Source organism: Parus major, chromosome 3 (assembly GCF_001522545.3).
Source record: "Parus major isolate Abel chromosome 3, Parus_major1.1, whole genome shotgun sequence".
NCBI lineage: Eukaryota > Metazoa > Chordata > Aves > Passeriformes > Paridae > Parus > Parus major.
The window spans coordinates 38,840,986-38,985,164 of NC_031770.1; the positions used below are offsets into that span (position 1 = coordinate 38,840,986).

The window sequence follows — 144,179 nt, forward strand, 5'->3', positions numbered from 1 at the left end:
TTTTCCAGATTCTTCCATTTCTTTGGTTTTGTGTCAGCAACACTGCATGTACATCAGCTTTTGATTTTTATGTCTTTGTGGCTTAGGGCCATCAGGGTTGCTATATACACACAAACATACAACATAGCTGCTTCACAACAAAGATCTTTGTGTATTAATGCTGCAAAGGATTTGCCATCAGAAAGTGTTACTGAAGATGAGAACACTTCTAGAAACAGATTGATACAAAGAAGCATGATGTAAAACACAAAGAAAAGGAAGTATGGGAACATGAGGAGAAAGGGAATACCAGATTCTTTTGTGGATATTTATTAAACAAAAAGACTGCTTAGATGTATTTGTCCAAATTGTTTTCTGATGTAACTTCATAGGCTTCAGAGGAGGAGTGAGAATGAAAGTGTCTGCTCTTGAAATGTATCATCTGTTCACCAGACTCATGTAGGTGGGCAGGTTACCTTTAAAATGATAAATTAAAAATTTTATAAAAAATGAAACTGCTGGATGCAGCTCACTGAAGATCAGTTTGTCTACATCAATCTTCTCAAAAATGAGTCACTAGAAATGGGACTAGAAACTAATTCCAAAAAGTCAGGCATGCTTCTAAAAAAAACCTATAAAGTTTATTTAAATAAGTCAGACTTATGCCTGCAGTACATGGCTGACCTTGCAAATGAGTTAACTTTCCTGTGATGCTACTTATCATAACAAAAAGAAGTGACCAGAACCAGGGAGGGGGAACCAAGAAGTAGTGAACCCAGATGCACCACCCCAGATGCCACCTCCTCTCATTTGCCTTCATGAGAAAAGGTACTCTACTCATTGGATTCTGCTCATTTTTAATTTTACACAGGTTCTCTCCTGATTTCCTATCCCTGAGAAATCTGACTGAGGCTCACAAAGGACTATCCAGATTAACAAATAGGCACTATAAGGACTGTCACTATAAATCTGTATTTGCTCAAGAAGTCTGTCTTATAGAAGGAAGACCACAGCAAACGTAACAACTTGCCTACATAGCCTGAGATTTGGATCGCTTTTTATTTCGTTTCCACATTGCATGTGACAATGAAAGGTTGTGACATTCTAAGTGGTTCCAGACTCCATCAGGCTGTCCACAATGAATTAAAACACAATAAAATCCAGATGCTTTCTCAAGTAAACACTTCCTTTCTCAGCAAAGCAAACCAAATGCAAAGGATAGTGCTGAAGGTTTTCTTCTAGCATGTTTATTTTAAAGGTACCTTATACTTCACTGGCACTTAAGTGTTCTCTACTTCCGACACAGTAAAGTCCCTGGTACTCTTTTTCTGTGTTTCTGGTGATGGAAGCCAAAGCCTTGAGAAAATACCTTAATTACATAAATTATTTCAATTTGCTTCTAGGTATTTAATGAAGGCTACATCTAAAATAACACTGACAAGCTAAACTGGCTCCTGGAATATGGTTTGCAATGAACTGAAGTAAGATAAAAATATTAGTTCTTAAAATATATATATAATAATTCAACTTTCAAAACAGAGAATTTATGTCCTAAACAAGGAACAGGTAATTTCTTACAAGTAAAAGCAAAACATACATATTTTTATTAGGAGACTGAAAGAAGCAAAAATTAATAAACCCACAAAAATTACAAAATAAATTCATCGTGTTAAACCACTGTTGTCATCTTCTAAAACATTGATAACACAGGTAAGGACTTTCAAATGAAGTATTAATATTACCCTTAAGTAGGACTGTGTTTTTGAGAAGCACATCAAATATGAGATTCTGACTGCAGTTTCATTAAAAATCAAACCCAAGCAGTCACCTCCAGGTCCTAGCCTGTACATGAACACAGCCCATACATGTTGCCTTTAGTCCTTCCTTTTCTGTATGTGAGGGTACTTCTGTTTTCACTGCCCTTTCAGTTCTCCTGGGCTATAATGAAGAAAAAAAAGATGATGACTATTTGCACAGCCAGTCTCTCCCCATTAAAGCCCAGCAGGACAGCAGAAAGACACATCCAGCCTTTAGTAGCAACAACAGGGAATCTGTTTGTCAGGAGACAGGGGCTTCATTCCTCTTTGCCATACATGTGGCTTTCTAAACATCTATCCCTGGCCCTCTCTGAGCTTCAGCAGTGGCAATGTGGAAGGCAAGACCACTAGAGAAAACTTATTCTGAAATACAGCTCTTGTAAGGACTGTACAAGGCATTGCTTGATCCAGAAGCTCTGAGAGATTAAACCATTCAATAGCTACTCATCCTCCAATATAAGAATGTATTTTCAAGCTTAAAAGGTTGCCGGGAAGTTTGTTGGGTTTCCTTGGGTTTGTTGTTTTTTTTTTGTTGTTATTGTTTTGTTGTTTTGGGCGTTTTTTTCTTTTTGATTCAGGATTTTTAGTTGATATATAACAATTTGCCTAAGGGGAAAACCCTTTCCCTCGTTCCCCTATCAAATCCTATCCCTAATCTTGTCATCTTGAAAGCAACAAGAGATTTCAATATAAATTGATAAAAAGTATCCAACTGTGTTTAATATAGAGCATGTACTCCTACATCACTCACAGGGAAATCCTGGAAACCAAGCAAAGCTTTCTTTTTTATGGGACTTTTTTCCCCTTTGAAGAAAACAAAGAAAAAAAAAAAAAAAAGAAAAAGAAAAAAGAGGGAGAAACAGGAAAACATGAAAATCAGCAATAACAAACAAGTGGAACGAGGTAATCCTTGGCAACAAGTGAAATTGTGACTGTAGACATTGCTCCATGCTTTAAGATGTTAGAAGAACTGAAAGTATTTTTGCATGCTAAAACCTGACACCACAGCCCCATGCTTTTTCCTGATGTCGGTGCCATTGCTATCACTAAAAGCTGATCACTTCCTCACACCCATCTTACTTTCTCTAGCTTTGGGTAGCGTTGAGACAGGTTCTCTCCTCCCTTCCATCTCTTGAGTTCACACTGGTGGAAGGGTGCTGGATGTTTACCTCTCATGGAGGTAACAGTCCCTCTGTGTCCCTCTGTCCCCTTTAGAGCAAGGAGATTTTCAGATTATTTTAACTGTTAGACCATCTTAGTTCTGAGAAAAGGGGTTAGTAATCTTGCAAACTGTTGAAAACACAGCCTCAACTCATCACAAGTTTTGATAAAGTGATTTGGAAAGCCCTGAAAAAAATCCTGGAAAGGAAAAAAGGGGTGAAGCATTCTTTAAAGACGGCTTAGATAGAAAGAATATAAATTTCTTCCAACCAGGCCACTTCACAGAGATTTACTTGATAAAAGCAACATGTTGATTTATTCAACTCCTTTCCCCTGCTGCCCAACATGTGAAATGCAGGCAGATGATGCAATCCCTCCGAGAGAGAAGGAAAGGAGGGGGGAAAATAGAAGAAAAAAGGGGGAAAAAAAATAAATAAAAAAGCCAGCAAACAGTCAAAAGACTATTTCACAGTGTAGGATATTGCTGGCATGTCCGAAGTTACATAAGCTGTTCCTGAAGGGACTGCAGGAGCTTGTGAGTTCACTGCACTGCAGGCAGGACTGGAACCAGGGTGCTCCAGACCCTCCATCCCCGGAGCTCAGAGCCCACCCTGACAAGGCTTCCAGCCGCCTTCAGCCCAGGCAGGAAAAGCATCCGGAAACAGACTGACAATCTTAAAAACCAAGCAAAGCTGTCATCACCATTTGTGTTTATTAAAACTGGAATCAAAGCCAACACTGGTGATTTCTCCTAACTAAAGATAGTTAGCCGAAAGTCTTTTGTTCCAATGTCTGAATGCATCAAACGTGCTTGCCCTTTCAAAACAGAACACAACAAAACAAGCAGAGGCAGGAATCACAGGCTCTTCTCAAACTGTGTGTGCTCTTCACAATTTCTGCATAATATGCTCCCAGGATTAAATCACTGAAATTTACTTGAACTAAAGACCATTCTTTCTATTTATAAATTAAATATTAATTATACAATGTTAATTTGCACACAAAATAACATGAAATTAAGTTGAAAAAATTAAAACATTAAATGACTTTATAACAGGATGAGTTCTTTTTTTAGTATAAGAAATTATTTTAATATAACATATGTATCTACTATCTACACATATCTACATATATGTGGCATGAATTTCCCTGCAAAGTCTGGAAAGGCTTGCTTTATTTCAGTGTGGCTTTGAACTCAACAATATCTAGGGTATTGCTAAATTCCCCCATTTCTCCCATTCTCATTGTATTGCAACATGAGTCTCATGATATTTAGCCTGTTAGAAAAATTCTCTGTGTTCTGCTTTGAAAGAAACAGCTTAGGACACTGAGTTTTCATTTAGATGGTTTTAAATAAAATTACATTAGGTTTTTATCACCAGAGATTTACTTAAAATTTCTAGTAGTTGGATCCTTTAAAAACCAGAGGATAAACAGAGGGGAAAAAATCAACCTCCATTAAAAAAAAAACCAAAAAAACATGAAGTTCTCTACAGTACAAGAATAATTATGATCCAGATCATTCAGTTATTTCCAATTTCAAGACAAGTGCATTTATTTTAAAACTATTGTGTCTTCCTAGGTTTCATCTTGCCTGTCACAGCCAATTAGTCAAGGAAAATGATACACAAGGGCAGTGCATCATGAAAAATCAAGCAGTGGCTATAGCAGTATATACACAGAAACACAATAATATAGTATCAATTATTCCTTCTCACAGCTTCATACACTCATACAGTCTTCCCACTTGGCGGATATCTAAGCTGTACTGAGCTAGATGGCTAGATGTATAAACAGCAGCCTGCAGCAGGAAGTGAAAAAGAACTTGGTCAGATGAAAAAGCAAAGGAAAATAAGGTAGAGGGAGCATAGTGCTCAGTGACATTCTTGCCTTAGAGCTTCATGCCAAAAGATCATGACCAAACACATAGGTATGCCCTAGGTCATCTGATAATACAGCTTAATGCCAGCCGTGGACAAACACTTTTTTCTGACAGAAGAGACAGCCCAGAACCCTCAAAGGTCAAATCAGCAGAGGAGGGCACTGGTACAGATGCTGAAATTTTACTGCCCGTTTCAATCCTTTCCAAGCTTCCCCATCATAACTGCTTCTTAAAAATATTTATCATGCATGGCAAAAAGCTTGCACTGATAAAACATAAGCTGAAGTCATCAGATCTAACTTTGCTGAACATGTAAACTCAGGGCTTCATATGTGCTCTCTGAACAGACCTAATGACCAGCATCCAGGCAGTCTGACTGGTAGGGAGCCCAAGTATCTCGAGGAACACCATTTGTGTTGTACCCTCCTCAAGAAGAATCAAATCAACAACCAGAATAAGTAATGGTTCCTCAAGAGAAAGTATGGTAGTGGCTGGACAAGGGGAATGTGACTGCTCTACCTGTACTTGATTTGGGGTCTCTATTGCATCAGCAGTGCTGTTTAGACATTTCTAACCCTTTTTGAAAACAGTACAACCAGAACAACTATCCAGAACTGAACAGTTGGACCTGAAAGCCTACGCCTAGACTTCTGAAATGCTTTTCAGATTTGGAAAGACCAGCCCTGCTGAACTACTTCCAGACATGGCATAAACACTGTAAATTGCTCACTACCACCCCGTGACAGAAACATTCATCATATCATCACTTGCAGCAATTCCAAAAGTCTTTGGCACTGAGATGGCAGACACAACCTTAACTGACCCTGGCCCGACCTCTGGTACCTCTGACAGCACGAGGAATGAAATAGCTTTTGGTTGGTGCACTGTCTGACTTGCAAACTTGAAGGAGGAGCTCTGTTCCTCTGCAAAGTCAGAGGGCAGAGGGCACTGTGCACCCAGCCCCAGTCCTCCAGCAGTCAGGAAGCTGATGATAGTGGCAAGGACCTCTGAAGAGGAGATGTTGGCTATACACTTGCTTACCCTCTTCATGGAGAATAACTAATCCCCTCTCTCCCTGTTACCTACCTGTTTGAATTAACTCGGTCACAAAACAATGAGCAAACCTTTCTGGGATGGACTCTGTCTTAGCACTCAGAATGAGCACTGTTACAAGCCTGAGTGTTTCAGGTTCTCCCAAAACCCAAAACTTAATACTGCCCAAATCAAAAGCCTTGTGTTGTTCCCCACCTTAGGTTAAGACCTCTCCTGCTTCTCAGTCATATTAAGACAAATTTTGATTTAAGCCTCCTCAAATATCAACTACAACCCAGACACCAGAGGGTAGCTTAAGACAGAATACACTGCAGTTCTTAGGCAGTTCTGAGAACTTTACATCAATTAGTCTACAGCTAATAGATGTCTACAGCTGTCCTCAGAAACAAATAAATCTGACACTGATTGCATTGCTGCCATCAGGGTATCACTGACGGACAAACAGAAATTTGGGCCCAAATGTACAGCCTCTCCCCCTCCCCTTTCACCTTTCTAAAGCAGGATATGTAGGATAGTTCCCACTTATTACAGGATACCATCTAAGGCTGTTAGTGAATGTTTTTAATAATAGGAATATGGAAAAAAAAAAGGAATTAAAATAAAAGTGGTCTAAACAAAAGAGTTACTTGATATTGCATGTCAAACCAAAGGAGAGAGACTGAAAGAAGTTAAATTCAGAGTCACTTCTGCCGTTCTTTTTAGGCCTACCACTCTCAAAGGTATGCAACACAAAGCACTGCAGAATATTTAGACTAAAAAAAAAAAAATAGCCTTACATGCAAAACACAGAGCCATGCATTTCTCCATGTTTTTTAGACTGAGATTTAATCTTAGGTCTTATTACTTAAATAAACAAAGGAGCAAATATTTAACATTCTTATTTTGCAGCAACTGCCCCAGAAATATAGATGGACTGGTGGTGAATAGAGAAATATAGGTGAATTGTGTGGCTGTTGAGTCCCAGTCTCCGAGTGCCTTGGAGATTGGGACACCTTTGAATAGGCACTGCTGGACGTGGACAAAATCCCTACACTGCCATGACACTTGCAGGTAGTGTAGTTCAAACCAACATGTCTCCACAGCTGAGAAAAATAGCTTATTGACAAGGATTTACGTAACAGGTGTAAACAGCCGAGGAAACACTCTGGCAAGCCTACAGACTCAGCCCAAAACCCATCACCAAGACAATAAAAACAAAGAAAATAAATAGGGGGGAAAAAATCCAGCAATTTTACAAACACACTGACTGCAATGTTAAACAAACATCCCAAATTACTTTGTGAATTGCCAAGTCCTGTACTACTAGGTTTCCTCCTGCACAGTGTCAGTGCTGCGACCTCAGGTCTGGTTAGGATCACTGCTGTGAAAAATAAAACTGTGTGATAGGCCACACAGTTTCTTTGAACAATAAATCATCTTTGGGCTGGTTTGAACAGCATTAAAAGGGCATACAGAATTCAACAGGGAAATTTCTGCCTCTCTCAAAAGTCAATGACGAAAATTTCACTTGTGTCAGCACTATCAGGTTTTAACCATGACCTTGTGCTATGCTTGCTAAAATGTTAAAAAATATGGATGTTGGATAAAGAAAGCAATACAGGCATCAAAAAGACAAAAAAACAAACATCCTCAGTTTAGGAAAACTGTCCTCTGGAAATGGCTATATTTATATATTGAAATGATGTTGTCCTCTGTTCCCAGCACTGACTTTGTACCACTCATTGCAGTTTTATACATATCAGTGACCACAGTGGTAATAGAGAGGCAAAACCATCTCCACAGGTACTTTATTTTTAAACCTTATCCAAACTGAGTGGAGAGGAAAAGTTCTATCCAGAGGTATAATATGATATTGTCAAGCGTTGACACTGAGTTTAATGACCAGCAAAACTTTTCCACTTCCACTGAATTCTTTTTCTTTCCTTTTGTTTTACAGCCTGCTGAAACAGTGATAGTCCACATCTGGTTAGTGTCTGGTTGAAGACAGACACCAAATAGAAAAGCCCATGTTTGGGATGAAAGAGACAGGCACTCACTGCACAGGGAAGAAGAACCATTTAATGCTTTTCTCCACAGCAGCGGTGGGGTCTGTGTGGGGGTAGGAGTGGAGAGGGGAAGTGTGCTGCAATTTTGGGGACACAAAACAGTTCAAAACCCCAAACAGTTCAAATTTAGTTTTCTTAATCCTTTTTTTTCTCTTAACAGAGACTGCATCTAATAAAAACAACGAAATACACAGTAAAGATCCAGTTGTTTCAAATGTTTCCAGCAGCAAATGCATCATTTGTACACAGGGAAAGCATGAAATGAATTCTGCAGAGATAGCTTCATCATACATAACAGCCCAGAAAATCCCTCAGTGCCCAGAACTGGAGAAGGTAGGAAAACCTGCAGTAATATGTAGACAGGCCACAGGCAAACAGTGGAAATAACCATCATATAGGCATGCTATTATAGAGGGACATCCAGAAATGGTGAATACAGCAGTAGAAAAAATAAACAAAGGTCAACAGAGGCTACAAATGAGGATGGAAACTATGTTTCCCATTAAAAACAGTGAGAAAAGCAGTGTTAAGTGGTATTTCTGAAATGCCCATATCTCCTAGATTATCAACACAAGCATCACTATGATAGGTTTACTTGTTGCAACAACAGATGAGTAATTACTTAATGCTGTAATGGATTGTATTCAATCTTTTTGAAATATGATGAGTCTAACAGCAACCTGGCATGTACAAAAAGCATAAAAAATCCAACATAATTAGTCTTATTGCTGGAATAAGGCATCAGAAACAAAGGCAACCTCCTCCTTAAACATGGGCACAAATTACCCCCTGAGCACAAGCACATGCTATACATCTGAAGGGGGAAAAAAAGCTATTTTAGTGACTGTTCCTGTAAGAAGAGGATGTACAACTGAAAAAACTGAGAGAAAAAAACCAAACAAACAAACAAGCCGAAGCAAGCCCCAGAGAGGCAGACGAGCAGAGGGAGCACAGCATGACTAAGCACTGGGCTCACCTACCCCACCCCCTCAAGCAGCATTTTGTTTTCCATGTAAATAACACCTATTTTGTGGGTTCTGTCCCATTCCTCCCCAACCTGAGCCCCCCCCTTTTTAGTGCAGCAATACAAGATTCTGCATATTCTTTGTTGACATACACATGCAGGGCAGTGGCACAGATATTCAACTCACACCATCATTTGCTTATCCTCATTAGTACAGCCTGCTGTGCCTTGAAATTTTGCTCAACTGTTTGAGTCCAAGAAAAAAAATTAAATTATTTGGTAACTGCAGAAAAGATGCTCAGCAATTTGAGAATGACAATCAATTGAAAATGTTTCATAGCCATTATGCTAATGATTTGTTGGTGTCAGGGGCAACCTTCGATGTTGGAAATGTAGGTCCTGCATTAAAAAAACAAATGCAGCTACATAATTCCTAATGTGCTTAGAAATGGAGCTCATGATTTTAACACTTCTACTGAAACCATCTCCCCCTAGGATGTGATTACAGGCACTTGAGGAACAAATACGTGGTCTTAAGACATAACATCTCTTAAACCTGTCTACTGCTTTACAATGAAACATGTTGCACTGCATTCATAATTTTCTATTGTACCTGCTTGCTGTGATCCTGTTAGCGTCACCTTCCTCACAAAAAACAGACAATAAAATGAATTGCAAGAACAAAAAAATCCTGTTACAAAAGAAGTGCATTTGTAAGAAAATTCAGTATTCTGCCCGTGAAGACAAGAACTGGGTCAGAGTTTCTACCAAAGATATACTTGTCAAAGCTATGTTACAAATATACAGCTATAAAATGAATTAAGCAATCAAAAGAGACAAGATCTAAACTTTGTTATCCTTGTTTCACTCTACAGTAGAGAGAATAATGAAGGAAGAGATAGATGCTATTGAATAAGGGACACGTCATCTTCTCCCGCATTATTCTTCATCATGACATACCACGAGCAGAGATTAAATAGAAACCCAGATAGGTTCAAATGATACAGCTATCAAACTCAGGTGTTTCTAATAAGCCATTCACATAGATGCTTGGACTATTAAAAAGAGGTAGTGCAAAGACTGTAAAATGGATGAGAGAAGAGAGACGAAAAAAGAGATCTGAATCTCTCAACAGGAAACCATGGGGAAATTGGGACAAAAACGAAGAGGCAACACTGTATTTAATTTTTTCTTCCCCCGGTCAGCAGTGCACATAAGAACTGATTTATCTCTCCTTTATACCAATGTAAATTATAAGGTACTCCACAGAAGACCAAAAAGTTACACCAGTATCAATGAAAGATGATTTTAAGTAAGACTAATTTTAAGATTACGTCAGACCATTCAAATTTTGTTCTTGATGAAACGGAAGGTGCTTTTCTACACAGGGGTGGAGAAAATGTGGCTTTATTAACACTCCTTTCCAGTCATGATCCAAGAGGCCTCCACACAATGAAGCAGGATGAAAGCTGGACTATCACCCTATTGGTGCCTTCCCTGACAGTAAACACACCCTCCAAATATAACCCTTACTAGACATCTGAGAACCCACCAAGATGCAGACGATGCCCAACGCTTCCCAAAGACACAAATCCATAGGAAAGCAGTTTTCATTACTGCAAAGGCTGCTGCCTGTGGATCCATGTGTCCTTTTAAAGGGGATGGTGTAGGAGCCCATCTTGGGCCACTGTTCTTCCTGTCCCAATCACTCTTCATCACTGCTCCCAATCACAGGCAGAAAAATAAGGGGATGCCTCTGAGATCCTGGGCACCAGCAGAAAATTAACAACTGCCTGGTGTTTAATAGCAACCCTGATTGTAATTACAACATATGGTTCTTTCTCTGTGAGATGGGATTTCTTTAGGATAGAGATTATATAGTATTGTGTTCCTTAAAGAACAGCCACAATCTTATAAACAATAGGATAATACAATCAAGCAGTAAAGCTAATAGTGCCTCCTAGTCACAGATCTGAAGTTTAATGACTCAAACCTGGCAGCACCCTGGGAGACTTGAAAAGAAGAGGTTTTCCTAGCTGTTAGAAGAGGACAAATGAGCATACACAAGCAGATTAAATCATGATCTCTTCAAAGGCAAGAGAAGAACCTGTAGCTTAGTGGGTAAATTCACAAATTTTAGACCCATGGCTACATGCTGCCCTTCTCAGTAAAATCATTTTATCAAGGAGACAGTATAACAGGACATTTCTATCTGTGCCACCCAGAAAGTTATAGAAGCCTAACACAGAGAGCTGAGTTAGTTAGAGATATTCCACTATGACTCTCAGACAAAAATGATACTTTTTAATTTATTATAGTCCTTCTAAGACATACAGGTCTGTCAAATAGTCATCATTACACTGGAATAAAAGCATTTATGCAAGGAATGATGTTTCTAACCATCCTGCTATAATTATGCAAGTGTGATCAGCAAAATTTCCCTGTATGAACAAGCTCCTGCTTTCTCTGGTAACAAATTTAAGGAATTGCATAAATACAAATTAAATTAATTACCAGGCAAATTAATATTTTAGCAGAGGGGCCCACGTGTTAAATATTTGCCATTGTTGTATTGCTCTTCCTTGCTAAGTATATATTATATGTACTATATATTATATATACGGTGCCCAAAAGCCACTGACACAACAAACTTTTTTTACCTTCACTTGCTGGGATCCAAAGCAGGTTAAACTCATGGGGAACCTTGCTTGTCCTTGGCATTCAATAACACTGCTGTCATAAGCTGAGCCACTCCACAGTGAAATGACAGGAACTCATTTCCAATCCTATTACACACAGGTCCACAATATGCCTTGCTTCACCTGCAGCTCCATTTAAACTCTTCTATTTGTAGGTACCACACTTAAATTTGAGGTGCAGCAAGTCCATCACACGTGGGGCCATCTGACAGGGAGTCTTTGTGCTTTCTGCATGTAGGAGGAAGACATGGTAGGACATGCTACTAATAGTCTCACAGAATTATAGAATCATTTAGGCCTCAGTGCATGTCACCACAATGAGCCAAATTCAACAAAAAGAAAAGACTTTCCTGAAGTTTATTTACAGCTGATGCATAGTCTCCCATGGCAGTTCAAAACGTGTGCATTTTACAGAGTGAAAAAAGATATGGTGAGGAGGGTTTCTGGCCTATACCATGCCAATGAAGTAGCTTGGGGTTTGCAGGGCTGGATTAGATGTTTCCTGCTCCTTGCCCAAAGCCACAGCAGTCTCACTGACAGTGTGCAATGGCCAGGAGACAACTACAGGGACAGGGATCCCTAGAAACATTCAAGGTGGATGGGGCTGTGAGCAGCCTGACTTAGCCTCACTGCATGGTGGGGTGGGACTAGATGACCTTTAAAGGTCCCTTCCAACTCTAACTATTCTATGGAGGCCAGGGAGGATCTGCAGCTCCCTCTCGTCATGGGGGGCACACCACAGCATGCCACACCACACCATTGTCACTGATACTCACCCCAAATGGCCTCACAACAGCTTCAGGAAGGGCAGCTGTGCTCTTGGGAAAGCCAGACCACAGTGCACAAAACCAACAGCAGTGTGGGATGCCCATTTTGATTCTACTTGTTCATATCCTGGTACTTTCTTACCAAATTTCTCTGTCCAGACTACAGGACAGGCAGAGCCAGACATTATCGGGGGGAGAGGCGGATGTAAAATTTATAGCATTTTTAGCTCTTTTTGGCTCTTAGGTATTCTTTATGCTAAATGGCAATATCTGCTGTGAAAAACTGCACATGGGCCCAACAATCACATCACATTCACCTCAGGCATGGATTTGCAGGCCCAAGTCTCCTGCTGCTGGGTTGAAACCATCTAAATCCTCCAATACCAAGGGACTCAGTGACAATTTACAGTGAAAAGCAAAATCAGATCTTAGAGAGAGGAATCAATGTGAAGCATTGCAAGTACAAGAAATGCATCTCAGCAGATGTGCGAAGTAAATTCTTGTGCTTCATTACTAAGTGAGAAGAGGTTTGGTGGACTCCTACAGGCAGGACTTGGTTTGCAGGCAGCTGGGCAGGGCACCACAGCTCTGTACCACACCTTAGGCCACCAAAATGGTTTACATTCTGTCTCAGTGTTTTGCAGTCAGCAGGGAGGGAGGGTGTGCAAGGAAAGAGGAGTTACAAACTCTCAGCTTTTGTGGACCAGGAAGATGCAATGTGTGGATCAATATGGGGCATGATTGGTTTCCTTTCCCTGAAGCAGCTCTCTGCTTTCAAGCACCAGTGAAACACTAATAAGCAAAATATGGCATCTATAAGTACCTGGTAGGGTACCTTCTGTGGATACAGCCCTGAGGGAAGGGGGCTAAGGGTCATTCTTAACCCAGAAAATCAGCTGGCATCACAGTCAGGTAGCTGCTGAAGCCAGAGGGCCAGGAGCCACCAGCTACACCCTCAGCACCAGAGGAACTGATCTCAGGAAGCTGGATACCAACACTTGGCACAGCTGCTTGTGCCAGGGAGCTCAAGAGCTGACTTTGGTATGAGTGTGCACAGACCCCAGCACAGCCCACACATGAAGGATCAGGAATTTGAGCTGCAGGTGTTACCTGGCTGCTTGGCCTTCAGCAACTAGACCTGCTGAGCACCTCAGAACACATGGGATGGTAAGGCAAGGACTGGGATCTCAGGAATCCTTGGATTCTGACACAAGAACCTTACCATTGCCTTCACCGCCCAAGCTCAGAGCCAACAGAGTGGGAGAAACAACTACAGGGAAGACAGAGCAAAGCCCACATCCAAATAGCTGCCAACAGGAACTTTGCAACAAAAAGACTCAATACATTAAAATTACTAAGAAAACACACCTGTAACCTCTAATCTTTATGAAATAAGAGATGAGTACTCGTATAAACTTTTGACTACTAGTTGCAGAGTCATAGCAGAAACTCACTAATGTAGTTAGTTAGAAAATTCCTTTTCTTAGCCTGAATTTGGATGTTTCTCTCTTGTGCACATGGACTTGGTTGGGAAAGTTAAATAAAATCCATTTCCTTATATAGCAGAAACAATTTAGGCTACAAGGATCCCATGCCAAAAGGATTTTCAGCCTAAAAATTACATTATAATGACAATTCAGGCAGTAATTCTTTGTTTAAGCCTAGCAGATTGAGCAATTCTTAAAACACAATTCTTTTAATAAAATCAATAATGAAAAATAAATCCACGTATATATAGAAAAGAATTATGGAAAAATCTCTCTTTAGGAGGGAGAAAAAGAGTTGAACAGACTTTACTGAGAACTTACAGTATCTTGTAGTTTGTGTTGCATGTTTCTACTATTTTTCTTTAAGATAATCCTAGAGAATAGTGAAGACTCTTTTCCCTACTGCTGTGCATGGTTCAGAAAAGCCTATATACAGAGACACTTTGGTATATGAAAGCCCACTTAGAAAAAGAAACAAACAAGATCTAGGATTCAAAACCAAACCCAGTAAATTTTCTAGAGATGCAGCTGAGTGAGGGAGGGTATACTTTCTAAAATACCAGGAAACAAGAGTTACAGTAATGTTCTTCTACGGGATGTACCTACTTAAGTTCAAGTGTCAGTAAACTGAGGGAGCAAACATCCCAATTAATCTGTAGCCCACAGTCTCCACCCGTTACCCACTGACTAGTCAGTCAGAGCTCTTTTTGTCCCTAACATCAATATAACTGGGGAAGAGCACAGGCTGATGAGCAAAGGCTGACCTGGCAGAGCTGGGGGCACAGCGATCTGAAGAGGTGCTCTTTCCTTCTAGAACACCTTTGTCCAAAAAACAAAAGCTCCTTCTGGAAACAACTTCTGCAGACTGCTTTAAATAAGAGGAATCATAAAGACACTGAAAGACTAAACCAGTTGCTCACATTTTTACACTGACTGAGTAGCAATCTGAAGCTTCATAGTCTCTCTTCTAGTCAGCCTCCTTGCTGGCTTACTCAGTATGCTGGGACTCTCACAGATGTTGACTTGTATATGCACATCAATAATAGCACAATAGTACACAAAAATGTTGAAAAAATTATAATCAAACTAACTATAAGCACAGGACTAGCATCTCCACACAGACAAATCCATCCTGCATTTAATTCTGGGCACAGGAAAGTAATTTTTAAGCAGTTCTGCTAAAGATGTTTAATCCATGCATACAGCTCCTGAGATAATCCTGACCCAATGCATACACAAACCTCTACAGCCCCATGCAATCACCACCAGTGCCTGTGGTTCTAAAAGTCCTGTCAATGTCTTGGATGGCCAGAGATAAAAGCTGTTAAAATGGGACCTTTTTATTTGACAGAGTAGCAATGTGGAAGAGAACACTGGGAATATTTACACACACTGGTGAGACAGATTGAGCCAGCTCACCTGATGGAGCCATGATGGAATTTATTTATTTGTTTATTCCACTGTGTGGAATTTATCTCTAGATGTGCACATTCATATGGGGAGCCCAGGTCCATGATGACCACAGGGTGTAGACAAAGGTATTGTCTTCTGACACACCATCATAGCGGTCCCAAAAGGTGTAGAAGGATCCCTTCTTTACAGGCTAGCTTAGCAACCTTTTTCTGGCAGGGATCAATTACACAGCACCACGCTCTGCAATGAAGTTTCTCCAGTTGCCCCTGTTTAGGAGAGGGTGTTCCCACATCAGGTATTTTTTGTGCCCAGGGGCATGCATGGAGAAGGCAGCAAAAAGAAGATGTTGTCCGCACTTTACATCAGAAGAGACAAAAAGACGGTGTTGTGGTATTCAAGAAATTAATCCTAAAATCTCTTCCTAATGGTTTTAAGAGGCTGCAAATCCATAGCAGGAGAGGAGCCCTAGAGGACAAAGCAGGTGAGAGCACTGGAGCTGAAAGCACTGTTACATGCTAGCACCTGCCCACACGAGGGTGGAGAAAAATGCCTGGCAGGCACTGCTAAAACGCTCCATGTCCACCTGGCAATTACACAGGCAATCACTTTTTTATCACTGAGTATAAAAGTAGTGTAGTAGACCCAGGAAATAATCCACAGAGCATAAAGTTAAATCACCAATACTAGGCAGCAACACAAGATGATGCACAGAGCTCAGACTAAATGAAAACAGAGTGCAGCTCCACAATCTCCTGTAATGCTTGAGGAAGGCACATGAGAATTTTAAAGGTAATTTAGGGGGGATTAAAATTATTTTTAGTAATTTTCATTAAAAAAACCCTAGAGCTAAAAACTAGGTGAGTTCAAACCCAACTTGATAGTCTTATCACAGTGTATGTTAAACATACGATAAAAAAATCTAGCTAGTCCATTACCCCTAATAGCATCTGTGAGTTTCTAAAACTGACATTTCTGTCGACATCTGAATTGGTCACTGGAGGTGGTAAATAAGATGATTTGCCACAGATGCGAGGAACCGAATCCCAGAGCTCTGCAGAGAACAAATGAGAGCTCTGTTCGAGCCACAGCAGAGCCTTCTTTCCTCCCTGTTTGAGGCCAAACGCACCCACAAACAGCTGCAATAAAGCCATCGCATCAGTTACGGCCCTACCACTGCTGGGGAACTGCACAAAGTTGCATTTACTTGTTAAAAATGATTGATTTTAGCTGCCCTCCATATCCACGCTCCACACAATTCCCCTGCACGCTACACCATCTGCTTAATTCTCCCAGGTTGGCTGTGGCATACCGTGACACACAAAAATCAATCAAAATCACTCGATACGTCAGCAACCAAGGAAGAGCGGCTGCATGTCTGATCTCACCACTTGTTTTGCAGAGTACTCTTGCTGCCTGCCCAGCTAGTGTGGAGACAGTACGTTTCTCCCCTTTCCAACAATGTGATCTTATCTCAGGCAGCTGGCCTGCACTCTGCACTTTCATTTTTATTGTGTGGGTTCTCAAACTCTGATGCAAATAGTCTGCTGAACATCCTCCCTCCACGGCATGTAGAGGCTTTTTTTTCCCTCTTCAGCCTCCTTCCACGCGGCGCGCTCCAGCGTCAGGCTGGCTCCGGCCAGCTCCCATTGTTCACATTGTTATTTTCATGTCAAGGGCGTGAGAGGAATTTTTTTTTTTTTTTTTTTTTCTGCCAGAACAACCATTTAAAGCCTAGGCCTTGAAAATACACTTGCCATTTGCAGGAAAACAGTTACTGGATTCCCTGCAAGGCCAAAGGTGAGGGACAGAGCCAGGCAGCTAAAAAAAGTGAATGCTGATAGAAATGAAAAGCTGAACCAAAGAAGGAGGCCATTTGCAGAAGAAAACTACAACACCGAAAGTTTAATTTGTTCTGCAGTGGCCTACATAGAAGGCAAACTGCCACAGCAGATTAGACGAGGGGTCCACTGGGGCTGCCGTGCCAGCACCGCCGCAGCTATCTCTAAAAGCGCGAGAGAAATGATGCGTGTGACCTGGAGTGACAAACGGGAAGAGGTAAGTGGCCGGCTAATTGTGCACGGCTGTGCCTGAGCTCTACAGGAGGCTCCTTCCCATCACCTGCTTGTGAGAAATACCACCACTGATTCCTTCAGGTACTATGATACAAATGCTGCATTGTGCTGCAAAATTGACAGTCTTTCAATGGTAAGTCCACAGTGTTTATTTCATGTGTCTCCACCTCTTCCAACTGCAGGCTGCAGCAGCTGACAGCGTGTTGGGAAAGGAAGTATATCCTTTGATTAGCTCTACATTTACTAAACTAACTTTACATTAAGGAGTGTAAAGGGGCTTCATTCAAGAAGAAAACCAGGAAGGAAATGAAACTGTTTCAATGTTCCTTTCACAGGTTTTGGGGTTTTAAGAATATTTTTAGATATGATCTCCTTCACAGTTCAGAAAGCCTCAGGCCTGTCTCCTGTAACCTTGCTTTAAAATCTCTTACACACTGATCCTGCCTCCTCCTGTGACCGCTTTTATCACATCTTTTCCGACTGCTGCCACTGAAGAGATGGCAACCTTTCACATGATATTCCTGCCTGTCCTCAATTCTATGCCATGTAGGTTTACACCTTCTAGTTGAATTTTAATCCCCTCTTTAATATAACTGAGTATCCTAGCAACTCCGATGGCTATCATGGTGTCCCTAAATACCCCCACCAGGTTACTTATAAGAAACTAAGTGTTTGGAAGAAGGAAACCCATGAGAATTCATGGAAACCCCTCAACATTGGTAGGGTTCTCAGCTAATATGGAATCTCCTACTTCTCTCTGAACCTCCAGTGTTCATGCTCAGAACCGATTTACTTTCTGCTCCCTCTTAGAAATCTTTCAAACCCTTACAATGCTCTTGGTTCAAGTAGCAGCTTCTCCTAATTATAAGTTCCCTCTTAACTTTTGTCCACTCTGAGTTGCTGTCAGTCATCATTTATTTATTCTGTGGCAGCAGAGCATGCCCCATGTTTGGAATAGCAGATACCTGCACTTCCAAATCTTACCTCATCTGTTCAGGATAGGCTCCTTTCCTAGTAGCTTTGTATTTGCTTTCAAAGCTTTTATCAAAGAGGTCCACTAAAAAAAGGTCTTAAAAGATAGAGGCACTTGGCCAGGAACTGATTCTTCAGGACCCTACATTGGCCTTTCATCTCTCTAATTATGCTCTAAGTGACTCAGCAAGCAGTCAATAACAGGCACTACAACAACAACAACTTCCCCTCATTACAAACAGCTAGTTATAACTGGCTAAAATGCAACAGTTATTCATAAAGCTGTCTGGTCCTTTAAAGAAATCATCAAGTCTATTTGTTACTCACTTGGGATATCATACTCCACCTGAAGAAGCATGCTGAGACCCCTCTGGTCTTCACCAGGATTGAGGTGAAGCCCATAATTCATTATTTTTGTGACTCCACAATATTTAATCAAAAAGCCTTAGAAGTTTACTGGTATCTTTTAGTACTGGTAATTTTTTGAACTTCAGGTTCTCAGGCAGCTTTAAAGTTTTCCCCTTAGACACTCCAGTTTCTGTTAAAGAGACACAAATAAAAATTTGTAAAAAAATAATTTACAAAAGTCAGGTCTCCTTCCCTGTTCCAAGCTGATACTGATACGGTACTTAGAGTTTTAGCTCAACTTGAGTGACTCCAGGTTTTAATTATGTTCTTCTGCATATTTCTAGCCAGATTCCATCATGTCACTATGGATGGTCATGGGAGGCCAAACTACTGACCTTTCCCACCTGTGTTGCCAACACATTCATCTAAATTACTCATCCCTTTCTAAAACAGAAGCTTTTTTCCTGCTCTTTCCTCACTACATCCAGCAAACCTTCCTCTTCCACTTGTGTTGCATACATTTCCACACAAGTATTCTAGATGGCAGCCTAGAGAGTTATGGCAATGGTAGAAGGGCTGGCAGCAGAAGTCAACACTAGATCTGACAGGGTACGGGGAGTAGATGGGTCCCAACTGTGCTCACGATGGCCACCTTAGGCAAACAATCAGCCTTTATTTCACCCTTCAAGGGCTCAGCCCTTCCAGGGAGGAGGGAAAGGAATGTGAGGTACCTCCTGACTAGCACAGGGTTGGGAAGCTAAGTTTGGCATGACTGTTGGGTAATCCAGATGTAAGGCAGACAACAACTACTCCTTCCTCAGAGGAGCTACCCACCATCAGTGTGCAGTCACAACTATTGCTACAGTCATGTTTCTCAGGGGAGCTTCTCTGGCTGCCCTGTCCTCTCACCCCACAAAGAACATATGGAAATTATGCCATTTGCCCCCAGAAGCATAAAGGAGTCAAGACATGCACAAGTGCATGCTGGAGTCCATCATGGAGCTACCAATGCTCTCTCCTAAAACCTTCCCTCATGCTGGGGAGAGGATGACCAAGAGACTGACTATTGGAGAGGAGCAGTAGATCTTGGCAAAGTGCTTTGCTACTGGCTGGCCTGTTATTAAAAATAAGACCAGCAACATTATATAGGAAATTGAATTCCCCCAAACTTTGAAGAGTTTATCTGATGTGGGAAAAGATCAGGTCATCTCCCTCAAGTAAGTATGTGCAACACATACTTGAATGAAATGTACTGAGACAGCAAAGGAGGCACCTCACTTTAAACAAAGACTATAACCACATAGTTTGTCCTTGTAGTCATAGCCTTCTAAGCACTAATACTTTTGTCCTGGGCTTTGATTAGTAAATCATTGCTTTTTTTTACTGCGAGGCTTGTCCAGCTCTGTGGAACAAGATAAATTATGTTAGAAAAACAATCAGGGAAGAAGACAGATACAGTGCTGAACAATGTGAAAACCAGAAGTATGCTGCAGGAGTTTGCAGGGCAGGACTATGAAAGGGCAGGTGGAGCAGGATGCTTACCCTCTGGTGTAAGAATACAAATCTCATTTAACCTGTGCCTCCTCTCCACATTCTTCCAGAGCAGTTACTGGGGTGCAGGCACAGAGCTCACAGGGAACATTTCCACACCCCTTCCTTCACACAATTTGCCACGGAACTGGTAGAGGCAAGCCAGGACATCAATTCACTTCCAAACCTTAAAGAGGAATAGATGCATTTTGGTAGGCATTAAACAAGCTGTCCTTCATGCACTTTGTCTAGGTGATACAGTTCTCCGATGGAAGGATGTTAGGGACACTAGCTCTCCCAAACACCCTGAACATGTCCAGAAGAGGTGTAGGACTCTCACACACTACTCTGTTTTAATAAACTTTGCTCTTTCTTTTAGCCTTACGCTCTGTTGTGCTCATAAAATTCAGTTATGGCCATGAAGTGTTAGCAATTACTTAACAGTAATTAGCCATGCTAGCAACAGGTCCCCAGAGAGTACTCTCATTTTTCTTCCTTTTGGACATTTTGGACATTCACTGAGTAAGAGTTATTTCTCAATAAAACTGGAGCTAATATTTTCTGCACTTTAACTCATCCCTGAATTTTGAGCATGCAATTGATAAAATTGGAGGGAAAAAACACCAAAGTAAAGCAAAGTGAAAGATGGCTGAAAGTGATAAAAATAAACAGAAAAGTGCACTGGATTATGTTTTCAAAACTGTTACTAAATGCTCTTTGGATTTGTCAGCCATCTAAAATAATTTGGGGTAAAAAATTTGCATTATTTTTATTACACTGAGGAACTGTGCTCTTGACTACTCTCTTATGTATTTTTTGGGGTTATTTTTTGGTGAGGGTTACATGAAGAATTAGACAAATTTATTTAACTAACCAGAGAACACAATCATTTACTCACCAGCAATATAAAGAATACATGCAGTTAATCTGATACATTCACAGCAGACCTATTCCTGTCTAACTACTTCTTGGAAGACCTAATTGGCAAGATTTCCCTAATGAGCTAGAAAGAGAAGACTGAGGATAGAGTAGGGAGCACCACCCCATACTGTGGAGGCAACCATTCTATATCCTTGGTGGACTGGGTTTCTGACTCTCAAAAGACATAAGAAAAGTGAAGAATGAGAGTGGACCTGACCTGACAGATGATCAATTTCCCACGGGAAGCCAACAGATTCCCTGCAGAGGATTTTTGATTTCTCCCTGTCTCCTCACATAACACAGTGAGGCATATCATGTCTCTTGCTAATGCCTCTTGCTAATTTTCTTCTGCTTTGATACAGAAGACTTGCATTCTCAACTTCTGCATTTAACTTGATGCAGAGGAAAAAGCATGTTTTGTGCCAAATAATTACTTGATTTGAAAGGGTTAAATTTAATAGATGCCAATGTAATTCTTTAAAATCCCATCCAATATTTAATTGCTGGTAACAAAGACTATTTGCAGCACACGGTGTTGCCGGGAATACTCTTCTGCTTCAGTGTTGCTGGCAAGGAAAAGGCTTGTCGACATGCTTATTTTTCTGTGGCACACTTTGCACACCCTGATTTGGCTGATGCCACCAGGGTGGTAATACTGATGAGAGGGGTACACAAAATGCCTAAAGGTAGCACAGAAGGCTCCCTAATCTAATTATAAAAATAACAAGACCAAGGTCAGAATAACCACCTCTAGACACTCCAGCCCCGTGGCACCGTGGGCTCAGGAAGGCAACTAAGCACACTGCTTAGTCCCACCTTTCAGTAACCAGATGCTAGTTAAGAGGGACCTATGGAGATGAAGGGAGAAGGGTGAAGAAATGAGGGGTGGTATAATAAGGTATGCAGATCAGGTGGTTGGGACTGTCTGGAGGCACCTACTGAGCAGCCCTGCTCTTGATTCCTGCAGCTTGGGCAGGGCAATACCGCACACCAGACCTGTTGCTCAGACCATACCACACTCATCAAACTTGCTATACTCTCATTAGGAGCAAAGGGAGGCAGCTGAAAAGAATGAATTCTTCTCTGACTAGCAGGACAACATCCAGGATGGGCAGAGCAAGTCTGCCACAGCAACAGTGCCCATGCAAGGCACCTTTTTGGCAAGCCCCAGTCTTCCGTGCCCCTATTATGTACATGGGCAGCTGGCCACTGAACACTTTATCACATTCTCATATTCCCATATTCTTTTGGCTGAAATGAAACATCTTACCCAAACAGCAACAGGAAATATTGGGCAACATTGTCTCCCCACAGAATAAAGCAGCAGGCGAAAAAACAAAAAGAAAAATATAAAATCAATAGTTCGGCAGCTTTCATTCCTTGCAAAAATTTCTTCTCACTGATCAAAGTTTCCTGAGAAACACAGGAGCCACCACCTTTCACTTGTCCCCACCATTGTCCTTCAGTCCTGGTGCCCATACCCCAGCCCATACACACAGACACTTCTTTTCAGAGCAATGCAATGCCTTGCTCCCAGGAGGCCACCCTATACTTGGAGCCTTTGGAAATGAGCATTAGTCACCTTTCTTTCCCCTGGACAATGCTGTGTTTTCTTACATGCTTTTTCTTGCCCTTCCTTGCTGATAATCCTCATGGCTTTCACATTCCTCTCCCACAGCTCACCAGAGAGCACCCCTGCCCCATGTGAAGGCCTCCTGTATCCAATTACTGACCATGGGAATCTCCTGATTCTTTGTATTCACTTTTGAGACCATTACAGGTGCAGTGCAGGTTGTGGCCTCCCAAGGCATCAGATTAAACACATCCTGTGACTTTCAGCTAACCTTCCACTGAGCAGCACTGTAATACTCACTTACAGACACTATAAGTGCAGAAGCACTTTTTAATAGCAATAAAAATAATGTTCTTTTCACTCTGCTGAAAACATGGAAGATTTCCAGAAGCAAGTCAGGCAGTCAGCCTCCCCTCAACACCCACTCCTGCAGGCGTGCGTAGGGAAGATGTTCACTTTCTGACATGGAAGCCTGTCATTCCTCCAACCCCTCTCTCTTCTCTGATGCCCACATAGACACTCTTACACTTTCTTCCTGGATACCTTCCCTCCTTCAGAGATTGGCTGAACCATCAAAGCAGATCACAGGCCTCTGTATTCAAGGTGCAGCTCAAAAAGTAAAAAGAACATCTTTCTGTAAGACCACAGTAACATTCTAGGGTCTGGCTCAGTGAAAAAATATATTTGTCACCCTCTCCACACCATCATAAATTAACTTAAAGTGATAAAATTATTCATTCAGACTTTACTACCTCCTCTGATGAAGATTGCGTTGGCCAATTATTTCAAGGAATGCCACATTACAAATGGGAACTCATTCACTGAATTGTTTTATAGGCCAGTGTTCATCAATTTTGCATAGGCTGCTTTGTTTCTAGAGCTGATTTCTAATCCTAACTCACATCACAGACACACATCTCTGCTTGGATTAATTAAGATCTCAGAGAGAGCCTTCTGCTCCATTACCCTCCGTTACTGATTTATAAAAGAGGCCATGAAGCAATGTTCTTAATGATAATGAAGAGGATATTTTATCTCTTAATTCTGTTCCTGTGCTTAAAATGAAGAGAGATGTAGATATTTCAGGGAATAAGGAGAAAATCTTTACTAGCTGCATGGCATCCTTCATTGGCAGGTGCAATCCTTAATTTTTCTCTCCATAACAAGCATTTTGGTTAGTGATCCTTCATGCTATCCGTGACTGATAAGACATAGACAACCACCACCCAACACTAAGGGAACAGATCATCAGGAGCAGGAACTCATTTTTAACACTAATGATGTGAAACAGCTCGAGAGGACCAAAAGCAGTAAAGGTCATAGGAAACTAAGGCCAGTACTAACAGGTGAAGACAGGATGACTATGCAATTCCTGAGAGTAAGGACAAGATGAGTGGGGAAAGCACTGAGAAAAGACACCAGGCTAAGTGAGTTGTCCTGCAGGCACTAACTGAGATGCTTAGCCTCCTCAGATGAGAGAAACCACCTAAGTTTATTTTATACAACCAAAGTAAAAAATTCCACGTCAGCTGTGAGCCACAGACAAAAAAAAATTCAACAAGTTGGGTAGTGAGGATTTGCCCCTACCAAGCCCCCCACTGTTTGAAGGGCCAGAAATCCAGCTCCTGGCAGGAGGAAGCACCAAAGGGAAGGTGGAAAAGCTGAGTTACAGCATCAGGAGTGGATTACTGAAGTGGTCAAAACAGCCGCAGTTCTGGCTCTCAGGACTTCGACTTTATTTGAGCGGTAATCCAAAACAATCTTATTCCCACTATGAATTTCCCATAAACAGGAAGCAGCAGTGACATTGCTAAAAATGACAGCTTCACAGCACAGTAGAGGGGAATCCCAGGATATTCCTCTCACAGGCAGTCACTGCTCTGCAAATGCAGGAGAGTTGCAGACTTTGGGAGGACAGCCTGTATTTCCATGGGATGAGACCTTGGTAAAGAGATACACTTTTTCTCCAGCATGTCCTTCATTGCCTGCTTCTCTGCACCTCCCAGCATCCACCCACAGATACTTTCACTTAGAAAATTAGACTATCAAAAAAGGTTATCTTCATTTTAAACGGTTTACCTAATCTCACCCAACCTCAATTTTGACTATGTTGTTTTTGTAAAGCTGAACACAATTGGCAAAACAAAAGTGTTTGTCTTTTACCTATCTACAACATCATCACACAGAAAATACACTGTCAAAAGCAGGTCTGCTTCTATACAAAAACAGCAAGCTAGGTGGGTAGCCCACAGAACCTACTGGAGGATTTACCTGGATTTATCTCTAAATACCTGGTAGCATCCAGGCACTTCTCTCTCTGCATTTTATACTAATTGGGCAAAAATATAAACCAGAATTTATTTCCCTTATACCACACAAAAAATTTAACAGAATAGATAAGCCCTGACTCCTTCAGAACCTATAAGTGATGTTAAAAGAGGTGATGGGCCATGTAGCTAGTCGTGTGCACCATCAGGCATATCAAAACTATATCCCATTTGCCAGTTTGTACAAGTCTGCTAAAAAAAGATGTTTATCTCAGAGTGAAAACTGATATTTAGTGGTTTTGAGAGTTTTTTTAATGAGATATTGTATACCATGACTCAGTTAAATGCCCTTGTTTTCAGTCTCAGGAATATGAGTTTTTATTAAATACTTTTGCTGTACAGAGAAAATTATTCTGCTCTGCTACATTTTTTTGCATATTTTTTTATTTTCTTACACCAGCTTAATTTTGGTAAATCATGCTAAGGAAGGCACAAACTGAAGCATACAGCATTTGCATTAGTAGCTATAGAACAAGAAAGATACAATTCGTGTTGTCTAGCATTTCTCCACCAAACTGAAGGCAAATTTTACTCTTGCTGAAGCCTTAATCCTATCTGAATTCTTCAAAAGACAGAGTTGCTCTGTCTTGTACCACACTGAAGACATACATTACATACAAGTAATTTGATAAACAAATTATTTTGCAGTTAAGATGAGTTTGACAGATAAAAATGGAATCACACTAATTTTTTCTGATTGGGTCAAAACAGCATTCCATCTTGGCCACTAGAAGAAAATAAAAGGAGAACCTGCTTGCATTTTGCAGAGCACTGCCTGAAGGCCAGATTTCTTTCCCACCAGTGCCAGGCTGCAGAGCTCTGATTCTGTAGGTGTTCAGAGCCAGACAGGACCTTTCCCTCACACTGCTCCCTCAGACACAGCTAATGAGAGCACCACTCTGCTACAGGGCTGACAAAAGATGATGACCTTTATTCCATAGGACTGTTTCACTGACACTGATGGCTGTGACTTCTGCAGCTGAGTAAAGACAACAAAGATATGTACTTGTAGAATACTGCTGCCATTCATTTCCCCCCCCGCCACACTCCTATTTCTTATCTACCCTGTGTCCCTGCATCTTAGCCAGAACCTCACATTTCCCAGCAGCCAGGTCTTTCCATCTGTTGCTAAGAGCAGTAACTTGTAAGAAAGCTGTTGAGTAATCAGGGTCTTCACAGCAAGGAATACTTGCAGGAAGTACCTGCAATATAAACATGCACACACATGCTAACAGGTAGACAGTGAATCATCTCACACCCCGTGAATCCTACACAGCCCATATGAAGCATCACACAACAAACACTGAACTACCTAATCTGTGCATGGAAGTCTTTTTCCAGTTTAAGGGGAGTGCCTGGGCAATATGAGGTGAGAGCTGATTCTGCATCAGTGCCTCAATCAAGCCTTTCCAGGACAGGAAAGGCAAGGCCAGAACAACACATTGCAGAAACCACTTCAAGGGATCAGACACACCAGCTCAGGGACAGATCTAGGAGCCAAACAACAAATCAGACCCCACCCTGGCTACAGATTTCCAGAGATCTAAGGACTGCCCAGCTTCCTGGGCACAATAAGCCCAGGGAGAAAACTGCGCCTACCTTTTCCAGGTTCACTATAATGACGGCAATTTCTCACATACACTCGGCAATGATAGCTCAAAAGCCATGCAGCAGAGCAAGCAGAGTTGAAAACACCCTTCCTGGCTTTATAACTACACTGTAAACAATCACCTTTGCTTCCATTATATTCCTACCCAGACACTCCGATTTTTTTTTGCTTTATTATTTTAAGAGGAGAAACATACACGTTCCATTTTCCATTAAGCTTTCTACGTATGTGTTTTCCTGATGATCTTCTGATGATCACCATTCAGATCTTCCTTCACAAAGACAAGGTGACAAAAAAAAAAAAGAGCCATTTATTCTCCCCAGATTTACCACATTTATAAAGCTGACAGTTTTTTCTTCAGGACTGACTGGGAGCAATGGGGGTAGGAAAGTTATTTGTTTGTTTTAAAATGATAACAGGCAGACTTGGAGAACAAATGGAATAAAATCTCAGAGGGCTCAAGCAGTCTTAAAAAAATTCTCCACAAGCAGTTAAATAGCATTAAAGGTTGATTCATGCAATAAATAATGTATCAAAAGCATATAATTTTTACTGATACAACTAGAGCTCAGTCTACATGTATGTCCTCACGCATAATCAAGACCTGCAATACAACTTAAATCTGAGTCAAACTGCAAAAAGGCTTTTTCATCCCCTAACATGAAGCATACAGTAAGAGCATGCTCTCTTTACAAATTTCAGCATAAATTTGGAGTACATTGATTTAGATACCAACATGAATTATGGCATGAATTGAAGAAGATATCTCTATTTGAATCTTTAAAACTTGTGCTTTAAGTGGCTGCATCCCAGCAAAGAGAAAATAGCAGAGTCTAAATTCTAAGGCCAAAAGCTTGAAAGTATTTAATAATTTTAGATGCCCCCTCTGAGACACTTTGGGTCTGCCAAAACTGCAACAAAATAAAAGCTAATAATTTTATAAATGTCAAACTCACTCCAAATTCAGATGTAAAAGCTTAGGTCCCTAGCCCCATATTTTGTTACATTCAAGTTTAAATACTGACAGTTTCAGCACATAGTCCATACTCCTTCATGAGATCCTGATTCCTATAGTCAATATATTTTAGCACTTTCCTGTATGGAGAGTGGTGTCCTAGGTTTTATTTCAATTGTATTTGCTCTCCATTTCTGAAAATCCTATTATTTCTATTTAGAAATAGAAGATAGAAATAGAATAATAATAGAAATAGTAGCATGATATTTAAGCGTGTACAAGTCCTTCTGTCCAGAGGTTTCAATATTTTGTCAGAGTAATGAAATATCACAATCCTTTCACAGATGAGAAAACTTAAAGTGAAAAAGACATTTGGTACCAATGGAGATGGTCTTAAAAAAAGAGTGCTGCTTTAGATGTCAAAATTGCAAACCACAGTATTACAGCCTTCTACAAAGATAACACATTAAAGAGCCTGCAATAGCCAAACATTGCATCTGAAGTTAGGCAAGAAATTAGCCAGATACTTAGCAGAAGCAAGGCTTTCTTGGAAAACTAAAGGAAGCTACAATTTCATAGGAAGAGATCTGAATGCTGTCAACTAAAAACAAAAAACTTAAGCATTAAACAATTATCCTTCTGACAAATAGTCTTAACAGGGTATTTCCATAACAGAAAATATGTGGCTCAAAGAAGTTATGCACCATTTAAGTGGCTCATTTGGGAAATGTAATCCTTTGATGGTACTGGTATGTAACACCAGTCCCCTTAGTGGCTGAATTTTAGTAAGTCCTATGCACAACCAAGGATTCTGACTTAAGAATCTCAGGACAAAAAGTTACACTGGGGACTCCCTAGAAGTGAACATTCTTCACCTCCAAGCAAGAATCCCTGAGATAGTCATGATTCAGAGAACAAATTTCCATTGCTGCATACAAAATAGCAGTCAAAGCAATATCTGTTTCAGAACTTAAAGTTATGCTGAAACAGACAAATACCAGTTCACTTACGTAGCTTGCTGACTTGCTTTCTGCATTTCCACATTTCCAGTTGAATGTGAAGGTGTACTTTTCCCAATTTCTCTGCTGCTTCATCTTCTGCATAAAGGCAATGCTGGACAGCACATCACAGCAGCTGCATCCTTCTTCTTTTCAAACTCCAGGCCAAGGTTCTGTTTACACATGTTGATAAAAATTCTTTTGATAGGTACAATTTGCAATATTAAATGAACAGAAGCTTGCCATCCTGATGAAAATTTGCAAACCATAAAACTAACTTGGTCAGAGAATCGAGGCTTACCAAAAAAGGCTTCCATAAGAAGCCAATAACAGCTCCATGAGAAGTTGTGTGTTTTCATTGGGATCTTTAGAAAGCAAAACCATGAATTTGAAAGTGGCATATTATGAACAGTTTTCTGTTTATTTTTGTTTTCTTGCTGTTTTGTATGATAAAGAATGATTTGTCAGGGAAAAACTGCACTTTTGGTGCAAAAGAGGTACCCAAGAGCCTGTAGACTACATAGGATGGGGAAATACTTGTCTAACTTGTAACTCTGTGGAGTGAGAGAATAATGGGTGGTTCTTGTTTCTGTCAACCTTACTTCCTGCACTATCACCATGGCAGTGCAGGGAGCCCTCATTCTTCATGGCTCCAAACACCTCAGAACAGGAGCAAGTTTTTGCAGTAGGAGGCCATCTCCCCACACAAAACACAGTCAGTTGTTAACTGGACTGTTTAAATCCAGACTAACACTAGGGACCTCAGCAGACATACTGAATGTTAACAAATATTAATATAAGGTCTCTTGTTCTACACAGGTGAGCAATTTATTAGAGAGACTGGAACAAACAAGACTTAATGCCTTAATTGCATTTTTTACACACAGGTCTCCACCCTTCACACTAAATCTAGCCCTGACAGCTAACTAAATACTTCTGCTCCAGAACCCAGGTAGGTAGTAGGTTGGCTGGTGGCTCACTGGCTGGAAACTCCTCTGCCATGTTGAAAGGTCTTTATAAATAATGTCAATATTTCATGTAATTGTTTTTTCAACCTGGTCAGGTTTCTGTGCACTCTAATTGTTCTATATCAATGTGGTAAACACTTCCTGCAGACAATTTGTTAGGAAGTTAGGATTTTATATAACCCAGGAAATGAAGTCACCAGACCTGTGGGCTGCCTGGAGTGATTCAGCCCCCTGGTTCCTGCAATAAGCAGGCACTTGAGACACAAAAATCCAGAGGCAATGACAAACTAGTGGAAAGAAACAGGGTGCATACTAGTTTCTCCGTATTCAATTCCTACTTAAAAATTCAGAAAGTTACAAAGAACTTCTACAAACTTTCAGCCATTTATTTTTATCCCTGGTGTCAAAATTATAAATAAATTCTGATCTCTCTTCTCCTCTTGTCTTCATTGCACTGGGGAACAGAACGGGACACGATGTGTAGGAGGGGATTGAAGTTTCTTTCTGTATCTTTTCACCAAGGGAGCAGTACTTTTTCTTCTTTACTTCGTATTTCTATTGGTTACAAAATACATGTGTCATTTTCTATTAATGTCCCTGGTTTTGCGTCATCAATCACTTATCAATGCTCTGGAAAAATGCTATATAGCTACAGCTAATGCAGCATTCCCTGAAATGGCCTAAGGGTTCTGAAAAGTTCATAGCTTTTAGTTCAGAATTAACTTGGACTTGGAGGTTTCTGCTGGTTTTGATTGTTTCAGCCTGTGAGGAAGCTCAGGAAAACGTAAGATCTAGACAGTGGAACAGGCTGTTCAGAGTAGTTGTGGACTCCCCATCCCTGAAAGGGATCAAAGACAGGTTGGATGGTGCTTGAGCAACCTGGTCTAGTGGAAGGTGTCACTACCAATGGAAGGGGAGTTGGAACAGGATTGATCTTTACAGTCCCTTTCAACCCAAACCATTCTATGGTGTAATTTTCTTCCTTGAAAGTTATTTTACCAGTCTTTGTGAAATGCAGCTTGTCTCCTTCACTGTGAGTGGATCTCCTGAGCCATGCTCTTTAGCATCTTCAGCACATATGGAAGTTCTTGTCTAGCCATCACCACCAGCTACGGCTGTGGTGTGTGACCTCAACTCTGCCTTCCACTAAAGTCCTCTAAATATGCAAGAGGAACCAAAATATTAGCTAAGCAGTATAACATTTCCTTCCAATGGTCATAACAAATGCCATTGCAAACAAGGAGGAGAAAGAGAGACAAAAGAGAAAATGCAAAAAGACTAAAGGAATTTCACACTGCAGACAAAGGAATAATCCTTGGCTGCATAATATCCTGGAAAACATTCCACATTTAATAAAGGTTTAAATCAGGAAATTTGTCCAATCCATATATGTTCCAGTGGTAAGATCAAACCAAAAAGTCATCTTTTTCTGAACTGACTGGCCTTGGGGACAGTTGCCGGAACCCGAGGACTTCTGCATGTCTAAGCTTCATACAGAGGAGTGATTACTCTGCAAATCACTGTCAGCTCCTCTTCCTATATGGTCCTTACTGTGGATATGGGTGGGTGGGCACACTTAGGTATCTTTTCCACTACTCTTCCAACACTTAGGCAGAGAGCTGAATTGGTGCAGCTCCTACCAGCAGCCATCCTGTTACTGCTGTTATGCCCTTCTCCCACAAGTACACCACAACTGCAACTCTGTTGCTGGCACACAGGGCTTAACAGTGCTGTATAGTGTTGCATTACCCTCACACTGTGCTGCACACACACACCAGCAGGGATTAGCACAAGCCAGTATCTACCTGTGAACTCTGACTCCAAATTCAGCAAAATGTAGCCGTATCCAGCACATACCTTTTTTGGCAGGGACCACAGAAAAGTCTGAGTTGCAGAGGAGAAGGGGGAGAAATCTGAATGATCATACATACCAGCCAAAGTGGTAGCAAGCAGATGAGAAGAGAGAAGGAAAAGTCTGAGCCTCCCTTTGTGCACTTGAATACTGACAGGTGAGAGGAGGCTTTGCACTATCCCCATTTCAACACTGCATAGGAAGGGAATGAGTAGAAGACAAGTTCTTCTGAGTTTCTTGAAAAATACCAGTAAAAGCAAAGAACAGAAAAAACCAGATAGACAGAAAACAGGAGATAGAAATGGGGAGATAGAAAACAGGTAGTGAAAGTTACAGCACCAACAGTGTCAGGGGAATAAGGAAAATGAGGATTTTGGCTCCTCCATTACAGAACATAATCATGTACCATTAGATACCATTTCGGTGTGCTTACCCTACTTTGATTAAATGCATGTAGTCACTTTCCTTATACCATCTTTGATAATTCAAAGCCATTATATGTACTGCAGAATTTATTTTATTTTGTTTACTTTTGCTCTCACTGAGATTTTTTTCCAGAGGTCACTTGATCCTGGAGACAATGATAAAATTCAACTTCAAAAGATGAGTGGAAATAAAATTTGAATTTAAAAATAAAATAAAATCCTTCTGGAAACCATCCTGCGTAGCCGTGAAAACAGCTTCTGAGCTTGCTGATATGGTTTTCCAAAGACTTTCCCAGGAGAGTAACTGTAAACATAGATATGTGTACATTCTTTCTGATACACGTCTTGTGATGGGCATCTCTCACAGCCAGTGCAGTGAGAAAGTGTTATCCTGACCATCCAATCCCTGGCCATGGTCACAAGCCTATAAATCCTGGGAGGAAAAATAAACTCTGCTCTTTCTTTTCACCACACCTCGACCTGTGTCCATGTGATCTATTCAGCACCAGCGGCAACAATCCTGTGCCCAGCCTGTCCCCCTTAACTTAATAGGAATACCCCTGTAAACTAGGCAAGCCTGATTTATCCTTCCATTACCCTCAATACTGGCATTTATTAATTCCCAAGCATAACAACAATTCTGCTAGATGTTTTTACATATTATGCATGCACTCATACTGCTAAGTTCTTCACAGTTAGAAAAGAGATTCAGAGCTTCAAATAGGTAAGAGAGGCAACACTCATAAAAAATCCCAAGGGAGAAACAAAAGGACTTAATAGCAGGCTATTATTAAACTCTATTTGATATATTAAAAAATCACAAGGAAGCCTGTCAAAAAAATTACCATGATCAAATAAATTGCAAGGCAAAGCTGCCAGTCATGTCTTGTGAACTGGTATGGCAGAGACATGAAGGGAAATAAAATGCCCAGAGCCCAACACAAAATCAGATTTGTCCTGCTTGTGGCCCCCTGCCTTCATGAAGCCTGCTCCAGCTTCCCCCCTTGGCATCTCATCCTTCTTTCCTGCCTGGCCGTGCAGCAGCTAAAGGTGCTGCAGAGGCTCAGCATTGGGGCTGGGAGCCCCACTCCCACTTCATTCCACCTCCTCCCTAGCAAAACTGTTCTTCTCCTCAGCTCCTTGTTATCTCCTGCCTACGCACACGCTGTATTCATATGTACTTTGCCACTTTGCAAAGTGCTCTTGGGATTACTTAGGTACTGCACCAACCCAAAGTTGCTCCATTTTACAGCGCTGGCTTCATAAAACTCAACCTCACGTAGCAGAGAACTGCCAGAGAGATTAACTTCAAAACGTTCCCTTTAAAGTACACAGTGTCAAAACTCTGCGCGGTGGATCGCAATCAGTGCTTCTTCAATGCAAAAGCCATTCTTCCTTCAAGAGGCTGGGTTGGTGAGGCACCTAAGGTGCAGACATGGGAGAAATCAAGGCTGGACACGCAGCCTCCTCTCTGTCCTTTGCTCCCAGTTGTGCCAGTACTGCTCAAGTGTAGCTGTATAACCTAACTATTCTCTTTCTGCAGTCCTCTCTACATGCATTTCCCAGCATAAGTGACTACGAGTTTAGAATGGCAGCAGTATTACAGCACACTGGTGTAACAGTATAGCAGGGCAAAGTCTGGAGAAAGAATCAATACTTTACCAGGTAAGCTGAAAAAGCTGGAGAAAAAAGAAAAGCATCTGGGCACTAGGGGCCTTTTTCAGACTTTAGGAAGCTAAAAGCTGCAGCAGGGAAATTTTAAAGCTAAAAGACTTTTTTTTTACCTTCAGTTTGTAATATCATCTTAATCTCAAGCAATTTGTTCCTCTTCATTGCACTTACTAGACCTTTAGTTTGCTTCCTTTCTTCCTAAGTTGCATTTGGCCAGATGAACGTCTGAAACTCAAAAAATCCCAGACAAGAAAAAGCAGCCAGAAGCCTGTGCGGCTTTGGGAGTAGTGTTTGCACACCTTGGTGTACCCATGCAGTTCTTTAGTTATTACACTTAAATAGAAGTTTAGAAAGCAAAAACATTGCTCTGCTTACATTTCCAGATGCTTTGTGTTCCTTGTGTAACCCCCCTCATCCTGGCTAAAAAAACCCAACAAGCACTGCCTCAGTTTAAGGGGCACCAAGAGCTTCTGTTTGGTTGGGGATTTTCCCCCCTTAAACAATTTCAAACCTTGATAATCTCTAACCTGGCTATCAAATGTTGTATGCTTAAGTGAGAAAACCCACTGGCATCAACAGAACTACCCACATTAATAGTTACAGCTTGATTTGGCCTTAAGGCTTTAGATGTTTAGATGACCATTTAGATCAATTCTACGCCTTGGATTGGTTTTGCAGTTTAAATCATTTAAAACAAGAAAAACCCCAAAGGAGGCCACAAAGGCAGCATGGGAGAGAGAGAGAGCAGAAGTGCTACTACTTTATTAACCATGGTGGCTTATTGAAGTCCAGGTACACTAAGACTAGCTAAGGCTTTCTGCACCTGCCTTGAAAAGCCCTTCTCCAAAGGCAAAGGTCTGACACACTGCTTGAACGTGGTTCCTGGACTAAAAAGCAATAGGGGACTTACACAGTGAAAGAAAATCTGAAAGTATTTTTTTCTTAGGCATCCTCCTTGAAATTGCAGGGAAACTGTAAATTATCCCAAACCAAACACTGCAAAGACAAGAAATGCTCAGTTGCTACACTCTATGTCAAGGTACAATTATGAGAATGTATTTTACAAATATATAGTAATAAAAGTGCAACTATATCACCCAGACTGCCCAAAGCAGGCCCTGAAATGATGCTAGGCAGTAAGTCTGGGACAACGATGTGGACATCCTTGCATCAGTACAGGCCAGGTGACAGAGGGGAGTACTGTGACGACCTCAAAGAAAGTACAACAGCGTTGGTTCAATGTTATCTTTGACTGGACCTATCTATCATCACAGAAGCCAGGCCATGAAGCTCTATTCTAATAAGGTCTCACTGAAAGGCATTCTTTTATCCACTTCCTCTTGTTTATTATTCTTTCAAATATCTGATAAGATACTTTTCAACTGTGGCTATTCACTTTCTGTTTGCGTAGGTCTTGGGTTCATCACAAGTTACAAGGTCAGCATTAATCTAAACAATGGTTGGTTATGGGCGATTTTGCCAAGTAGAAAGCACTCTAAAGGCTAGATTGTTATCATCAATAGGGCAACGCACAGGCAGCAGAAACAAGCCCTACTTACACGCGTGTGGATTAAGCAGAGCTACTCAGATGCCAGGTCATGGGTGTAGCACATGCACCAGAAGCCACAGTTCCTGCCCAGGGCTTGTTAAGAAGAAAAAGTAGGGAAGGAAGGAGGAGCTTCTCTCCCTTCTGCTTCAACATTTCACTATGGCCAGCTGGCCAGGCACCTGTGAAGGGCATGGAGGAGCCACCCAAAAGGTGAAGAAAACTATCTTAAACCTGCAGAGCAGATTTAAGGCAAGGAAAGAGCCTGCAAAATGTGTCTTTTCCAGCTGTGCTCTGTGCTGTCATCCAGCCCACAGCAGTATCATTTATAATGAACATACTGACAAAATGCCCTGCAGAAAATTCCAAAACAAAAAACCAAACTCAGTAAAACAAGAGAAATAGTAAATCTTTGTGAAACCTTTATAACTGGTTTCTTTGAGGACTGCTGATTGATAGCTGACACAAAAGAGTAAAGCTCCATTGCCTTGTAATACCAAAATACTTTAACTGTATTTACAGTTTGTCACTCATAGAGCCAAAACCTTCCAAAATATACTCCCTGAACCAGAAATGCATGTAGCTTATCTCTTGGCCTTTATATTCCCTTCTTCAAAACACACCCCTTCCTGCACTCTCACCAACAGTGACTCACACCAACCTAATAAAAAAAATTTAAACCCCAAGAATTAAAAAAAAAAAAAAAAAAAAAAAAGGAAGACAACTACTAATCAAACCTTGCATATGCAAGCAATTTTATTCACCCTGTTTTACACAAATCTGTTTTCTGTAGGTCTCTTGTCAGTGAGATACTCTGTGTTTTTCAGACTGGGACTAGGCAAAATGAAGACTGTAGCACTAATACCCATCTATTACCACTGATGGAACAATCTGCAAAGTGATATTTGTTCTCCATGTCTTGTTTGACCTCCAGATCGGCTGATTAACCTTTCCGGAGCAAAAGCTCTTTGCAAAGGAAAGGTAGATACAAGCACTGGCAGTAGTCAGCCCAGCCAGAGAGTTAACCCTGACTCAGGAAAACAGCAGCTCAAGAGGATAAATCTCTATGGTGATGGAATTGCTGGTCTCTCTAAGAATGGTAGCTAGCACTTTTCCAGAGCTGTTATTTTGTGATGAGAGCCAGAAATCAATTAAATAATTTCTTTCCTCTGCTAAATATTCACAGTTTGCAAGTGCTGCTACCTTAAGTGAGATCTGATTTGGAGGCCTTCGAGGGAACCATTCCTAATTCTCTCATTAAACACCTCTGAAATATCCTGTTCTATACATTACTTTTATAAACACCTGAAGTAAAAATATTTACATTATGCTTTAACTATTCACTCTGATTGTGCAGTAACCTTGGGCTGACAATCCACATTGTGTTTTTTTAAATCCCATTTTGTTTAGCAATTGTTCAAGACACAATGGTTTGATGGTCCAGCTGCAGCCAAGAAGCACCCCACAAAGCCAAGGAAAAGTGCAGGCACCCAAAAACCGATTCTCTGGCTATCATCATGCCACTGCCCAGCTAGCAAGGCCAGTTATCTAGTCCTTCTGCCAAAATCTCCAAAAGGTCAAAAGATCTGCTGGGAATGGCAGGGCTGAAGGCAAGTCTTCATGACTTCAGCCACCATGACGAGCAGAAGCACAGCAGCTGTTGAGTTAAAGCTTTACAACCATAGAAAATTTTTACATGCTGAGATAAGCCTCCAAAGCGGCCAAGGATGAGAACTCACCTCTCACAACATCAAAGCTGTTGTATCTGGGGTGATTCCTTTGAAATGGTGAACTTTGAAGGGAAAAAGGTGAGGGGCTAATTCAGTCTGTATTATAAGTAGCTTGCTGCTCTTCAATTCTGCAGCTATATGAATCTTCACATACTTGTAGCACACTCACTAAAGCATATTTCCTACAAGGATATTTAATACTGTTTATCAAGGTCAACGAGGGAAGCAAGATTAGATATTTCAAAAGATATGTTCCCTTCTGTTGCCATAACAAAGAAAGGTACATTAAATCAACATCACTAAGCTGAATTCAGATTTCAGCAGCCCTCCTGGCTGAAGAGTCACACACACACACAACACCCTCACCTCACGAAGCCTCTCTCTTGTTACAGGACAGGCTGTGGCACTTAGGCTTACATCAATCACAGCTATACATGGCCTTCCTTTAGCAACCACCTAAACTTTATTGATTCTATAGTTGATTATTATGGCAACAAGCTCCATTCTGACTGTTTATAAACTTTCAAAAGGTCATCAAGAAAACAGAAATAAAAGTTGTTTTTCCTGACTATTTCTGTGGCATGCAGACCCATGGAAGCTATTGGGAGAAAAAAAAAATGCAACAGGAAGGAAAGACAAAACCCAAAAACCCCAAACAAAAAAAAAGGGAGGGCATGTCTCCCTTGTGGCTGGGGTGGGGTCACCTGTATTCTCTTCTCTGCTCTGCCATAAGCTTGCTCAGTGACTTTGGATGTAAACTGGGTCTCCATACGTGTTCTTTTGAAAGATTCCCCATCTTCAGTTCTGTAGACTTGACCTTAAAAGTTTTATTTTGTAAGCTGTTTTGTTTTTGGGAGTTCTTTTTCAATTCCAGGAAGGAGTCATGGATAACTTCTTCAAAAAGAGTGAAAAGAGAGAGAAAAAACCATGAACTCAATGTTTTTAAAATATACACTATTTGCAGGCGGATGGATGCAGGATTTCATTATCACCTAGCAGAGAAGCCTCTCCCCTGTTCCATAGCTGGGACAATACCCAAGTCTAAAGTGCATGTCCAGTAGTACTCCAAAAAGCTATCATCTGGTTTTCTTCAGGTCTGTTCCATAGCTCTGACCTGAAGCCCAATCCAAATTGCATCAGGGAACTACAAGATCACATATAATATTCTCATTCCTATCGCTCAAAGCTGATATTCCTTTAACAGCACTGCTTAATTATATCCTGGTCCCACCTACACACAGCGAGCCCTTCTTAATCCCAGAAGAAACACAACAGTAAGTTTGCAATGTAAGCAAAGAGTAGACTATGTGGTGGCCAATTTCTTGTTCAGAGGTTTTTCTGGGAAGAATTCCAACTCATGTGATGCACAGGACTCCATCTTATCATTAAAAGGAAATATCACTTAGCAATATTTTACATTTTGAGACAAGGAGCAGCTAACTAAATATCAACTTTTTAAAATAAAAGAACAGCATTTCCTCTGCTTTACCTGAGTTACTCAAAGGTAGCTCCTCCTATCTCTTGCGTTTTCATGTAGAGTTCTCAGAAAAGGAGTCAATACTATTTTTAGAAATTAAAATAACAGATAGTTTTATACCATCATTCAAATGAGATCTGTGAGCAAACTAGTGCATTTCCTGAACAGCATGAATATTTCCTTATGAATGAATCAACTACTTCCAAATATGGATTGGAAAATATTCAGCTACCAGATATTTGGAAAAGCAAGCACCAAAACAAGCTCAGAAGTCCGATACAGATGTCTAAGACTCAAGAAAGCATTCCATCCAATCAGTCTCTGGACTTAGAGTCAGTCATTTCTCTGAGTCACTCATTTCATTGCTATTCTTCACTTATTTTGGGTGTGGACTCTTAGTTCCTGAAAACTCAATGATGTGAAATTCTCACACCCCAAAGCAAAAGAAATAAAGAAAAATACCAGTTTCTGTCCGCAATGAGCCCATGTCCTCTGTGCAGCACCTTCTTTTCCAACCCCCTTTTTGCTTCTGATGTGCATGGTAAATGCCTGCTGCCAGCCCGTATGGCCCATCTTCCAAGCTTCCCCAGCTCCTACTTCTCTGCTCTACTCAGCAAGAAATATTTGTTGCTGGGTTTTGCACTGATGCCTGCCACCATAGACTTTGAGGCCTTGCATCTGTTAGCCATGTTCTCTCATTAAGGTTCCCACAACAGACAAAAGCCTCAAAAGTCTCTTTTCTTCCTGCTCTTTTCATAATGATGCCCTTCATTCTCTGTCCATCATAGCTCATACTTCATCCATCTTATTTCCATTATAAGTTCAAAATCTCAGCATTCCAAAACAGCATCCAAACAAAAGACTCTCCAGATATGAATGCCATCTCAAATCAATTACCAGAGCATTCATCCCTCACAATAATATCTCTATTATATTCTTTTACTGCTGAATTCAAAGATTACACTGCTGACATGCTTCCAGAGTTTATGGAGGTGGTGACGGGGAAAGAAAAGACACCACTCTCAAACTGGCCAAGAGAATCGTGTTTTTCAAGTTCCTTAAAACTTAAATCCTGAGCAAGAGGAACAAGAAGCATCTTTCTTGTTATATGTGTACACTGTACATAACACAGAAGAAACTGACACACCCACAAGGTGTTTCCAGAATGCAGTCATCATCAGGCAAAATCAAATTCAGTGTTAGGAGAATGACATTTCCATTGCAGAAAATTAGAACTGCACCTGCATTTAGCCCTCTTTGAATCACATTACTCCAAAGCAAATGGAGACCACAGAGAACATTAAGGCCTCTTAAGAAAAGCAGCAGGTCCAACAAACCATCATCCACCAAACATTATTTATCATAATTATCAGTTTTAAGATTCAGAGGTTTTTTTAATTAAGGGGTGGGTAGTTTCAGTTATAGAAAACCAACTAGAAGATTCAATGAAAGAGTCTAATAACTGTTCAGCAATTGTTCCAGGAATTTTCACTGAAGTATATTTTAACATTTTGATTATGCTCGAAAATATGTTATACATTATAAATGTTTAAAGCGGTCAAGTGCAAACATGAAACCATTTTTGTATCAGATTTTAAATAATCCTTCCCTTGCTATAAAACATAAGCAAGATTATGCAATACCTCAACAATGCAGGTAACACTGTGCTGACAACTAAACCCAACTTGCCCTTTTCTAAATACCTTCAAAAATGTTTAACACATTCCAGGCTGTGCAGTCATGCATGTCAACTAAGACTGGGTATAAAACACATAAAGAAATATATGCAGCCTCCAAAAACCACATGCTTCATGATTCATTCTCCCATATCAAACTTTATTTCATTTCTTGCCTCTTCCTACTGTTTCCTGCATCTTAAGCTAAAACCCTTCACAGCCAGGATTCTCCCTTTACTTCTTTTGCACTTCTAATAAAGTCCTTTGGCGCCATATCAACACCAACAACATGAAAACAAGTAATAAAAAGTGCTGATTATAGGCATGTTTATCAGACTTCTGAGCCCAACATTCTTTAACCACAGCCTTCTATGACACTGTCAGTATCACTTTGTAGGCAGCCAAAATGGTATAACAGAGGTGCTGCAAAGACCACGCCATGAATCACTTTGCTAGTTCACACGGCTAATGTGTTTGGCAACACAGGAGTGCAGCGAAGAGTCCCGCGCTGAACCAGCTGACACACGGCTCATGACGCTTTGTCTGTGCTAGAAAGGCCTCGTGGTTAGCACCTACTAGTTAAGCATTGATTTATTCTGGTTTTAAGTCTGTGCTCCGGATGAAAAAGCAAGCATTGAGGAAAGGATCATGGATAAATTTCTGAACAGCAGTTGACACTTCCCTCCTGAGCAGAGGAACATGCTCAGCTTATACTGAGGATGGGTGCGTTGTTCCAAAACGTGCTAGCAAAAATACACTTATTCTTTTATAGACTGCATTATTCTTATTACATGGGAAAAAAAATATAAAGGAGCACTAAGTATTCAAAATCTTCTTCTGAATTTAACTTTTCAGGTGAACTCAGAAGCAACTTTAAATATGCCACATGGTATATTTCAGGTATTCAAACTTCACATATGTTTTAGACTAGAAGAAAAATTATTAGTTTACCCAGTCTTCCGCCCTACCATATTTTAAAAAATAGTTTTAATATATTAACTTTATTCATGGTTATCTAATACTTCAGCTGTTATTAACTTCTATAATTTAATGTGGTCTTTAACTCACATTTCCAATACCAGCCAATAATATGTAGCTCTTCTATGCAAGTTACATTTGTATTCCTGCCAAATCACAAGTTTTACTAGAAAATTCCAAAGAAAAAACAACTTTCCATGAGAGTCAGGAAGAATACTTTTTTTTTTTAATGGAGGTTGTAAAAAGCAACAGCCATGGGCTATGATATAAATAGTTTGAAAATTTTTCATATGGTGTTCTGAATGCTTTTTATATGGTATGATGGGCATTATAGTCTACTACTATAGTCAGCTTCTACACTGAATGTTTACCAGAAACTCTCCAAAAATTAAATCAGAACTTGATCCAATCCTTGATGAAGTAGTACAGATTATTTTTTTAAGACAAGACAGCTTTCCACACACATGAAAAGAGTTCAGTGTATTCTCTGCAGGCAATCTAAGCAGTAATAAGCTTAAATTTTAGCAAGAAAGATTTGGTCTTGACATTGGGAAAAACTCCAAAGCTTAGGCCAGTGAAACACCTTACCAGAGTAGGTTACCTGCAAAGTCACTGGATATTTGTCACATGAGGCACTGAAGACAAACCCCCCAGCAGGATTCACTGCTCTCAGTGATCATCTGCGTTCAAAGAGAGGGCCCTGATGGCCTCCAGCAGCTCCTGATACTTTCTGTGAGCCAATCACTGTGAAGCTATGACCCCAAAAAGCAGTTTTACAAATAGAATAACTCAAACCATACTATCTATGGATTCCTAACCCACAACTCCTAATGCCTCCTTCCCTGCTCAGCTGCCTCTCTCTCTCCTGTGTGCCAAGTGGCTTTCCTCCTCCTTGTGTTTGCCCCAACACTCCATGCTGGACTAGCCAAGTGACAGCACATGCTTTGACCAGTCTGGAGCTACCTGTGCACGCTGCTGCTTGACCAGATGACTACTACTCCTGGGAAAGCAGGAGGAAAAAAAGAAAAAAAAGAGTGCTTGATTATAACCTCCTTTGCAATGGAGAGATCATTTTGACTCTCTGTATCTATCTGTCTTCTTTTTTTCTTTTTCTGTCATCTCTATTTCTGCTAGCCCTCCAATTAGGTATGTGGAAAAGGGCTTTAAACAAACAGAAAAGTTATCTGTAGATAAGTGAAGGAACTGAAAGGCAAACATAAAGACAAATATTACATTAGCCTTGTTAAAAATGGACTTTGGATTATCCTCAGTGGGAATAGTTTGCTAAAACTTTTGCTTCTTTACAAACTAAAAATTAAAACAATAAACTAAACAACAAAAAACTCACAAAAACCCAAGGAAATTTTATGACACTGGATTTTCTTAGTGATGTTTCTGTAAAACACAGTGCCTTAAGTCATCACATGAATCACTGACAATTTAATCAGCTTCTGCAAGTTTGTCATCCTCATCAAGAGTTGAATTTAAGACCTTCAAAAACTTCTTTCACTCCATTTAAGAACTGCTGCACCTACTGATTCAGCCACCCACGCTACACTTTAGACTACCAGAGATTCTGTTAAGAATCCAGAAAGCTAATATTCAACTCAGAGTCTAAATGAGCTCCAAACAATCTATAGGTCTCAAGGCTTTAGGAAATCTTGCTCTAAAATGGAGCACCATCAGGAGAGAGCTCCTTTTGCCCAAATGCAGCAAACTTCACAGACATTTTTGAACACCTTTATGTGAACAGCAGTGGGAGAACCCATACATCACAAGAGGCAGAGCAGGTATAAAATCCAGTGCTAGATTCATCTCATCTATCCTAGAGCTCTCCTAGAAAAAAAACTTTAGCCTGTTAACATGCTCAGACCAGGAGCTATTTTTTAAGATAAAATTACTTTTTACAAATGCATGTGGCACAAAATAGGGAAAGTTTTTTTAAAACTAAAGCTCTGTAGGTCACAATCTGCTCTTCTGCCCAGTTAAATGGATACTGCCATCAGTGGTAATTAACCCTACAGTTCAAAGTTCTTGGGATGAGAGATCTTCAAAGCTTATGCCATTAAGGTCTCACATCCTCAAAAGTGAGAGCAGTGCACTTCCTGATTCTTCTGCGGAATGAAATAATAGCACCAGCATTGTAGATGCCCTGGTTTTAAGTCTTTTATTACTTACGTAATTTAGGATATATCAGATGATGTCTTTCCAGAAAAGCCAGTGTTGAGAGTTCTTAGAATCTCTAGGTAAAGAATCATACTGAAGTACAAACAAGTGCAACACTAAATAGCATGTTAGCTATTTCTTCTGCCTTCTTTGGAAGCAGTATTTTTTTATCAGCTTGAAACAAATGGCGACCCTTTCGGGTGATGAACATCACAGCTGCACAACTTTTATGGTTCAGTTTTGGCTACAGTGTGAAAAAAGCTTGAGACTTTTTCTAAGGAAAGCAAAGATTTGTCTGTCATTGAAAAGACAAGGGCAAAGTGTTCAGTACCCCATAATTTGAGTACCTGGTATAATGTCATTCATCTGCCTGAAAATTTGTGGATAGTGATTGACATTTTGGAAAATGTGATCAACATATTTGCAATACCTCATTTTGTTTTCCTGTTCCTTGACTTTTACTGACATCCAGTGGAGACACACTCAAACCTCTTTTAGGGGCTAAGACAAACTCCTTTCTTGTAGAAAACCCCTAGGTTAAGTTACCACTGGAATGAAAAGCCTGCCTTGAAAGTATCTGGTTTTCAGAAGGCCCTTCCATGCTAGGTTCACAATACACATTCCTTTACAAATTCAATCCTTAAAACTGTTTCATTTTAAACAGTATGTATTTCCAGTTCTGACAAATCCATTTTCATGGTTTAGTTGCTGTTGCACTGGTACAAATCCATATTCTCCTCCTTCTTCATCTTATCAACCTACAAATATAGGAAAACAGATCAGAAACAACGCCTGCTTCAAAGACTGTGTCCTCATCACTGTCAAATGAAGCCATCTCTGTTCTCATCATAATTTGAGAGAAGGCTAGCATATTATTTTTGTATGTGCGAACTCTGCTTACCGACTGGAGGAATTTGTGAATACCATAATTAAACCCCACATAAGTACATACAAAACACAGATCTTTACAAGGGAGCATGTGAAATCCATTAACCAGAATCATCTTAAGAATAAATGGAATTTAAACAATGTTACCTGGACTTTTTTTTATACTTCTCAAATAAAAGTAGCTCCTAGAATCCACACTTATTACTGATAATTCAAACCCCAGCAATCCAACAAAGATCAATGCAGTAGATTCAGTCGTGCCAAGATGCTCAGCAGCAAAACGCAAACCTAAAGCCCACACTTCCATATTCTATCCACACTGCTGTCTACTCAGTAGTCACTCAAGAAAAGCAGAGGTTTACATCACCCAAGAAGTCTACAACCCTTTCAAGAGAATGAAAAGGGAATAATTTTCAGACTGGAGAACATGTTTGCTACAATCTTAAATACCCATATTTAAAGGTGCAGCATGTTCTTCCTGAATGTGTGCATGCAAATCCCACTTAGATTACAAGGGAACTCTGGACAAGGAAGCTGAAAACTAACATAGCCTTATATGAAAAGTCTTTACTCAACCATCTAAGAGGGAAAACCACAACAGAGCTCAAGGTGAGGCACGTTTTACCATGGAGGTATATGTTCTTTGCCTAGGCAATTGTTAATTAACAGCAGGCTTGTCACCCACTCCTGTTTGTCTTCCAAATACATAAAATGTCTGCATATTGGAAAGGTAGATTCAGCCTGAATTTCTCAGGTAAGCACATTTCACCTGGAAACCTAGGTTTCAAAAGATTCATATAGCTTACAGTGTTATATGAATTGTTGAAAATCTGGATCAAGTGGCTAGCAGCAATGGACATGGTAGCTCCCACAATAGTGCTTGCAGAAGAGGAAAAACACGAGCTCACACTGTGTGAGATACAGGTCTGGTAAATGAACAGCAATAAGAAAATTGTAATTGTCCTTAGAGTGAAGTTATTGTAAGGCAAACTGACAAGAGTGGGTCCCTCACTCTTTCTCTCTTAAAAATATTAAAATATGAAATAACCATAGCAACATCAAAGATGGGCTGAGCCAATTAAATACTACTGATAATCTCCTCAAATTCAGGCAAAACTGATTTAGGTCCATGTGTCCAATCTGTGAAGTTCAGTTGCATCTGAAGAAAAAGTAATTTCACTGGATTCCCCTCATCCCAATTCCAGCAAGGAAAAAACAAGTGGTCAGTATAATTATTCTTGTGTATCTCTGTAAATGCAAGAGCAAGCACATGTTCTCTGAAATATGTAATCACTCCCAAGACAGTGTCCTGGCACATCTCAGATAATCCATATGACCTTCTGGCCCGTACCTCAAATAGGAACGCCTTCTTTGTTTGTTTTCTTTGGCAATGATCTCCCCCTTACTTCACCTCCAGTTTAAGTTTCCTGCTTCCAGAAACTATTTCTCTGACAGAGTGTGCTATCTAGCAAGGTTGGATGACAAATTTCTCTATGGGCAGAAAATAATACTTTCTGTAAAGCCCGCAGTTGCTAAATGAGGTATCTCCACCCATCCTGTTCTTCAACAGAGAGAACTTCTTTCTAAAACAGTTCCTGTGGTTGTCAAGTATCAGAAGTATCCTGACCTGTAGAAGTGCTACCTCATACTGATATTGACATATTAATGTCAAAACAACAGCAGAATGTGACCTTGACAAGGACTGGTCATCTCATTAGTAGTCACTGATCAGTCAAATCATTAGTATTGTGTGCACACAGTCCTGTCAGCTTCCCTTCAGTGCTACAACTTGCACTTCTCAAGGGAAGAATTGACAGGAAGCAGGCCACCAGGAGAAAAATCCTAATGAATTCCAGTAATATCCAAGTTTGGCCTTCTGTGGAAATGAGGAATGAGAAACAAGCAGGAGACCATTTTTTTTCTGCACTGTGACATATCTACAGCGCCTTTCCACAGTCCTTTCACCCAAATACATAATTCCGAGATCCAGGTTTAGAACCTGCATTTAGTTTCTGCAGTTCTTCAGCTCCTCCTGCTGCCCCACATGCCAGCTACAGATCCAGCCATGGCCATGTCTCCAGCAAGAACCAAGGGGGCCATCACCTGTTTTTGCTTTGGGCTGGGTTGTGCTGTTACATGCCAGTCTATGGTGGAACATAACTTTTACTGCACCTCATAGTTTGAGCAGCTTCAATGATGTTTCAGCTAACAACAGGTATGGGTATGACAGCGAAAGGGAAATCCAAGGAAGTCTATACAAGCCTTTTGCCCAAAGATTAAAACAGAAATCTTACTGAAAGGCAACAGATTTGATTTTAAGGACCTCTACCACTGACTATACAACATGTGATGTACTAACTGTGTTAAAATTCTGAACAACTTTTAGGAAGAGAAACACCTTCACAATGCAGTAGCATTTCTCTAGTTAAAATGCAGAGAAGCAAACAGAAGCAGTAATATTCAGGTTCCAACATTAAGGCTCCATTTTCCCACACTCTATGCAAACAATTCAGTCAACTCCACCCTTCTTATGCATTTCCAAGCTCTAACATAGATATACAGACAAGGTAGTCAAGTTTTTTTATAACAGAGATGTAAACACTTCTGAAATACAATCCAGGAGATTAGCACAGACAGAGAGAATTACATTTCTCTGATGCGTTTGCATACTAATCACATAATACTGGAAAGAGATTACATTTGGTCATTATTTGCTTTCAACTGCCACTGACTAAAGTGGAAGAAGGAGAATTTTTTTTAAAAAAAACCCCAACAAAATGCACAAAAACCCAAAATAAAACAGGTAAGACCATAGGACTGTCAGAAAGGACAAAACCAAGTAGTGATTAAAATATTCATTTTACACTCAAACTGCCTTGATGTGTACCATACTTTTCTGTGTTTCATTTAATTTCAAATGCCAACTGTAAGCAGCATGTTAAATACATTGACAAGATGTCTCATTTCATGTAACATGCAGTTTTGTCTTTTATAAGTACAATGTTCAGCAATGTTCTCACTGAGATAAAAAATCACAATAAAGATGCCTGCCCTTGCTGGAGAAGTTTCGATGTGGCACAGCCTAAATCCATGATTTTGTTATAAATGATTGATTAATAACACCTCTCTCTCCAGGCAGGCCTTCAACACAATGGAGTTGAAAGAAAATTGTTAGTAAGTGCCTCAGTGTATACTCTTTGAAATACAAACTGACATTTGAATTATGTTCTGTGCAATTCAGAGCACAAAAGGACTCAACCTTGTACTGGAGCTTAGATAGTGGAACATCACATGAATGTAATACTTTACTAATAATTGTTCTGTGCATGTCAGATTTGGGGTCCCAATTTATGAGCCATACCTTAGAACAGAATCTGCCTACCTACCTACCTGAAAACTTCAGCTTGCCAACTTGGCTGAGCATCACGTTCTCAAAAATTAGTATGTCAAATAATGCAGACACTTCAGTAAATATACACTCGAGTGACCCAGACGACAAGGTGCAAGTTAAACACTGGCAGAAGGAATTCTGAAGCCAGTTCTCATCTGAGCAATCCCCAGGCTGATCAGAGATTTGGCAACACCTTATGCTCCCATACCAGAATGGTGTATGTCAGGTGCAGCACTACAGCTTCCCGTCAACACCAAGATTTAAGACCAGATCCTTTCTGGACATGTCATAACAATGACTAATCCTTGATTACATGCAAGACTGTAGTGGGATGCACAAGGGAACTCATGGTTGTTCCACATCCCCAGCAGGTTAGCTGAGGAGATAATATACCAAAAAGGACTACTAAAACATCTGCTCCTGGGATGGCATCCTAGGAGGGCAGACTGGGGAAGCCATAAGTTCCACTTCATCACATGCCTGTTCTAGGTCCTCCTAAGAATGAGGTGAGAAGAGGAAGAGGAAACAAGTTGTCATATGACAACTGTGGTAAACTTCTGTTGAATAGCATTCTTTGGACCTCTCTCACTTGATACTGTCACAAACTGGGCTCAGGAATACCCTGACATGGGTGATACAGCGAGGGCTTTTTTTTTATATAGATAGCATAGGTTCCATGAGGTAAAACTATCTCCAGTCTACTGAAAAATGTGGGCACAAGCATCTGCCCCACAAAATTCTGCTTCATGGCTCTCTATGCCTCTGAAAATCACTTGTAGTGTCATGACTTAGATATAACTGAGAACCATTAAAAACTTCTCATCCATGCAAAAATAGCACAAGTTATATTAAGCAATATATCTCATGATCAGGCTTTCTTAAAAGAAACTAATTATACACACAAGATTATAAATTCAGTAATACCTTCACAATAGTGAAGTGTCACTCAGTGTCTGTTTTACTTGGGCTGTACATTATGAACCATATGTGCCATTAGTTATTAGCAAAAAAGCGCAATTTTACTCTCTCTGACAATGAAAGTATAGACAAGTATAGATTTTCCAGGTTTAAGCAGATCTGTCCTACCACTAGCAGAAGCATGCAAGAACTGCATGTAGGTGCAGCCATGCCTCTCTTTGACATAGATTAGAGGTGACTCTATCCTTGGCAGATTAACATCCTCATCTTAAAAGAAACTATAAGACTTCAAGAACTTTGTATAAAACAAAACCAAATTGCTTTAATTCAAGAGTCAAAAGACCCTCACTCTCTAGAGAATATTCTCATGCAGGATGTGTGGAAGCAAACCAGGTGAGGCAGGACATGCCTTCCTGACACCTGGAATGTATAAAAAATACAGGACTGCAAATAGTAACCAGGAGCATGCAAATATAAAATGTAAAGTCTTTGTGTGTATCTGGAAAACAAACAAAGAATGAATCTTCTGATGAGTCAATACAGACATCAACTGCAAGAAATTATACATGCAGTACAAGTCAGCCAAGGGCATGTCCTACAGGTTTTTGTAACATACACAAGCAGTACCACTAAGATACATTTGGGTAAGATTCGTATTTCACCAAGCATGTGCAAGAAATGCTCAATGATAAAGCCAGAAAAATTGTTTCCTTGCCCTTAACTCTTTTTCTAGAAGTAAAAAGCAAATGCTGCTTTTAATTATCACAAATTAAAGAAAAGCCTATTAAATTATTTTGCCATAATAAAACCATTCAAAGCTAGGTCACATTTGTCTTTGCACAAATATACAGTAGGTAGGAGACAGAAAAGATACAGGTCCTTCTCCTAACCTACTACAAGTAACATTTGATTTTAATTCCTGCTTTAGAGAACAGCTTTATCCCAAAGCACACACAGGCATAAACACACCCCACCAAGAGTTTTGCATGTATGCAAAAGCAGAAGAACCAGAACCACTGAGATGCTCCATGATGCTCAGAGTTCAAGAAGGACAGCTTGGGCATCACAGAACCAGCCCTAAGCCTGAAATCTGAAGCCAGATGCAAGTTGAAAATAAGGTGCATCTCTCTAAACAGAGGAGATGATTAATCACTGGAATGAGCTACCAAGAGAAGCAGGAGACTCTCCACCCCTTGAGATCCTTGAATCATGTCTGAGCACTTCTCTGAAAGATGTGCTTAGCCAAACAAATGTTTCTCTGTATAGAACAGTTTGGATGGGTAACATGAAACCTCTTGTATTACAAAACAAATCGCACAAAGCATTCAAATGTCCCTGCTGGCCTTACATCCTGGATGATTCCATGAATCACACGTAAGCATCTCCATAGGCTCAGAACCTTGCACTGCATGTTATTCATGAAAAGAGAAATGCTTTCATATTTATTTGTAACACACTACATGCATAAACATGAAACATGTAGAAAACTTAATTTCCATGGATTAGGGAAAAACATGGTTAATCTGCTTAGTTTTTTTCTGACTTTTAAGAAGCATATTGGGAAAAAAAATGGTTTAAATAACTCAGGGAAAGATTACTTTTCCCAGTTCTACAATTTCACTTAAAATTAATGATCTCTATTTACACACAACACTAGTGTTGTTCATTTTGCTACAAAACTTTAAATTATTTCAACTATTAAAAGCTACATAGATATTTCCATACCTCTGGTTTTGTAGTGCCTACATATCAGACAATTTTAAACCTTCTATGCAAAACTTGATGTATCTGAATTCTAAAGTCTTGGCAAAACTATCTTCTGACATTGGCCTTACAAACTGGCGCTTCACATTGCTGTTTTCAGCACAAAAAACTTACCTTCCTTGTCCACCAAAAAGCTCCTCTCTTTAAATCATAAGATACTCTCCTACTATTGCAATCTTTTCTTTCTCCCTGGAGTTTAGTCTACAGTCATCTCCAGTCTACAGTCATCTACAGTCATTTCTCTTGGCAAGCTGAGCTTTTTTCACAATGTTACAATTAAGAACTTAATCCTGAATCCTTAATTCACTTGTTGAATAATAATAAAAATGTTTGTGCTTGGGTTAAACCAACTTTGAAGTTTATCTACTTTTTGTGAGAGAGAGAGATGATGAAAGACAAGGAAGTTTCCAGTACAAGAAACCCTCCTTCTCATTTCTAGTCTGTCCTTGTACTGAAACAAAAAATATGCCACTCACACATATGATGTAATTTGTTTTGAACCATTATAAGAGTGAAGGGCAATCAAGGGCTAGACTCACAGCTTTTGAGAAGTTGTCACCCATCTCTTCACTCAATATAAAACTGGTCAGAGACTGGTCAGAGCACTCACACATACACATCATGCTTCAATCTCAGTACCCACTTCAAATTCTTTTTACTTCCTAAAGTGAATTGAATGAATTTATTTTCTGTTTCAAAAAAATGTCCAAGTCTCTAGTCATGGAATATCAATTAAAACATCCCCTACTAGAGCTATTATAAAAAAAATTAGATACATGGAGAAAAATATTACATAAGGCATAGGAGTTGAGATCTATACATTTCAGACCTTTGTCAAACTAGGACAGCTTCTACACAGGAGAGTGCAAACCCCCTCCCCCGGAGCATCCTTCATTAATTTGGAAAACAGAAATTTTCAAATTTTCACAGCACAGAATCTAAGTCTCTCACCAGACTTAGAGAGAGAAAAGAAATTCTTAATTAGTCCTGACCACTTTACCCCATCTCGTCCCCTCCTCAGTTCCAGTGAAAACCAAGTCCAGAATTTGACTCCAATTTTCAAGTGGTCTCAGGCCAAGAACTTGGAACAAAGTAGTTTAATATTCACAGAAATTAATCTTTAAAGGAAAGAAGTCAGTGTATAAAAAGCAGAAGGAAAACCTCCCTTTGCCAATTTATAAAACAGAGGGTTTTTTCAGTTTTAATACAGAATTGCTGAAAATTTTGATATTTTTAAATACCTACAGGACTGGAACTCTCAAGGATCTGACTCATTTCTTGCTATCACTCGTCTTCCTAATTGTTTTCTCCAGATGCAGCTTGGACATCCTAATTCAACTCCCATTTCAGTAACATTTAATCTCACACTTACTTTGGGGTGTGGATTTTCAAATCCATTTGTCCAAATGGAGGGATTAAATTCTTTGAACTCTGGCTTAGCTGTACTGAAGCAGAAGTAGGAATAAACCTTTCTAACAAGCTTTTTACATAAATAGTCAGCTTTACCGTTTCAGTCTGCAGACTGAAGGAGAGATGGATGAAAAGCAACAGGGAATAAAAAAGCAAAACCCCTTAGGCTGAAGTTTATACTCTTATTTTAGACTTTTGGCAAAGTCAAGGTTCAGGAAGAGCATAAAACAGACCTCACGAAAGGTGTACAAACTGTACTGGAACATGACAGGAAAGTAATTTGTCTCCATCAATAGTTCTCTTTTGCACATATGAATCATGCTAGTTCCTTTAGGACACTACAGATTCCAAGTAATCGCGAACACCACCAATCCACACATGCTTCAAAAGCCAAAGGAAAAATCCATTATAGGAAAAAAAGTAAGAGAATAACAAGTCTTGAATATATCACAACAAATTCTGGAGAATGGAATATATCCCTACATAGTATACCTCAAAACATGGACAAGTTAGGTAAACATCTGTCTTTGAAGAGGCTGAAGAATTTAAAACAGAGTAGTAATGATCCACAGCAGTTGTGCAGCATATTACAAATATTTCTTTTAAATAGTTCAAGATTTTGTAACAGAACAGCCACAAAAAACTGTATGTTCTTTTGTTTAAGGATTTGTTTCTAAATTGTTTCAAAAAGTTGAAATAACATTGCACCATTGTGAACTGAAATCAGTATGATAAACAGTTATAAATTTGCAATAGTAGGAAAGAAAATTTAAAAAAATACTTGTTTGCTTTCTTCAAAACCCAAAAGAAATCCAAAATTTAAAAATTATATTTACAAGTTTTCAAAGAGGATTGCTGCCATGAAAATTGCTTCCTATTGTTGCCTCGTAGATTCAGTTTCCTTTTCTATTACCTAACTGCAAAATATACTATTTAGAATAATTTTTTTAATTTTGTTTACTTATTTTGCATCATTGATTTTGATGAAAGCAGTCTAATTTAAAACAGAAGATTTCATTTTCACTGCCAGTCAGTGAGAAAAGTTAAAAGCCAAACAGATTAAATGGAGATAAATATCTAAAAGTACTGCAATTGGAAAGTAGTTTTCCCCTGCTGGGGACAATAAACTGTATGTCTTAAATTTCTTAATAGAGGTAAATTTTAAATAACCTGCTTTAATATCTTTCTCTCAACATATTGGTACACAGTGCAGCATTTTTATCACAGCTGTTATAACAACTCTATTATCAAGTCCCAGCTCTCAGAGTCGGGTGAATCAGGCGATTGTATAAGATTGAACAGACCCTTAAGAAAATAATACTTTCTAGTTCCAGTAGATGCAGAGAAACAAAAAAAAAATAAAAATCCAGAAGTCTGGTCCTGTTACATCCTAATGACTCAAAACTCCAAAATATGTTATCACATTCACTGTGTTACTCTTCAGTCACTTTGAAGATCCTTCCACTTAGTTACAAGTTCTTAGACAATGGCAAACATGCACATGGCCTTCAGCCTAATTCCCAAGTGGATCTCCCAAAACCCTGGAGTTTATTGTCAACACATGAATGAAATTTCTGTAAAGGAGAAAAATACTTACAACTAGACAGACAGAAATAAATCCTATAATTTCTCTAGATGTTTATATAAATGTGCAGGAAAAAAAATTAGAAAATAAAGGTCTTTGCTACTTGTAACAAATCAAACAGTTACAATTACTACAACTACTTCTTCTGACAGAAGTAATGCTCCTGAAAAATTCCTGTATCAAAACGGTTTGAAAATTAAGTGCATTAATCTTGCCTATTTCCCTGAACTCCTGGAAGAACCACTTTAGGTACTGACCTCCCACCCACATACCAGATGTTTCTTCCTTTAGTTAGGGATTTGAAATCCAACAAGATTGGTATTTGACTCAAATGCGGTCACTGCATATTTTTAAAGTTACTTCATTGAACAATAACTGCATTAGGCAAAAAGAAAGTGACAGTAAAACATGTTCCAGTCTGTAAGTGTTAAATAAAATCGGTTTCCGTGTGCATTACAGAGGTATTTTTATGTATTGTTGAAAAATTATCACAGAAACTGAGTCAAAAACTTCATTTACACAAGGGCAATCAAAGACAGTCCTTGACAGAAATTCCAGGGGGGTCCCATGCAAATCACTTGAGAAGGCAGTAAGAACATAATATCCAAACATAATCTACGTGAATTCTTGGCTCTGACACGGATGCTGCACGTGAGAACAGCTCCAAATGATGGTCACGTGATACACATTGCCACAGAACTTGCTGGATCTCAAAGACCTGAACTGCCACAGCAAAAGAAGCACATTCAATTTTAAAAAAGCTAACTTGCAAAAGACTGCTCACTAAAAGCAGTAATTCCTGTGCTATAAAAGAGCAATATATATTTATTATCACAGGGGGTCTTAACATCTTTGGTGAAAGTTAAAATTATGCAACAAACGGGAAAGTTTTCCAGAGCAGAGCTAAGTTGATTATTGTAATTCATATCTGGAAGTGAAAACACACATCCTTAAAACCCCTCTGTCTGGCATAAGAGGTGACAGCCTGTTAAGAAAAACAGATAACACTGAACATCCCATCTTTATACTCTCAATAAATTATTTAATTCCACCAGAGTGGTGACATTCAAAGACCTTCAGGGAATCTGACCCACAAAATCATTTGATCCAGACCCATGTCTGTCACCTACATATTTCTGAAATACATCATTACTTGCCAATAAGGAAAAGACAAAAGACTGACCAGAAAAAGGTCTGAATACAATTCACTCTGAGAAAGCAAATCAATGAACAACAATTTTTGCTACTTCCCAGATGCATGGGAGTCAGATTTATCTCTGCAAGATTTGAATTTCCTTTCCTATAAATACCTCAAAGTAATAACACTTTAATGCTTACATACACAACAGTGAATTAGTAACAACTGGATATGTTCATAGTCAAAAGGTTAACACTATGAAGAGTCCATCAGTTTCTTGCCAGTATAAATCCAACCAAAAATTCCACAATTGCTACCACAATTGACAGTACATGAGGTCTATTACAGATAGTTTTGCTGTCATCATCAGACAGGCTGATGATCATACCTGTAGTCTTAATTTTTTTGCCATTACAAACAAATGCTTGCACCTGTTTAAAATGGGTAAGGCAGATAATCTATAGGATTTCATAGACCAATGAGATGTTTAAATGCAATGCAAATCTGCACTGAAATACAGTATTTTTTAATAGAAATTAAAAGAACATGAAAGAGAGAATCCCACATCTGAGATAGAAAGAAACCTAAGTCTGCTTGCTGCAATTTGCAAAGTAAGAAGAATCGTCATTTCAGAACACTAAAACACCTGACATAAGAAATTGCAAATCCAGAACAATAAATTTTTAATACAATCATTTCTTTCTCTAGTGATTCCCTATAGAATTCCCTCTATAGAAAGACATGATACTTCATGTATCCCTGGGGAACAACAAGCATAGCATCTGCATTTTAAAAAGCAAAACATGTGAGCAAGGTCACTGCAAATTAAACTTAAGACCTAAAATACTATTAGCTCATTCCCAGAAGTATAAAAGTCTTTTAAACCAACATAACATACAATTAAAGGCATAAACAAATGGGGAATAAATACATTATCATTTATCAAAGGCAGGTGGTGTCAGAATAGCCTATTTCTTTTGGAGGGTAGCTAATTTTCTGAGAAATAAAATGGAGTAGATCGGATTTTAACAAAGCATTTGGTAGCATGACATGAGAGGAAGTTGGTAAAATGGAGATTGATACTGTAACATTACACAGGGGAAGATAGCTATAGCAGATACCTTGAAAGCCTTACTCCAAACTGCAGAAGGTCTAATACAGTTCCTGCAAACCTAATCTTGGCAGCAACATTTTTATAATATCTTTGGCATGAAAATATGTATAAGAGGATGAAATCTGCTTAAAAGACCAATACTGATGTGACTGAGGTATCATTCAGGAAAGGCTGGAGTGCTCAGAGACAGTATGAAATGCAGAAACATGAAACCAAAATAATAAACTTTGGAAACTGAAAGTAAAAAATTATTGTTTGGAACTGACAGAGGAGAAGGTGGAGGGAGGTTTAATCCCAGGATCAGTTCAGAGATAACAGTGTGCCACCATGGATCAAGCAGCCTGAAAGAGGCAAATGTGATTTTAAAGTGTGCCAAATGAGACACACATTTGACATACATATTCATCATCTGCAATATTGTGTGTCATTCTGGTTACTTGCATATAAGAAGGAAAAAGTCAAACAGGAGGATGATGCTACAAAAAGCAGAGGAACTGAAAAGCTTACATCCCAAGAGGAGACTAAAGAGAGTTCAGCTTATTTATCTCTGCAGAAAAGAAACAGACAGGACATGATTACAGAATCACAGGATATGTTGAGCTGGAAGAGACTCACAGGGGTCCTCGAGTCCAACTCCTGGCCCTGCACAGTACCATCCCCAAGAGTCACCCCCTGTGCCCAAGCGTATTGGCCAAACACTTCTTGAACTCTGTCAGGCTGGTGCTGTGACCACTGCCCTGGGGACCTGTTCCAGTGCCCAACTGCCCACTGGGTGAAGCTTTTCCTAATATCCACCCTAAACCTCTCTGACACAACTCCAGCCATCCATTTGAGTCCTATCAGTGATCACTACAGAGAAGAGATCAATGCCTGCCCCTCCTCTTCCCCTCATGAGGAAGTTGTGACTGCAGTGAGGTTTCCCCTCAGTCTCCTCTTCTTGAGACTGAACAGACCAAGTGACCTCAGCTGTTCCTCCTACATCTTCCTCTCAAGGCCCTTTACCATCCTTGTGGCTGTCTTTTGGACACTCTTTAATAGTTTAGTATCTTTCTTGTATTGTGTCACCCAAAACTGACCCCAGCACTGGAGCTGAGGCTGCCCCAGCTCAGAGCAGAGCAGGACAATCCCCTCCCTTGCCCAGCTGGCCATGCTGTGCCTGATGCCCCCCAGGACAGGGTTTTCCCTCCTGGCTGCCAGGGCACTGCTGGCTCGTGTTCAGCTTTCCATTAAGCAGGATACACAGGGCCCTTTCTGGGGCTCTTCAGCATCTCATTCCCCAGCCTGTCCGTACATCCAGGGTTAGCTGTCCCAGGTACAGAATCTGGCACTTTCCCTTGCTGAACTTCATAGTTGCTAAATGCTCATCTCTCTAGTCTCTACAGGTCTCTCTGCAGGGCCTCACTGCCTTCAAGGGACTCAACAGTTCCTCCCAATTTGTTATCATCTGCAAACTTGCTCCGTATCCCTTCCAGTCCTGTGTCCAAGTCCATGAAGATGTTGAAGAGCACAGGCCCAAGGATGGAGCCCTGCAAAATCATACTAGATCTGAACATATCTTTTTATTCAACAAGTTGGAGGGAGAGGAATAGTCTTCAAATTAAAGAAAAGCACATGTGAAGCAACTGAAGATTCTGCTTAGTCCCTAGTTGGCAAATAACACCCCTGATTTATCACATTTGACATAAACTAAATTTATTTCATAAGTCACCACAAGAGAGTGGAGGCCTATTTCAGGCCAGTGAATTTGTGCTGCTTTTGTCTGGGGTAAAATTAACTTTCTCTGCAGTGGTTGGTATGGGGCTATGTCTTGGATCTGTTCTGAACAACAGAGTTAATAATACAGAAATGTTTACGTTATTGCTGAGCAGGGCTTGCACAGAGCCAAGGCTTTTTCTGCTTTTCCTGTAGCCACACTGGTGAGGAAGTTTGGGTGAATGGGAGGCTGGGTGGGGACACAGCCAGGGCAGGTGACCCAAACTGACCAAAGTGATATTCCAAACCATGTGGCATCATGCTCAGTGCATAAAGTGGGGAGAAGAAAGGAGGGGGGGACATTTGGAGTGATGGCATTTGTCATGTGCAGTTCCAAGGAGTCACTGCACATGATGAGGCCCTGGAGATGGCTGAACACCTGCCCGCCCACAGGAAGCAGTGAATTAATTTCTTGCTTTCCTTTGCCTTTGTGCATGCTTTTGCTCCCCTATTAAACTGTCTTTATTGTAAGCTTTTCAGCTTTCACCCTTCTGATTCTCTCCCCAAAACTGCTGGTGGGGGAGTGAGAGAGCAGCTGAGTGGGGCTTGGCTGCTGGCTGGGCGGTAAACCACAACAAAGGTGAACTCCAGCCAAACCTTTGGGTATGCCTTCAGCTCATTTTGAGCACTGTAACTACCTTCAGAGCAGACCCTTTATGCCACTGCAGTTCACCCCCAGGTTTGTGCAGAAACTACTGAATGAAGGAAGGAGCCACAGCAGGGACTGAACAAATGACTGCTGTGAGGTTAGAAAATGCACCTAGATAATTTAAATTTACCTCAGAAGAACAGAGTATTCAAAGATCCCATGAGGAACACTGCTCCAAGTCCTGCAGAAGCTCTGCTTTCACAGCACTCTGAGCTGCAGATAATAGAAAGTAAAAGAGTTTTAAAAATGTTTTATACAGCAGAGATGAGCTCAGAGTTAGGGACTGCTTGAGGATTGCAATTTACCATCTAATGCAGTTCTTGAACGGCATTCATCTAGAAATTTTAATAAACTAAACTGTGCAGTCTGAAAATTAAGAATTAAATAATCTGGCAAACCTTATTAGTGATAACGTTGTAAGTTGTTAAAGTTCAGCTAAACTTTAAAGACATGATGAAGGTAGCTCAGGGGGAGTGTGTACCATTATGCAAAATTAAGCACAAAATTTCAAAGCCAGTAAGTCTGAGTGACAAGTTGGTTAAGTTAATTGCAAGCAAAAATGGAGCTCTAAAAATTACAGGGAGCATAAAACTACAGCATTGTTACTTCTAAAAAGAAAAATCAAAGGAATGTAATGATGGTACTTGAAGCGCATGAAGGAATAATGAAGCACAAATAGCTAGGAATATTAAGACTAACAATAAGGTTTTTTTAAATATATTGGAAGCTTGAAAAATGCTAGAGAACATTTAGTTCCATAAATAAGGTGATGGAGTAAGGAAATATTTGCTATTTGGAAAAAGAATTACAGAATAAGGCATTCCTTTTTTGTATTTGAATTTCACAAGCAAAATATTCTCAAATATAAAACCTTAGAGAGCATACTGTGACCATGAGAAATTCAGAAGGAAAGAAGAACCTAATACTCTTCTTTAATGCTAATAAATGTCTGAGATCTCACTTGAACTAAAATATTGAATCTTAAGCTTGCCTTGTATTTTTCATTGTTTTGAAAAGTTGAAACTTCTTTAGGAGATAAAGCTTCAACTGAGCTTGCAACAGAAACCTGAATCTAGACAGAAACTCCTGTTATGTCCACAGATGCTTGCTGAACAATGAGCATTCATTCAGAAAGGAGCATCTTAGGAGCACTAGTAAATAATGATTTGTTGATCACAGCATTAAGCTCAGTGAATCTTGTGAAAGTCCTTAGTAAAATCTCTAGACATTCCCTCTTCAAAAGCACGCAGAATTCTTTGCATCATCCCCAATCAGTAACACAGGAATAAAACAAAAGGCCTGTATCCTTCCCCAAATTACTATCACTTCAGTTTTCCTTATCAGAGTTAGGACAAAAAAACCTAAGCCAAACAAAAATAAGATAAAACTCTGCTTCTTCCTGCTGTTGAACTCCCTTCAGTGCCTCCTGGGTGCAGTCAGCCACTGCCTGCTCTCAACCCTAAACCCCCGGGCTGGCTGCACAGCGGCAGCACAGAGGCAGGGTCTGCTGGTGGGCTCCTGTGCAGGCAGGAGAGCGTGTCCCAGGGGATGGGGGATCCCTGTGAGCCAGGAGTGCCAAAGCAGCATGTGTGCTCGGTGACATGAGGGCTACTGTCAAGCACAAAGACAGACACAATGGCAGAACTGAAGCTGCAAGAGGTATTCTGTCCTAATTTTTTTAATACTAACAATGCCTTTACCATCAAAGACCTTGATGGTTTGGGGTTTTTTGGCTTTTATTCCCTTTGCTTCTGTTTGACAATAAGAAATGCTTAGGCAGAAGGAATACAGTGCATCTTCCTGAGAACTGCCTAGAAGACAGCAGAATGAAAGACATGAAAGACAGAAGAAAAACCACTGCCATCACAGGGCTGAGCTGGATAAGAGAGACACTACTTAATCTAGGGGGAAAACTCATTCAAAAATTGGCAAATGCACAAGTATTGAACAAGGTCACAGCTTTAGGATTTCTTGCTAATGAGCAAGAACACAAGGAGGTAGAGTATGGTGAGTAGCTCTCAGTTAAGAAGAATCAAATGGAAGCAATGCATTCAAAGTAGTAAGTGGTTATATGAGTTGTAACAAGCTTTAGTCCATTCTTTTGTACTTGCTAATTTAGCTTCTGGAGAGACAGATGGATTAAGTTTCCCTTAATAATTTTCTTCTCTCTCTTTTTCCTGAGGGTGGGCAGAGCAATTAGTTTTGGTTTGGGTTTTTTTTTTCCCTAGCATAAACAGCTAATGAAACAAAGTAACATACTCTGAAAAAACAGAATGAAAAAAACCCAAACAATCTCAAACTCTAAAGAAGTAAGGATGTGGGATAAATACTGTTTGTGTTGTTCCTCAAATGGGATGGCCCTTGGCTTGTTTCTTTCTCTGTGCAACACTGGGGCTTGTGGTATCAAAAAATGGCTGCTGCCTGAGCCATTAGCAGCCAAAACAAAGATAGTCAAAAATGAAGGAAATTGAGACACTGAGCCATAAACATTCCTACTTTAATGCAGCAATTCCAGTGGACCAAGGTTAGTATTCAGGGTGTAAGTGATTCTCCACATGACAAACTATGGAAAAAGTGCAGGATAGTTATGAAATCTACAGGAACATAGTCTTCACTACTTGCTTGCTACTTCTGGTCACAATATCCTTGTAGTTTATCTGGGAGTATGTCATCAAATCCCATGACAAAATTAGTCTAATGACCAAAACACTTGGTCATCTCCTCCTTGTTAGCTCAGCTAGCATGTTAATGCGCTGCAGAACAAACACAATGTACTACATTTTGTGCCTCCTCCAGCTTTTACTTCAGCTATCTACTCTAACACAGAATGGATAAACAGTTTTCTTGCCAAATAGTAGTGGATTAGCCACAGTGGTGGTGACGACAGCACAGTGTATGGAAGGGTAAGAGTTACAATAGATATTCCCAAAGCAGTAACGTGAGCTGGGATAAGACGGGAATGAAATGTCATCATCCAGATGAATATTTACACACTATGGAAATGATGACTACTATTTGGATTGAACAGCAGGGCGAATTCAGTGACACAACAACTTCTAACAAAGTTCACCTGACCAAGATCATATACTCTGAAATTTTATCCCATAATCCAGTTCTCCCTCTTGAATACAGGTTACGTTACTAAAATTTATTCTATACAGTAAAACAAAATATAAATACTTGAATAGTCATACTATAATGCCTGTGATTGGAAATACTTTGCTTTTGATATTCTTTCAACCTTGGCCTGATCCTGAGACCTAGTAAACATGTATTTCATATCTACCTGAAATCCCTGCCGATTTTCACAGCCTCTCAGGACAGGAAAATTAACTGAATTTGAGAATAATAAAATAATAAATAGTAATAAATAAAACTGCCAAGATTTCAGGATGCCTGAATAGCTGAAGTGAAATCCACAATTTGCTATGCATTAGAAGGAAAAGCATTGTGACATTATATCCATGCTTTTTATGATTTTAAAATTAATGCAACATTTAGAAAATCAAACAGAATATTTTATGACCTGTTCAGTTCTTCTACTTTTCTATATACACATTGATGTAGTAAAATTGTTTACCGCTCTGTGAGCTGGAGCACGTTCATTACATTTTATACAGAGTAAGAACAACTGAAGCACTGTGGCGGTTTTAAAGAAAATACCAATATCATAAAGTCACCCCAAGACAAGCACAAATGCTCATAAGATCTTAAACCTTCAAGCCAGTTTTCAGTCCCACCACAAATTTTCCATGCATTCTGATAGTGAGTCCAGTTTTCTATTAGAAGGCATGAAAAATGGGTACACTGCATAGAAAACTGTAATTCAGATTGCAAGGAGCTCTGACATTGCTGGCATGGCAGTGGAAGAAGCCCTGGGAATTCTGTCCAAGGTGTCAGAGAGATCTTCTGGAACACATGAGACCATAAGGAAGCCTTATAAGAATAAATCTTGTACCTTATTAGGTAGGAGGAGAAAACTGTTTCTTTCCCTGAAATGTCCATTGATTGATATAATCCAAATTATTTAAAAATTCTTTAGGGACTCTTGTGTCATAACATACTACACTATTCTTAAATTAATTGGCACATGGAATGCTCTGATTCACAAAATTTCTTGTCAATCAGGAAAGTTTTATTAGGAAAAATTTCTCAAAATGTTTTTGGGGCCCATTATTTACTTCAATTTTCCTGTGTCATTTTCTACCTTTCTCATTACTGGATGTCCTTCAACTGTTTTCAGCATGCCACTTATCCTCTCAGTCATTTCTGGTGCTTGTCCCTCCTCTCTTAGACTCCAGGAAGTCTGAAGCTCTCTGCTTCACTGCCTGGGTTACATTTCATCACGCCTGCCACATTATCGGCAACAACCATCATTAAAAAGGCCACTGCATTATCCCTAGAAGGGGAGCAACACTTCAACAGCTTTGTGCAGCAAATGTACTCAGGGAGGGTTTCTGCTGCTTCTTGCCAAGCTCCTATTGCTTCACTTTCCCCACTGGTTCTCCTGCTTTGTAACTCAGGTTCTGAATTTGTCTCAGGTTCCCTCTGTTTTGCTCTCATTAGGAAGGCATTTGGGCAGCATTCCTTTCCCCTCATGAGGAGAATTTGTTCCAGGTCACTGCTGAGCTGTAGACATTGTCCTTGAACATGTAACCTGTAGAGAAATGAATGACTACCCTGTAAGACACCAAACCTTTTCTGCAGGATTCTGCATCCTGACCCAACTGGCCATCTAGTTACCTGGATGGATTTAGAATAACAGAAGAAAGATAAAAGTGTAAAGGAAACATTTTAACTGTTCCTTATCTCCCAATATATGTTTAGTAATGTATCTTGGGAAAGCTTCCACTAACCAAAATTGTTTTTGTTTGGAAAGCTAAAGAACAGCTGTGCTATATACCCAGCTGCTGATGTTTTCTTACGGATACCAGCTATGTAAATATGCCTTAAGTTCTTAGATATTAATCCAGTCCTTTGATATTAATCTTTCTATTAAATAAAAAAATCGTAGAAGCACTCAATCTACCAAAATTTAAGATTATAAATCAGAGGTGCTACATCTTAATTCACAGAAGGGGGATCTTTTTTAAAATAAATACCTGTTTCTAGCTGGCCCCATCTCTAAACCCATGCTGCTGTCCTCTTCTAAGCCAAAATCAAGCTGCTGTAATTTAAAAAAAAAAATGTGAATCTTCTCTCAAATAGTCCTTAGTATAGATTTACAAGGGTGTAGTTTGAAAAGTAAAGTCTTTCATGTTTATAATGCACCCTTCTGGAGAATATTTGGTTGCACCATTAATAGTCCTCCTTGATCAGACAACCTTCAGAAAATCACCACAAGACAGCATGAGAAACTGCAAACACTATGCACTGTACTGCTTCAAGTAATGTGAGGAGACATGAACAAATTAATAGGATGATGAGAGATGAGATGGGAACAGCTCTTGGCTGGAGAGATCCTTGGAAAAAGAAAGGGCAAGAATCATTCCAAAAGGAGAAGCATTATTGCTGAACAAACACAAGTGACTGATTTGGGAAGGGCAGTTCTTATTAGACTCTGTATGCTGTATATGTGAGAAGAAATTATACCCTAGATGGCAATTCAGAGCAAGAGACTAAACTGGAGGAGTGAAGCCTCAGGAGTGTGCCTAAGATGAGATGCAAGGCATCCAGAATATTCTCCCTTTTGTAGTTTAACATCGATCAACACAATCCTTCATCATTCAGCAACCTCTCTGTAGTTCCCCTGAACTGAGTTGGTGGGACTTGTGCAAGGGAGCTGAGTATGTAACCTGTTGACCAATGTGGCTAAATGTTTCCTCTCAGCACTTCTGTTAACATGGGTGAAACTTTTGCTCTAACTTTCTCTTGTTGGAGAACACACACAATGTGAAGACTCCAAGAATCCATACCAGCAGTAAAGCAACATTCTCTGTAAATCTGCTTACCTCCAGCTGACTACTGAACAGAGCCCAATCAAGAAAGAGTTACTTCACAATTAGCTGTGCTCAATTTTGCTTTTTAATAATCACTACCTTTCAGAGATCTGAGCTTTGACAGTTCCACGGGCCCCCCAAAAGAAAGGAAGATCAAACATGCTGCAGCTGTTTCTCTGCAGCATTTCTCTTCCTCTACAAGTGTTCTGAAGCTAATTTTGATGAGGTTTGAAAGGAGTAGGCTTGCGCTCCTCGCTGAAAACGTTTTCAATTTGACAGCTCTGTCTGTGTGGGGGAGGGAGAAAGATCAGTGATATCTTTAAGTTATGCAATAAAAAGTTAGCTGTCTTCTTTGAATGCAGATTTCTATTGAAGTTTTAAATAGTCCTATTCACTAAGGAAAGGACTGAAAAGGTGGTTCACGTAAGTAAGCTGAAGCAACCTGCTGCTGTTCCTGTGAATAAAGCTGACCTTCTGGAGGCAGAGGCCATCAACCTTGTTTTTCTCCCTTGCACCAGCCATCGTGTATCCTTACACCAGTATCCTATTTCCAGGCAAACAGCCAACTTTCACGTATGGCAGCACAGAGTAGTATTCAGCACCAGCACTCTCTATAATAAAACTTGCTTGCTTTCATAAAGACTTCGAGGACTCAAGCTTATGCTAAGCTTTGTACTGACCACAACTTTCCCAAGGGATGGACAAAAGATTCCTGGGAGCTATAAGGAAAAAAGTATCAATGATTTTGCAACACATTCCAGAAATCACAGGCCACAAGATATCTGATGCTCTAGCTGTAGCTTTGCTGTGGAAAGACATGGCTTTACCTTCTTTCATGTAGTGTTATGCCTCCAGTTCAGAGTTGTAAGGAGAAGGGAAGATATGCTTCTAATACATTAAAGAAAACCAGCCAAAGAGAATCCTAAAAAGATCACAAGTTTAAATTAGTTCTTTTTGACCTTTTCTCATCACACAGTAAATTACCTTCCATTTACAGTAAGGCACTACTCCTTCATGCAGTTTTCCTTCTCCCTTTCTGAGGTTTAGAATATAGAGCTTGTACTCCAGAAAACAATGGAACTCTTACTACATTAATTTTGTCAACTCTATCAATGCCATATCAACACCTGAATGCTTCACATGAATGATCTTTACCCACACTGTGATTCAGTGAAGCAACTGTGTCTGTCACATTTCACAGATAAGAGTTTCAAGATTATGTGATTTACCAAAATCACAGGTGAAGTTTGTGGCTGAGGTACTGCGCCGGACCTTCAAGTCCAAGCCTTCTCTTTTGCTAGCACTATATATCTAAGACCTCATCTTTCTACTCTTGTATTCTTCTCCACAGTCCACTGCTTTCTTCCCTGCTAGAAATAAGTCCAAACAGATAGTAATGACAACTTCTACTCCAGCAGGAACACTGTAGATCCAAGAAGGAGTCTAGCCATTTTTCCCATCACATCTGCTTACCCCTTTCTAGGATCACCAAAAAGGGAAGTCAAGGAAGAGCTTTAGAATCAGTAAAGGTCACTGCAAGACCACTGCAAAGAAATAAGTGAGTTAAACTAACTGTCTGGGGCCAGTGCTTCCCAAAGACAGGGTTCCAAAAGAGCTGGCCAAAGCTTGTACCAAACAGTAAGTCCAGCCCAGAGGCTGAGGAAAGCAACACTCACAGCCTCAGCCCAAATATTCTACCTCGATAAACCCATGACAATAAAGAAGTAGGTCCAAGAATGTCTCACTGTGGTGATCACCTTGGATCTTTTCCAAAGCAGTCAACACTATCAACATAATGAGGATATTAATTGATAGACTTGTGGGAGGACATTTTACCCACATCACATTTACAACAGGTCTGGTACAAAAAGAAAAGAGACATTTGCAGGAGAATCAAATATTCTCTTTCATAACAAAGAGCAATATATTTTTAGGCTTTAAAAAATCATATTAGTTCTACATGTCAATCTTTCAGATTTTTTTTCGTAATAGATATCTATTTTAAATGAAGTAATTTCATTTCAAAAACTATTGTATTGTACAGTTACTTCTTTTTCTTTCTTTCCTTTTCTTTTGAACCTTTATCCTGTAGTTAAATAATATGCTGCATTAACCACACTATGAGTTGAAGTGTACATATTTCTTTGTATTTATTTGTTAAAATACTACTCCTGTACCCTAAAGCTATAGCCTTTTTTCTTGCAACACCTTTGATACTTTCTGTCTTCAACATTATTATTGCCCAAATTTCCAAAGTCTGTCAAAGGCAGAAAAGCACTGAAGAGCCTTCAGATGTATCAGAGCTCCAATACCAGAAAGATCTGCAACTACTTAAAAGTTACCAATTTGTAGCACATTATTTTGTGAGTAAAACAAGCAATATTTTCTATGTGGAAATAATGATGCACAGAACTCTGAGCAACACAACCTAATTTCCAAGTTGTGCCTTACTTAGTAGAGGTTGGACCAGCTGTCCTTTGGGGAGCCTTTGATAGTACAATTTCAATAATCAAAATTTCACCTGAAAAAGCAAATAAATACTGCAGATCTTACATGTTTTCTCAGTTTTTGGTTGTTTGTTTTTTTGCTACTTGGAAAAGGTAGGATGGGGAGGGAGGATGATTTCTTTAAATTGTCCAGTCTAATGGTCCTCTGACCACCACCTGTCTCTGCATCAGAAAATATTCAAACAATTCACTAGTTTCTACAAAGAATTATAATTCTTGAAAGCGTTTGAGATACTTTACATTCATTTATGCCTCTCCAAGGAGCTTCTGAAATACAGTGCAGTAGAAGTTGAGTTATTTGCAGTATGCCTTGCTTGCCTTGCCTTCATGGGACTGCTCTGCCAGCAAGTAACTTCACTATACATATCTAAATAAATAAAAATATAAATATATCTATTCATCATATAAACCCATTGCTATAGTTTGATGTCTTGTGCTGAGTTTTTCTGACATCCAGAGAGACAAAATTTCAAAGCCTGAGCCCCAATTATCCCATCGCCTACAAAGGTTTGCAAGAGACTTCAGAGTATGTAAATGAGCAGTAAAGAGAGGCAACAAATACAGGCTGGATGAAAAAAAAAAAAAAAAAAGAATGCATTGATTATTAACTGCAAAGAAGTCTAACACTTTCACTGAATTCCAGAAATAATGATAAAACTGCCCTCAGAAACGATAAGCCCCTTATTATGGTCCAAATATAGTTAAAATTGAGAATACCTAAGCTGTCAGTATTTGTGGAGCAAGAAGATACCAAAAACATCTGGAAACAGACAAATTTGGAATAGTTAACTTGGACTGGTGATGATTAGAAACTCAAGGAGAGAAAATTTTTATTGCCTAGATCTATGAGTCTAGATAGTTAAAAATCTAATTAAGACATAAGGTTTCTGTGCAGAAAGTATTTGAAGATGAAATATCAAATTTTAAACTAGATATTGAAATACATTTTCTTTTACTGTACCAGTCTGTTGAAGTACAAAAGCCTAACTGGAAAAAACCCAAAACCTGTTTTTCTGAAACTCAATGTATTCATCTGTGATGTGAGAGATAAATGATCTTTACTAACATCAGTCAGTCCAATCCACTTGATCTCATTTAGGCAAGCACCTTTTGTAGTTTTTATTGTTCAATGGTCCAGAAAGTGACTGTGTAAAAATATTGTATAAAATTACATCTTCTTCTTCTTCTTCTTCTTCTTCTTCTTCTTGCATATGTTCATACTCAAAATTAATCTGTATTACTGTCAGAAAGCAAGTTTCTTCCAGCCTGTGATTCTACACCTAGAAGACATACAAAAGCATTTTTATCCTGCTATGTGCATTGAGAATAGCACCAAGTAATTACACAATTATCTAACACAGAAAAAAGACACAAATTACTTTCCACAATTCTGCTGAAGATGGACAGGAAAGCAACAATTTTGTGTACGCACATGTAACTATTAAGATCTACAAAAGCAGAGAGAGAACAGCAACCCATACCCACATTTTCAATGTTGAATATGTCACATAACTAGAAAGTCTAGCTGGGAGCTATTTTCAAAGAGGAATATGTCTACAAACATCACGTGTAGCTCACAAATCATTTTTTGAGACAAATCCAGATAGGAAAAATCCCATATTCTATGACTACAATTCAAAGAGGAACACCTGAAAAATGCATTTGCAGAATTAAATAATTCTTTAAAAGCATCAGAAAACTTCTCTTCATGACTTACAAAGTAATATAAAAGAAAATACATTTTAAAATCCTGAATTTTCATTTCCTTATGCCAAAGTATGCTATTAAATCAATTTAAGGTGCAATTAAATATAATTGTGTGTTGATTTAATAATAAACTTTGGGATATTCAGTTACACCTCCTACATACAGAAGATTGTGTTGCATAGGTAGTTTTATGACAGAAATATATATTTAGAGTTGGTTCTGTAAATATAACAAGACAAACTATGGAAAAAAATAAATATTTACCTAACCAGCACTAGAAGTTTCTTCATGTGGGAAAAATAGCCTGCTGTTTAAACCCCTGTTCTAGTGACAACAATTACAAAAGGAAATCTGAGTAAAATGTAGTCAGTGGAATATAAGCTCTGTCGAGATAATACCACATCTCCAAATGTCATTCTTTCCAACATATTTGCAAAATGAGGTGGAATTTTGAGCTCTTTCTCAGAAGTTTAACACCCTTTTTATATGCAAAAAAAATACCCCACAACTTCTATTAAGCCAGTGTAATCGAGCTATGAAGAAACAAGATGGAATGAAGAATACTATTGAACATCACTTCCCTCATTTTCTGTTCAAAAGTATTTATGACAAGATTACATAAAAGCTGTACTTTAGAAACTCAGAGAAGGGCTTTAATCAATCTCTTTATACCTCTGACAAGTTTGAATATAACTTTCTTCAACCATGCAGCCCCTTCAAATCAGCCTTCCAAGCAGATTTCTACTGCCCATACCCTCCAACTAGATCTCTACTAAAAACAGAAAATAACAAAATCTAGTGTTTCTGAATGAAAAAAAAAATAATAATATAGATGCAGAAATAAAGACAAAAAGGAAAATGTGTTTTTTATAAATCATGGAACAGCTCACTGATATTCTCAGTCCCTCAAAGTAAAAGCCCCACTTGCAGTTCCTTCTGCGAATCACTATATGCTACAACTGCACCTCCATCTCCTCCAGACTCAAAATCAATGGTTTGGATGTTTTTCAAGTGACTCCACCAGCTGTTGGGGTTTTTTTCCATTTCCTGTCTGCCTTCTCCTGTCCTGCAACATGCTCCCATGTACATTCAGGTTTTCCCATTTCTCAAATGAAATATTCAGATTTCAGAGCAATGTCTTATCCAGGGAAATTTGCTGACAAGTTCCCCAAATAATTTCTCACTTGCTATATACCTATGATTAAAACAACATTTTTATGAAAACTTCTAAGTCTTCTCAAACAACAAAGAAGAGTTTAATCAAGGATTGACTATGTCAGACTGAGACAAATTTTGTGCTTGGTTATTTTTCAGAGAGGCCACACTTCATAAACGATGTGGGAAATTAGCTTTCCTTTGGAAAAAGCCAATAATTTCCTCTCAGCAGCATGTAGCCAGACTGCTGCTACAAAACATTTAGTAAGCATTCCTAAGTTCTCTGCTCCAGAGGTATTAAATTTGCTTCTCAGTACCTGGGAAGGCTCATCTATGCAAGTCCAGATCTCTTTAGGACACTGAAGACCACACCATAAATGGAGCTGCCAAAGACTTGCATGCTTGTCAGAAAATGTGATACTTAAAAAAGTCAGCTCTGGAGAATATAACCTTTTCATACCGGCTGGGCAATAGATTAACAGATAAACTTTTGCAAAAGTTACCCTTACCTCTTCACACGGCAGTGTATGAGCCAGTTTACAAATACATTGTCTTAATATGTTTGCACAAAGAGCTAAGTCTTAATTCACATTACAGAATTCCATTCCTATAATTACATACCATATTCTGATATTATATGTTTCTCTTATATCCTCAGGTTATATAAATTCTCAGACTTTAACAACTTTTAATTTTTGAATTCTTGTCCCAGAGCCAAATGTCACTGCACATTGCTTCACAATTTCGTATGGATTTTACTCTAAGCTTTCATTTGAGCTGCATCAGAAGTATCAGATCCTTAAAAACATAAAAATTAGTTGTCATCAATGTTCAAGCAGTCATGGTATAAAATACAGAAGAAAGACTAAAACCTTTTATTAACCATACTGTCATCAAATTTCTTCTACTGAACAATGAGTGGAGAAAGGCAATACAAGTACTGATACAGTACTTGTTTCCTACCATTAGGCACATTCTTATATTCCCAATCAGATGGATTGGCTCTGCCACCTGATTTTCATAATTACTAAAAAAAGATGCTCCTAAATAATTCCACATCATCCATATTTTCTTTGTCTGACACTCACTATTAATCAGAATTTTCAAGCATTTGCTTCCTGATCATGCTTCCTTTCCAGAAAAATATGGTAAGCATCTGAGAGAGAGAAAACATATATTGGAAAAATTATTGGAAAACCAGAGAAAATAATTTTAGCTTACAAGTAAAGAATAACAATGAAACCCTACAAGCATGAACTTGTTTCATTCTCTGCTGCTTCTTCCAAGTTTCTGGCACCTCTGTGCGTGTCCCAGTAAAATCTACAACAAATATGGAAGCATTTTATTCTCTTAGTGCAGGAGTTTTTCCTACCAGGAAACTGAAGATTGAAACATTTTATGGTTATCTTGTCTGCATTTAGTGAAAATTAAATGCTTCATTCTAATAAACACAGAATTTTGAATCTATTACTCATTCCTTTTAGATTTTAATATTATTAAATATTTCACACAGCATTTTGTCAAAACAAAAGCCAAAGGATAAAACAAGACAATAAAAAAAACAAGGCACATTTTCTTCAGAATTTTTAAATCACCTTATTTTCCACAGAAAACAGATATTTGGAATTAGCAAATTATCCTGCAAAGACTAACTGTATTTACAGAACTGAAAATTCAATCTTGGTCCTAAATTTTCACAGCTAAGACAATTTTGCAGTACAAAATATTGCAAATACACATGAAGGACCATATGACGACTGCAAGCCAGTTCTGAATGTCTTTCTGAAGAATTGAAGCAGCAGAAATGGAAATTACTAACTTGGGTCAAGAGTCAGAAAATTTTGTCTTTGTCTTACTGCAAAAAATTGGATTAAGGTATCAACCTCTCTATTTAGCATTAACAATGAGGGATGACAGTACAAATACTTCCCTGCATTTATAGATGAATCACACATCAGGAGAAGAAATACATAAAAACTGGTGAAGACTCCTAGCAATAATTTTGAACTGTGCATGGATCCACAGGCCAGTTGGGAGGGATCCACAAAAGTAAGTCATGGAAAGGTTGTTCCAAATGGAATGAAAAAGGAATCTGAAGCTCTACCTGAATGTCCATCGTGGTCCCAAATAAAAAAAAAAGTATTTGTAAGCCACCAATTACAGCTATAGTAATCAGATACACATTTTCCCATGAGTCTACATAAACCTCATGTTTTTATAGCTCAAGGGTCTGACATCCTGTACCAGCTTCAACAGGTCTGCTCCCACATTATGCCAGTGCTACAGCCACTCATTTAGCTCAGAAGAGCTACATGGCTGTGTTGTGCTGTTCCCCGAGAGGTTTTCCAGAGGTGACTGATGCACTTTCATTAGAATATGTAAATTTGCTTTTTATATTTCCCCACCCAGAAGAAAAAGCTGGCTTTGAACAAGAGAGCTGTAAAGGTAATACCTTACCATGGGAACAAGCAGTCCAGAGGGGTTGTGCAGTCAAGGGACAGAGCCCAGAACAACCTGGTCTTATTTCAGGGCTGATCCTGCTTTGACCTGCAAACTGGACAAGGGATGTACTGAAGTCTCCTCCCACTAAAGTATCCCATGATATTACAAAAAGGCATCAAAGACATGTCAGCTTTTATTTCACTTCTTTCACTCCATTCAGGTACCTCTAGCTTTGCTTTGCTAGTTACTTTTTTCTCACTTTTTATTTGTTCTGAGGCTTTAGAGAACATTCACATCATATTTGCATGTGTTTCTACAGAAATACAAGGGTGTCTAAACAGTTGCTTGGGTTTGGGTTTTGGTTTTTTTTTCGATTTTTTTTAAAGAATGGAACAGAAAGCTTCATGGAAACTCTTGTTTCCAGGAAGTCTTCAGAAAAGTCAGGTTATCAAAAATCTTGAAGAAATCTCTGCAGCAGGTAAAATATTCCTGCCGAGAAATCTAGAGGCAGCTTATGCCTCATCCCTATGATTACATCTATACTGTCTTTCAGAAGAACAGGCTAAAACTTCCACCAAAAAATTGCTGGGAAATTTGTTTGCAAATTGATTTCAAAAGCTCAATGAAAACAAAAATAGAATAGCAGGCTTCTATGTATTTATTCTCCCTGCTCTTTCCTACCCTTTCAATTTTCAGACTGAAAGAGCAAATGCTTAGTTATTAAAGAATTTGATACTGCTCAGGAAGGAACACTTACAACTGAAATATAGCATCAGAACCAGGCAACTACATAAACACTTACCAGAAATCCTTGTACTTTAACTACCTCACCCTGCATTTAGGGGACAAAAGATTCAAGAAGCTATTCTGTTTGTTTGTCATCTATTAGAGAATGAATATAGCCTTCTCATAATGTTGGTGATTTGCTAAATGTCCCTGTGAAGCACAAAAGCCTGCTGTCCAGTTTGCAGGCCAAGTGGAATAAGGCACAAACTGCCATTTTGCAGCACTCTGATTTCAAAGCCTTCTCAGAACTCTAAATTTCTTTGTGCTTTTTATCTACATAAGCTTTACTTGCTTTGTCCTTTCAGAGGCCACCTAAAGGTACCATTTCAACTGGAGGCAGCTTATGGGTCTGTATTTCTTCATCTGATAATATACCCACCCATATATTTCCCTCTGCGCTTAGTGGTCAAGCTGCTTGCTGAACTGGTTTTGATGTGTAATATTCAGTCTTAATTGTTTTATTGCATTTCTATCTCTGATGCATTGTAAGCATGTCTGGTTACTTTACATATCTGAACTTTGGCTGCACAGCCCAACTGCTCTCTCGCTTGCTCACAGTCTGCACCTAAAGCTGCTGCAGCAGCACAGTCTGTATTGCTATTGCAGCATGCTCACCTTGCTTCTTTTGGACTGCTATGCAGTAAAACTTCATTTTTACTGTTGGTTGTTAAAACAGGTTGTGCTTCACAGCAGGGTCTATGTCTCACCTACTTCCTGCAATACCCCAGGTATTTTACTTGGTACTGGCATATATTTTTTCTATTTCTGTATCTCTGGGGTTTTTTTATTTATTTTTTTTAACGTTAGCGGTGACTGAAGTGTTGGATTGGCAGTTCTGAGAGAGCTAAAGCAGTAACCAAGTACCATTTTCTTTCTACTGCTGCTTTCCAGCACCTTGTGGTTCCCTGAGAAGCTTCACTGGGGAGAAGAGGAAGTGACTGCAGCTCCAGTTGAATCTCTCACCCCTCCCATAACTGAGATGGACCAAGAGGACTCAAGGGTCCACAACACTTCTCCTGCTGAGGAAGGGCTCATCAAGACAGGATTAAGCAAGGAACACCTTGGCTACAACAGCCAAAGCACCTTGGTGTGACAGCTAAAAAAAAAAAAAGAAAACCAAAAGCTCTTGCCTCCCTCTCCTGCCCCATTAAAAATTGTCTTCTCCACACCAAGAAGCAACTTCAGCAAACGAGAGGGATTCGGGCAGTGGCAAAAAACCTTGCTACACGAGCGGCCCCAACCCAAAGGAAACATTGGGTCGCGGCAGGTCTCCTCTTAGGACGCTGGAAGTTGCTGACTGGCATTTTCACATTACAAGGTGCTACAGTTCGAAGCTTTTCGCTTAGCTGAATGCAATACCTTTGCCGCCCTACCCCCACGCTCTTTTGAACACAGGACTAGCCCCCCAAAACCCCTCTTCTACACACGAGGGCTTTCTGTTCCCTTCAGAGGCCGAACGCAATTGCGGGTGCATAGCTGGGCGACCAAGAAGGTTTCGGCTTACGTCTAAGCCGGCACTCCAGATTCAATCAGAGGTAGCTGGTGGCACTTGAGCCGCATCTCCGGGAACCTGCCCGCTTTAGTGGCAACCTGAGACAAGGCAAGGACGCGAACGTGGCCCTGCCGATCGATGCCCGCCCTGCGAGCGGCCAGAGGCCGGCAGCTCGGGGCGGGCAGGCGGCGGGAGCAGAGGAACCTCACACAAACAAAAGGTGCGCGCTGACGTTAATCTCCGCTAACGAAGCCTGCACAGAGCCCGCGCTCTGAGTCACCCGGCGCAGCGGCGAGCCGAGAGAAAGCTCATGAATCAAAGGGCCCTGCAGAAAGCTCATGAATCAAACCACCCTGCCGTAACGAGGGGAAGCGGTGCGGGCAGGGGGAGGGGAGGAGAGCGGCTCAGGGCTTGCGTCAGACCCGCAGCCGCTGCCTCCGCGCTGCCCCTGCCGGCCGGGCAGCGGGACCCGCCGGCGGCCTCGCCTGGCCCCGCAGGCCTCGCCCAGCAGAGCCGTGCCGGGACAGCCGACGGGGTGCGGGAGGGCCTCAGCAGGGCACAGCTCCGCCGTGTGCACCGCACCCCGCGGGAGAGGAGCACTCTTACACAGGGCAGCTGAGAGGGGCACTCTCACACAGGACAGCCGCCGGGGAGTGGGGGATGACCAGAGCAAGCCCCTGGGGGGAGCGCTGTGAGTGTGCGGCCAAGTCTCCGTAACCATTTTGTTCGGTTAGGTGCCCATGTGTAAGGAAGGTCAGAGCAGAAGCAACCAGCTATGTAGATCAGGCCATAAAGATAATTTTTGCAGCTTCAAGTGACACAAGTACATACACCTTAACCTGTTTACCATGGCAGCAACACGTGGGCACAGAGGCTCCTTTCCTCTCCGGTCAATTGAAGACTTGGGACAGGTGGACAGCTGCTGGGAAATTGGTTCCAGTTCTTTTGTATAATCAAATGTTAAGTTTACATAAAAAGTATGTCAAAGAAGAGAACCATAAACCACCTTTCTCCATAATATATACCAGGCAGCAAAACATATGTTTCTGACCATACAGAAACAAGAGGGTTTTTTCACAGCTCCAACCTGCTTTTCTGTTGGCTGAATTCTCAACATGCCTCCAGGCTGGGCGGTGAGGGGTTTGATGTGGCAATTCCAGGTGCTGGAGCAATTACACACATCTTCACAGACACAAAATCCTGGATTATTGCAAGGTAGGCCAGAAACGAAAGCCAAGAGCCTGCAAGCAAATTTTGCAGTCTTTCAGGCTGGCAGGAGGAAAGGCCTTCACCAAATACTCAGGTGGCTCCTTGACAGAAAAAGACAGATTAAGCTGATGGAAGATGCATTCAGAGCCCACATGCCTTGCAGAAGTGGCAGATAGTGCAAAGCAAGCCTGCTATCAATAAAGTTGCTGTGGGACATTTGCTTCTCCTTTATTTATTTTTTGGAAAGAGGAAAAAAAAAGAGAAAAGCAGGCCATTTTGCTGACTGATGCAGAGGGGCTGACCATACAAACGCCATAGTGAAACACACAGTATGGCCATCCAAATCATGGGCCTGGGGAGCAGGAATAGCTACTAGCCTCTCCTAGCAGAGTCATCAAGAGGGAAGAGGAGCTTTCCTGTGTGAATGCAGTACTTTTCTTAGTGCTTACCTGAAAGATGAGTGGGGTTTGTGATGATAAACAAGCATAAAAACCGTGTCCGGGGGATGTTCACTTGATAGATACTAGCTTACTAGCACTTTCAAGAGAGACGAGCAAGAAGGAAACAGATTGGCATGAAAAAAAAAAAACAAAAACCAACTCTGCAAGCTTTTGCATGTTGTTAAGGCAGTGCAGAAGACAGCAGTGAACACCTGAGATCAAAGGGCTCTAGTGATTTTTAAATGGTCTCTCTCGGGTGGCAGAGAAGTTAGAGTTGCTCGAGGAAAAGAAACAAAGATGACAGATCCTAAAAGCCTGCTTAGGTTATCTCCTTAGAACAGCAGAGCCTCAGGAACTGCTATGCACATACACCTTTTTTCTTAAAAGATCTGGTCCTAACACATAATTTCAGGTATTAAAATTAATTATGTCATGTAGCCATCACTTGAAGCTCAATTTATTTTGCAGGCAGACATCACTACACTCTGCCTGCTCCTGAGTCTGCTAGAAGATGATTGGTTCTGTTATTCTAATGTCAAGCAAAAAACTGTATGCCATGCCTCTCAGGCATATGGGGAGAATCAACTGGGGCTCAATGGCTCACTAACCACCACTCTGCAGCTTTCAAGGTGAACATTTCTTACCCAGAGGTTCTGCAGGACAGATGAGTCCTTTTCACTGTGGGTCTCATTATGGAAAAGAGGAAGAACTGCAAGTGTCTGAAATAATCTGGACTTTATGAACAGAGTTGATCTGGAGGGTTCATGCATGGGTCTAGGTTAAGATAAATGAACATTAAGGAAATTTAGGCTGGAGGGAAGGGAAAAGCAGATAGCCTCAAGCCTGACAAAGATGCAATACAAAGAACACAAAGCTGACCACAATGGAAGTTGATCCGTGTGAGATCAGAACAGTTTCACTCAAGTTTAACTGTGAGTTTGCCCAAGTTTTGACACTCAGAGACAAAGAATAGTTGAGCTGCACTGATTTAATAAGGAAATCAAGTATTCAGAAAGCAAAGGTAGCGAGTACCATCTTCCTGGGCTTGAAACTGTTACCAGCTTGAAGCCAATTCTGCTATTCCTCCTACGGCATCACAATTTTTGCTTAGGAAATTAATACTCTATGTCTAGTTCTGCACTGAACTTTGAAACCTCTACTCTTAATGGCTAGAGAAGACCTGCAGCTTTCAATCAGATCAACCAAGTTTTGTCAATTTTGGAGTGGAAAAAGCTGAGACAAAACCAAAGCAGAACTTCCCAAATACGTTTTTGTGAGCTTTTTTACTTTTCTCAGTCTGAAAGTGTAACTGCAAACCAGGGGCAACAGGATGATGGGCTGAATTACTGCTGTTAGTTTCTTTTGAGCTTTTAGTTATGGTGTGTTTGGTAATTTCACACGAGCAGCTCATTAATAGACTGGCATCCCAGCACCACTGCAACAGCAAGGCACCCTGCAGACCACCAGCTATAGCAAAATAACATTCCTCTCCAGCTTTTATTCTGGTACCACTGTTAGGAGGATTGAGGCGGGTTTTTTCCTCCTCCCTGTGCAAAGAACAATTAAAAGACAGGTATGGAAAGTGTTTCTCTGGCTGCAGCCTGGCTAGGAGGGGCCAGTTTTCTTTTGCCACCAATGGCAAATATGCAAGGAGAAGCACCCAGCTGGCAGATTTTCTCTAGCTGGAAAGGAGAGGATACACAGAGTAGTTTTAGCTCAGAACACAGGAGTCTTGCCAATACATTGACTTCATATCGCTGGCATTCAAGCAGTTAAACACAACTGTGAACTCTGGAAGATTTCCCACTCCATGCTGAAGCTTCTCCCCAGTACACTGGTAACTGGTAAACAGATGGTACAACAGATACGGTGTCAGCTCCCTCCTTGTTGGAAATGCAGCTATCCAACATTTAGTCAACCTGCCTACAGTGAGAAATGACTGAATTAGAAGTAAAAACATGCTTCCATTTCCCTTTCAGTTTTAACTACTGCACATACACAGTCTGTGCCTTTTGTATCTCTAACAGAGTCCAAAATTCAATTTTCTCAGGGGAGTCTCTCTCTGTAACTCTCCCATCCTGGCTGTTGTGGCAAAAGGTAGTAGAAACTCCCCCTTTTTCAGTCTCCTGCAACCAGGCTAGGATAAACAGTCGTTCAGACTGGCAGCATTTTCCTCCTCCAAGCTGTATCCAAAGAAGAATACAGACACTGCAAACAGTGTCATGAACTCCAACATTCACCAACCAGCAAGACTGCCAGAAGCATCTGGCACTACTTTGAGGAAAAGTTTTCAGTTTGTTTATAGCTGGGCTTCCTCTGTGACTTTCTGTCATCTCTGACTCCCCTCCAGGCATTTGCTGCAGCTTCACCAAACTGTGCTTCATCTTAAACGTTAAACATTTCTTGCAATCTCCAACAACTCCTTTGTTCTCTCCTGTGATTTCCACATCACATTTCCCTAGCTGTACACGCTTTCATTGGCCTCCCACCACCTTTCTGTCCTCTGATAACAAGTCTTATTTCTCTTCTCTCCATGTAAGGCTTTATTTCATTAATACCTTGTTGCCTACTTCCCCCAAAGCTCTGTCCCAAAGCCAAACAAAATAACAAAATCGCATCTTGTTCTGAATTCTGCATTTCTAGCAAAGCATACATTTTCTTTTACAAATGCCTTGTATTGAGACATAACTGTGATTTGGAACAACTTGCCAAGCAAATCTCCACTTTCTTTATGTACCAAGCTCTTTAAAAGTCACTTGACATGGATAAAAAGCACAAGGTTTTAAACAGGCTCCATGACTTTTGCCAGAAATGGATACAGCAAGGTTTGGGGAATTTTGTGTGTGTGTTTTCAGATCCAGGCTAGTCAGTATATTATGGAAAACAGACCTGCCTCCAGTTACCTAGAGACTGCACAACCAGGGGGGGTTCAAGTGACACTGTAAAACCTCTCCAGAGGAATATCATTCAATTGCAGTTCAGCAAACCCTATTGGTGGATTTTCCTCCCTTATAAATTGCACTTGCCTATTCGTTACTTCCCATATTGCATAAGAAAAGAAAAAGGAAAAATCGTTATTAATTTATTATTTTAATTAATTTATGGAGACTTATACCCTTATTATGTCTGAGATTTAAACACACAATTAAGTCAGAAAAGTCAAAATTATATATTTTTTCTGCTTCCATTCCTTTATCTATTATTTCCCCATCACAAAGGTATGCCCTCTTTCCTATGACCCCTGAAATCAAGCACCTATGGACAAAAAGTTTTGTTATTTCCAAAATGGTGCTACAATACGAATTTCAGCAACTCAGCCTCACAGCCTTCTCCTGTGATATAGCAAAGTATTTATTACTACTTTCACATGAGTGAATTGTACCCACCCAAAGTGTAAAGTTTTTCTTCTCTGCTTCAGTGCCTAAAACTTGGCTCCTTTTCCAGAGGGGCCAAATACCTGTAAACACCCTCCCTTCGCAGGGTGCTGCATCTCTGCAAAGTAAACAGTGTTCATGAGGGTGCCTAAATACATATCCAAGTGCCTATCTTTAGGCCCCTGAGCCTCTGTGAACCTCAGGCCCTGCTTCTGGCATGAATCACTCTACAGAGCAAGGTTAAGACAGAGGAATACCCAAGTCTTAATTTAATTCTCTCAACCATCCTGCTGCTTAAATGAGAAACCCAACTGGGAATCTTAGTTACAGTAATATACTCACCAAACATATTGTGTTCATTTATTTGAATTACTTTAGGAATAGAATCAACAGCCAGGAGAACAAAAACAATCCTGCACCAAATGGATAAAGGGTTTACAGCCTGCTGTAAAAGGAGTCCCCAGAATGCACCACATTTGGATCCAAGGACTCCCGTGGGTTTCCTTAGCCACAGAGGTGCCAGAGCCCCAGCAGCAGGCAGCTAGCATTGCAAACCTACTCCCTTTCTCAGGTTTTTCTTAGCTAGCTTCTTTTGTACCTGCATTCAGATGACAAAGTATTTGAGCATGAATTATCATCGGTACGGATATGTGATTTTTTGCCCTTAGTCTCCGTTCTCCTGCTACACACAGGTCACCTGATCACCCACTTCAGCAAAGGAAGAGCATGCCAGATAGTCCATGTCTTTCATAATCTCCTATTTGGTATGATGGAGGGATTATATTTTGATCTTCTTCAGTCCCTGCCCCTTGCCCAGTAGAATCAGACTGAGAGTAAATGGTATGTAAACTAGCAGAAAGTCTTTGGAAAAAAAAAGCAATTACAGCAAAAGCAGAGCTGCTCTCAAGCTTAAGCCCCTCTGCAGAGCCTGGTGGCAGCCAGAGCCAGAAGTAAACTTAAATAGCCGCTATCAGACAGGTCTTCATGTAAGGATGCACTAGTTATAAAACAAACAAATTTGCAAAGGAAAATACAGAGATCTGAAGTTAAGCCTAGTTTTGTTTTTTCTGTTTGACCTAGCAGCTTCCCAAGACTGCCTTTTGGGACACCAACTTCCTTCTTCCCTCACATCTGCAAAGGACAACCTCAGAAAAGAGAAACATTTAGAAAACCTTTGCATAAAACCGTTCCCAGACAGAGCTCTCTGTAAAGCCCAGAAGGACAGGCGATATCATCGGTTTGCCAGGTCTGACAAAGCAACACAACCGCTTAGACGTGACTGTGTTTGTTTGTCTCACTGGTAGCACAACCCTGAATCCTGCTGTCACATGCCTCTGAGCACTTCAGGCCAGGGAATGTCTCTCAAGATTGTTGGTAAATTCTTATCTGTATTACAGTTGCAGAGGTGACGCTTGCAGACGTAACCCTGAGCAAATCTGAGCCAGGCGGTAACCCTGGTAATTTGGAGGGGGATGGGAGAACAGCAGCAGCCAGCTGGGAGCTGATCAAGATGCCTCATGCACAACCATTTGCCTTCTACAGCTGCTAGGGCTCAAGCTAGGACCTGTACTCAGCAAGACAGGTTATGAACACACAGAAGAAAGGTTATTGCTGCCTGAAAATGCTCCTTGAATCCTTGGTGCCACAAACTAATAGTTATTTAACTCCCTTTTCTTGATCTGCACTGCTCAGAGCTGCTGCAGTGGGGCCTGATTTATACTTAGAACTAGCCGACATATTGAGTGAAAAAGCACACTTGAAAAAACACACCCTTTGGGGCTCATTCCGAAAGCTGCCGATGTGATGTCGTGGAGGCCTTGATTCACACCATACCTAAGCTCTCGGTGTGTTTCACCAATGAGAAGATCATTCTCTCTGATTATTAGGACACAGTGATGTCAGCTTGCCACATACAGGAGGCAGAACCATTAGTGTAGATCATCATCAAAAGATACTTAGACAAATTTGTCTCACCTCGGGCTTGCCTCGAGCTACCAGAGCAGTTGACTGCTTTCTGCAGCTCCATTCAGGTGCAATAACTCTTCCAGCTGTGGTGACTCAGCAAGACACCTGACCCCAGCCAATATTCCACTGGGGTGAAATATTTCAGCCCTTTCACAATAAGCAGAAAACTCTAGTGTATGTTTACTCCTCTTGACCAATTTTGCTTTCCCCTGCCTAAATACTGTTCCTTGACCTCTAAAAATCTGAGGAGTAGAGGATACCATTGGGAAATGCATAGATCTTACCTTAATTCAGCAGTGAAGTCAAAGTTTATAAAAGTAGAGTACAACCAGACTTTTTTTTTTTTCCTCCTCATAAACAGCTAAAATTAGCTAAAACCTACAACTTCAGGGGAAAGGGGGGCAGAGAGGAGCAGGGGGCAAATGCAGAACTATTCCCATGTCAAGTCACATCTAGTGAAAACGTTGGTCACAAAGACTAGGAATTTTTTTTTTTAAAACAATGTAAGGTTTTACATTAATATTTTCTAATTGTAAGAATTTCAGAAATGCTGATACCCTTCATTTTCACATTATTACACATGCCAATGTTTTGCTATGACACAGAATTTTTTAACCAACTAAAAATTAAAATGAAGAAAAGAAGTTAAAAATAACAAATAGATTGAAGATTGAATGTTTCACATTTATACAAAGCGTTTAGAATTCCCACTGTGCCATTTTTTTTTATTTGAAAACTAATCCAGGAAATCCTGGTTGTAGGAATGTCGTAATTAATGCACCCAGTCTATTTGCTAAACTTCTAAATTGAAAATGTTCTCTCCCTCAGGTAATGTAACCTCACCTTGAACAAGGCCAGCAGAAAAACAAATTGTGGGGTGTCTAGCAATTCACCCTGTGTGAAAGCCTATTAACCCATTTCATCTGTAGTGGTGTTGATGTTTGCACCTGACATTAAAGTGCTCTCAAATCCAAGAGAAAACTGTTTTAGAGCACTGCTTTCTTCATGCATCTCTGGAGAACTAATATGAGAAAGCTCCTCTGGGGTTTTCAACCAAGAGACAAAAGTACAGCATTTCCTAACACCTTCCTGCTATGTCCAGGCACTGGACTTTTCACCAGCTGAGATACAGCAAGAATTGTTACCATCAGTTGTCTTCTCAAGGAATAGGCAGTTTAGAGACAGTTTAGAGAAAAATCTCCACACCCTGCCTAATCTCCTATTCATCTCTGCGCAAAGCAGGCAGTGGATAATATGAAATGAAACTGAGAACAGCTCTCATTTTCCCGAGCAGCTAAACTGCAGTTTTAAGCATGTAATAGATATTTTACCTTTACCATTAACAAGCAGAATACATAAAGCGTGACTGCCTTGATACCCGCTGGGCACTAGAGCTCAGACTTTCATTAATGACCTCATTAGCAATAAGAGATACACAGTGTTCTGCATTATGAAAATTATCATAAACCTGTGCTTTTGGGAGCTACTGTGTATCAGCTATGTGGCTGTTTCTTTGAACTACAGTCTTACTGTAGTTAATCTAATCAAAATGCTAACAAACCTGTTTCCATATGATCACAGAAAAAACCCTGCACACTTAGAGAAACAAGTGATAAGCAACAGATACTCCTAATTGTCCTTTCATGCACATTACAGTGATGCTGAAGAAGACAATCTGTATTCTACGGGGAGCAACAGCAAAACCAGCAGACATGACTGCAGTCAAGAAATCACAATCCAACACTCCCAGAGGCTGGAGTTAGTATCATCAATAGCTCAAGTTTTGATTATTGATCAGCCCTACCTTCATCCCCACTTTACTTTGAGCAGGCTCCTTACACTGAGCAGTGCCACACAAAGTCAAATGTTAACAACTGCTGAGCTTCTAAAAATCTCTCAAAGTCAATGGTGAGAGTTTCATTCTAGGAAACATTAAAAAAGGTATGAAAGAGTAGGAAAAAAACTGAGGGGGTAGGATCTTGAACTGAATTGAGTTTGAGGGAGAAGAGAGAAAGACTGTTTTTTTATTCCTCATGCCTTACCACAGGTGAGGTTCTCAATCCTATGAGTCTCCTCAGCTAGGTCTCATTCTAAGGGACGGCCCTCAAAGAATACAAGGCCATCAGCAATTTGCAGTCTTCACTTCCTTGGTTGATTGCTTGGAGTTTTTGGTTTTTTTTAAATACCCACTAATCTGTCTTCCATATTTTTCTGTACCATGTATATTTTTCCTCTGGGCTCTTATATCTTCCTTGTTTTGTTCTCAGATCACCATTTGCCATCATTAAAATTTTATCCTGAAATTTGGAAAATAAGAGTTGCTGCATGCCTTGAAGCTTCAAATCCAAAAATAACTCAGTCATTGGGGGAGTAAAGGGATATATATATTGTTTTGTTTGGGGATTTATTTTTTTTTTTAATTTTTCTAGTTGAAAAGTAGCCTAAGATCCATATGTCACAAGTTTCCATTCTAAAACACCATGCTCGTAGGCCTGAGAATCAGAGGAATAAAAGCACTGAGACATTGTTCTTCCACCCTAACATTAAGAGTAAACTGTTTCTCTGAATACATTTCAAGTAAAAAATAATAGTTCTTGGACAGGAATTTAATGTGCCAAGTTTAAGTTCTCTGTAAACCAGGATCGCAGAATTGCCCACCTTTGAAACAATAGTTCAAAAGTAATGCATCTTTCACTGAAACATTCAAAGTGATGCTGCTGGCAGAGAGACTGAGCACATGTAAATTAAAGACATATTGCAAGATTCAATCACTCCTGTCCAGCATTTATGAGCGTTCTTAAAATATAAGATCTGAGCAGACATCATCTGTCTAAATAAGTCTGTTTAAAGTTAAAGGTTATTTATTAAATATTATTTATGCACTGTTAAGCCTCAGAGGGAGAAATATTAAACGTGTCTGGGATTCACAGAATACACAAAACAGGCACCAAAATTGTACTGTTTGATATATAACTTCCTACAGTGGATAAATCCATGAACATCTGCTAAATATGTAGAAGACTTATTACATTTTCATATGGTTTACTTACTATGTAGACTTCCCAATTTGGCAAACAAAGCCTGACTATGAGGAAAACTTATTTCATTATTTTAAACCCTTTGGGGTTTAAAATAACCTTTGGAGGATGCATGAATATTTCCTCATTACCTTCCCTGCCACCCAATGGGGGAGAATAGTCCTTGAACTGTAAAACCAGCTTAAACAGAGAATTTATGTCTCATGTCCTGTTTAGATGATGGAATCTTTGTATTTCTCTTGGCAGTTCCCAGAGCAAGGTACAATCCTGCATATTATCTCTCTCCAGAATTTTGTTGATGGATTCAGAGAGTCAACATAGATCCTAATGCAGTGCAAGACCCTCCCAACCCCTGTGGGAGAACTCAGCAGGTTCTCCTCCCAGGGCATAGTGAAGTCAGACATTTATTTTGGCATCCAGAAAACTCTTTCTGAAATCTGCAAGAAACTTGGTAAGTTCCCATAGTCTGGGAAACTGATGAAATACTGTATTTTTTTTTTTTTTTCTTGTCACCAGGAAATAATGCTCTATGTCAGAAGTAGAAATGGAAAATTTGGGCACAGGGAAATCCTGTTTTAGGGAAGTAAGGGAAATCCAGTTGCCTTCCCCCACTTCATTTCTGTCGTTCTTGTTCATGTAAATGAGCAGTTAAGCTTCATCAGCAACAGTGAAATTGATTTCCCTTGTTTTAGATGAACATTTGAAAGTGGAACCAGAGAAAGCACAGATTTTTCCTGTTTACTGCCAGAGATGTGCATTATGTATCTCCAGTACCTATCAAGAGCATGGCTGAAAGTGCATCAGGGACAGAGGGCTACTGTCCAGAAGCCTAATTAGCAATTGCTTATTCTTTTTCTTTATCTCATGAGCAACCAGGAGTGGCTTTTAGCCCAGGAATTATCATAAATAGGTAAAATGTTTCTTAAACAGAAAGATAATTTCCCTCCTAGCAAGCTCTCCATACATAACACTTCAGATCTTGGGTTAATAAATCCTTTGCTTAAAGTAGGCACACTTACATAAACAATGTTTCTTTTCCTTCTTTCTGATCTGTACTACATTCCTTTAAACTTCCTTAGAGGATGGGGCTCAGTTTTAAGGTGAATATTTGTTATCAGGAATTTGTAAATGGTTCTGGCAAGGCTGTAGGAACAGGTGTATTTTGGAAGGAATCTAACCATCCAGGATAACATTCAGCCATTTAACTGAAGTGCTGATTTATCAGTACAGCCCTCCACTCCCACAGCTACTTCCTTCTGGAGAATTATTATAGGACAATGCCTCTACCTCTAAATGGCTGTTCTCAGCAGCCATACAAGCACTTAATGTAATGTCAATTCACTTCTTCTTTTATACCCCTTAAATCCAGCTTCATCCCAAACTCTCAGTCATGATTTGATGTCATAACTCACCAAGGTTTCCAGGACAGTAAGACCTTTTTACATCATTTTTTAAGCTTTTACTAGGTTCTCTGTAGACTGACCAGTATCAGAGGTTGACAAACAAGTATGTGTACTGATAAAATGGACACTTTCCTGCTAAAAAACTTAATATCTCAGCTTCCTAGTGAAATAAACATTAATTTGAATGTATAAAGCTCTGGGTCTGTTACTGTATTTATTATTTAACATTTGTGTGTTAGAACCACAGATGGGAAAGCAACAAGCAATAGCTATTGGGGAAAAACATTATTACTCCTTGTACAAATACATCCCTAAGAGAAGTTACAATATTCTCCTGCCAAAATGGAACAGATAATGATTTTCTTGCAGTCTGAGAAGTCCCAGATCGCAGATGGCCAGCTGAATAGTGGCTCAAGTAATGCTAAGCAATGAACAGCTGCTAACAATGAGGAAATTGTGCTTATAAGGCCTGATTCAATACCCGTTGAAGTCAATGAAAATCATATGAACAGCAGCGAGTGCCCTACTGGCACTATTCTTTGGCAAGAAGCCAAAAATCAGATAACAAAATGTTTTTAAATTCCCCCTACCAGAATACTCACTGCTTTCACAGGGAAACAAACTTTGATCTCCAGGAAAGCCTAGAAGGTCGTAGAAATCCTAGTGAATGCAGCTGCATTTAAAATGCTAAGGTATATTAAAATAAAAGTATTACATATCTTACAGAGAAATTATGTTTTCATTTAGAAGGACTACAGACATTAAGGGATCTAGTTGATTTTCTCCCAGATCACATTGTAGAAAAAATAATATCTATAATTATCTATATCTAAAATAATACCAATATCTAATTTTGAAATACCACTACCTGTAATCCTTCCTTTCATTACATGTTTATTAGCAGATGACCCTACTCTAGGTTAGACCACCACCACTGCTATTCCTATTAACATGCATCCATGAAGAATGTGTAAGAGAGCAAGTGTCTGCCTCAAGTGTTTTGTAGTCACTGCTTTAGGTGGATGAGGGTGGCTACCAACCAACAAGGAAGAAAGTCACAGAGCTAGAGACAGCTTGGTTTTCAGAACACCATACAAAATAAATCTCTTGTGTGATTTCTTAAACCAACAGGTATGAAATGGCAGGTATTCAGCTTTTGAAGTGCTTAGAAGGAGCAGCACTGAAATCCTAAAGATAAAATTTACACACTTTCTATCCCTGTCCTAACCACAGTTCAGTGCCTGAGAAGATCATGGCGCAGTTTCTCCTGGAAATGCCATGTGCTTAGGCACGTGAAAAATAATGAGGTGATTGGTGACAACTACCATGGCTTCACTAAGGGCAAGCCATGCCTAACAATATCGGTGGCCATCTAGGATGGGGTTACAGCAATTGTGGACAAGGGAAAGGCAACAGACGTCAACTACCTGGACTTGTGCAAAGAATTTGACACTGTCCTGCAAAATATCCTTGTCCACAACCTGGAGAGGTGTGGATTTGATGTATGGACCACCCAGTGGATAAGAAATTGGCTGGATGGTTGCACTCAGGGAGTTGTGGTCAACAGCTCAATGCCTAGGTGGAGACCCGTGGAGTTGCATTCCTCAGGGGTTGGCACAGGAACTGGTATTGTTAAACATCTTTGTTGGCAACATAGACAGTGGGATTGAGCACACCCTCAGAAAGTTGTCATATCACAGTAAGCAGTGTGATGTGGTCAACAGACTGGAGAAAAGCCAGCAATCCAGAGGGAACTTGACAGGCTTGAGAGGTGCAGCTGTGCAAACCTCATGAATTCAACAAAGCCAAGTGCAAGGTCCCGCATCTGGATTGGGCTGTTCCCAAGCACAGCCACAGGATGGAAGGAGAAGGATAAAGACTAGCCCTGGTGTCTGTGGAAAAAAATCTCAATACTACCTGGCCACGTGTGCTTACAGCCCAGAAAACCAACTGTTTCCTACTGCCTTTGACAAGGAGGCCAGTAATTGTTGGGCAATTATTTCAAGGAATGCTATATTACAAATGCAAACTCATTCACTGAATTGTTTTATAGGGCAGCATTCATCAATTTTGCATAGGCTGCTTTGTTTTTAGAGCTAATTTCTAATCCTAACTCACATCACAGACACACATCTCTGCTTGGATTAATTAAGATCTCAAAGAGAACCTTCAGTAATAGAGGGTAATGGAGCAGATTTATAAAAGAGGCCATTTCTTCAGCTTGCTCAAATGCTCTGCTCTTCTGGGTGTCTTTTCAGTCTCAGGAACAGAAGGGGTACTTCTGTGTGCCTTCAGATTCTCCTTTCTGCTGCAGAGTGTGTTTATGTTCCATAAATGAATGAATGCACAGGTGAATGCCCACCTGAACTCAGGTCATATGAAGCAGGGATTCACTTCTGCTATTTGCATAGGCTGGAGGCAGGCATAGAGCAAATAACTCATTGCAGCTGTATCAACATTCTCCGATCTCTGCTTGTATTGTCCAAATCATCCTGTTCTGAGGCCTCAGAAAGAGCCGGAAGATGTGGCTAATCACCAGATTTACAAATTACGTTGTTACAAAAAATGCAAAAGATTGCACTGGGAGCACCAAGGGACTAGAGGAAGCCTCAGCTCAGATGAGCATGATGGCACTCAGACTGCCCAAGGGAAATGTATTAACCAGCACAAAACGGTGCTAACACCAAGAGAGCTCTGATGGCATTTCTGACTGTCCCTGTCACTCACACTGTGCACCTGCCACCTGGGACTGACAGTTTTGGTTCAGAGCCAGCTTGAAAGGACACTTCTGTTGGGGATCTCTTCCCCAGGGATAACATTGTGTTCCTGCTGAGTGAAAGGTCTTCTGTCTGGTCTAGCACTGCCAGGCAAGATCCCTGCCCAGCACGGATCTGGCCTGAAGCCCTGTTGCTACCACTACTATGCCATTATATCCTGTAGGGAAAGCAGAAGCTTTCCCAATGTGGAATATTCTTCCACAGTTGCTGATTTAGGCTGCCCTGGGCAAAAAAGACCAAGAACAAGAGACATAAGAACTCCTGCTATGGCCACCACCTGCCACAGAGGAAAACACACCTTCTGTCATTTTGGTTTAAGAGCTGGGCAGCTCCAGGAAACTCCATTTTGATTTTTCAGTCTGCCATGATTTGTCAGCAGCCTGCCACGATACACTGAGCTAATCATATCAGCCCCAGAGCCTGACATGCAGCCTCTGGCCTATAACATCCTAAATGGAAGTGTTTGCCAGGAAAAAGATAAAAAGAAAAAAAATTGACTCCAGAAACCAATTATGGATGATGTAAACGAAGGCACTGACTGATGCAGGAGGATGAAGCTCCACACACTGGCCTCACCAAATGTCCAGACAAGGGTTCTCATGTGGGCAGAACAGTTCAGGTTTTCCACACTAGCACACACTCTTACACTCTCAGTGCTACAAAAAAAAACAAGTAAAGGATTTCTCTCCCGCCTAAATGAGTTTGCTGAGAGGAGCTTCACCTCTTTTTGAGAGCACCAGACCAGATGATGAGGACCCTCAATTATACTTTTAGGATATGTTTGAGTATCCTGAACTCTGCCCAGGTTCCTGAGAGAGTTGCTCCTCTCCCTGAGGGCCTTGGACCCAAAGCATCATCAGTCTATTGGATTAGTGTCCAACAGGAAGCTAGTAGTACACCTAGGGTCTAAATTTGGGTCTGCTAAATTATAGATGTACTTTGAGGCCACTGGACCAGCCTCACTTGCTAATAATTAGAAGTTTAATGACATTACTGAAATTACAACCAAATTTTCCTCAGTTAGACTGATCAGTATCTAATTTTGAAAGTAGTTATATATACTGACAGGATGATTACAGCTTTGTTCACCCATTTTAGACTCAAATTTAAATAAAATACACTGAGATTGTATCACATGATAAACTGTAGTCAGCTCTTAAGTCTATTTCTTTCAGATTTAATTCTAACATTGTGAAGCTGACAGCATCACACAGCTTGAAAGAGGAGTATTATACACTCCTACAACAGAAGCTTGACAAAGGGACAGATAACACTTGCTTTGAGGCCTGGAAAGTCCCAAGCTACTGGCTCCAAACCATAGTCTGGCTATTGATTCACTTTAAAAATCTATTGAAAACTCACATGCATCTACTTAAAAATTCTCACTTGTATTCTTAGCTAGGAGAGACTAGCATAACAATAACAATAATTTTATGTATGGCTTAGAAAAGTCTTTGTACTAAGTACCAGTGAATTTTCTAGTGATGCTGTGCAACTCGGCCCATGACAGAAGTGCCCAGTTTTGACACGTAAAGAGAACCAGGCAATCAGGTAGGTAAATGGTTCCAAATTGTTTTATCTTGTTTCTAAAATGATCTTTCTACTAAACACAACCTATAGAAAAATAAATGCATTTTATGTAGTAATTTTGGTTGTGACCAGTTCAGAATTATCTGCTTAACCCATGTATGTTTCCATTCATATGTAAAGCAATTCTCACCTATGTGCGGCAGCAACACACTATTAACAACACAACTTGCTGTAAATAAACCTGTACACGTGTGTATCATACAAGTGCCCTTGACACCAGTTCTCATAGCGCAGCTGTGCGCATCCCACACGTGAAGCTTTCATCTGTGCTCTGAAGCTGCTCCCACGTTTACTTTCCCTTTGGTTTTCCAGTAAAGTTTCGTGTTTGCTTTTCTAAGCCTGCTTTTATTTAGACTTGTTTAAGTGTTGGCCGTCACGGAGCCGGGAGAGAAGAGGCGACTGTAAGAGAGTTTGTGCCCTCTGGTGTTCAGCGCTGGATACTGGAGCCCCGAAGGGCCGCGGCTCGGTGCTACCGCAGCATCCTCCCCGAGCCTCGGCCGCCTCGAAACGCGCCTCACTTCAACAGGATCGAGCGCCTCCCCTCCTCTCCTTCACTGCGGTGCTCTCAGCAACCTGCTGGGCAGCGATCACGCTCTCCTTTTAATTTCATTTGCACAGTTTGCAGGCAAGATTTTAGCTTTGGGGATGATTTCTGTAGACGAGAGCTTTACTCAACAGTTTCCAAAACCGATGAAAACTCTGGATGTGGCATGACTTTGTGTTTCCATTAGCTCTAATCAGCAAAAGGGTACAGTGGGTAACTTCAGAAGAACAAATCATTTATTGACCAAATTCCCTGAGGTCCAAAGCTGAGGATGTACTCTAGCCTATACTAAAATACAGAAGCTCCCATCAGCATGGCTTTCAGATGGCTGGTTCACATTTCCTGTTACCATGGCTGTAGTAAATTCTTCAAAATCCCAACTAAAATCAAATTTGCGGGCATAACCTTAACACTCAGATAATGCCCACGAGCACTAAATCTGCCAGAAATTACTCAATTACAAATTTCATCAGGCAAATTCTGAATAGAAAGCCAAGCTTACTCTCCTTCTGAAATCTACCCAGTTTCTACAGTTCATTTTAAAGATGGTCAGATGTAGAGTTGTTCAGTTGTGAGATCTGGGACAGTTCGCAAGGATTTTAGTGACCACAGGGCTCAATCAGCACAACTCCTCTGTCTAAGCTATATTCCTGCTGTGTTGCCATTGCTCAGGAGCTCTCATTTTGGAAGAGGGTTCTCACCTCAGCTCCTACAATTGATAAGGATACCAGAGTAGACTAACCCCTATCATTTGGAGCATCCAAATAACAGTAAGAATTTTTGGAGGGTCCAGTGGCATCTGTCTATGACCTCTCAAACAGGCTCTTCCACCCTGCTTATCCCAAGAACCTGCTACAACAGCTCCTTTCTGCTTTGCAGTGGCTGCAAACAAGTGATAAAGCTAGCTTAAAGTCATATTCTGACTTAAATAAGCAAGGTCCTTTTATTTATCCTTTTTGAGGAACCATTTTCCACCAATTCTCACAACCTTCCCAGTGTTCTGATGGAGCCATTTCTTCTCAGGTTGTTAAAGGAAAATACAGTGATGACGATCTCGTTTACAAAGGTGCCGGAATCTCAGCAAATGAATCTTGCACCATGATATTCAAAAGCAAGCTTTCACCACTATAAGAAACCGCCCTAAAAAAAGAAAAAAACCTCATAGAAATGCTAAAACCCAGAAATAAATAAGAAAAAAATTAAAAGGAAAAATAGAAAGGGCAAGACTTAACAAAGGATTTGGATTCAATAAACAGTTTCAGTGGACAGTTAGGAGCCTAAACACTGAATCTGAGTCTAATAGCCCTTTGCTACAATTATACTCACTTGAATGTTGAGCCCTGTGTCATTAAATGAGAGCATTCAGACAGCACACTGCAGTAATAATTCAAAGTGTTTACATTTCAACAAAGCCTTCTCTTGTGTGTTCTTCTAACCATAACGGCAAATTTAGACATTTTATAAACACAGCAGATTTGGTTTTAATTAAGGAACTTCACAGCTGTGAACTCTGATCACTTAATATTTCAAATCTGAAAGCATCACTATTATGGCATGTTAAGAGATTATTCTCTGTATACTTCATACTCAGTAACATTTCCCCCTAAAAAATGCAACACTGCCAGCAGACATTGCACAAAGAGAGTGGCAATGCTTTCCCTCCCTGCAGCTCTGCAAGAAAGCTCTACCTGTGACTCAGGAGAATATGCGCAGACATACTGCTTTCAGGAATCATCTACATCCCTCAGAAATTCTGTATCTTTTAAGCAAAGCATAGCTGAAATCAATACTCAGCTGCCAAGGAAAGTGGAGGGATTTTGCTTTAGTGCTGTGGGATTCATTTTCATGACTGTCAATCATACAATAATTTTCACAATTCCAGCACTGCATTCTAACAAGTGCAATAATCTGTGGCCCAGACCTCTTGCCAAGCAGGAGTGAGTTGAGCTGAAAGAAAGGGCACAAGAAAGGGGGAAAGAAGTGTATGTTTCACCTGATTTGACCAGTATGCAATCTACACTTGAAAGGAAAACTGGGGAAAGCTCTATCTGGTAGAAACAGTTGGCAGCAGGGCCTGTTTGCAGCTAAGAAGCCAAAAGAAGGATTGTATGGCAACAAGGCTTCTGGTTCCTGCATGAATTTCAAATCACAGCATTATGTTTAACCTCAAAACATCTGAAAGGAAACTATGAACAAGCATCAATCACCAATTAGTCATTATTTCTTGGACAGTCCATGGAAAACAAAGAATGCTAGGTCAGATCAGAGTATCGTAGCTTTTGTCAAAGCCACGAGGCTTTCCTCAGCAGTCCCTGGAGGGGCTTTTCTATTAAGTTGACTTTTCTATTCCAGCTGGACATACCCAGGATGGCACATGAAGGGTGACAAGTCTTACCCTGGTCTGAACTTTGAAGTATCTCACATTAACTGGAGCACACTCCCTCTCCAGCAAGAGGGCTGCTTCCAGTGCCTACCTGGCTACTAAACCAGAAGGTTGCCATCAATCTTAGCATGCCTTTTTCTATTCTCAAACATTTTCTTCACGAGTCCTGCATTGTTACAACCAGGTTTGTTCACAAACACTGTGAAGTGTTTCCAGGTAGTCTAAATCCAAATCATTATCAGGACATGAAAGGGAATTTCCCTAGACCAGTTGCTCCACTGCAAATATGAAACAAGACAGCCCCATGTAGTCTGTGAGCAATCCACAGGCTGAAATTACAGAGAGTGTGCACCATCTCTGTAACAGCTTCTGCCATTCTCCCTCAATTTCTGCTTGCTTAAAGGCTTTAATGATACTATTGGCAAACCCCCTCCATTTAAGCTTAAACTCATCCCTTAATAACACAGATGGTTTATCTGACCTTTAGCATCTAATCTGGATTTCTGTGACTTAGTGTGTGTCCTCTGTGAAGTCCTAGCACTGTGTGCAGCAGCACAATGCTGACCAGTGGTCAGAACTCTGTGCTTTCCCTTCTGTGACTCAGGGGTAATTGAACCTTTCTCCTGTGAACCTCCCCGGGCCTGAACACTGCCTGATACTGATGATGAGGACTGCAGGAAGCATGGAAAACAGGATACTGCAGGAGCACCCTGACAGCAAGTATTTGTGTCACTGTTCAAAATAAGCATGTAATGCTTATTGTATTACAGAATTTAATAAGATATAATAAGCTGTAATCAGATATTTCAGGTATAATATGAAGTAAATGCATCATAAATGCTGGAGAGTAACTAGAATTGATTAAACTGGATAATGCTGTTAAATGATATTTACTGCTAAAAGCAAAATTTTTGTTAACCTGGCACACAAATCTGACAGTGAATTCAGAATAGTTTTGTTTGCAGACAAAATCATATATTATCATCTTTCTTCATTGGTTAAAATGATGAAAATACACAGCAACAGATTGTTTCCAAAACAATAAAAATTGCTAGCAACTGAAAATATACAATTGTCTAACATGTAAACCACATACGTGATTTGCTGTCACAGTGTGGCATTACCTGACTGCCAAAGCTCATGAGATTTTCCATGTCCACTGTCATTCTGGCTGGTTTTGGACAGAAGTTGTTTCTGTAACACTTCAAACTAAATCTGTTTCAGGAAGAGTCTGGAAGAAGCAGTATACCATACAGTTTCCTAATCACATATTTATTAACGAACAAAAAAAAAATGTAAACCACCAAGACAATCTGTTATTAGCTGCACTGGAACACAGTAAACCTGTAGCATGGGCTGTGAACCAAGATATAGAATTTACCTTTCTCCTCTTATATATGAAATACAGAAGATACTTCCCACAGAACTCCATTGGCAAAGTGTTATAACCAAAGAGCTTGCAAGCTAGCTGCTCCTACTCTGGCAAAACAACATGAAATAAATAATATCCACAGAGGGTCCACACCATGAAGGCAAAAAGAGATAAGCTGCATTACTCCAGGGGGTAAATTATATTTGGTAATATACAGCAGTTGCTTGCAAAGGAGCAGATCTTTTCCACATCTCTAACTGCAAAAATTGTCCCATGAACTAGGGAAGATTACTTTTCGGTCAGTTTGGTTCTTTGCATCCTTTAAACCTCTCTCATTCTCACAACAACATCAAAGCCCTCTATATCTTGTGTATGAGAGATGGCACGTTTTGCAGTTATGCCAGACTTAGGTATTTGGTTACTGACTGGTCTGAACACTGGAGGACTGACCACCTGCATGCTCTCAAATACAGTATCACATGGTTGAATTTTGCCCAATGGTTTGGGTTTTTTTTCTTTGGGAACTAATTCGGGTCTTTATCTTCCATCAGCATTGCAATGGAAAGGAATGAAACTAATCCTATTTTAAACCTCTATCCCTTTTCAAAATTTAGCTAAATTTAGCCTGAGAGTTCAAAAGTCAGAGAGAGAAGAGGGAAGAGGAAAGGGCAGAGGGAGGAGACCCAGACACACTGCAGCGCAGCTTCCTTAAGAAACTAAGCTTTAGTGTGACTGGATTCTGCTGTGCCTGGTATGTATCACGGCTGCACAGGGCTAGTGCACAGTCCTCCCCCTCAGGTAAGTATCTCCAGGTGACTTCTAAGGGGCCTACCCACACTCCATAATTTCTCAGCAGCCGAGCGCTTGCATCCGCACGCTGGACTTTCACAGCGGGACACAGCTGCTAATGATGACAGCCAGCAGTGAATCCAACCTCAGTTCAAACTGAAGAACAGTTCAGTTCTTCAGTGGAACTGAAGAACAAAGAGTTTATGCTGAGCATCTTGGCAAGTTTCACTTCTTGGTGCTGTGCCCATAGGAAGGCAGGGGGAAGGAGGGCACACAGTCGGCATGCAGAAACACAACAGTGGAGACAGAGAATGAGCACCATTGTCTCCTCAGCTGATTGGAGAGTATGTGATGCACAAGCTAGGCTGTGAAGTAAGCTTATAGCAAAAGCATCACTGAAAGAGAGGTAATTTAGCTTATCAACAGATAATAAGAAGCAAAGGTATAGTAACAGGATCATCATGCTAGGAAATAAGACAAAAAAGTCATCAATAAAGGAAAATGCAAAGAAAAATAAAGAAAAATTAGCTTTCCTCACGTGTTTTAGTTTTGTTTCTCAGTCTGTGCCTCCAGATACAAAAATAAAATAAAAATTGAATTAATCAGGTCAGCTGTACCGTTTGGTTTGTGCCTGAGCGTAGATTGATTATGCCTGCACTGGCAATGTTCCAGAGTAGTTTCTCAATCACAACAATAAAACAGGTGTTACATTTCATAGATCTCTCCCCTCTTTACTCCCACCCATTTGATTCCTTTCCATTCTCAACTCCCCCCTTTCAAGGGATATAGGCTTATCCTCTCCTTTCCAGCTGAGTGCTGCATGGAGGGGGAAAGATCAGGTGAATCTCATAATGAGGGTTCATGATGAAAGGTGTTAAGAGAAAGCTCTGCTTAACCACCTAGTACAAAGGAGGGTTACAAAACTGCCTAAGGAGGGCCTCCAAGAGTTTGCTCTGCAATATTTTCAGCCAGCAGATAGGAAGGCAACACAGCTATGCTCTGCTGCAGTCATTGAGCAGGGTAAAAGGCATAGTAGCTAATAAATAACAGTGGCATTTAGTAACCATTTTCCCAAGAAACAGTGGGATATGCCCCCCCCCGACCCCAAAGAGATTTCCAGGTTGATTGTCCTTAAATATGCTAAATAGCTGCAGAACTTCTATTTTGCTTGCAAATTAGTGTATGCAAATAAGAAGCCTTTGTCTTTCATCACTAGCATGGTAGGACATGCCATAAAGACCGCAGGACTCCTCTGAGGCTTTTCTTCACTGCATTGTGTATCTTCACCACGTTTCCAGTCCATAGAACATTGAAGTAAACAAGAGGAGTCCTACAGATTTTATTGTTTCACCTCAGAGGCAGTTGGGGGTTTTTTTTCAGTATTCATTTCAGTGAGCTTCATAGTCTCCAACTGTGAAACCTTTCTTAATTCCAAAGGGACCTACAGAAAGGAGTGTGATAGCTGTCCTCTTCAAACATAGAATAACACAGACGGATCAAAATAAGAGATCTCTAGAACACTTGTGGAGATATATCCAAAAGGTGTATTTCCACAAAACCCAAACCAAACAAAATCCCCACAAACCACAGACTGTCTTCCTCATCCCTTCAGCTTTTAAACTGTCCAGAGATGTGCACATAAATATTTAGTGAATGATTTCTCCACCACACATGTAGGTACATTTTCTATGTTCTACAGACACATTAACTATTTTTTCAATTTTTTCAATAAAATTCTCCCTTTGGGCATTGAAGTAAATGATAATAAAGAGTGAAGAATATTTATGCAGTCATCACTGCAGTGGTGATGGAAAAAACGAGCAGCCTGCAGAAAGAAAAAAATTATGGCAGTCAGATTCACTCATATTTCACTCTCACAGAGCCAGAGGATCTGCCAGGGAAGCTGTCTGGTGTTTTAAATCTGTATTTCAGAATGTGAGCCTTGTACTGATTCCCCATTAAACCAGAATCTCAGTTAGTGATTTCAGTATAGCTCAACATTTGATTTTTATCATTATGATCTTAAATATATCCCAGTATGACATACTGGCAATTGATGCAGCATTGTCTGAACATGGCTGAAGAGACAGTCAAAGTGGCAGAATCTGTTCAGTTCTTAGATATGTTGATCTTTCTTTCTCATATTTCCCCAAAACTCAAATCTTTTTCCTCTGCCTTACACAAAACCTTGGAATCTCATACCATCTGGACAGACTTCATCCTTCTGCAGGGCCACACTCCGTAGCTCTGCTGTTAGACAATGGCTATTCCTTAAATATATTTCCACTCTTAAAATAATGGTTGAGGAAGGCGATGGCCATTGAATGAAATGTTTATGTGGCCCTCCCTGTTCCTTGCCAGACGAGACTGAAAGCAGCAAAGCAGCTGAGGAAGAAACAGCAAAAGCATAGTTTTGGAGCACAATCTGAAAGCTGGATCATCCCACCAGCAGGACTCCAACTCTTTGAAGACCATCAGCTCCACTAAAAAGTGAATGTTTTTCTTGTGTCCAAGAGCAGCTTGTGTTCCTTTTGGCTCAGACAGTAGGTTAATGTAGAGGAACTACTACCCAAGTAAGAGAGCCACAGCAGAAGTTAAGGTTCTTTAGAAAGAGTGTTTCTTGACCTGAACAGTCTTTGCTTTTGGAATAACCAGTCCTTTGGGGGAACTTGTTTAACATGCTAAGAAAAAGAAAAGGAACAAAGCTTCCTAGAGCAACTGTATTAGCAAAGTAACCTCAAAAGAAACTCTGTTAACTGCCATATCCAGCTACACTTTGGCAGAAACAAACCCTGTAGTATGCCAAATGACTTGGTCTTAGAAAAAGTAATTTCTTAATCTAATTTCAGAAGAGAACATACTGTTGACCAATTCCCAAGTCAGGGAGAAGAGTCCAGGAAGCAAAAACAACCAAACTACTGTACAAGTAACCACAACATAATTCCTGTTTTCCCTCTGGAGAAATTCATAGCACTGTTAAGAAGTCTGAATGGGATTTTGTGCAAATGGGATGGTTAAAACCAGCAGGAAATAGCAAAATGAACATTGTTAGGCTCCAATTTCCATGCTGACGCAAGTGGTGCTCTTGGTTAAAGAAGGTGCTGCACCTTTCAGTTCATTATGGTGTTCGTACATACTCATACTGCATTTGGAAAGAGCTAAAACTGGGCAGGTAAAACCCTGTGCTGAATTCACTGCTGCATGAGTTAGCATATCTCATTTAGGATATTGTGACTAAATAGAGATAAACATTTATTTGTACAGGACACTTCTGGGATACAGTACATGTAAGTTATCGCATCTGCTGAATTAAAGACAAAGGTGAAGTACTCTGTCAATTCTTTTTTCCCATTTCAGAAAATAAAAACTTATTTCCAGAAATAGAGAGGACAAAGGAGAGAAAGGGAGGAAGCACCTACCAAACTGATGAAACAATACTTTTTCCAACTGGCTGGCTTCACCTCCCTTCTTTTGTTATAAGGCAGTACGTCAGTTGATGTTGCTCATCATCTGCTCACTTTGCTGCCATTTCTACGTATGCATTTTGATTATCAGCCACTTCTAAAAAGCTGATTTAACATAGCTTCACAGATTGATTCCACTCTAAGGAAGTAGTAGAACATGGTAAACTAAAAGGATGGGAAAGATAATGATGTGAATATCCCTTATTTGAAAGGGATGTTTTGAATATTCAGGGAACAGTTGATTTTTTTTTTTAGCTCAATATTTTTCAAACAGTATAAAAAACACATAATACAATTGTAGAATGGTACAGACTTTCACAGTGCCAAAACCACCAGCATGACAACATCCTGATCCCATATGGGGCCCCTAGAGGCTCTCAGCATGAACCAAATAATGTCCTCTCTTATATACAATACATATACTCAAATATTTCATAAGCCTGAAGTTCTGTCATTTAAAGCTGGTCCTATGAATACATGCAATGTGACTAATAGTTAAATATACATCTTGATGTGACTCTACAAATTTAAAAGTTAAAGAAGATGTTTCAATATATTTTGAAGACCTTGCTATTAGCAGGAATGAAAGAAAACATACTCTACAATAACTTCAAGTAAGATCTGTATGTACATTTCTAAAAATAGATATAAAAATCATGTACCTTGTGACAGAAGACAACTCATAAAACTCTTTGCCTCTATTAAACATAATTTCTAAAGAGAATATGTTGCAAAAGTCTTCTCAGTACTGATTGGGGTCAACTTGTTAGTCAAACCAGAAATTTATTGGTACCAAGCAGAAGTCAACTTTTTTTTTTTTTTTACAGCTGCTCCCATTCTATAGGTGAATTACCCATAGATATTTTTACAGATAATGAACACACTTAAGTTCTTCAAACCATCAGAATCCACTGTGAATGTCTATATCCCAGGTGTCCATATCTTCAAAAGAGATATAAGGAGAACCTGAGTGTTCATCTCTCCAGGACAGGAAATAGAATCTGCCTGTTTAATTATAGAGTGCAGAATCACAAAAAAATAGATGGACAACACCTCTTCACAAACCAGTTAGTGTCACAGAAGTCACCCTTGCTCTTAGTGCTACTCATATTTTTTCCTCTGTATAAATGCTAGTGCTGCTTATTCACTGTAACACAGGAGACAAGTTGATGGTCTGAACACATTGTAACCCAGCAAAGTATCATGTAATCCTAAAAACTATCCTAACAATCCTAAAAAGGTAAATTTTCAAGTTTGTTTTGATTTGATTTTTTTTTGATTTCCACATATCATTATTATGGGTTCTTTAGTACTGCAAAGACCTGTGTTGGAATGAATTGACCTTTCATGTGGATCCCATAAATTAAGAACTTATATAGCTACATTTATCCACATAGAAACAGAATTTTCTGAAAATCGAAATGGTGAAATTTAACTTTGCCCTTTTTATATCCATTGCATATACAAAACACGCTACATAGCTATATAATCTCAGCCATAACTTTGTTATCTATCAGTGAGGTAAAAACAGCATAGGAGATCAAAAAGAGGAGTACAGACTGGGGTGCTTTCCTCTCACCTACCTTTCTGTCTTCTACAATTTCTAACACAAAGCTATTTGTCTGAAAACAATGAAACTCATTAAAAACTCACAGTTCAAAAAGTGTGCCCATTAATCTTATGACAAGATTATTTAAATGCCAGTAAAGGAAGAATAAAGATGTACTCTCAGGGATTTTCTTTTAGGAAGACAGTTTTTCTTGCACACAAACATGTCCTGAGCTGGAGACTGGCGAGCTGTGTTGCCAGGTATTTGAGCACTAGGGGAGCTCAGGCTGTTTTAAGTATCACAGTGTGGCTGATGACCAAACTGGAAAGGAAAAGATGAATGTCAGTCTGGATTAATTTCAGGAAACACTGATTTCTTATTTTAATGGTTAGATATTTTTAAAATATGAGAAAATGAGAGAAAAGTCTCTTCACATCAAAATGAAGAATTCTTAGCTCCTAAAGTACAGTCTTCTGAAAAATTACTGTGACTTATGCTTTTAACTGTCTACACAGAGCCCCTGCTTGGTGTCCATAGTCACCAAACTCACTGATATGGTTCAGAAAACAAAAATTCTTTTGCCAAAGCTGGTGTTTCCACCAATGTAACATCTTGATTGAAAAGGGAACATACAGGTCATAATTACTTGCAATTTCTATGGGTTTCTCACAAATATTTAAGTAGTACAAGCCTCTCTTACTTAGCTGCTGCACATACCTTTAAGCTACTATCCCAAAGTCTCAGGTGAGTGCCAGCACCTTTGGAGAGATTTGTAGATGAATGAGAAAATCTGGTAAAATTTAAGTCTTTCTTTGGCTGCAGGTACCACTTCTGCTGTACAGAATTAAGCAGCGTCTGTAAACGTCTTCTAAATTGAAGAGAGCATTATTTTACTTCATTTATAAGACAAAACCAGGCAAAACCAGAAGACATTTATCAGATAGAAACTGTTGCAGAAAATAACTATTCTATAACGCAGGGAAAGGGGGATCCCTGTTTTCTGATCTTAGCTAAAACACTCTCTGGACATCATAGAAATAAATTTTTACTTTTGATACAGTAAATGACAGCACTTTGATCTGCCATGGAAATTGTTTGGGATTTTAAGTGGGCCATTTCTGCACACTTCATGAATCACTAACTATGAAGAAACATCCTGGGGGCCACTAGCAGGGTCCTTTCTAACTGAGCACACCACAACTAGAACAGAAATCCAGGAATTCCTTCTAATCTTAATGCTTTGAACAGCTGGGAACACAGCATCAAGTCTGCTTTTCCAGGAGTAAAGGAAGAAGGAAGAAAAGGAAAGAAAGAAATGAAGTGACAGCAGAATTTGAGTAAAAGTAACTCCTCTTTCCCCTGTGTTTTGAGAAAGTTATTCTTCTGCTGAAGGATTTTAGAGGACCACACAAGATGTTAAAATGGCAAGAGCATCAGGGTGTTGAGGAACTTGTACTATGAATGTACTGACCAGACTGTGCATGCACTCCAAACATATTTTTATTATCTTGAGCTAACATAAACAAATACCCACTTTTACAAGATAAGACAATAATGATGGGGCTTTCCCCAGTTTTCTTTCTCAGAGCAAAGCACACTCTCTTCAATTAGCGTTGAGAAGGACAAAGATGAATGGTGAGCTTCCTTTGTGTGGTTCACAGGATCAAGCCCTGCTGGAATGCAAGTATCAGCCTTTACAATGACAAACTCCAGTCAGCATGGCCATGAGGATAATCAGAAGCTGTGTCCCTGTCTCATCTTCCTGCCAAGGATAGCAGAATTCAGTTCATTATGGCCATGGCAAACATCCTTCCAATGCCTTTGCATGAATGCACATAGACTATAGTTTTACACTCATGATCAAAACCACAGGAAGCAGACCTCCAAAAGAAAAGGAAAAAGGGGCATGAAAGAGGAACAAAGAAATACATAAGAGATCTGATTTTTCCCAGTGGGACAGTATGAGCTAGGACAAGGATTGCCTTTATATAAACTCTGAACTGATACATAAACAAGTGGGAAATGGGGAGTTCAAACAATGAAGACAGACTAAATCACTCGAATTCAGAAAGCTTGCTTCTCAACTCTCTAATTTGCTTTTAAATTGTCTTACTTTTTAGTACATTAAGATCAATTGTTTGAGCTAAGAATTCTTACTGAGCTTTAAAAGACAGAAGAAGATATACAGAGTAATGCTTCCAATTTACATTAAAGTCTATGCACTATTATCTTCTTATTATCTCCTAAAGATTTTTCCAGGCATTTAATTAACATATGACAAGATACCCAAGTTAGCGAGAAAAAAAGCCACCATTTAATGCACTATCTGTAGCCTTTCAGAAGTTAGTTACCTATTGTTTTTTCTCCTAATGCACTACCTAGTGCACATCTATTATTCTATTTTAATAGCACGGATCTGTCACAGAAATAAAAGGAATGGAGTTCTCCAGGTACCCACATTACATTTGCTAATTTGATTCCAGCACAGTGTCTTTCAAAGTCAATGAAACATAGGTAAAGTTTGAAGGTTTCACCCAAGGACTCTGCTGTGACAAAGGGTGCTGGTATTGGCCTGCCTGTCAGAGCTCTGGCTAGGACCTGGGTCCCAGAGAAACCCCAGGGAGGCATTAACTTTAAATGAACACAGCACTAACAACAGCCTCAGAACATCTCAGAACATAGAAAGGTGGCAGAACAATTACCAGGGCTCCAAGTGGTGGGCACTGCCCATGAGGTCTATCAGGGCAGGGTCTGCCCACCAGGACGTGTCCCACCAGCCCAGCCAGGTGCAGGTGGCTGGGGCTGGGCCCAGGTTGGCACAGCTTGTGGGACTGAGGCTGGGCAGGGCTGTGGGGAGCTGGAGATGGGCCCTGCTGCAGCTGCAGCATCACTGGGGCAGGGACTGATGGCTCTGGAGGGTTGGGCAGGAGCAGTCAGGCCTGGTGGTGCCCACTGACAATAAACACCCCACGCTCCATTTTCAGGGATCCTCAGTCTTTTGCACACAGACACAGACCATTAACCTTTCCCACTTTCAGCCTATTCCAATTCAAACAAAAAATTACCCTTGAAGAAGTGGCAGGATATATTGGCATGCTTCACACTTATATTTTGTGCATCCCCTTTCTACCAAACTCATGAAGCTCTCTGAGCTGCTGATCCAAGGGAGATCTGTGGGTTCTGCTTTACTAATGTGGCAGGAAAAGCCTGCAGCAAGTGAAAAAAAGCAAGACGTGCTTTAGGATGAAAAGACACTGTTTAAAGCAAATTCTCCTATCAAACAAGAGTCTGTTTCTTAATAGCCCTGTAACTAGTGCCTTCCACTGCATAAAATCCCTCACTATTTTTTTTTTTTTAAATTTTTTTTTCCCTTGGAGAAAGGTAGTGTAGTAGCATTTTCCTGCTGCTTATCTGTGCAGTCACAGAATCTTGGTGGTGGGAAAGAATCTCTGGAGATAATCCATTCCAGCCCCCACTGACCCAAGCAGGGTTAGCTACAGCAGGCTGCTCAGGGCTGTGTCTAGTTGAGTTTTTTATATCTTCAGGGATAGAGACTCCACAGCTTCTCTGGGCAACCTGCACCAGTGTTCAATCACCTTTAAGCTTAAAAAAAAAAAAGTGTTTCTAATGTTTAAACAGTTCCTCTCTTTCAATTTGTGCCCGTTGCTTCTTAAACCTTTTGTGGGCACCAATAAGAAGAATCTAGCTCTATCTTCTCCACTCCATCAGGAATGCAGAGGCATTAATTGGATAGCCTGAGTCTTCTGTTTGGTAGACTGAGCAGTCCCAATACTCTTAGCCTCTTCTCGGATGTCAAATGCCCCAAGCAAGTCCTTTAACCGCCTGTATTGCCCTTTGCTGGACTCAGCCCGAGCATGTCCACACCTCTTGCCTCTGAGGCAATCTCAGAACTGTGCTTGGTGTCTCACCAGTGCCAAGTACAGGGGAAGGATCACCTTCCCCCTCTCTACTGGCAGTGCTTTCCCTGATGCAGCCCAGGAGATGGCTGACTTTGCCACAAGTGTTCCTTCTTGTCTCATGTCCCTCTTGCTATTCATCACAAAACACAGGTCTGTTTCTGCAAAGCCATATTCGGACCAGTCAGTTCCCAGCCTGTGCTGATGCATGGGAGCTTGTCCAGGCTCAAGACCTTTGCATCTGTCTTTGTCAAGCTTCATGTGTATCCTGTTGGCCCATTTCTCCAGGCTGTCTGACTTGCAGCACGACCATCAGGTGCATCCACCACTCCTCTGAGTTCTGTGTCATTTGCAAACTTCTTGAGGATACACTGTATCATCCTTCAGGTCATTAATGAAGATGTTAAATAGTATTTGTCTCAGCATCAATCCCAGTAGCTGAACTCCAGCTGGACTTCATTCCACTGGTTACAACGCACCAGCTCAGGAAATCCACAGTTTTCAGTCCACCTCATTGTCCACTTTTCTAGCTTGTACTTCATCAGCTTGTCAATGAGGATATTAAAAGAGACAGTTTCAACAGCCTTGTTAAAATCAGGATAAGCATAATTTGCTCCTCTAACCACATCTACTGAGCCAGTCATCTCATCATAGGAACTTATCCAGCTGGTCAAACGTGATTTGACTTTCATAAATCCATGCTAACTACTCCCAGTCACCCTCTCATCCTTAATATGCTTTGAAATTATTTCCAGGGGAATTTGCTCCTGGAACGCTTTTACTCATCTCTCTGCTTAGAGAGCTGGCACAGTGTCTCACTGCCTTGGGTCTTCTGCAGGACTGTTAACATTTATGGCATCAGCAAGTCTTTGCTAAATCTAGTATCAGTTCTGTTCTCCATCCTTCTCTCATAGAAGAATGGAAAGACCAAAACTTTTCCAGTCACATCATCTGACTTTTCATTGAGCTCAGAAGCAAAAAGTACCTGTAATAGTCCTCACCGGAGAATAATTACATTTTCAGTTCTCGTTTCTTGGTGGAGAAGGGGAAATGTGAATGCCTCTCACTTTGCAAAAAAACCTGAAACACTTCACTCCTTGAAAAGGCAAGAAGGAAAGAGCAATAAAAAAAACCTAGATTGCCAAGTAGTTTAAGGTGACAAATCTTATCAGAAAATACCAATGTCAAGTAACATAAACTTGGGAGGTAGAGCCAAGCAGCTCTGCACTCAAACTTAGCCCCATTGCCTCATACTCTTAGGTCCAGTTCTACAAGATTTCACTTTTCTATACACAGCTAAGTATCTCTGCTCTAGGAAAGGCAACAAAATGCCACCCTGAATACGTAAATTAAGAACAGTACTATTTGTGCATTTTGGATTTTTTGTCAACCTCCTGATCAAAGTGACCTTCAATCTCACTTTTCATATTTATAATCATTCAGTGTAAGCCCATATTAATCCACCTATTTAGTAGCCTCAAAATACTTTAGAGGACTGGAGAATGCTGACTGATTTATAAGATGACCCAGGAGTTATGAAGAGTTCCTCTGATTGCTGTAATATGTGAGAAACCTCTGGAAGTCCTTCCCAGGCTGGTTCCAACTATCAGGCTGAAGGCTGGACTCTCAGAAGATACAAAGAGGGAACAGGTGAGCAAAGGTAGAAAAGGAAGAGCCACTTCAGTTTTTCTCCAAGGCTTTTACTCTGTTTCAGACGGCAAGTGCCACATACAATTCTGAAATGCTTTCATAAAGGAATATAGAGACTACTTTTGCAGCTGATCTGAAGGTCTGTCATCAGACTACATGGATTTATTGAAATCAAAGCCCTCCACAAGAAAGACCCAAACCATTCATCAGGAATATGTCTCAGATTCTGGGTGAACTTTATTGTTAAGAGCAATATGAAATGTTTCTCTTCTCTGTCTTGCTAAAGAGTACCCATCTAAATCTCAAAGGTAACAATAGTACAATAAAAAGGCCCAGATGAGTGTCTGACATATCTGTTGGATTTTACACAATCAATGCAAGTTCATGAGCCAGTAAGACACCAGCTAATCTAAAGCATGTCATTACCTCCTTTCTCTGTGTGTCACAAAAACTGGCTCTAGGTTTTTCTCATCACTGCAGATCAAAACAGTATGAGAACCCAGCTTTCTTTATAAGAAGCCTCTGCTTGAAGCTTCCTTCTTTGCAGCACTGTGAAAAAAATTTTCAAGCATCTGGAACTTGACAGCTCTTAAAAAAATGTCAGTGTAATAGCTAAGCAGTAAGGAGGAAAGGTATTTGGAATTATTTTTTTTTTTTTCTTTCTTAAAGAAGAATTCCCAAACCTCAGATTTTCTTAGCACCTTCAGTGGAACTAGCTAAAACTTCATTCTTTCTGTGATACATAGGCTTTCCTTTCGATATATGTGAGAAAGAGATGCACACTGCACTGCTCAAACTAGCAACAAGTGAAGATCTTTTGTGTTTTCTCCTCTCAAGACCTCAACAGGTTCCTTCCATTTGGTATGTTTAAAAACTCCCCATTTATGTTACTCTATCATTTGTTTGTGTATTGTGTGCCTTTCTCCGTGTACCACAGGATGGCAGCAAATGTTAGAATATAAAGAAAACAGCTAGGCCAGAGACAAAATAAGAGCATTACAGCTGTTTTATATATATTATTGTTATTTGAAACAAAAAGACTAGTTCCTGAATCCAAGTTTCCAAATGCATATGCAAAAATACATGTTCTCAGGCACATAAACACAGTAATGCATGAATTGACACCATAGCAGGTCAAAGGCATTTAGTAAAATATTGTTTAAGGGAATAAAATTATATGGGATGCCATTACAAAAACTAACTCTGCAATTGACAGGATGTTTTGTTTGAGCCAAAGTAAATAATAATCAGCAAAATTGAGATGGAGTACAAATTTGTGTGGAATGACAGTAAGTTGCAATTGAGTAGGATTATATTACTTAAATGTGTTAATATTGAAAAAGCATCCATAAAAACTAAGCCTCAGGAAACAAATTCAAAAATCATCTCAAGAGACAAGGACTCTTTCTGCTTCAGGTGCATTAAAAATGCATGCAAAATGTTTTACATAGATGGGTTCATTTGATTGAGGGTAGCTGCCACAGGCAAACATTTTTTAGAACAAAGTAAATTGTGTATATATTTTGCATGGAGTTCACAATTGGTGTCTCAAAAATTTTTATTAAGCCTTCTCAGAACGAGGAGCTCAAAAGGATGACAAGAAAAAGAGGACAATGTATATGGAAAAAGCACCAAATAATCTAATAGTGACATTTTCAATGTCACTATGGGAGATGTACACTTCAAAAGCAGATATTTGAAAGTCTATATTTATCATTATTAAAAAATTAAAGAGTAAGAAACAATATAGAAAACCTCAAAAGCCAATTAAAACATTTTTTAAATGGGCCACAGGTAAGGTTTTAACATAATTTTTGTAGAATGACCTTAAATTGAAAATTATGAAGTAATTTGAGAGGAACTTGTTCATATAGTTTCTAGTGATGAAAGGATTGATAAAGAGATGCTACCACTGTGCAAAGTTATTCTCTCTAAATCTTCAAGAACTTTTTTAAGTTTTATAGTAAATTTAGATTAAATCTTTATTTTTAATTTGTGCCACGTCTGCTTCTGCTTCTAAATGTTTCTGCTTTCTTCCCACCTCACCATTTTGCTTCTCTGTCTTATGCCAAACTAATCAAGAAATATGCTATGATAGTTATAGACTAGGTCAATTGTTTGCAATGCACCTCTTCCCAAAAAGATAAATGAACCTAATTAGAGGAAGCCATAAACACTGGCATGGCTCACTCTGATTTCAGGACTCCAGCTAATCAAACTTATGATCTTTGCACTGTGACAGATAGACTTGACACTCCCTCCTGGACATCCCCTTAGAAAAGTGTGATAAATTTCCTGACCACTGGACATAAAATCAGAGGGCGGGTGCGGTATGTATGTGGCCAAATTGTTCTTAGGGGATTGGGAAGGAATGTGAAAATAAAAACTGGAAAAAAGGCTTATGCCTTTGTCTCAGGCACAGAGCAATTTGTTTGGCAGACATTTTGGCTGGCCAAAGGAAATTTACAATCATGTTTTAAACTTTCTAAGGATTTTTTTTTTTTTAAATCATATCTGATGCATGGAGAAAAATGACTTCTGGATGTTACGTGCAGCTCTGCTTCTCTATTATATCTGCTTATGTTATAGCCATTGCCTTTTCCCTCAAAAACTGTGGGATAACCATTGTAGTTGGCTATTCCTTTTTATCTGCTGCCAGCTCCTGGCTGTACAATGAGGCAATTACAAGTGCACAGCTACTAGCCCAGTCTGTACAGCTTTCTCTCTCTTCAGGCCACTCTCATCCTACAAATATGAATAAAATACGAGTAAGGTTCTGAAAAAATAAGCATTTCCTATAGTCTTTTACAACCTTCTTGCTGTAAAAATAGATTGCAACCATGCTTATGTCACATTGTTGCTGAGCAACCTTTTTACACCCCCCCCCCTTAATCTCCCTGTTCTCTAATATCTTATTGGTCTTCACCATGATCAGTCTGCAAACTACGACTCACTAGTCAGAAACAGCACTGCCTGCTAAGCTTGCAGGACACTCTGCCCTTCAATGATTACACAGGCTTAGGGAGATACACCTTAGAGTAACCAGAGACAGGATGTTGACCTAGGGGAAAAAAAGGCTGATAGAAAACATGAGGGGCAAGGAGAGAAGTCAGGGCTGGGGAGAAAGGGGGTCCTCTCTCTTGAGGAAGCCTCTCTAATCCCTTTCCCTTCTGTCAAGGTCAGCGAAGAGGAATCAATGACCTTGTCATAGTCTGTCATTTTCCCCAATGAGCTCTGAACAAGGATCTTTCTTTAACAGAATAGGATTGTCAGGCAGAACAGCAAGGACTCACAGCTGAGCTTTGGAAAAGCTTATTGTTTGAGAGGAAATGACCAGCAAATGAAGCTTGCAAGCACAGCATTCACACACAGAGTCAATGGGCTCAGCAAATGAACATCCAGCAGAGCAGTGACACCAATGGGTAACGCCTAGATCCATAGAGCTATTTTGAGAGGAACTTAGGTGCTTTTAGAAGTCATAAGGTATTCAGTATGGCTTCCAGCTGCTGCCCTAGAAGAGGGTGGGTCTCCAGTAAAGCCCACATCTTAGCTGCCATCTCTTTTTATTTGCCACATCTTAGATGCCATCAAAATATTAACATCTTTTGCCGATGTCTGGGGTACCACAAGAAATCTAGAACCACATTACATGTATGCCTGTGCTTTGGTCCCTGAATCACTCCTCAACTGTCTGATTTCTGTCCAAATACTTTAACCTCCATTGGGTTTAATGAATGATGGAGAAAAAAAAATATCCCACCTAGAATGCAGATATCTGCATTTATATCCCTGCCAAAGGGTAATACACCTTGCATCTGTCCTGTTATTATTATTATTATTATTATTGCATCATGATTCCACCTTCCCAGGCAGTTCCAATCCGTGTGACAGAGAACACCAGTAGACCAGGACATTTCCAGAGATAGTTAGAAACCTAACATCTATTTCAAATCATCTCTGAGCATTAGCCTATGGAAATACAACCAGATTCTGGGGCAAGGTTTTCTACAGTCTTTGCAAAAGTTTACTCCATCTCAGTGGGCCTTGAGATTAATCTGTCATTCCAATGCCATCTCTACAGCTGACTTGAAGTCACAGACAAGATAATACCTGATTGTGGTTAGGTTAGTCAGCACCTCCCAAACCAGCAGCTGATGGGAGCCTTGCCGATATCAACCTTTTGGCTTAACAGTGAGGTGAATACAAATACCACCAAATACCTTTGCCTTTCCAGATAAAAGATTGCTCAAACTTCAAGAGAGAAGTCCTTTGCCTCTGTAAGGTTTAGTTGTGGTTAGTTTTAGCAGAAACAGTGAAACACTGCAACAGTCCACATAAGCTTCTCAATGCAGAGAAATCACCATCATCATTTTGTTCATATATTACTGATTCCTAGTGGATCCAGAATAAAGTGGCACTACATGTAAAATGTAATAATTACACTGAGCACAGAAAATTTTGGTGAGCAGATGATCATGAGCTATTCTGGATTTCTTTCTTCCAGACTACATCAAAAGTTTAATTTCAGTATTTTACAGTGAAATAAAAACAACACATCACAGTAAAATGATAGATTTTGTTCAACAGCATCAGCAAGGAGTAATAATATTCACAATGATGAACCTTTTTCTCATACAATTAAGGAGCTAAAGATGACAGATAAAATCAGCTACTCTAACCTCTTCAGTTATTCAATGCAGTAAGAAAAGCAAATTTATATTAGCTTTTGGTGAGCAGCTTTTTGGTGAGGACATTACAAAAAAATCTAAATATAGAATATGACCTTGGACAGAAGGATCACAAGAGGTCTCTGTTTAAAATTAACTGGAAATGTAAAGAAAAACTCCACAACAGATTTCTACAATTAAAACAGATAGCTCAGTTAAACTCTATTAGTAAGATCAGATGGATCAAGGATTTCAGGGACTTGAATGAGAAGTCTGGAACTTCTCCAAGACAGGTACCCAGGGCATAAATTCCAAAACTATATTTTCAGTAATTATGAGGACTTGTGTTAAGGGGCATCAGATCCACTGGGTGAATAACTACCCGGAGGTGTACACTAAGAGTAAGATGAAAACCTACCAAGTAATGGAAAATAGGATGAAATGGTAAAGAATGAACTCTTTCTAATACTAAAGATCAAGAAGGAAAAGGATAAGTGAAAAGAATAAAAAAAAAATTTAAAAAATTAATTATTTAATTAAATATTTATTAATATTTATTTATTAAATTATTTAATAAATTCCAAGATGTACTTTGCTAAACAAACAAGAGAATGAAGACAGTAAGAAGGGGCACGTTGTCACGGTGCAAAAACTAACACAAATATGGTCTCAGGTGAATGCTTTGTCTGCATTACCAGTAACAAACTTTGCAAGCAAGTCAAAAGTCTAATGTGCCCCAGAGACAGGGCATAGATAACCAGGCCAGGTTTAAAAAAATGGGAAAAAATATTGAAGAAATGCTGAAGGCAGCATACAGCATGTCTCCATTCATACTACCATAAAATGAAGGTTTCAATTCTCAGTTGTTTATATGGTTGCAAAACAAAGCTACAGTTTACAGTTGGATACTTTCAGAGTGATTCAAACTATGTAAAAGAATTTTAAAAAAAATTCCAGAAGCTGGCTGATGATTTAAGCCAACTGAAGTGCCATACACTTCATTAAAATTACCTTCACAGGATCTGGAACTATTCTAGGAGACAGTGGAATTTTTAAGTGTCTAAAGCATCTTGCTTTTTTTTCTTCTAAAGGTTTATTTACATGAAGTATCTTGAGTTAAATATATGCCTTTCCCCTGACTGTTTCAGATTAAATAATAAAGTGCATTTATTAAGGAGGAAAAAAACCCTTGGGGTGGGCGGGGGGTGATATCTGAAGCGGCCTTTTTCCAACTGTCAACATTTTGAAGCTGAGTAATAATGCAGCCTTGGGGTTGCCATGGGAACATGTTTCATTTCCTAGGTGACAGCAATTGTATGTCGTCACCAGTGAACTGCACTGACTCTGGAAGTATGTCAAGTTTCCTTCAGATGTTGGCATCCCAAGACTTCCTGCGCCTGCCGCAGGCCAGCACCTCTAACCTGGCTCCCACAGGACCTGACCACTCATCCTCTCCTGGGAAGAACAGCCCAGTTTGTCCAGGGCAGGAGTAGGGTGCGAAATATCCTGATCTGGAGACCCTAGCAAAGAGCAAACTCACCCATCTCCTTGTCATTCCCCCCATTGCCTTACAAACTTTCTACAGGCACAGCTTCATTCTCACTTGAGCAGCTCCAATCTCCAAGCCTTTGGCCCTGGATAAGTCCCATTAGCAAGGCTTCCAGTATGAAAAATCACCTGGATCCTTGGGTCACATTAGTAACAGACACATCGTTTAAGTCAACTCTTGTGGAATCACCTGTACTAATAATCAACCTCTAAAAATAACCTTAGAGTTCAAGGACTTCTTAGACTGTTGTTTTTAACCTAGAACTTCAAGCTTTATGACTGAAGACCCTCCTTTGTAGAACATATGTTCCCCAACACAACTTCAAGTCCACCAGCTGCACAGTATGACCAGCAGGATTCACTTGCCTGTGAACACTAGGGAGGGCAAATATAGTAAAATAACTTCTCCCTAACAGCTCCTCAGTGCTCATGCACTAGTCCAAAATAAGCAACTCTGATTCTGTAATAATTATTCTGCTCTGGAAGTAGGGTGATTATTTTATTCTGGGATAATTACTCCATTTCCAAAGTGAAATAATAGTTATAGAATAAAATCATTTTTATTTTGGAATATTTCATCCACATGTGGGAGTTATTCTAGAACAGCTAAATTATACCCTCATAGTTAGAAGGGAACAGCCCTGCCAATCAATTTTCCTCATGCAGGCGAATCCTTAAATCATCGTGCTTTTGAAAGGAACAGTGCAGAAGTTGTCATTGCACAACTGGAGACCCCTACTGTTTAATTTCAAGAAGAACCTGCAATCACCTACAGTAAATCTGGTTAATAGTTCCCCTAAATCATTTAGAGAGGAGTCAATAAAATAAATTGCACATACATCAAGTGATTTTCAGAGCATGCTACAAATATTATTACTAGTGGATGAACCTCATCACATGATTTGAAAATAGCATCCATGTCATTGAATGCCCTCTCCCCACTCACATGATGAGGAATTGCTGCCAAGGATGGCCCTGGTCTACACTCAGAGAACCCTGCCTGTTGAGGTAAATGTGGGTAGAGGAATATGCCAGCAGCTGTAACAGCACTTGATTTCTGAAGGAACTGGGGGTATACCCCAGTCTGTGCAGCTATTGTGCTATTTGTTCTAGGGTAGCTACTTTAGAAATTTAAAACTGTTTACTTGAAAATACATTCAAAATCTGTTTTGACTTTGACCACTGTTTTCTAACATATACAGCTCTCAAGAAATTAAGAAAGGAGTTCAATGGGAATTAAGAAGTCAGAAGGCTCAAAAGTTTAGGTTCCCACAGCAACAGTAATTCAGCAACATTCAAGATATAGAGCAAGCATAAATTAACAGTTATTGGAAATGCTGCATATGTGCAGTGTGGCCATGTTAACATTGCTATGGGAACCTTAACTTTTGAATAGATAAGCATACTACCAAAATAAAAATCATACAAAAGAAAGCATTACAGATTTTGCTGGAAAATGTTTCAGCCAATTCCTCATCTGAAATCTGTTGATGCAGAGCATGAAGACCCTAAACACTCAAAAATCCAAATAGGTGAGAAAACAATCTCTAAGAATGGGGCACCAGAGCAATAACTATCACTGACACTAAGGCTGCAACTTTACTTCAGATTTGAATTTATAGTCAAACAGTATGCAAAATCACTCCAAAATTACAACAGATGAAAAAAATAAAAGTTCATGTACCTTCCCTCTTTTCCTCACAGATTTTTCATACATTAAATATTTTGGAAGAACAGAGTGGAAGTTTGCTACTGGCTTTAGTCTTTTCCAGCACATTTCAATTTAGGGGGGAAAAAAAAAATCAAGTTGTATTCTGATATAAACCTACTTAGTAGCTGCAAGTCTGGACTGACTGTCTCACATTATGATAACTAAACTCAAAGTGTTCATTTCAAAACAGCTTGATTTGGTCAGGTCTTTGATGGTGGAAGTTTTGGTATTTTTAAAAGAACCTAGTGACAGTAGGTTGCTACTGCAGCCTTACCTCTAGGATACTGGGTGTGCCTTCAGGGTAAATAAAAACAGTTCTATCACTCCATCCAATTCTCTGTGATGCATGATCTTGGGTAAGCCAGGCTTACTTCTCTAAGTTTCACTTCCTTGAGCTGTGAAGCAGGGATAAGGACACTCAGGTTCCTTTTCATGCACAGGTCCAGCGCATTAACTAAGTGGCTTTTCTCTCCTGTTTAAAACAACAACATAATCTTCAAGGCAGTCTTTTTATAGCATTTGAGCAGAATTCCAGCAGCATCTGAAACAGTAGCTCCACCAGCCTTTCATCTATGAAAAGAAAAACTAAAAGCTCCTTTCTGCCCCTCCAGCTTTTCATTTCTGCATGGCATATATGGTTGGTCCCATCCAAAATCCTGCTGAACAAGTTTCTTCCCCAGAGTGGCTGCAAGATCACCAAATATTTTAAACCAAGAAACAGGGCAGGTTTCAGAGTCCTGGAACTGCAGAGGCAAGATAAATAGTGTTCTCCAGGCCAAGTCAATGCAAAAGGCTTTCTTCCTGATATCCTGGCAAGCATGGCTGGAATTGTACTAACATCAGCAGGATTTCCTTGCTCATAGCAAAAGCAGGATATTGGCTTTGAAACAAGCCACACAGTTCAAAGAGACCCTAATCTAAATTATTTGAAGTGACTCTGATTTCTTGGCATTTACAGCATGGACTTAATGAAGATTACATGGGCCTATCACTTGAACATGTTCTCTGTGTATCATTAAGATTTTCCTCAGGCCACGAACTTGAGTTTCCCTAGGGTGATTCAGAAAAATAAGAAAACAAACTAACACTGGTTAGAATAATGCTTTTACAAAATCAGAGATGTATGTTTCAAATAGGTAGTGACATCCCTCGCTAGTATATATGAGATGGACAGAAAATTTTTCCCAGTATACTCATGATTGAATTTCTCACAGCAAACAGACAGTGTCTTATCTGGTCAAAATTAAAAACTTTATACTCCTTTATATACACTGATTCCTTATGTTCTTCCTCCACCTGGCAGGGTACTGTATTTTCTAGACTGGAAGAAACAAGTCTTCTCTGAATGGACACTAAAAAACACAAGGTTTAGGTGGCAGAATTAGATTTTAAAACTGCATTTAAGATGTTGTATGAGAAGGACAGAAAGCATGGTTTAATTGAAGCCCCTGTCATTTCAAGATGTTTGCAGCTACCCTTCAACAAAGTGCCAAGTGCTTTAATAACCAGCTGCCTTCTGTGTTTAGTCACCTCTCATAAATGGTAACCTGCACATTTCAACCTCCATACCACTATGTCCAGTACCCTGAAACCACTCTTGTGCTGTAGGCCAGGACCCTCACCATCTCTGCTTGCTTTAGATCCAGCCCAGCCTCACAGCATGAAGGCTCCTTTGGTCTCCAAAACTCTGATTCCTTCCTGAGACAGCTGAATTCTTGATTGCTATGTGGCTTCTCCAACATCCTCTGAAGCTCTACGGTTGAATCCCAGTCCTTTTCCTTCAAAAAAGGATGTAGTTGCACATTAGTTCACTCAGTACGTGAAGTGAGAAAAAATCATGCTTTCTAGTGAAACTGTTATCTTTAAATTATTTAATATATCTTCTGTTCATCAATAGATCTTAAATGAACTTTGTCAGGCATGTAGGAGGTAAATTTTTGAAAAAATATTCCCACACCTCATGAACTTAACTCTGGTGTACTGAGAATACTCCTAGGCTTACTGACTCCCATTTATGGCAGGCGGGAATTATTTAGCTTGGTTTCCTGGGACAGCAATGGGAGTCACAAAAGAAGATGATCCTTCCATGTACTTTGTGTTCCTACGACAATAGCCATCAGCTTGTCACAGTTTTATCATCACAGTTCTATCTACAGAAACTATCCATGCTGTTCAGCATGTTTTTAGCTATTACTTTCCCTCCTGATCTCCACTCTTAGAGGCATCTTTCAGTTTCAGAATGTATAGAGTACCCATCTCTGCCTTCTGACATACCATAGAAAGTGTAGTGTACTGAAACTGTTCTACTAGTCTACAAGTTCCCTATTCACTTCAGCATCCAGTACTGGTATGACTCAAAAAAACCCAAAAAAATCCCCAAAACAAAAAAAAAAAAAAAAAAACCACCACAAAAAGCCAATCATATCAAGCTTATGTAGTAAATCTCTTCCAGATGCCAGCATCAACCCCAGCTGTATACACAACATTGTGAATTTTGGTAAAAATTACTCCCTATTAGCTCTTGCTACCTCTAATAACCACCATACAGCATTCAAACATTTAAATTGGACAGACAACTTTTCCTCTTACCCTTAATTTTCTCTTTCCTTTTTGACCCTATCCCTTGTCAAATATAAGCTAAAAATAGTTCATGGCTGATTCAAGCTATTCTCCCTTGCAGTGGCCTAACATGGTAAGGGGCTAGTGCACTGATAGCGAGGGAGTCACGTTATATAAGCAAACATAGTACCTCCTTGGCTAGATGCAGATGAGTTTCATTTATAACCTGATGCCTTGTCAAAAGATCCATATCCTGTATGCAAACCATTATGCTAATTTGTTTTATTGAATATCCAAATTCATCACACTCTAAAATGTTAGCAAAAAAAAGTCATTTCTGAAATGCCAAGGAGATTAAGCTCTGCCTAGATGTTTCTGTTTCAATAATACTAATTGCACAGTGAGAGATATCTTGGTGTACACAAGTTCTAATGAACCGTGTGTATCAGAAAACAGAAGACGTTGGCAGGTCACTTTACAGGTGACTCAGTACAGGTTTGCTTCCTTTCAGGTCTCATTTCATACTGCTTCTTAGTGTTCCAGCCATAAGAGCACGGTGGTGATCTAAAACATTTCAGAGAAAATAGCAAGGACTGTACAAAGTTCAGGTAAAGATTCCATTCTGTGTATCATTTTACTATATGTCTCTTTTACCAGTGAGATGTTAAATCTCCTCTTTCTTCACTCCTGTATTTGGTGCTCATAACTGAAGAAGATTAATTAAATGAAGAGGGCATGCACAAAATCACCCACTCCATAGACTATACATCACTGCTGACCCAAGAATAGTCCTAAAATCTGCTACAAACCAAGTCATGGTAGTTTGTTCACAGAACACCATTATATTTATTAAAATCAAATTCTGCTTTAAAATTAACTATGCTGACCAGCATATCTCAGACAGTTATGCCTGTAGACCTGTATCTGTTACATATCTACTCCATGAGAAAAGGACCAAAAAAACCCTTCAAATATGATGTTGCTCTTTAGAACACTAAATCTTTCCCCATTTCTACTGCTATTGAAGCCTTCAAGACTGTACATCTTTTTCTGTGTGATAGCCCAACCCTCCTCCTCTGTTTTTACGGCACCTCTCAAATTTCTGTGATCATTCATCATTTCATAATTGCTCCCAACTTTTGTGCCAGAGGTCAACATCAAAACATTACCTGCTGGAGGCCCAAGACCTCTTGGAATTCCACTAGTAGGTCCTCACAGAGCTAGCCTGGGGCTTCCCTCTTTTTTTTCTGCCTGCCACCCTCCCAATATTAGATCCTTTTGTATCATACAGTACCTGTTTTTTTTTCATCTTTCCTTCTGTTCAACCAAACATTCTCTATGTGGCACTGTACTAAAAATTCAACTTTACTATCTCTGGAGACAGCAGACTCCATTTAGTGTGCACAGATGACGATCTAGCCACAGAAGAGAAGAGCAATGAACTGGGTGAGCAGATGAGGGAAAAGCATCCCCAGACAAGATACCCTCCCAAGTGCCATTCACTAGTGACAGCTGCCTCCTTCCTTCCACTCTTACCAAACCCATCCTTCCTGTCCTGCACGAAAAGATGCAAGTTGTAGCAGCCCTCACTAAACGGGAGGTGCAACGTGTCACTATTTTGCACCTCTCCTTCCCCAGAAACTCAGAACCCAAACCCTCAAAACATCAGAGAGTTGTCCCTACTCACTATCAAATGATGCCACCTCCAGGCATCCAGGCACAGTCCTGTTAACAGCAGAAAGACAGATACCAATAAAGCAAAAAAAAAAAAAAAAACCAAAAAAACTCTAACCTAAAAAGAGCTGATCCTGCCCAAGCTGTCATTAAACAGGGGCTTTGGGCACAAGGCAGGATCAAGTCCCCCAACTGCAATGTAAAAACAGTGAGACAGTTGGTTTTAATTATCTACCCATCCTAATCCTGTTCATTTTAACATTTAATCCAAAAAAAAAAATTAAGTATTAGAACACATGACATTGACCTAGCCATGAACTACAACACAAGTACATTGTCCACTACAATTATATTTTCACTGCCAATGTAATTTTCTGAATTCTTGCATTTTATGAAATGTTTGTGAGAGTCTACCAAGACAAAAGAGAATTTTCCACATCCATCCCATATAAGTGATTCCTCTTAATAAGGATAAGCAGTCTTATCCTGCACTACTTTCCACAAAATAAACAAGGATCTAAAAACATCAGGGTTTTTTACAAATTAAAATTTAAAAACTACTGGTTAAACACACAAAATACAAAGACAAATCTACCCACCTTACAGAGATATTTCCGTATGTTCGTTTAATACTTGGGAGTGTGAAGGCGTCCCTCTTCCGATTGTGCTGAAGTAACAGCCACAGACTCCAAGCAAGCTGGCAGCATTGCTCAAAAAGTTACTCTAGATCTGTCCAGTAGAGGGCAATGACATACACATACACACGTACAGGGAAAAGTTGAATTTGAAATGCATGCCTATAAAAAACAAAACTAAATTTAAGAAATCCCTATAGTTCTGAAGCATTAATGACTGTTTTATCTATAATATTTATATTCAGGGGTATACAGATCAGTCTCCTCCATTTTAATGCCTCAAAGAACTTCCAAACTTGAAATTATACATTAAAAATCTTTGTGATGCTTTTGCAAAATTGACCACTATCTATACAGAAACAAGTCAGCCTTACATAAAAGAATAATATATCTTTATTTTACATTTGGCTGCAGGATAAATGCTGGAAGTGTTTTTGTCCCTTCAGCAACACATACTTTAGTTGCTAAAAAACCTTCACTTTTTGTTTAAAATTGGTCCAGAAGGATACTGTTAAATCATTTTCTTCCTGTCACACACACAGCATCTACTACAATGAATGCTCACAGCCACTAAATAAGATACTGTGTTTGCATGGAAAGCTGCTGCTGCAGCCCAGCTGTGTCTTTTACAGTTCTCAGTTTTTGTTGTTTTTTTTTTTTTCAACTACACTTAGAAATAACCCAAAACTTCATTGGGGTCTGCAGCACATTCGGACTGGCAGATACAAGGAGGTGGGGGCTGAAGCACTGAACCATCCCTTCCAGCTCCTGACAGACCCCAGTAGAAGGTGAGAGTGCAAGCAGTGCCCAGCACCCCTGTCTCTCCAAGGACAAGAGAAGCCCTTCTGGAGAAAACAGATGTGGTAGAAAACCCGATGGACACAAGCCACCACAAGTGCTTGCTTATGTCTAGTTGTGACTTGTTTTGAGCGCTGCCACCTCAGGTTATCTTGGCTCCCAAAATTTTCCACCACAGTTTTGTGTGATCTCAGGTTACAGTCTCAGATCTCCTACCTCTGTGCTGCAGATACTGAGAGAACACAGCTGTTAAACACACCCCCAATAGCAGGCATGAAAATGAGATGCAGCTTACAAGTAATGGTAAATTTTCTGATTTTTTTTTTATTATTATTGTTATTTTTTAGTATGGCAAAAAATTGTTCATGTCAACACATGTCATCATCTGAACAGTTTTTCAGTTTTTTCCATAATATCCAGCTAACTTGGCAGAATGTGGTAGTTCCTAGGTCAGGACTCAGAATTTCCTACAAAAGGCCTACAATGCACTCCACTCGGGGAGGGAGGAACAAGCCTCCCAAAGCCCAAGTACACTGGCTGTTGCCAGAGTTAGCAGGCAGTGGGCGAGAACTCCTCCAGCTCCTTTTATCAAGATGTTCATCTCATGATCTACTGGTTTCCTAGCAGCTGCCACAGCTGGAAGTGTGGGAGAGTGCCCCAGCTGAAGCATGGAGCAGCTGCCCAGTTCATGGAGCACAAAGGCCCTGGAGCCTGCAGTGCAGACAGCAAGCCAGCAAGATACTTGGGTTATGGTGAAAGCTCATCAAAGTAGAAACTTCTAGGATAGCCTTACACTTCACATGGTTCAGATTAGCCTGTGTAAAAGAGACATTTTAGAAGATCCACAACTCACTGTAATTTACACCTCAAGGACCGATGCTTGCGTGCTGTTTGGTAACCTCTCCCTGCCCTGGTTACATTCACCTCACTTTTTTATGGTTCCTTCATCAGAAAGACATCTCAAAAGTGTTTGGTTTTTTTAATCTAAACAGCTGCTTGAAGAACTTGATTGAAGTTTTGGAGAAGTGCAGTTATGACACATGTATGTCAAATGGTTCACAGCCTTGGGTATAGCCTGTGTACAAAGCACTTGTAGCATTTATTAAGACTGATGGACAGAATAATTTTCTTATGATTAAAGGTAATTCAGACTAGAAAGTTTACTTAGTTTTTATAATTCTTTAAAATAAAATGTCATTTAAACAAATGTAAACTCACTTAAGAATTTGGTTCATATGTTCTTAAAAAGAAAAAAAAAAGTTAACATACTGATTTTTCATATTAGATATTGACCAAATCCCAAGGGAAAAATGTGTTTGGGTTTCTTTTTGGGGGGGCTTGGATTTTCTTACTATTGTACTTTCTATATATATATATTATGGTAACATAGCAATAGGAGATATTAAAATCTTGTTATGAAACTCATCTTAATGTAATTTAGCTATCAGAATGCTAGTTAGGTATAATTAATAATCTACCTACTTGAAGGATGGAAACTATTAATTTTGATAGAATTAATGTAGGCTTACCTCACCAGGAAAGCAAAGTAACAAGATATATCTAGAAAGGACGTATCTACAAATAGCATATTATCATCATCCAACTTCAATCAATTTGTATCTGTCAACATACAGAGGGTTTCTGTATGCTTGGGCTTCTGTAAGCTTGACTCGAGGAAATCCCTTCATATAAGACAAAGCAAACATTTTAGCATTTCACACCTGTAGCCCAGAAACACCTGCACATTTTGCTTATGGGTTTGAAGCCTTTTTTTTTTTTCTTTTTTTTTTTTTTTAATGCTATGAAGATCCTACTTCAAAAGCCTTCTGGCAAACTATCAGGACAAAAAAAGACCCTAGCAAATAAAATATGTCCCCCACTGTGATACACAGGCCCTTGTCATAAGGTAGCAATTAACATGAGCTACAACACCTAGGCTACATGCACCAGAGCTGGAATTAAGGTGGTGTGAACAGTCAGCACACAGGAACAAAATGTAGGAGGAATTTCGAGACATACAGGTTACCCAGACAAGATGGCACAAGACAAAGCTCAAGGGTGCCTGTATGGAAGCCTGGCAAGTACACAGAAATAGTCTGCAGCACACTCATATGGCACACAGGACATTCCACACCAGGAAGGCAGAGTCGCTGAAAGCCTTGCAGCACAGTTCCAGTACTTCAACTTTACAGACATGGAAAAAAATAAAACAAAGCTCCTAGCAAAGAAAGCTATTTTGTGTTAACTGGATAGAAATTTTTTGAATATAGTAAAATCATTCTACTACTCTGCCATAAGAGGGCAGCTCCCATGAGATTTCTGTCCTTGAGTCCATCAGCAATCATTTTTCCTAGCCCAAAACCCAGTGAACCATCTGCTCCTCAAGAAAAGATACTTCCTGCTATAATTAATATACATTTTCCCTACGTTCTAGTGAAGCTATTTATTTTCCCTAAGGCTAGTAACATGTTAACAGCAGCTAAACCTCACCTACAGTGAGTAATTTCCCACCTCTTGGAGGCAAGTATGGAGCCCAGGTGAGTCCTGCTCCCTGTCTTACCTCATCCCCTCCACCTCAATACCCCCAAGGAAATGAATGAAGGAGTGCAGGCATGTAAGGAGCCAAAGCAGGGGATGCATCTCATTTTTGGCACTCAGAAGGCTCAAAACATACATGACCTGTAGCTCAGAGATGTGAGCATGCTGACACTGCTCTGATGATAGTAGAACTTTGCAGGGCACAAACCACACAGACACCATTGGGACAGGAAGTCTTTAAGCAGGCAAGTGAGCAGACACACAGAGATTTTGCTAAGTCATGTCATATGAACCTCACAGGTGTGGGGAAGGCAAGAAATCCTCCAATTTCTAGCCATCTTGGAAGGAGTCAATCAAACCCAGTACAGACCAGCTGAGGCTGAAGAGAACATAAATAAAGAAATTGTCTCCCACTTGTGCGTTTTGTTGCCTGAGTTGTGAGCATACTTTTAAAACTGCAGTGGCTTAGCAAGGTCTGCCATGAGCCCCAGACAGTGGTTGCAGCAAAATATTCTTTCTGTGGCTGATTTTAGTTCTTTCAGACAGGTTCACAGATCCCTGAGCAAGGTAAAAATCTAGGTTGCATAAAATAATAAAAACAATTCTTTTTTACTCCTTCCTACAGCTCGTTCTAATCCAACTTTTAATTTGAGACGCTGGATAGTTTTGCAATGAAGATCCATAGACACTGAGGTCTGCTTTGGAACAAGACTGAACACAGAAATACATTCATCTGGACCTTCTTTTCAAAGCATGATACTTGCCTAATTCCACATTCAAGTATTTTAAGGTTAGTTCTGAAAATACCCCACTAGCCTTAGCCATTAATGTCTTAAGAACCTAATCAACTGCTTTTTTCTTTCTATATCTCTAAAGCTGAATCAACAAGATTGCAGAGATCTGTCTGAGTTCAGAGTAACTGCAGAGCTGAATTTAGCCCAGTGTATTTTTGTTTAAAGGAACACCACAGAATGGAGAAACACTGTACTCACGAGTGTTTTGGGACTGCATGAAGGACAAACTCATTAGGCTGAAAAGCAGTACTTCTATCTAGATCTAGTAATTGTATGAATAGCATGTTAAACCTTTCATCTGGAGATTTCTTCAGTAACTACTGCTAAGGAAGTGTTTTTAAAGACCTTATAACTATATAGGGAAAAAAAAAGGAACATAGCAATTGAAATATATGGAAATACATGAAATATGACTAATGAAATTTATACCTACATGTCATATTTTCACCAGCTCACAGAATTACTTCTCATTTCTTACACAGGATTTTAAGAAAAAAAAAAAAAACAACACATAATCTCTGCACCTACCTCCTCTCCCCAAAGGGAACAAAAAGTCATTTTGAAAGCCAAGATGAAGGTGCTAAGTACAATTAATATAAAGCATAGGATAATTCAGCTTGTCTGGAGTTTTCTAGTCCAACCTTTTGCTCAAAGCAGGATCAAGCTGAGGTGAGGGGTTCTTTATCAGCTGGATCTTTGAAAATTTTCAATGGTGGAAGTTGAACAACCTGTCTGAGCAACCTGCTTCACTGCTTGACTGGCTTCAGAGTGAAAAAGCTTTTCATTTATCACCAACTTAAACCCCTTGTTGCAACTTAGGTCCACTGCCTCTTGTTCTTCTGCTGTGCATTTCTCTGTAGAGCCTGGCTCCATTTTTTCAGTATGCTCCTCAACAGAAATTGATGGACTACTAGTAGCTCCACCTGCAGCCACCTCTTCTCTAGGCTGAACAAGCCCAATTCCCTCAGCCTCTCTTCACCTACCATGTGCTCCAGCCACAGACATCTTGGTGACCCCTCCTCTAAACTCTATATAATTTAGCAATCTCTTTCTTGTATCTGGGGATCCCAAACTGGATGCAGTACTCCAGGGGCAGCCCAACAATTGCTGAGTAGAGGGACATAACCACATCAACCTACCTACATGCCATTCTTCTGTTACTGTAGCCCACACTTAATATGCTGTTAGCTGCTGCCTCCACTGCCAGGGCACGGTCCTGACTTATATGCAGTTTGTCTTCTACCAGGCCCATAAAGTTATTTTCTGCCAAGCTGTTCTCTGGCCTGTATTGTTCCAAGGTAGGGTCTCACCCCAAGTGTGGGTCTTGACATTTGTCCTTTCTAAATTTCAGAAAGCTCCTTCTGGCTCTTCCAGTCAGCCTGTCTAGGTCCCTCAATGGTGGCTCTGCCTTTAAGCATTTTGACTGGTTCCTACAGTTTGGTATCAAATCATCTGCAAACCAAGAGCAGGCCCTCCATCATCCCCCTTCAGGTCACTGCCAAAGATACTCATTGACAGGTGTCAGGATAGACCCCTGTGGTACTCAGTTCAAGCAGATTCATTATTGAGAACATACCTGTCTGGCACATCCAAACTCTGAGCATTTAATAATGGCAGGATTTCAAGGCATAAGTACAAGTATAGAAGCATATCCAAATTTAATATTTAATCTAGTCATAGAAATCAGCTTTTAGATTGTTATTTACATGACCTAACTTTAACACTAAGCCTAGTCACCACTGGCTTCCTTTTCAGTCAGCAGAGAGAAAAAAAAAATCAGTATAAGATGGGGACCAACTGGTTGAACAGGTTAGCAGCTCTTCAAAATCAGATGTCAAACAGCAGGGTGTTGACAAACTGGAGAAAGTACAGTAGTGGAGCACCAGATGACTAAGACTGTTACTTAAATATCTGAAGGTACTAGAAGATATGCCAGGAGAGGCTAGAGGAAATGGGTTAGGTTACTTGAAAAGGAGAAGGCCAGGAGCCAACTGCTGAATACAATGAGCTAAAGGGGAGTGAGTTATAGAGAACGTGGCATGAGAGTCTTCTCACAAGCGCACAACAAAAGAAGAGACGATGCATGACAAAATTGCCATGCTGGAAATTCTGATCAGATGGAAGAAAAAAATTAATCAAAGTGGTTAAGCACTGATACAGGTGCTCAGAGAGGCTGCAAACTCTTCATCCTTGCATGTTTTCAAAACTCAACTGATAGGCCTTGAGCAATCTGATCTAACTTGGAAGTTAGCCAAGATTTGAGCAATGGGTTGGATCAATGACTTTAAGAGGGCTCTGCTAGTCTAAATTTTTCTGTGATTCTGTGAGAAAGGCTTCTTCAGTGGGTGATTCATCTTGTCTTAAAATAGGTGTCTAAAATAGATTAGATGAATCACCATCTGGTGGTGCCTGTGTCTCACTGAAAATATTCTCCACTAAATACAAAGGCAACCTAAGCTGACCAGATATGATGAAATGTCTTACAGTGAGACATTAGTAAATTGGAAGAGATGAGAATTATCATTAGTGACTTGTGCCCCAAAATGATGAAGTTATTGCCTTGTTTATATATTATCCCTTTAGGGCATGAACCACTTACTTAATAACCAAACTCAGCTGTGGGAGAAGGTGGACAAAACTCTCATACAACACATAAAAATTAAAAATTAAAATAGCTTAGAATTGGAGCTACACAGCTATCTTAAACAGTTTATTGCCATATGAGCAATTCCCTTCATAATGCAATGGTACAGTTTTATGATTGGTTATCTATTACAATATGTAATATTTTTGTCTTTAAAGACAGATGACAAATTAGAAGCTGATAGGATGGTTTTCCCTAGCATGAAGATATTTCTATCTTCACAGCCTTATCTATTAAGACCATAGGGGACAAAGGAGAATGAGTTTAAATGTCCAGGTCATATAATTTAAAAAAAAAACCTGTTGTTATTATTATTATTGCTATTATTATTATTAACTTGAAATTATTTAACAACACAGTTCAGAGCTGTCTCAAATGTTCACTGACAAGAGAAGCCACAGATGTTAAATAAAAGTAAGTAGAAACCATTGAAGTTGAAGGCAGTTTTGGTCCCTGGAAACCGTATTTAGCTAGAACACTTCCTTCTTCCTGGAAGCTGGAAGGAAAGAAAAAAAAAAAGAGGTAGATAAAAAAGAAAAATCAAGTCTTTTTTTTTTTTCAGCCCCCCACATCAACAGAATGACTCTGTTTTCTTCTATCTGAAAAACTGAAGTACAATTAAAAGTATTAAATTAATTTCAAAAGCCACTTTAACAACAAGTATACAGAAGTGTATTGGTTACATGTCTAATAAAATCAATGTAACTTTTTCCTAAGAGAAATGGTATTTTTCCTACATACACTAAGTTCCATTTCCCATGTTCCAAGATTCTTCCAAAGCAAACTTCCCTGTTGTTTTCTTGATATCCAGCATCCATTTCTTTGGTACATCACACAAGGAGAGGAAGTTCCCTGGCTGCAATAAATGACCCAAAACGAGAGCACTACCACTACCAGAAAACTCATTGAAGACAACTGGAAAAACAGAAGGGGCAAGTAACTTCTGCTACACGTGCTTAGTTTGGCACCAGAAACAACGGTAGGGGTCCCAAGATGAAAGCAAGTACTTTCCAAAAGAGACAGTTCTGGTCTTGCCACACAGCTGACAAAGTCTATGGAACTCTCTCACAGGTCCTCCAACCAGGCCTGCCTGAAAGGAAGTCGACACATCCCCTGAGCAAGACAGAGGGGAGTGGAAGGACAGAGAGACAACTGACAAACATATTTCCTCATAAGAAATGGCCCTGAGCCAAGAAACACCTCTCAAAGCAGCCTATTTGGTAGTTTAGAAACCACCCCTCTCTGTAACTACTTCTCTGTCCCTGTGGAACAAATTTGAAGATGAGTGCTCATGCTCTGTTGTCACTTGGCCATCACTAAGAAAGAGAATGTTCTAAGCATCTTAAGAGAATATGAATCAAAACTTAACAAAACTATTAATGTGTGTTAGGTTCCAAAACAGTCTACACTGATTAAGAAGAAAAGTCAGTTCTATAGAAGTCTTTGCCAAAACCACCAATCCCAAGATTTTACATTTCACTTCTGTTTCAGAACCACAATAGGAACTTCTAACATTTCAGCTATGCAAATGTGAAAACTTTATTGTTTTACAATTAATAGAGACCAATTCACACAAGCTTATTCTGAGAACTAGTCTTTGCTCCTAAGGTATTCTCTTAGCTAAGTGTAAGATAGAAAATTACTCTGTGAACAAAATTATTTCAGATTCTGTGTTTTATTTCAAGGCATTAAAATTTCTATATTGACACATACCCAATACCATCAGATCTTATTTTTCTTTTGAACTGAGAACTATGAAATATTGAATCCTGTGTGAGAATGGTGCATAAGATGTCTAGTTTTAAAAGAAGCTTGTCCATGCTTTTCCTAGAACAAGGCGAGATCAAAAACTGCAGGGGCAAGCTCTTAGAATTTTGAATGAGTATTAGTCTTTACAAATATCTTCCAGCATGAACAGGCAGTCAGCTTTAATCACACTTTCTGGGGAAATATTTTTTTCCCTGTATAGTTCCTAGTACTATGTGCTGACAACTCTCATGCTCTCATATTTTGTCTTACCCTGAAATGCCATCCTATTTTGCATGACTGAACTGTAACTACAGTAAAACCATCATGTATTAAGTCATTCCATGAGAAGTCTCCATCTCCCCCCTCCACACAAGAGAAAGAAAAAAAACCAGCCATAATTATGAAAACAGAGGAGGATAAGAAGAGGTATATAAGAAATTGCCATTGCTCTGGCTTGCCTACTCAAAACTTTTTCCATCCTAATACCACATATCAATAGAAAAAGAAATAGTTTAGTGCCTCCTTATTACTTGTAAGGGCTAAACATTGGCAAGATCCTGGTACCTGCTTTCATGCGGGGACAAGTTTGTGATATAACTTGAAATCAAAGTCATCACTGATTTACTTCAGCAAATTTACTAGTCGTGATTGTGACCAAAAAAATTGGCTCAATTTGAAAGTGAAATAATTTTTTTAATCAAGCTTTGGAACGCAAGAGTGACTGAGAACCTCATTCATCAGACATATGAAAAATAGGTAACACAACTGAGAAACAGCTAAGTAAATACAATCGCCATTTATCAAAAATACACAAATACCAGTCTCAATCTAGGAAGGCATTTCAGAATGAAAAAAAAAAATTACTTTGAGTTAACAGGACTTCAATTTTTAAAATGTTTTTTTAAAAATAATTTACAGGTAAAGGAGAAATAAAGCTTCCAGATTTTCAAAATTGGGGTCAAAACCAGTCTAACTGCATATTGACATTGACAACCTCAGTGTGTAAGCACTGCTGACATACACAGAAGAAAACACTGAAAGCAACCTGGAAGGCACCAACTCAAGAGAGTAACATGGAAACACAGTCATTCAGTAAAACCTCTAGCAATTTTCAGACCAAATCTCCACTCAAAATTTGCAGAAATTCAGATCTACACCAGAACAATAGCATATCTTCCACGTACATGAATAGGGACGACGTTGCAGCAGAGAATCTCAGTGTGAGATAAAATCTTTAGATGTCTGATCTTAAAGGTTTGCTCTTAAAAACTTTGAGAATAGGAACTTGCATACTTTCTAAAGAGGGGAGACAAGACAGACACCTACAGAGGGCCAGTCTTCTGACAGAAAGATTATAAACATTACTCAAGTGAGGTATCAATTAACTCTCCCAGGCCACATGTCGCTAATCACAGCAGAATAACTAGACGGTCAGATTGCAAGAAAGAGGACAAATATAATGAAAAGATACAAAACAACCTAGTGATGATGCAATGAACTGGTTAAAAAAAGGGAAAGATGATTGAAAACCAGCTTTTTCTCTCTCAGCTTTGTCTAACTTTCCAATAGTATGGATGTATGCAAAATAATTTAGCAATTAAGGGTCAGAGTTATCTTCATGCCAAAGGAGTAAAATGAGAACAGCTTTTTTACACCTCTCATGTCCTGAGGCTTACAGTATATAAAAATCACACACTACAAATTCAAATGGATGTATAGAAACAGCATGGTGCCAGGTTCACATCATTCTGCTCCAGAGTAAAAATTCATCCTCTGCTGACAAACATCAGGACCTACTTCTCTAATTCTCTTTTCCCACATAAGAACCGTCTGCCTGTTCTTTGGGAGGATCTGAGGCCACCTGAGACAGGACGGCTACATCTGCTGTCCAGCATCAACTCTTTTGTCCCTGAATAGTCAAAGCCTTTCCTCCTACCTCTCAACTACAACATAATTTTCCCAGTTCCTGCTAGAACTGTTTTGCCTGTTCCAAGCAGCATGCCAGGACACTCCTGAGGCACATGGTAGTTATGGACCCCTCCAGGTGATTTCTCCATCACACCCAACTCTGACTGGCAGTTTCCCAGTGAATGGTTTTCCCTGCTTTGCAGGATAAATCTGACTGGGGAGTAGAATGCCTGTGGCAGAACACATTCTCCTAACATGTCAGACTATCTAATATGTTAAAAAAAGAATAGCCTAACTTCATGCTCAACACCTCTCTCTCTGGCTGTTCTTGGCACGCTGTTTTTACATATATTAGAATAAAAAAAGTTTACAATGTGTTCAGTAAGCTGAGAGCCAAAGTGAGGCCATCCTTAAAAAATGTTCAGTTTCCTACTCCCAACAAACTGTTCCTACACTAATGTCTGCAACTAGACTTTTAGTACTGGGATAGAGTTTTAGTTTTTCATAGATTTATTGTTTGTTGCAGTGAACTTTTGTAAACAAGAAGGCTGCCCTACAATAAGGAGAAACAAACAGAAAAAGCAAACAAAAAAATCCTAACCTAAACCACAGGAAAAGAAAAAAAAACAAGCCAGAACAATTTCTGAAGGATGGCTTGAGTTATACCTAGAAGAATCTAGGGACTTGCATAGATTTTCCAGAATGAGTTTAATGCTCTGACCATGAATGAGGAGAAAGAACAGAGCAGGTCTGAGAAGAATGATAAAATACACAAAAAAGACTATAGGAAAATAGAATAACATCAAGCTGGCTTTGCTAAGACTTACTCTTAGTTTGTTCGAATTTGATATGCTTGCTTTTGTTCTTCCAAAGTGTTCTGACTGAACGGCACAGCTGCAAAGCAGTCATAAAGCTTTTGTACAATCTGATCATCCTCCACAATCATCTTTAAGCCAGAGCACTATTGGTCAAAGCTTGATTTATATATATTTTTTTTTCTAAGTAATGTAATTAAATTAAATACTACATCAACAACAAATAATAATAAGAAGAATAATTATATATATATATATATAGCTATACTTTATAACATGACTGGAAAATTCTGGGTAGAACCATAACCTGCTGACAGATTGTTGGCAATTTCAGATCCTCATCCACTGTGCCCAATAAATGCACATGCTTGAATGCTTTCTTATTGTAAAAATTAAAATAAAAAAATAATAATTAAAAAAAACCTAACAGTAAGAGAGTTCAGGAAGTGCATTTTGATGTGATTACAATACTTTTTTGGTAAATTAAACCACAGTCTTTGGCCACAACATGACCCAAAGTATGTTGTAATGGTCCACAAATTAAGTGCCTTCTATATGTTATGACTTAGGTATGTACTGCAAAACTTGGCTTCATCGTACTTCAAAATACAGGAAAAGAAATTTTTATGTCCTATGACAGAATGCTTTATTAAAAATAATGATGTTTCAAGAACTTGTAATACTTGCAGAAAAGAACATTTCAGCAAGGAAATACATCTTTGGAGCATTTCTATTTTTACAGTGAGGCAAGTTACATCAGCTCTAAAAAAAAAAAAATAAATCACAACAAAACCAGCCTCCACAAATATGTTCAGGTCCTCTCTTACTACAACATCAACACGAGAATATCCCTCGTGTACGTCTGTATACACAACGAGACAAGTTCTCTCACACACACGTCCTTTGACACTAACACTCCTGCCTTTGCATGCTTGCACACAAACACTGCACTCACATGTTAAGCTTCTCACACATAATCAATCCTCCAAGCTCTGGCGCTCTCTCACACAAACACAGACGTGCTTCATACCTTCTCCTGCATTAGAAAACCATGTGAACCATCTGTCACTATTTAATCTCCCAACCCAAGCTAAGCAAATATGTCCCATCTCAACCCCAGGCGCCCCAGTCAGCCTTTCTAGCAATACATTCTTCACAAATAGACCATTGTTTTTGCTGCTGCCTACCTAATATTAATTTGTTTTCCACGCCATCTCTTCTCCTTTTGCTGCCATGTGCCCCACAGAAGGCTCTATTTTGCTGCTCTTTACAGCAGTCAGGCCTCAAGCAGTCCAGGGCTGGATATTGCACAGCCAGGGCCAAGACACGTTTTGCAACAGGCAGCATATACCACAAACTACCCACTGAGATCAGTGAGCATCACATATTTCCCTTTTTGCTCATAATTTCAGCCTTCACTGGTTTTTGATTGGTGAGCATTTAGGCAAATGGACATAGAAAGAATCTTTTTAAGAAGAGATGCTAGTTATCATCAGAAGAAAAGAAAGAAACCTACACTTCAAAACTTCAACTGACTATACTCTCATTTCATAGGTGAAAAGGGGAAGGAGCAATAGTATTGTTTAGGGAAAACCCCTCAAAATACAGTCTCAGGACAGAAGGGCCTAAAAGAAGCCCAGAAGCTTTGGTGTGTAAAAGACAGGCCGGACAAAACACAGAAGAAAAAAGAAAGACCACCTTGTTTTAGGGATCTCAGAAGTGCTGCTGAAGGCAGTATGCTGGATTTGGAAGGAACGGCATCACAAGCAAGGCTTAAGTACTTTCAAGGTTTCAGGGAATGTAACAGTACCCACCCCCCCCCCAATCAGTGAAGAAGGCTGCTATTGCTCACAAAGGTGTTTATTAAACTCTACAAAATATGTCACCCTGTTAAATGTCTCTTTAAACTACTCCTCTTTCTTTCCACAAATGAGAACAGAGGTTCACATCTATCTTTTGTACCAGAGAGACCCCTCAGGACCTTTGAGGGTGATACTGCCATACTGGAACTTATACCAGTCCTGAAAAACTGGAGCAAATTCCTTTCTGGAGACAGAGCCAAAACACAAACCTCAGCATCTCCAATATTGAAAAGTCCCCAAATGGAGGATTAAACCACAGAGTTTCCAGTGCACATAGTATGGACAAAGCTCACCATCCACTGCTAAGAAAGGAACCAACACATAGTGGATGCTTTCTTCTAAAGATGATTAAGTTGGCATGCACTTTAAAAAAGGCTTAGATAGATACAGATTCCAGCTTTACCTAAATATACACTTTATTAGGGGAAAAGCAGGGGGAGTAGTGTCTGCATACTTTTTGAAAAAGAAATTGTTGCATGATTTCTGTTTGTACAAGACTTGGGGTAATGTCACCTACTAGGACTGTGACTTACAGCAAAGACTTTAGGAAAGAGGCTACCTGCATCTTTTAGGAAATGGAGCCACAGTTGGGAAATCTCTGCAGGCAGCTAAATTGTTTCATTAACAAGTGACAGAAAAGTGTCCCACTGGAGAAACTAACATTTAAAAGTCTAGGAACCATACACTTTCAGCAGGACTAGTCAGCAGACTTCAGATGCCACTGCAAAACAGGGAGAGCTTAGGCAAATAAAACCCTCAAGTGTAAGAGAGCTCTGCATATCAGCCTTTTTTGAAAGCAAATTCCCTAAAACTGCCTGTTTTCAGCACATATAGCAAGTGGTACATGCAGTGCCATGAGCAGACTCCAGGACAGGGAAACCTGTCTGCTCTATGGCCAACTGCCCTCAGTGAAATTAGTTTCAAATTTTTCCTTGATGTCAAGCTGCTTTCACATTTCACACCACACACCTCTCACCTAATTGCATCTACTGTCTGTGCCCTAGGAGAAACTAAATTGAGGCAGAAAACTTGTGCAAGTAACAAGGATTCTTAAAATTATTAGTGGAAAAAAGCATATGAAGACAACAGTCTTCATATAGCAGAAAATGAAAAAAGGTTCCATGATATTCTCCTTTGGTCTTCTTTATTCAGCTATCGTAATTAACCATTACTTTTGAATTGTGTGTAAGCTTTAAAAAGACAATTAATTACCCTTGGGAGATACCAGCAAATGAAAGATGGACAGTGGCTAACCCCAAAATGCTCCTACTGCTTCATTCCTAAAAATGTCCCCAAATCTTCTAGTGACAAATTGTGTATGTTTCCAACAGAAAAGGCCAGAATGGAACTATTTCAATGGAGCAGATTGCTATAGATGGAGAGATTATTTGTAAAAGTGGCTGAGAGGTTGTGGTCTTTGACTTCAACCTAAATATTAATGACAAGTGGTCCACATAGTTAGCAAAAATCAGGAAAAACCTTTGCCTTTTACAAACTTACTAGAAGCTTTGCTCTCAGCGGTTTTTTGTTTTTGTTGGAACACCATGGAAGCTGTTTCTCCTACCTAGGACTTGGATGTTCAGTGAGCCTGCCAGGAAACACCAGATAACATTTCTTAGGCTGTCTTTGGTCACTTCTTAGATTATAAGACCTAAATAACCTAAGTGGGAAGGCATCTGGTCTTCTCCTTTCCAATGCTATCCTGCCATGAACAACTGACAGAACCTACTCCTTTGATCCCTACAGACATGTGAAAATGCAAAGGGAACAAAGTCAATATAGGCTCTTTCCTTAAATCAGTCACTGCTCAGTGCTTTAACTGGATTGTCCTCCTCCAGTATATCCTAGCACTGGGAGATAGTTCCAGTAAACACAACATGAAGCATGTCTTAAATGTCCATTTTATTTAAAACCAAACAATCCTGCCCTTCCATCTCCTCTGCAAAAAACCACCCCTCCCTTTTCTTTCACCTTAAGGCTATCCAAAGGATTTTCCAAGGGGAAGGGTCTGTTTATATTAACTGTCTGTCGCTTAGAAAAGAAGCAGGAGAAGCCAGTAACCCTGAAATAAAGCATCTGTTCAAGCTACCGTAAGATTAACGACCCACTTTGGAGGCAAAAGAAAATCTCCCAAGATGAGGAAAAAAAAATTTGGAAAACTCCAAAGCCAGATTTTCAAACAGTATTTGACTCCCAGACTAATGTGCAGGTAGAACTATTAAAGCAGAAAACATGGCTGCTTTCAACTCCTACTAAAGAAAGAAGCCCACTCACAAGGATCTGGATAGTTCACCTCCTGCTGTGAATGAACACTCACAACATGTGTAATGGGTTTCAAATGTGAAATTTTCATGAGAAGACAACAGAAAACATCCAAATGCTGTAATAGCTTATTAAAGAAAAACATAGGGGGTTATTACACACTCTATTCAAAAGGAAGTATTTATTTCAATAATTGTTGCTCAGAGTCTCATGCCAGATTCAATTCAATCACCTTAAACCTCACATCAAGAATATTCAGAGTAGGCCCCTGACAAGCTCAAGCAAGGTTGAGAACAATAAATGTATGTTCATCCCAAACTTCTTTTCCCAAGCAGCATCATTTGTTGTTCTAGATCAGTTAAGCAGAGCTCAATTGTTCTGCCATTGCAGTATTTCTAACAATTTTCCCTGTATAAGGACATGGCTTAATTTCATGTAGAATTTTCTGTACCATGTCAGCAAGGATGAGGTCAAAAGCAGAAATAAAATTCTATTCTTCTCTATGCTAAAATTCTAAGTATTGCACTTATTAATTTAGGTTTGGAAAAGCAAGCTAAATATCAATATAATATCAAAAATAACCAAATTTGTGTCACTTGTAATAGAAGTTATCATCTTAAAGAAGTAAAAAAAACAAAAAAAAAACCTATAGGTTCCAGGAACTAGAAGTATTTCTTCTGGCAGATGGCAAAGGTATGGCCTGTAGTTAGTCAACACCAAACCCAACAGTCAAGCTGACAAATTCTGGGGTAAGAAGAAGAAACAGGAACAAAAGCAGGTTTTCCACAGGGAGGTTTCAAATTTGACAAGCATAGAAAATTTTTTAATTATTATTACAAATATCTGTTTCTATATCTCACTCCAGTCTTGTAACCATTTTCCCCCCATACTTTGAGTACAACTTTGAACTCACACTAAGTAGCATCTGCTCCACCTGGATAATTCAGTTATTTTTTTAGACTTGGTATTTCTCATCTTCTGTTATCTGACAAACTCCTAAGTGATTTCAAAATACAAAATCCCAAATGAAACAAACCAGTGGAACAAATGGCAAAATTCAGTCTACAGAATGAGATGAAGTTGACACCAAAACTAATCTTTCTTTCTTCCCTCTCTAACTGATTCTTTACCAAGCCCCAGATCTGACAAGATGTCCACGCTCTAGGAAGCAAGGCAGATTTAGAAAGAGGAGGAGGAAGGAAAGAGTTTTTTACCAGGTTGAAAAAGCAAAAGAAAGCAAAATGAACGAAGATGGGTACAAGAACAATTACATGTAGGCAGCACAAAGAGACATTTGGGGCTATTCAGCATCACCCTGATGTCTTTGTGCTTTCAGTGATTAACAGACTGCAAGAGAGAATATCTGCTTTTTCCAAGTTCACTGAGCTGATGAAATAGCTGAAGACATTCATAACTTTTGCCCTCAGCTGAAGGGTTGGTCATAAGTTATTATGACCCATCATATCTGGTCATAATTTAAATAAAAATAAGTGGAGTCTTCTGAGACATAACTCAATAGTTAAGGAACAAAAAGCTTCTTACAAGAAAAACACAACAAACCACAAAAACACCAACAACAAAACCCACAAAAAAAACAACCATAAACCTAAGCTGATATAAATAATGTGTAGGCATATCATTACAAGTATTAAAAACAGGACTTCAGAAATAACTTTTGAAGTTTTACAAATGCCATGCTCTAGACACGTTCCATCTCTAGCAACCCCTGGTACCACACCTGTACAGTAACAGCACCACCATGGCATCCCCTTTTATGCACTTACTTAATGTCTCTGATTTTCCCATAAAATGAGGACATTTAAGAGGACTGAAAGTTCCTGAAAATCAGAGCTGTGCCAGCAGTTTCCAGTGATGACCTGACATGATTTTTCCTCCAGCTGATATCCAAGTAGTTAAGGAATTTATATAGTCCAGCCCAGCTCATTCATTTAAAAATTAACTTTCTGTACCATGCAATATTCCAGATACATCTAGAGGATGGAAGAAAATGGTTAAGGAAAATCATTAGCTTATATGTTATAATAGCAGTTATTTAAATTTTGCAAATTAAGCATGAACAACTGGAGAGGAGGAAAGCCCAGACAGTGTCCCATAAGAGAATGTGGAGGATCATTTTATACATAAAAACTAAAAAAGTAATAATACAACTTGGGAAAAAAAAAAAAGAAATATGGTGGAGAAAGCTGTAAACCAAAGTCACAGCTGATTGGATTTTTCCTGGATTTCTTCTCTCAATAAAATTGGAAAAAAAAAAAGAAAAATTTATTTATTGCAAGGAAGAAAATTCAACTTCCGTTTCAAGAGCCATGCTGAAAACCCCTTGGCATTTTATTTAGCACCACAACCAGGAGCAAAGACCTCCAGTAGTCAAATACAACTCTATAGTAAACTTGTACTACTATAGCCTTACTGGTGTACTCTTCAGTAACACTTACCTAAGCCCATTATCTTTTCTAAATTCTTTTGCATAGAATGTACAAAAATTTTAAATTTTTTTGTAATTTTTCTTTATAGTTAACAAACACTACCACCCCCCCCCAAAAAAAAAAGAAAAAAAACCCACCAGTAATCCATTCTTCCTGATGATCAAGTGGGTTTTGTTTCCCTTAGATTATATTTAGTGGGCAGCAGAAAATAAAAACCCAACTACCCTAAAACAATACTCTCTGATGGTAAACAAAAGGTGTCTCTAAATACCCCCAGAAAAGTGTTACGAGTGAATGACCTCTTTTTAGGGGGTAATAAAAAACTTGTCACAGCAGACTAAAATACTAAGAACATCTGGTTATTTTAAAATAAATTCCATTTCAAACAGAAAGGTTGATCAAACAAGAATTTCTGTATGTCTAATATAATTACTTTTAAAAAAACTGACTTATGGTTTTAGTAAAAGGAGATAGGATATTAAATTCAGTGAAGAGTCACCTTCAAGTGGTAACATAGTGCAAAGAACCATCTTACCAGAAAGAGCCATGAGCTATTTCACATTTTAATTTGTATATACTAACTGGTGTCATTCAAGCCATGTCAGGACAAGCTTGCAAAGAGCTGAAGTGCCTGTAGGTACTTGGAAACACAGCTCATTCCTTTGGAGCTCACAAAATGCCACATGAGATACTATGTGGTTTGCCATGGCTATGAACACAGCACAAGGCAAGATGTTTTTTTCTTGGCTTTTTGGCTTGCAGGTATCCATGCAAAACACTCTGGCCAAATGCTACTTGAGTTTGTTTGACTTGGGGTACTTTGTCCTCCATCCTGCCATTTGAACAGCAACAGTGTCACAGAGCACAGATGCAGCTGAACTTTGACAGAGATGGGCATTTCTGTGGAAAAGGGAAATTGTATGACAAAACTGTGAATAAAGATAAGAGCAAGCAGTCCAGGCTTCCTACTCTCTTTGCAGACCTACCAGAAAACACACTCTGCCCCATTTCCTGCTTCCCTTCTGTTGATCTCGCATTTGTCTTCACACAACTTGATAGTACTTCTGTGAGTTAAAAAAAAAGCACTTTAGACAAAACTGGCTTGCTGAAGTATTAAGAGAAAAGATGAGTAAGTAGAGGGAGGTAAAGAAAGAAGAATACAATGACTTCAAATGCACAATAAAAACGAACCCAAAAACCATAAAATGAGCAATTTTAAAAATACAGCCATGTATGTGTGTGCCAGATTTATTAGATTGCAGCCTAGATTCCTCTCTGAAGCAGGGACCATGCAAGACAAGGTGCTTATTCAGTGCTCAAGTACAAGTTTGCCATCAGCTGAGGCTGCCTTTGGACATGACCTCATTGTAAAAACATTACCCTCAATCACAGTGGTCCTTGAAACCTGCCTCCTGGCTAGTTGATTGTTATTACAGATTTCACAGTAGCTATTAGGTACATTTGCATCTGTCTCTTTAAAATAATGAGTGCGAGAGAGAGAGATACCTGGGGAGTTGCAGGAGGAGAAATAAAAAAGCATGTCTGAACAGATGATCTTTACAGTTCCCTCCTCCTGCTGCTAGAAGCTTCCCACTCAGCTTCTGCTCCTATTTGTTCATCTTTCTCTGGCAAGAACTACTCTTAACTGTGTTAATTTTCTTTTTTGTGGGTTAATGTTGGGTAACGTGCTTGCAATTGCCCACAGCTAATAGATTTCCAGTGATTGACTTTACTGCACTCCTGGCAATAAGTAAGGCATATTTCTTGAACCAGGGTCATTTTAAGGGATTCCAGAAAGTACCTTCAGACAATTCATGTCTTCATTTAAACAGCTACTTTCTTGGTTCCATGCAGGATTTTGAGCAGAAGGACAGAATCTTCAAAGAGAGGTCACTGTCCTCTAGAATATTAAGTTAGAACCATTTCAAGAGTTTGAACAAAGCATGAAGCATGACCTTTTTTTCATTTATTTATTTAAGGCTAAACTTGGCAGATATGAGAATATCCAACTGTAGTTAGACAGCCATGATCTCAGCCTCTGGCTGTGCAAAGACATCTTAAATCTGTAGGTTCTCTGCAGATCCAGAGGATTTTTGCCAAAAAGTTTCCTGAATAAAATTAAATATTCCTTCATGTTAAGCTTTACAATTTTCTCTTCTTCCTATCCTAGCCTATTATAATCCTGAATTCAAAATATATAATGCTTTAAGATTAGCACTGCTTATACTGCAGTTTCCCAGCCAAAAATGACTGCTATAATTCTTTAACGATTTTAAAAAGGTAAAGTGTCACATACCTTCTGCCTTTAAAAACCAGTGAGGCATAGCCTTTTCCTAATTACTGTCCAGTTACCTGGGAGTGAGAACATAGATACAGTCCTGCCAAGGAAAATCTTGGGAACACCCAATGCCTGGGTTGCAGTTGCAGAATGAATGGTGTCCGTCAAAAGCATTCTGTGAGAAGGTGGCAGTGACACAGTAGAAGCTACTTACATCCTTAGCTTCTGAGGAGATAAAGGATTATCTAGATGCTCTGGCCCTTTAAAAGCCCCCCAAAAAATGTTGTATAAAGCATATATATACGTATAATTACATTGGTCTCTTCCCAGTGTTAATCTGCCCCTTCTTTCAATTTAGCAGCTTCACATCTTCATGAAAATCTTTTCCAAAGCTACATGTGCAGCATTAGCTGAGGTGTACATGTAGCTTTCTTTGCAAGTGCTAGCTACCACCAGCCAGGACTGTGGCTTTGTATTTCACAGAGCAAGGAGAAAATGATGATGACCTGTAGCTTTTTAACTATCTCTGCAGACTAACTGCAGTGAGTCTCCTTCCCCCAGACATGGCAAAGGAAGGTGTGTGGCTAGGTCACAGTTATCTTCCTGTGTAGTTTTAAATCTCTGCAGAGCTGTGCACTGACATTGTCAGTGTGCCAGCTATAGGCCCTTCATCTGGTCAGGTTCTCACATCTCCTGTGCACCTTCAACTCCTTGCCTCAACCTCAGCATGTGGTTCTTGCATATTGCACTGAAATCCCAAGTACTGTCAAGTGCCTGGGTAAGCATACACAGTTTGAAACTATCAGGTTCTGTGTGTCAAAGGACAAGAAGGCAATAACAGCCAACATTCAAATAGGCGTTTCTGCAGAGAAGTACCTGAATATTAAGAATGAACCTTTTTCAGGTACCAAGACCAGAAGAACCTAATGCAATCCACGTGATCTGCCTGAGCCACAACACCATCTCCTGGAATCAGAAGTTTAATTGCAGGAGAATGCTGAAGTTCTTCAAGTACTGTGAAGAGAATCAAGCAAAACAAGCAAAAAAATCCACCAATATCTCCAAAACACTGCAGGCAATAGGGCTGGAATTAATGAATGCAAAAATTGGCCTGCACATTTCCCATGTTTCCAAGAAATTACTGCAGTTCTTAAGAAATAAAGGAAGATCAACGAAGGAGAGAACTGTCGGCAGCTCACTCCATCACACAACTGAGGGCACTCTTCATGCTCTGGAGGCACATTAAGCTGTTAGCTATCACTTCCCAGACAAGCCACAATGCAACTCTGGGAACCTGTTTTAGGTTGGCCCTTGAAAGAGACTACAAGTACTCCTGCAGTCTTATACAGATGGCACAAAAGAGCTGCAAAGCAGTAGGAAGACCATTCATGCAATCATTTCTATACAGCCTCTAGGTGTGAATGCTCCCAGTCCCACTTGTGGCAGGGTCACACAAAGCTGAAGCCCACCTATAAGTCATTAGCTTTTTTCCTCAATGATTGCTGGAGAGCTTGCGTGGACTAAACTCTGTTAAAACAGATACTTACCATCTGAACGTACTCATTTGCAATTTTTAGTTCCAAAACATAACATTAGAAAGTGATTAAAACATACAGAACAGAGCTGCAAAGCCTGAATAATAACTACAGCATAAGCCTATCTTGGCTGTATCTATACTAAAGGAAATATAACAGGAAAAAAAAATGCAGGTGAATAAACAGTAAAAGTGAGAAATAAATCAGACTTGGCATGGGCAAAGCCTAGAAAGCCAACCAGATTGCATACAGAACAGTCAAATTTGTTACTCTAACCTAACAGCTACATAAGACTAAAAGGCATAATCATGTGAAAAAATAGATATTTGTGAAGATAGTGTTTTTCTGATATTCAGCCTCTGCTCATGCAGTTTGCCTTCTTCAGCTGTCCTGATATCTTCATTCTATCATTTCTCAACCTTCATCTCTAAACTTAAGTAGGCCTTCCCTTCAAGGCTGCATGTCTCAGTGCTTTCTGAGGATTGTTTCCTCTTTCATTTGTTGTAACTATTACTTCATAGTGCTGTCATGTATGACTCCTCCACCTCTTATCCATATTGTACTGGTTTTAACTTTCTATATTACGTCTGGGCCCAACACAAACTGAAACACAATGTAAGAATCAACCCATTACCAGCTGCCCCTCAGCTCTAAATACAGCACTCAAGTAAAACACAGTTTTACTTTTGGCTCTGATACAGCTTGACACCTGAAATATAGCTGCTCATTCCACATGTGATCAGACATACTAGGAATGATATGGACTTAGGAGCACAAGCTCAATTGCCCAATGTGTGGGCATGCCTTAAATGTCAACATTATTAGCCATCACACTGTGACTGAAGTGATAAACATACAAACCACCTGAATGCTAGCCCATCACACCCAGACAGCATCTCTCTTCTCCTCCTCCAGCATAAAGCCACAACTGTTGCTCATTGAGTTGCCAAGCTTTCTACATTATCATTAGTAACTTAAAAACAGGATTATGCTTAAATAGTACAGAAACTTTAGGGCCACAGGGTAAAAACACTTAGTGACTTCATTAATGAACAAATGCTTCATTAGAGATTAGAGTCTCTATTCTCGTGTATTAACAATGCAACACCTTTAAAAAATAAATATATCTGCATTTTCATGTCACTTGCCTTTTGCATCTCTCCTCCCTTTCCTCATAGAAGCACTAGACTCAGATATGTTGAGAAACCATTCAAGATGGTACCATCAATACAATTCATCCTCCTGTCAACACAGAGTGATCAGATGAATCTGGACACTATAACAGGGGACCAGGACTCTCCCTCACACATTTCACGGTAAGGGTAGATGCACAATTACTTTGTTGACCTGGAACAGGGAAGCAGCTTCATTTATTTATTTATTTGCAGAAGGAGTAAAATGGCTATGAAAAAGACAAACAGAAACAGTGCAATGCATTCCTAGTAAATCCAGGAGATTCACACACATTTTCATTCTGCCAGAAGTTAAAGGAAACCTGCAAAGCTTTTTCATTTTTCGTTTCGCTTCCTTTATAATCCTCTTGCCTTTATGCTTCCCTCCTTATTTAGAGTTCCTTCAAGTGTAAGGAGGCATCCCAAATCAATGGTCTTCCTCTGTCAGCCAGGGTTCTCCATTTCCCAGGCAGCACCTGACCAGTCAAAGGAGCACCTGAGGCCAGCTTAGGACCAGGTTCTCCAAAGACTAGTCCTAGTCCTCTTTGGAAGGCCACTCAGGCTCATTGTGCAGTCAGGAGGATGTCTTCATTGAAGGTCATTTTCAGAGCTGCTCTTTCCCCATTGCCTCTCTATCAAGGTAGAGAGAGAGCAACCACCAGGGATGGATTCAGCCAACTGCACAACTTTATTCCATTTAGCCACAGTTAAATTGCTACATTGGAGTTAACACTTCCTAGTACACCGAGTATCACCATCTGCAGGCTGGGGCCAGACAGGATGGACATCTTTCCCTCACAGCGATGGGAATGAGGCTACAGCACCATCATCAAGACAACTACTCTGAAATTTTATGGAGCCCAAAGCAGAGTCTCAAACAGTTATCACAAAGCTTCAAGATAGGTTTGTCCTTGAAATCCTGGTTATTTAACCAAAGCACCATTTTTCATAGCTACTCAGGAGACTTCTTCACTGCTTTTTTTTGCTGAAATTACAATTCCTGTCTCACAGGGTGTTTTTTATAGCATTACCATTCATGCTACATGACCAGCATAGCTGAAATATCTAAGTGCCCACAAATAATTAAAAAGTCATCTCCACTTTTTAAATGTTTGGATAAATTTATTTATAGGGCAAGTTGGCAATTCCCCCAAAGTCATACCTTCCAACCAAAGCAACTATGTCAGGTACTTAAAATATCCCCCCTTTCCCTATGGCTCTGCCTCTCACATCAGCTGGGATAGCTTTTTTTCCCCCTAGAATGCAAATAGTGACCCCAAGACTTGCTAGCAGCAGCTAAAGACCAAGTTGAACTAGGCAGTACTGCACTGCTGAGCAGAAAAGGCCCCTCCTACATGGAAACACCAACTCAGCATAATGCTCAAGCATTGGCCTTTGTATTTTACTTCAAACAAGGCTCATAAACTTCTACTGAGGCACACACTAGCACACCTCTCTAAAACAAGTGGGAAAAGAAACGCTCCTCAACAGTCTTTATGACGAAGTGGACAGGAAGGCATGTCAGCAGCAATGCCTGGGGAAGGTATTTTTACCAGAGAGTGTTTACAACACTCTTCCAACTACAGCATATATGCTTGACCCTGATCTCTCTTCCCAAACATTTTGAATTCTCCTTAGCTTTATGTTTTTCCACCTTTCTCAGTTTGCAGCTTCACATCCATTGAAGTAAGTCGACAAAACCGTCATCTTCTTCAGCACATTATATCTGATCCTCTGAAAAAGTTAGATGCCATAGATTGTTCACAGCATCTGGAAGGCAGATCCTTGAGTGTCTCAGAAGAAAGAGATTAAAAAAAAAAAAATTAAACACAGGAAATTATCGGTAACCATTGAGCTAATCAGCTTTGGAAAGCATGGTTTCTTTTCCATTAACAAAACCCTTAATAATCTGTTGATGCAATTCTTTTGTCTTTTTTTTTTTTTTTTTCTGGTGACACAAACTTCTTCTTGTCAATGGAGTCGAAAGGATCACTTCTTTCTGCATTATTACAGTATTGGCACAAAAGCCAAGCTGTATAATAATTCCCTTTCCCATGCCCTCACAAACACATAAGCCTCTGTCGCTAAACACCTGATTAGCCACATCTTCCAGAGTATGATCCAGAGAGGGCTTGTTTGTTTCAGGGATCAGAAGCTAAGTGGAAAGAAAAGAATGGTCAGGACACAGAGACTGGAGAAAAGTATGTGAGAAACTGAAACCACGAATCATACACACAAGTGAAGTACCAAAGGAAGAACTGCATTGCTCTTCTACCTGCATGGGAGGAACATGAATATCAACTACAGTGTTCAGAGCTCTAAGGAATCACAATACTCACTTGCTTAATAAAACAACAGATGGAATAAGTACTCTAGCTAATTGTATTGAGAAGACAGTATTTGAAAGACCGTAATTCAGAAGTTGGGTGCATTTCTGATTTTCATTACATCAATGTAAGCCTTCAATAACAGGACAGAACTTGGTTTCCTGTACCTGATGATCCCAAATTATGATTTACTAATAATCAGAACTTAATACCAAATTTCAAGACAAATGTGAATGCTAAGCAGTCACACAAATCATCAAGTGTTAGAGAGAACAGTTTAGGATAAACTGCTCCCCCTAGTAATTACTAGGGAAGTATTCCTTACATAGAAGTGACCCTCAAGAGGGTTTTGATTAATAATAACTAAGATCATCAAAATGTTGAAAACATTTCTTTATGCACATGATTACCTTCTATGTAAATGGTCAGTACCATTGAAAATAAAATAAAAAAAAAAGTAATCACATCTTAAAAGTTACTTTTGGGCAGACAGGAGTTCAACTTTGTCTCTGGAAGAGTTTTGCAACAGTTCTCTCTTTAGAGACCAGTTTTGTAAAGCACAGAAAACTCTCAACTATATTTGTGACAATGGAGACCATTTGAACAACTGGACCACAGGGGAAGTGGAAGAAATGCATTTATTTATCTTTATACAAAATGCAAACTGAGAAAGAGCCGTCCAACAAGAACTTACAGATTACTCCTTCCTTGAATCCATCATATTCAAAAATCTCTGCAAGAAAACTTCCAAAATACTGTATTGCACTCTATCCAGAAACCACTGGAAAATTGTGAGCAGCATTACTGTATAATTTAGGCACCAGATCATGTTGCATTTGGTCCTGAGAACTGTCGATACTTTATTTGTTTGTTTTTAACCAACACCCTCCATTTTCACATCTTCTACACTAGCTTTCAACACATTCATAGAAAAAAAAAGTAATTCACAGAAAGACAACCCTTCTTCAGTTTTTTTTGTGCTACAATTTTGAGCAAAAAGGCTATTGCCAGAAGGGAAGTCCTCTGCTTCAAATTCAGCTGAAAAATATCTTTGTCATTTGACTTGCACTGAAGCCTGAAAGATCTGGTCAAAA

At 39.7% G+C, this 144,179-nt stretch overlaps 2 long non-coding RNA genes across 2 annotated transcripts; one reads left to right on the forward strand and one right to left on the reverse strand.

Moving 5' to 3' along the window:
* Nucleotides 1-17,028: 17,028 nt before the first annotated feature.
* On the forward strand, nt 17,029-75,482 carry LOC107201635. The gene is made up of 2 exons (XR_001520297.2): nt 17,029-17,322; nt 73,098-75,482. It is a non-coding gene; the product is annotated as an uncharacterized LOC107201635 (long non-coding RNA).
* Nucleotides 75,483-134,940: 59,458 nt separating this feature from the next.
* On the reverse strand, nt 134,941-138,899 carry LOC107201633. The gene is made up of 2 exons (XR_004496331.1): nt 136,760-138,899; nt 134,941-135,317 (listed from the first exon to the last, which is right to left on the reverse strand). It is a non-coding gene; the product is annotated as an uncharacterized LOC107201633 (long non-coding RNA).
* Nucleotides 138,900-144,179: the final 5,280 nt, after the last annotated feature.